The 144,179-nt window shown below is 38.0% G+C and overlaps 5 protein-coding genes across 6 annotated transcripts in view; 2 read left to right on the forward strand and 3 right to left on the reverse strand.

Moving 5' to 3' along the window:
- The first annotated feature begins 12,287 nt into the window (after nt 1–12,287).
- On the forward strand, nt 12,288–75,052 carry LOC130186010 (matrix metalloproteinase-17-like). The gene is made up of 10 exons (XM_056402697.1): nt 12,288–12,818; nt 33,074–33,206; nt 33,354–33,489; nt 47,119–47,405; nt 60,430–60,606; nt 61,635–61,737; nt 63,547–63,629; nt 64,522–64,674; nt 65,348–65,605; nt 73,291–75,052. The coding sequence occupies exons 1-10, from the start codon at nt 12,684–12,686 to the stop codon at nt 73,614–73,616; spliced, it is 1,791 nt and encodes a 596-aa protein (XP_056258672.1). The 5' UTR covers nt 12,288–12,683; the 3' UTR covers nt 73,617–75,052.
- A 24,010-nt stretch (nt 75,053–99,062) lies between these two features.
- Nucleotides 99,063–112,827, forward strand: LOC130186337 (T-box-containing protein TBX6L-like). The gene is made up of 9 exons (XM_056403390.1): nt 99,063–105,319; nt 105,766–105,913; nt 106,169–106,271; nt 106,998–107,162; nt 107,256–107,402; nt 107,562–107,638; nt 107,794–107,867; nt 108,002–108,215; nt 108,338–112,827. Exons 1-9 carry the CDS (start codon nt 105,304–105,306, stop codon nt 108,531–108,533), a joined length of 1,140 nt encoding a protein of 379 aa, XP_056259365.1. The 5' UTR covers nt 99,063–105,303; the 3' UTR covers nt 108,534–112,827.
- A 321-nt stretch (nt 112,828–113,148) lies between these two features.
- Nucleotides 113,149–124,164, reverse strand: crkl (v-crk avian sarcoma virus CT10 oncogene homolog-like). Its single transcript, XM_056403389.1, has 3 exons — nt 122,945–124,164; nt 121,731–122,205; nt 113,149–115,574 (listed from the first exon to the last, which is right to left on the reverse strand). The coding sequence occupies exons 1-3, from the start codon at nt 123,250–123,252 to the stop codon at nt 115,440–115,442; spliced, it is 918 nt and encodes a 305-aa protein (XP_056259364.1). The 5' UTR covers nt 123,253–124,164; the 3' UTR covers nt 113,149–115,439.
- A 3,541-nt stretch (nt 124,165–127,705) lies between these two features.
- si:ch211-222n4.2 (uncharacterized protein LOC101885505 homolog) lies at nt 127,706–133,202 on the reverse strand. Of its 2 annotated transcripts, none has more exons than XM_056402791.1 (7): nt 132,613–133,202; nt 131,620–131,667; nt 130,949–131,066; nt 129,577–129,772; nt 129,388–129,481; nt 129,217–129,276; nt 127,706–129,019 (listed from the first exon to the last, which is right to left on the reverse strand). In XM_056402791.1, exons 1-7 carry the CDS (start codon nt 132,902–132,904, stop codon nt 128,835–128,837), a joined length of 993 nt encoding a protein of 330 aa, XP_056258766.1. In that variant the 5' UTR covers nt 132,905–133,202; the 3' UTR covers nt 127,706–128,834. The 2 variants fall into 2 exon arrangements, with proteins under 2 accessions (XP_056258766.1, XP_056258767.1); XM_056402792.1 differs by having other exon boundaries at nt 129,381–129,481.
- Nucleotides 133,203–134,111: 909 nt separating this feature from the next.
- ulk1b (unc-51 like autophagy activating kinase 1) overlaps nt 134,112–144,179 on the reverse strand; it is a 24,950-nt gene continuing 14,882 nt past the window's right edge. The window contains exons 13-27 of the mRNA XM_056403511.1: nt 144,067–144,179; nt 143,777–143,831; nt 143,591–143,677; nt 142,843–142,986; nt 142,616–142,764; nt 141,345–141,604; nt 140,983–141,188; nt 140,759–140,880; nt 140,454–140,579; nt 139,707–139,891; nt 139,158–139,342; nt 138,566–138,684; nt 138,279–138,436; nt 137,861–137,996; nt 134,112–137,547 (exon numbers count right to left, since the gene is read on the reverse strand). The exon at nt 144,067–144,179 is cut by the window's right edge and continues 53 nt beyond it. Coding sequence (XP_056259486.1) covers nt 137,492–137,547; nt 137,861–137,996; nt 138,279–138,436; nt 138,566–138,684; nt 139,158–139,342; nt 139,707–139,891; nt 140,454–140,579; nt 140,759–140,880; nt 140,983–141,188; nt 141,345–141,604; nt 142,616–142,764; nt 142,843–142,986; nt 143,591–143,677; nt 143,777–143,831; nt 144,067–144,179 — 2,101 coding nt within the window. The 3' untranslated portion in view covers nt 134,112–137,491. The remainder of the gene's footprint in view (nt 137,548–137,860; nt 137,997–138,278; nt 138,437–138,565; nt 138,685–139,157; nt 139,343–139,706; nt 139,892–140,453; nt 140,580–140,758; nt 140,881–140,982; nt 141,189–141,344; nt 141,605–142,615; nt 142,765–142,842; nt 142,987–143,590; nt 143,678–143,776; nt 143,832–144,066) is intronic.

The following is a 144,179-nucleotide window of genomic DNA, read 5'->3' on the forward strand; positions in this document are numbered from 1 at the left end:
CTTTCAAATAGCATCCATGGCTGTTCTGTGAGACAAAAAGCACTTTGGTGTGAAAAGCCATGTATCAAACTACCATGATGAACAGGGGACAGCTACTTAAAACTCTCCATTTAATGATAGCTATACACAACGAATGTTTTGTTTTTCATGCACAAGATGCTTTCTACTTACAGAAATGGTACTTGAGTGTCTGAGACGAGTTTGTGCATGTTTTCAATGTAACAACAGCAAATTTCTCACACTTTTAATGACCCTTTCCATTGGGTCACTGTGGATTTAAAAGACATGTAAAAAAAAAGAGCCTGTTGTCTTTCTGTTGTAGTGTGTAAAGCTGCCGAATCCTCTGCCTGTTGAACAGCATTAACAACAATGTGAGTCTCAACGACTGCCGGGCTCATTATTTTCAGGTTTCATTTATCAAATGAAAATCTGGGAAATAATACTGTGGGTATTTTGCATATTAATACCAGGTCAGAATCAATCAAAAGTGAATAATGGAAAAATACAATTGAAGATCATATTTTAAATTTGCAACACAACCAACCTTTAACTATTTCTTGTATGTATATTTTTCAGTTACTGAACAGACTGGTGCATAATCAGTGGCTCATCTGTGTTTTCACAATTTCTTTTTCACACAGGAATGTCTGAGCTTATTACACAATAACTTGTTCATTGAAAATAGTTGTGAATATCCTCTTCCTGCAGAAACCAAAACAATAAAGAGAATAGACTTAAAATCCAGGTTAAAAAATAGTTTGATGCCTTTTTATTGCCTTAGTTGTCAGAGACAACAGTCCCTATTCAAAGGCTACTTAGTGACATAACATATTTAGATTAACAGCCTGACAGGTGATGCCCTGGCAGGACGCATGATGTGAGGAGGAGATGAAAGGCTGGGTGAAGAGGAAACAGGGAGGGAAGCCGAATGAGTAGAACATTGCTTCCATGATGCATTGTATGGCTGCATCCCCCATGGTGCAGCTCTTTATTATCTGTCAGGTTCACAGAACCACTGAACTGCAGGAGAGCAGGCAATACTAACTGGCCCTTTCTGTGCTGACACTTATTAACATTGGAGAAACAAAGCCAAGTGCCCCACCCTACACCCACACACATACTGTATACAGTAGGCAGAGAGAAAAGCAATGCTTAACTTGTGTGTTACAGATAAATCAGTACAGAGTAGCACTTCTCTCACTGTTACACTTTTTCTCAGTTGTTTCGTACATTCCTTGAATCATCCTTACCGTTTGGACAACAGGTATAGCTAATGTTTTGACGACAATTATTGAAAATGAAAATGCACAAGGCTTTTTTCTATACTCGGCATATATCAGTCTCAACATTACAAAGTAACATATTACTGTATTTGGCAGGTTGATTCACACTTTCACTGTTTGTTCTGTTGACAGACCATGTCACTGCGACAGAAAAAGAAAATATTGTTTTACAGCACTGCATGGCACAAAGGAAAATAATACAAAATGGATAATGTAAATACAGGAAGCAACCCTTTAGACAGAACTGTACATGCAGCGCTGTATGGGGAAATACAGTGCTGGCTTTCTCCACCTCCTTAGGTTCCTATCTGTCGGGCCACAGGTTGTCATCCATATCGCAACGGTTATCTTCCCTTGCAATCCATCACAGAAAGAATCCTTTGGACATCTTATCCAGTTTCTTCAGGCTTCTGCTGTTATGTCCTCACTTGCTGAATCCATGGTTGCCAGCAGGGTCATCTTAGTATGTGGCTGGTGATTGTAAACCTTCCTCCTCCATGCTGAGTAGCCCTCCTCAATTAGGTTAAGGAATGGGGAGTAGGGTAGGAGGAATTCCATCAGCATCCTGTAGTGGGTCACAGACCCTTGTCTTATGGTATTTGAGTGATGGAAACTCACATTATCCCAAATTACCAGAGAGTTTTGGTAAATCACCTTGAATCAGAGCCCTTTCATGAGGGTTGAGATTCCTGTAGAGGGTGTCTGAAAAGGTGAGGAGCTGCTGTGTGTTGAATGGCCCTATAATGGGAACATGAGCTAGCACAACATGTTCTGCCTGCATAGCGATGTTCTCTCCCCGTTGGCCTGGACACTAGCTCCAATGACACTTCAAACACACCTTCTGCCTTTGGCCAGGTTGAAACCAGCCTCATCCAGATAAATGAAGCTGTGAGGTGGTTCACTTGATTCCACTAGAAGATACAAAACGAACTTTAGGAATATTTTCATTCTGGACACGGTACAGTTACAATCAATGGTACACATGCTGCATAAAGCCATAGCAAATGTGTACAGGTCACACCTACTGTACTGTATATCACCATACAATGTTGTACTGTTACGTATGCACATGGATCTTTTGCCCTTACATATGGGTACCGTAGCTCTTTCACTCTTTCACCATTCCTGTCAAACACATGGTACACAGTTCATCTGGTGTCTTTTAAGCACTCTGTTGACACCTGAGATGCAAACAGACAGGATGTTTTCAAAGACATTGTTGTCCTCTATGATGGCACTCTGTATCTCCATTAGTCTAATGGCATTATCTGTTATGGCCATGGTGCAAAAAGCCTCCTCCTGTTGAGGTGTGAAAAGGGACCATCTGCACCTTTAGGAAAAATATAGTAACACAAAACACAAAGTTGAGTAAGAAGAAAAAAATGTCACTGTGTATATATATATACAGTGTGTGTGTGTTTTTGTGTAACAGTATATTCAGTACGCGTCTCTATAAAGTAGGCCTACATTTACTGTATACTGTCAAATGCAAGTTGAATACTGTAATATGAAGCATTACAGTAAGTATACAGTATTGCAGTACAGTGCACATTGTTGGATACCTGTTTTCTGTTCTCTGAAAAGTTTGAATGATTGAGGACACAGTTGTTCTCCCAACTTTCGGCTGCACCTTTCGACCTGCCTCGGTCACTATAAGGCCATGGTTGAAAACATGGTTCTTACTTCATCAGGAACATGCCATTCCTTGTTGTTCTTCCATCGTCCAGGAAATTGTAACACTGTTGTACTCTCTGTATATCGGTTTGTCAGTTGGAGGTTCATGAGCTGTACCCTTGCAGAGAACTGGTTGATCACTGGTTGATCTAATGCTTCTCTCATTCATTTACAATCGTTTCATCATTTACAGAGAAAATAACCTTGACAGATTGGTTCAACCATTTTTAATGACTTATGCAATAGACAAATACCTAGGTGTTTTGGAGGGTAAAACTATTCAACAGAGAACCAGTATAATGCATTTTCATCAACATGACATGAGCATTTAATAATGTAGGAAACCGCAGACAATCGCACACAATCATTTGCATGAATGTGCCAAAGCATTTGCAATTTGTTCAAAATAATGAGAAATTGCTTTTATGATGTGCACAAGTGACGAGATGATGTGGAGAGTGAACAAGTTGTTTGGAGAATTTCTATTCTGATCTGAGAAATGTACCAAAGCGACTGAGAGAACCTGCAAACATACAAAGCAGAGCCATGTCTGGATCCAGAAACAAACACAAACAGTCACTTGCAGCAAGGTATCAGCCACTTGTAGTTTCTCATTCTGTGTTTGCTGCCATTGTGTGCAGCTGGAGGAACATGGAGGCTGAGAAGAAAAAGATTACCTCTAGGCAGGTGTAGGCAAGCCCCAGGCACAGTTTCAGAAAACCACCAGTCTAGTCTCCATTCTAGGACACAACTCTCACAGAGCCCCTGGGCAGGAGTAGCCATCGAGACCACTCTCCAGTCTGATTAACATGGATGGAGGAAAGGCGCATATCTATTGCCTGCACAACCTCTTGGCCTTCCTCATTTCACTATCCAATATCTGTTGGCTTTTTTTTACACTTGAGTGAACAAAGGAGAGGGTGACGGTAGATGCCGAACCTCCGGACATTCATCTTTTTTACAGCCGTAATGTTGCTTGTCTGCATGTGGCCCTCTTTCACCCGGGATATCAGATTTCATTATGCAGTGCTGCAGCTAGGCTGTTACAGATTTAATCAAGGGTTTAATCATACTATTGCCACTAATCACAAATACATTTTGAGATCAATATGCATTTCACACATGCAGAATCTCGCAGGAGAAAACACAGAGCCCAGTTGTCTTGTATCTTGTATGAAACTAAGCAGTTGGAGAGCTCCATGAATTAAACATGACTATCACAGTGGTAAGACTGACACCTCCCCTGTTCTTTTACATCAAATGTAACCTGTAATGAATAATTTATTATGACGCTATAAATCCACTTTACAACCCTAATTGGATTAATTTACTCATTAATTAATGGGATGATGATTGAGGGAACACCCCAGTCCCTAATGTGAACTTCTGTTTTGTACAGCTACAGTGTGATTTTAGGTCCCTCATGAATCTATCCCATCACATTTGGATACAAGGTAGAAATATCGAGGGGCAGTGCACAGAGCAACACACAGTATTGTCTGGATAAGGTTTGATTGATGAGTATAGCTTTAAATGAAAACGTGGAAAACAGAAGCAGGCGATGGAGCAAATGAAGTCAGTGTTTTTAAGACTGATGCAAGAGAGGAATGAAATCTGTGTAATACTGTGATAATTAGATGGATGGATAGATAGATAAATAGATAGATAGATAGATAGATAGATAGATAGATAGATAGATAGATAGATAGATAGATAGATGTGAAACAAACTGTTTCATGTGGAATGAGAGGCATTGCCATCTCTTCAAACCTTTTTTAAATTATTTTTGCTTTCATGATGAGAGGAGTACAGTGCTCCATGAACTGAAGTGGTACTTCTCCAGCCCTGCTTCCCCCCTCTGTTGTTCTTTGCAGTGAAGCACTCATTTGTTTACGCCATCGGTTTTATGTCTTGTCTGCCTTTTAACGTCTGAACAGAGCCATCTTTATGACTGCTGACAACAAGAGTTATACGACAGCTTTTCGACACGTCTTAGTGAAAGTGAAGAGGCTGTGGGTTTTGCTTAATGAATGATACATCCATACACTTGTTTGGGTCTTTCTCATAACTACACTGAGGTCAGCAAGTGACAGAAACTGTCCAGGCCCTGCTTCTATTCCCCTGCCCTTATTCTACCATGCCTCATTAATCATCCAGCCTACCAGATCCCAGAGCAGACAGGAACAGTCTAACAGGCCACAGAAATCAGCTCTTACTCCTTATTTTGTTTTCAACAGTATAGCTCTGAAGCACTGTTTAAGTATTTTGTGTGTTTTATCAACAATCTTATTAGATTAGATTAGAATGAAATTAGATTATGATCATAAAAGTATGTCTTAGCATTTAAATCAACTTCTTTTGACAATACTGTCAACAATCCTTACTGAAACAAGACTACTACTGCATATGGCTGAACCGCGTATGGTACTGATTTTATAACGGTGACGTTGTCTGACAATATCACCATACAAGTTAAAGATAATGGCTATGCTGTGATTATGTTTACTGGTAAGTATTTAATGTTAATGCTTTACTATTCTTTCTTCTTCTTTGCTTACTAACATGAGAACATGGAGGCAAAAGGAGAAAACGCCTCATAACTGTAAACTCCATCTTACCACATTGTCAGCTGTTATTTTGGTTTTTTACATGAAGCTTTGATTCAGTGCGTTCTGTCTTCTCATGGTGGAAGTGAAGTTAAAAGTTAAGCTTAAAATATTAAAGTGTTAAGAGTTAAATGCAACACAGCGTACATCACAGCGGTTGTGTGAGTAGGAAGTCTGTCAGCACGATGACTGTTTCCTTCGTACGGGGGAGAGTGGCGAGTGTGTCCCACGGCCCCCACTCGTGTAACTCTCTGTGGAGTCACACTCACAGCTGTGGAGGGTCTCTTAATTAAGAGTGAGGGTATAAATAAACCGACAAGCTCTTATCCAAAAGTATTTCAGAAAGGATGTTGTAATCAAATAAATATTTACGTAAAAGATAATCTATCTTGTAATAAAAATCTTTTCTTGATACGCAACGGCTTGTTTGTTCCAAAGTACAATGTATCCTCTAATTTCGTCACGTGTGCACTTCACTGGGAGCGTGATGCACACTCGTCATTGGAAGGCTTTATAACCCACTCTCCCTTAAGGATAATTGGATTGGAATGACACTTAATGTGGCAGACCCTCCACGCACGCACGCAAACAGTGAGAGATTGTAGGGGCCCGATTGGAATTGGGCCACTACGTACCCCCCCTTCACGAGGAGTGGCTCTTACAGCTGTTGGTGCAACTGTACCGAAGTGTTTGTGAGAAGGAATCAATTTAGACGGTTGTCGCTCTCCTGGGTGGTGAATACACAACAGTCCGAATCAGCCACCATTCATTCACATGGAGGAAAACAAGACAATACAGTCAGTTTGAGAGCGGATTCAGAGAGAATTGAAGCAGATTTTATGGACTGCTGAGGAGTGAAGAGAAGAAATGTGCTGCAAGGTGAAGTCACCAATACACACTGTTCTGTCTTCTGAAAATCTAATTAGTCTCACAAATGTGATTTTTGACTGTTTGTGTACAAACAAGTATGACATTGTTGATTTATATGAAAATATACTTGTCTCTAACCATGCAATTGGCTCTATGAGGCTGTGCTTGCACAGAGGTTCTTTGAGTTAAATGCTAATGTCAACATCAACATTAACAAAAAAAAAAAAATCATCACTTGACAAACTAACAAATGACAAATGTTGACAGTATATGTATGTATGTGTATGTGCCAGCTCTCTGTTTTCCTTATGTTTATTTGTCTTTGGGCTTCTTCTGCCATCCCCATTTTAAAAGAAACACTCATATGAATTATGGAATATGTCCTTAAGCAAAGTCTACCCACAGAAAGCGCGCATAAAGGGCTGAGAAAGTCTGCGGGAGACCCCTCATGCGTTTCCACGATAGATTTTACGGCGGGGCAGCCCGGAGCTCCTGTGGACTTACGAGAACTGTACATCAAAGTCTGTGAGTCTGTGACAGTAAGATTGGACGAGATAGACTTTGAGGGGACGGAGAAGGGGATGTGGAAGCGGAAGGATGCATTTGGTATGTGACACACACACACACACACACACACACACACACACACACACACACACATATACACCATGTAAGATTGATTAATTACAACTCATCCATAACCATAACCATGATTGATTTTACTGTCCAGAATGATATCGACAAACTGAAAAAATGTTATTGGAAACATTATCAACAGTGAAGCTCATGCAGACCGGCATGCTAAACACGGTTCGCTAAACTTCCCACGGGTGAGTATTTCCATTTTTACTAACTTAAGTTTGTATACTGTTTATGCATGGCCGTGTATCCCGAAGGCGAAATAAAACTGTATGTTAAATTCCAGACACAGGAGAAGCTCAGGAGGAGAACGAATGGTCAGAATTTAGATGGATTTAAGACTTAAGAGCATAAATTAATTTTGGACCTGTAACTTTAAATAATTTAGGAGTGATTTCTTGAACACAGGCTGGAGAAAAGGTGCAGCACCACAGAGAGTCTCTTTGCTGTATACATGTTTGGAGTTGAAAGGAACGTCCTTTGATTGAAGTAACCTTCCACATTAATCTTGCTCCTATTCTCAGAGTGCTATATGGAGTTTTATCTATGTGCCTATTTAACTTTACTATGACAAGGTGTTCAATCATCCCTATTCTGAGGCTGCATTCTTATTCCACAGGGGCTTCTTCTTCATTCAGCAAACACACACACACACACACACACACACACACACACAAACACACAAACACATACATAACATAAAAGGGAAAGAGTTTCATTTGTGTTGATTTGACATAAGAATGCATTCAATATGTTATTAGCAACTATCAAACACTGTCTCCATATTCAAACAACATATCACTACAAGCAACACAAAAACAGTCACAGCACTCACTTCGATGGAAGAGGAAGAAATTTGACCGGATCCATTTAGATTCATTTATCCTCAGCAGTGCAAGAGGTCTGCAGCCAACCTGGCGTCATACAGTACATTACAACAAATATTGCACTGCATGTGTTACAGTAGCAGGCAGCAAACTCAATTCTGTTCACGTCCACAGTCGGCAATGAGTTTTCCTATAATTATACGATCTGACCAAAGAAAATGAGCTAAATTTCTCTGGGAAACAGTCTGACGATGTGGAAACACTTCAGGTGAAATGTGCACCGCAGTCTGAGATGAGTAAATGGCTGTTTTAACCTTGTGTTAATATAAAACTGAATGACTGAAGCTTCTTTTTGCCGGGAGACATGCTGTGGGACACAATATTCAGATGCGACAATTATCATAATATTGTGGCGATGACAAGTCCGCCTGGGACTGGAAGCAGTAGAGTTGAGAAGTTTTCAGCCCTCAGCAGAACTTAATGCTGCTGAGCAAAAGACATATTTTTCATGTCTTTCTCCTCTGGACCCGTGATGAATGACTGCTGTAATGGATCGGAATAAGAAGTGGGAAGAGTGTGTGTATCTGCGCATGTGTGTCTGTTTTTTATCGAGAAGGGGAGCAGTGGTGAATTCAAGTCTTTCTTTTAATGGCACATCAAGCGATCAGTCACATGGTTTGCATGCTGCATGTAGCTCTCAGTGATTGTTAGTCATAGCAGTATGCTCTTTCATTGCATCGCAGGTGGATTTGTAATATTATACAACACACACACATACACAAAATAAGTACATTAGTCTTTTGTCACAAGAAGCTGGATGATACCACTGCCTCATGTCATAATTATCTCTGCAGCTCAGCAAATTGTTTTGTGTTTTCCTCTGATGTTTCCTCAAATATGGTGAAAATAGAAATGTAATGAGGGGTACAAAATAAAACATCTTTGCATTTCAGAGACATACGCAGTTTTTCTACTTCAGTGACCTAGCTTCTGCTGATTTGTACATTTAATTGGGTGTAATTTAACTCTTTGAATTCTCACCGCCTATATTTCAATTGAAAGTCTGTATAATTAGTACGGCATCGTTAGTAGTAGTAGTGGTAATATTTTCTTTCCTTAAAATGGTTTTGATTGACATCTTTACATGCTCTCAGAGGGCAGGAGGATGATAAAGTATGTATGTATGATAGTGATTAACCGAGGTTTGGGGGGATAAAAAATAATTGAATGACCTTTTGTTGTGATTCAGGTTGAGATTTCTCATTGGTGATGCAGTGAAAGAGCAACCAACACAGTCACTTCACTGGAGGCTGCAAGTCAGAGTTTCAAGACTGAAAAATGACTTGCTCCCTCTTCCCTCACCTCTTCACATCGCTGTTGCTCTATCCTTTCTAGTCGTGACTCTTAAAACCATGTCTCAGCTCGGACCAGGGCAGAATATCAGACAATTATTAAAGACCCACCTCCTCAACCATAGTGAAAATGTGCTGTTTTAAAATTCCATATAGGGATATTTAATAATGAATGCTTTATGGTATATATATTTGTGGTGGTGATGTTCTGTGGTGTAAAAATAATGCCTTTACATTTGAATATGTCTCTGAATATGGGCTGATTACAACTCAAGCTGGATCCAATCGCTTTAAATTCATTTACCACTGGCCACGTGAAGATTTTACATGATTGTGCTTTCAGATTGAATGTCCTCTTTGATATTACAGCTGTGTCTCTTCTCCATTTTACTGCTGTGTGGGCAATTTACAATGAATAAGGAGGGACACAGAGAATATGAAAAACACTTGTGTCGAACGTGTCGAAGCAGGCAATTGTTCCAGGATTCCAGACAGGACTAAAGTTTGTTGTGTGTATGATTACTGGCTATTTGATTAATTCTAAATTTGTGATAACAAGGCCCTTTAATGTGGATCCAACGTTATTACATAATCTTGAGGCACTGTCTTGAAGAAGGGCCCAATGTCAATGTAGTGCTGAACGCTTTCAGGTAGTGTAGGGCCTGTGAACAAAGCCCTGCGATGACTCCTCCCCCAGCCAAGGTTATAAAGAGCACCTGCTGGCTGCTTTTAGTCTCTTGCTGGTTCCTGTCAATTGTGGCTGGTAGCATTAGCTGCAGCGGTGCCTCCTCATCCATAGTGGACCATTTATGCCCCATACCAGAGGTGATTCACCTGCTGTTGTTTTGCCTGGTTTATTTTGCTTTATTTGTTTCATTTGTTTAGTCGACTGGGTTGTTAAGTTCCTTATTTGTTTGTTAATTCTTTGGTTGTTTAGTAGTCTAGTTGCTTATTTACTTGTGAGTAATTGCTTTCTCATTAGCTTTTCTTTAGCAGTGTAGCTGAACTCTGCCAGGCTGGGAGGCTAGCCACCCTGGGTGAGGTCCCCCACACTTTATGCATGCGAGCAAGAGCACTGGGACACATGTATTTTTGCATCCTGTTTGCGGTGAGGTCTGCTGTGCTGCACCTGAGATGAGTGAGTTGTAGCACTCCTCAGTAGTCTGCCTCTCCACCAGTGGCCTCAGCTCACTTTTCTTTTTTCTTATTTTGCTTAAGTTTATGTTGGACTGGTTTTAGGTATTTTAGTATTGATAATCTTTTTTTTGTAATTTTAAGATCTTGTACTCTACTTTTAAGAAATCTATGCATTGAATAAAATAGTTTTATTCCTTACGCTTGTTTTGATTCTCATTTGCCTTTAATATAGTTCTCCTTTTCAGCAGCTTCAGTCCCTGCAGTCTGATATTTTGTTTCTAATAAAATATTTTGTTGAATTCAACAACACATCTCATCAGTTATCGAGCCTGTGTCCTGATATCCATTTAACAAACAACTAAGGCTTAGAAATGGTATACCCTGGGGTGTGATTCCCCAGCTGGCGTTGTTGGCCCCTCTTCCTACATTCTTCCCCTAACCCTACACTCTCGCGACACATCAACAAGAGTCTACAGCCGTGCTAGTGGTACTGTGAGGCTGTGCTTTGGCACAGCGGTGTGCAGACACAGAAAGCTTATGTGAGGATGCTGACAAATGGTAAATGGTTGTATTGATAAAAGGACTTTATAATTTGTGTCTCATTCACCCATTCACACACACAAAGAGTTGGCCTGGCCATCAGGAGCAATTTGGGATTCAGTTTCTCTCTCAAGGACACTGCCATGTGGACAAAGGGAGCTGGGGACTGCAATGCCAATGCTGTGATTAGTGAAAGTCTACCTATTGAGCCACAGACACCCATAATAGTGTTAAACAGGTAAAATGTTCACCATCAGAGTTTGTCATGTTAACATGCTAAAATCTAACACATGCTAACTGGCACAAAGAACATTCAAAGGAATGTTATCGGTTTAGATGGTATTTAGATATAAGCCAAAGTATGGGATACATTGAAAGTTTGACTTGATGATGATGGATCACCAACGTTATTACACTTCAGCCTGAGGGGTTCACAAATATGTGAACCAAATTTTTATTGCGATCCATTCATTAGTAGTATAGATATTTCACTCAAAACCACAAGTATCAACCTCATGTTGGAGCTAGAGGAAAGGTGAGGGGATCACCGTCAGGATAATAGTGTGATGGATTAGTCTTAATAACTTGTGTATATTGTGCTCACATGATGCATATTCTGTAATTTGTTTGTTTTCATTAAAGCCAGAGAATACATGCACAGTGCACAGAGAGAAGATTGTGGTTTGGGGGGGGTCACATCTCATTTTTGCCCCAGGGCCCTTAAAGTCTGTAATCAGGCAATGAATAACTGACTCACATCTTTGGACCACACTGGCACCAGAACCACAAAAACACTAGAAGTGGAATTTATGATGATGATGATGGTGGTGGTGGTGATCAGTATCAGGGTCATGATCAGGTTAACTGTGAGATTAGGGTCTACACTGAACAGAAGCAAACAAGTAGCCTGCAGCAAGTCTTAAACATTTCCTTTTGTTTTATTAAACGATTCATTCATCCAGATGCATTTCTTGTATTTCCTCTTTTTCTTTTTTTTTGTTAGGATACATGTTAAAGTTAAAATAAAATCCAGGCTACTCATTCAAAGCTGGATTCACTCCAAGGCAAGTCATTTCTACTTAACGCTGACAAATTCCTCATATAACGTTACAAGAGCAACGACAAATTGTACTTTATGCCTTTGGTCTTAACCCTTGAGACTCTCAGATTACGCACGGAGCGCGTCATCAATTCAAAAGTGTCCAAGTGGGCTGAAAATGCGCTGGACCCCTCCTCCTCCTCCTCCTCCTCCTCCTCCTCCTCTTCTCCCCTTCTCCCTCCCTCCCTCCGTACGCCCTCCCTTCTCTTCCCTGAATCCTTCGGGCCAAGTACTCATCCACTGAGTGTGTGTGCGTCAACGCGCGGTCTCTGCTGCTGCCGCTGCCGCTGCTGCTCGGGACAAAACCGCACGCAGCTGCTTTCATTTCCCAGTGCTGGAACAGGAGAGGAGCTCGCGCTGCTCGCTGCAGGGATATCACCTCTGACGGACTTGATAAAGGGCAAGAACACACACATTGTTTCTCCTAATTTGCGAGCACTTATGCGATAGTTACAAGTGCCGATTTGTGGAAAACAAACTTGTAAATCCGTCTCTTCCGCCACCGGTTTTAATGTGTTTTATGTGTTTACGCTCAACAGTGAGGTAGACTTACTCGGGCAAAATTTTACCGGCGTGTCAGTGTGTGATTTATCCCGTGGATGCGGCTGTCGGGGTCGGTGTCTGAGCCCTGCAGGAGCAGCCTGTCATAGGGCATCATGGTTTCTCTGGTTCTTCTCAAGTGGATGAGGAATATTTCTCCGGAGATGCTGCTGTTGGTGCAGATATTGTGGTTTTTACCAGTGACTGGAGCGGCTCCTTCCCTGACTACCGAGCAGCTGGACATGGGGGTGGTAAGTTTTCTACCTTTTCTACATGGGGGGTAGTAAGTTTGGCTACTTAATATCACTTTTGGACGTGGTGGGTGGGAAGTTCTCCCACTTGATTTCACAACTGGTGATAAGTGATGTATCTCTCTACCATACCCCTCAATCAGAAAGCGCAGTTTACCCTACTTTTTGGTGTCAGAGGCAAACGCTGTCCTCTCCATACTTGACTTGAATTTTAACACCTCGCAGAGAGTCCAGTGCACCGCTGAGCTCGACTGGTTTGCAAGCTGCATGTGATGGAAAATAAAATAGGAGCCTGTTCTCCAAAGCACGAATAAGGGTCCCTGTAATGGCTTGCAATAAATAAATGTAAATGTATTTGCCTTGGCGGAATATCGACCTCCTCCACAGCATGCTGACATAGAATATATGCTGCACTGATGAATGGCAAACAAGGCTCACTTCCAGCACAGTGACAAACCAAGCCATAAGACCTTATTGGCTATATCAGTTTCTCTCCATCATGCCTGTGGAAGGCTGCTCCAACATGCCAAGTTTAAACAATAAGTGGGTTGCTTGAAATGAGAGGTGGTGCAGCAGCAGATGCTCATGATCCAATTAAACAGGTCATTTTGGATAATTAGAACAAGTTATTAACACACAAAGGATGTAAGATGTTAATTTGGTTGTTCTTTGTAGTTTAATCTAGTAGGAAATTATAATATATGGAGCAAATCAATAAGTTATGTGAATATTCACCTATTTTTTTTTGTTGTGTACAGGTTCTTTTTAGTAGTTTTAAACAAACTAAACTCAGCCTTAACCCATCCAGTGAACTGCATCTGAGCAAACTGGAGCTATTATATATTCATCAATAGGTTGGATTCAGTGTATGTTTTGGCTTTAGTATATTCAGAGTTTAATGAGCAGAGGACCTGCAGATGAAATACAGTAACTGCTAATTAGTTACTCTAGAGAGGACAGCCTAATGAATTGTTTGCATTAATGGCTCTGGTATCAACATAAATCCCTCGTTTGCTTGCAGTTTTTCCTCCACATTTACTACCGAGATGTCAGCCACAGTCACTCGTCATGCTGCTGCTCATGCAACTTCTGAGTCCTTGCATCTCTCTCTTTCTCTCTTTCTCTCATCTTGTTTGTTCTGTTTTCTCTTCTTCTCTTTTAATGGTAAAGAGGCTCAAGGATGAAGACATTGCTGTGGTATTTCTATTGTTGGACCACCTCCACTGTCTCCGTGTTGATGTGAGCTGCCTAGAGACAACCACTCATCTCCTTGGTCTTAGTTGCACTTGGCTGCAGACATGAATTGTCCCTCAATTTACTGAGGACAGTCCCATGTCATTGTGCAGATGCACAGAGAGGAGCACGCACTGAGTCATCTACAGATGTCATCAGGTAGTGGTTAGGAGAAGTCGACAAGGGGGAAAGGACACATCTCCGGATCTTACAGATCCACAGTTGTAGATCCATACACATCCCTGCCAAATACAGTTGTTGCATTCTCTCATCATTAAAGCCGGTTGCTTTAATCTTGTTTTTACACTGGAGATTGAACATGTTGGGTGGATGGATGCGGCTCATCTGGTGTTTGGTGAGGCAATCCTTAAAGCTGCCTTGATACTATATCATCCCTTATCAGGCTGTGTTTGAGTGTGTGAGCAAACACTCGGCACCTTACACATGCAGCAGAAACAGAGCAACGTGGGCATCACTGGGATTCTGTTTCTCACCACATATCCAATCTCTAGTGTTAGTTTCATCGCTGCTTTATCTCTGGTTTGGTTGACCCGCTCTTGAGAAAAGAATCTGGGCTTACTGCTTCCTAGATGTTCAACTCTCCTCATCAGCTGTGTGTTGACTCCAGCTATCGACCATTTCACGCCGTTTCAACTGTATGTGCTCCTGCGCTGGGAGCAGCTGCCCACAGTTTTTTTTTTTTTTTTTATGAACCTACAAACCAAAACCAAAACAATGGGCTGAAAGCGGCTTAAAGCTGCAGAGAGCTGAATCCTTATTCTCAGTGAGATTTGGAGCACAAGCAAACCTTATTATTGGAACTCATTTGATCCTGTGTTAATATCCAATTATTGCTTAATGCAGGTTTAAATGTAGCGGATTTCTTTTTACTTTGTTCATGGTCGAAAAATTACAGATTTGCAAATGCTTTCTGGCTTTGCTCTTAATAACGCTCCCTTTTCACCTGCACCTAGCCTGGTTTTACTTTTTGATGTCCAGATATCTTTTGACCTATAAACAGTTGAGAAGGATGTCATTTGATGTTTAGAGGCAGCTACTAATAATTATTTTCATTGATGATTAAACTGCTAATTATTTTTTCAAATAATCACTTGGTTGATTTGGCTAATAAATGTCAGAAAATAATGAAAAAAAAATGCATCGAACTGATCCAAAGGTGAAGTCTTCAGTTATCTTGTTTTGTCCAATCAACAGTTCCAAACCACCAAAATATTCCACTTACAATGATATAAAACAGAGAAAATAAACAAATCCTCACACAGGAGGTTTGTTATTTTTGCTTGAAAAATGACTCAAATTATATATCGATCTTCAAAATTCTGCAGGTGATAATTACTGGTCATTAGTGGACTAATCCCTTAAACTGTAATTAGATGTTTCTACCTTAGACTCAATAGTAGAGTGCAGAGTGTGAGTGTGTTTTGATCATAAACTTCCTTCCAGCCTTGGAGCAAAATGGGATCGTACGCTGGAGTATAATAAAGGTGTAAAGTATGTAGTATAATAAACAGTCTCAGCGAAGGCAGACACAGAATTTTCTCAGCTTGTTGGTTTGGTGTGGGAGGCGTCTACAGTAGGATGTCAGTGGGACCTGGACAGGCAGACAGACAGAGGAGCACCCTCCTCCCCTGTGACCGGCTGATTGACTTTTAAATGTGACTTCTCCTGCCTTGATGAAATTGCTCTCAGCTGTTGGGAGCAGGTGGATAATTGGTTGTTGAGGGTTTGATGAGGTTCTCCCACCTCGGCCCAGTTGTGTTCATAGCCGCTATACATTTGGGACTTGATCCAGAAAAACAGCCATCTACCCACAGAACCGTGTCCTGATCTCCAGCCCTGCTGCTCTGCAGTCCCATTACACTTCAGCGCCGCTGTGCTGCTTCACTTCTTTCTTAGTGGAGCTTGAGCTCTGAATGTATCTGTCTCTTTTGTAACCATACTGTACACTGTGACTGTAATTAACTGAACCGCAAACTTAACCAGAGCTCTGAGGCATCCAGTTTTCAAGCTTTGCTGCTATCTAGCCCACCAATTTGCAATTTAAGCATCTGAGGGAGCCGCTACGTAACAGCTACAGTGTGATCTGTTTTCTGCTCATTGAATCATTTTACTCCTGATGGCAGTTTCCTGTGTTACTATAGATTGGCCGAGCTCCTAAAGGGACTATTTGTCTTCCGGAGCAGTACTGTATTTGCTTTAGCAGCTGTTGTAAGATAGTGAGCTGACCAGATCGGCTGCTGATAAAAGTCCTTTAATTACCATTTAATCTTGTGGAAAGTGACCTTGAGGAATGTCTGTGTAGCATTTAATCTTTTTCACTGAGGACAGTTAAATTTCTGTCATGTTTTATGTCTTGTAAGGAATAAAACCAAATGAGTGAGTGTCGTCTGCTTGATGAGACAACCACACCCTGCCACTCTCATTTTGCTGTATAATTTCTTCAATGAGAATACCATCTGGTCTTGTGTGCACTGAAAAGAAGAGGGAAAAAAAAAAAGAGGGCCGGTAGACGCCACCCTCCTCCACCTTCCTCCACCACCCTCCCTCCATTTGCTAGACCCCATAATACAGAGTTCTCATGCAACTAGCCTGCCCGGCTCCACTACCACCACCCCTCATTAGCGCTCTCTTGCCTCTCATGAGTGCGCATTTTTACCAGTATCATATTCCGTCCCCTCAGCCTTCTTCAATTTTCTTCTTCCAACCCGAGATAGGAGGCTTTCTTCTACTAGCACATTATGGCTCTTCTGATTGCACCCAGAGGCCCAGGGGGTAGAGGGGGCTCAAACAGAAAAGTGGATGCAGAGAAAGTCGAGGCAAAGTACGGTGGAGGGATTGTTGCACTGAAATAAGTAATCAGCCACAGGGGGTCGAGGAAAAGAAGCACATGTGGAATGAAAAGGAAGATACTTTAGAACAGTTTGATGTGTGATTCAGGGAGAGGCTTCACTTTTGGATGTCATACCTGTGAGATAGTTTTACTTAATTGTCCTCAGCAGCTGCAGAAGCTCATAAGCCAACTCATATTTCTCCTCATTGCACTGTCACACTGGACCACTCGAATACATTTAGCACCGCTGTCCCACTTCCACAAGTGTTGTGACCTTTCTGTCTGTGCCACTGTATCATGGGGCTTTTATCCAGGGCAAGGGCACTTTTTTTTTCTTTTTTTTTTTTTTTTTCAGCAACATCAAGCAGGAGATGACTACACAGCAGGATAGAATATATCGTTGTGTAATGATTGACACACAAGAGATAGTTCAGCACATAATACATTGCACGTTCTCAGCTTCTCGGGAAGAAGGCGATACTGTGGAAACCAACCGGTCCCTTCAATCCGCACCTATCAAATCTGTCATCACAGCTTTGTCAAGTGTAAAAGTTCTCCAGGGACTTGCAAGTTTCTGAGTGGATTGTCGGAGTTTATAATATCCTCACAGGCTAACTCAACAAGGATCCTGAGAGCCCTTACACTTTATTGGGTGCCACTGTAGCATGGTGGTGTGGGACTGATGTGTGGCAGCTGCAACACTTTTCAGTCGGTGACAACACCAGGTAAATTTGCATGAACACGTGACTTAAAGTTGATATAATAGACAGAAAAGCTTTGTGGTTAATAAACCATTTTAATTAGAGTGTTGTGGATTTAGATCTGTGTCTGTTTCTGGTCTTGTCTATGATCAGAGTGCTGAATCCTTGTCTGAATCTGGTTAAACTGGTGCTCTGGGGAAATTTGTTCATATATTGCACATGCATTTGTGACTAATATGCAAACTAATTAATTATTTCTTTGCTGTGTGACTTTCCGTAATAATGATTTAACTGATTTGTGGAACAGTGCTACTGTTTCTCAAGAACTCTGCATAATTATCAATTTAGCTTCTTTTCATTGTAAGAGAAAAGTATGGATATCTAAAAGGACAACAGAGTAGTTCTACCCCGTCTATTTTTGTTTAATTTTACATTAGTGATGGATTTAATATCGTGGCCAAGCGAGTGCCGTTTTCCACAACAGAGCCGCATGCCATAGTCTTTTTCCGTTGGCTTGAACCGACTTCATTACTTGTGCAGGCCCACCCCAGGCCTCCCCATATAGAAAACCTCAAATCAACTCCATGTGGACAGTTCTATTTTAACCCGAGGAGCGCTGCCCCTCCTCGTTGTCTTAGACCAGATCAAGGTTTGAGTTGCCATTGCTATTCAAAGGACCGACTGAATCTTGTAATTACAGTGGTTTCTGGTGTTGTGCTGGCTCGCATTCTGAGGCCTAAAATAATCTATAGGCCTGCCAACTGAACTGCCAATAGACGGCTTTAATAGCATGATCAAGAAACCCGAAAGCAACAACAAAGCTACTCTGAAATTGCTTGCAGAAATTGGCAGAATTATAATAAATGTGGTTTGCGTGCGTGCGTGCGTGTGTGTGTGTGTGCGCGCACACAAGTCAGTTTCACTCTGTTCGTGTGTCACTATGAATTGTGTGTATGCATGATTGCATGTGTGTGTGTGTGTGTGTGTGTCACTGCCACACTGGTGATCTCATAGTTTGTCTCTCATTAGCATTTGTCATTTCTTAACAAGTCACAGTGGAACGAATGATGAAAAAAAAAAAAGGAAAAAGAAAAAAAAAAAAGGGAATGGATGAGGATGATTGCTTATCATCTTTGGAGTCAACTTCAAGACGGTTGTGTGTTCATGATCCCATTTCTCTGAAGGTCCAAGCGAAATGAAGAGAATTAGACAGGAGGGGGAGGAAGACCAAGAGAGATTGAGTGGGTGGCAGAGATAAGCTACTCCATCCAACTATCACTGGCAATTAGGCCCACTTTTTTTTTTTTTTTTTTTTTTTTTAGTCCAGTGTTGATACTCAACTTCTTATCAAGTGAATATAATGAGCAAGTAAGTCTGCAGAATTTCAAGTGGAACTCATGATTGTAGTTTATATGACTGTGCGAACTGCAATCTAGACTACAGGCTCAATATCGCACTTGGGTTAATGTTAAGAACAGGGCCGTGCTCTTTTAGGTTTTAGTTTAAAAATAGAGTCAAACATGCATGTGCGTGTGTTTCTGCATGTGCATACATACTGTGGACACGCCAGTTGCCCACATTCCTCTGCTAACACTGGAGAGACATTGTCGTCTTTGGAGGGATCACTATAGCAGCACATGGCAGCTATTTCATGGCTTTCATGTGAACATCATACAAGGACAGTCCATAAATACGTGTTGATGTGCAGTATGTACAGCTCTGTACTCTGAGAGGAAGTTACAAAGATAGAAACCATCTCTAATACCTTCATGAAATATGTTTTGCAGTCTTAGCTCCAGGCAACATGCACATTAATAGAATGACATAATACCATTTTATGACATATACTGTCCCTGGTCACCATAGGGTGGATTTGATTGACATTTTCCATTTCCTTAAAGGTCACAGAGATTAAAAACAATCTACATGTGATATTGATTAACTCAGTGATTGACAGAGAAACAGTTATGTTATTACGAACGACTTTTGTGATTTCTGAAAAAAGGGAAAACAACAAGTTTCACTCAGTTGTAAATCTATACATTTACAATTCATTTTCAGCATACTGCCAAAAAAAAAGAAAAAATATATATGTAATCCCTCTCAGATAAAGACGGACACATTTGTTCACATAAAATTTTGAGAAAACTTGAGAACGTTGTCCTTGGATTCAGACTGTTGATTCTGAACAGACACAGATTGTAAGCTAACAAATAAAGATTGACTTTGTGATAAGTTAAGAGCTTGCACATGTGTGTGTGTGTGTGTGTGTGTGTCTGTTTGTGTATGCATTTCTGTGAAACTTTACAGCCTCCTCCTTTATCCTCACTATCAAGAGACACTGGGCGAGCTTTATTCACTCCTTGTGTCTGTGGGCTTTGGCTGGGTGCCATGCCACATTACCGCCCACAGAGAGGGGAACTTCAAAGAAGGTTTGGGGGCTTTTTCCCTGAGTGGAGCCACTGAAATTTATGCCTGTTAAATTAAGCCCCAGTTTCAGGGGGTTGTCCTAATTGGCTCCATCAGTTTGTTTATCTTTAATCTCTTGCTGACATGTCTTCAGTCCTCTTTCCACATTCGGTCCCAAGTAGTGACATAACGTATAAAAGGTTTGATGGTGGACACACTTTTTGTCTGTAATAGATGGATTTTTGGAAGTGGGAAGAAAACGATGGTTGTTCACATGCAGAATACACATGGTTGTTACGTGTGTCTGTGTTTCTGTGAGTGTATGTGTGTGCACGCCTTTCTTGCACTTGGTTTTACTCTTGCTCCTGTGGCTTTGAGTCATTAGCCCGGACATATCCCCTGTCTCCTGCAATGATGCACAGGTTAACTTACGTAACCTTTAATCCAGGGCTGCCATTAATCTCATTTCCAACTGAAATGTTAGTTGTAGAAATGTAAGACTTGATTATACACAGAGATGCCACTAATACATCTTGTTGGCCTCTCGTAGATGGAGGTGAGTTCTGCCGGGCGGATCCTTAACTGCATGTTTTACCCCCACTCTCTCTCCCGTATTTCCCGTCTCTCTCTCCACTTTCCCTGTCAAATAAAGGCATAAAGATGGAGGGGAGTTGCTGGCGGCAAACAAAATCTTCTGGTGAACCAGCGATTAGCAGGCTCAACAAAGTGGTTAGCGTGGCCCCTCATAAACACAAAAACCTGCACTTATCGTGCATGATTAATGTGGCCTCTGCTTATTGCAGTGCATGAAAAATATGTTCCACAAAGTCCAGCTTCAACCTGATTTCTCCCAGTAACCTCTCCTTACCTTCCCTCTCTTCCTTCCTCATCTCCATTCTGTCTGTCTCTGACTTTCTGCATGACGTTTTCCTCTGAGCATTAACCGTTTCGCTTCTCTCTTTCATCCCCCGCTGTTTCTTTTTCTCTCTACTCCATTTCCACTTTGTATTCTGTCCTCTTTTCTGTTTCTCTGCCTGCCTCCCTTAACACCTCTGTCTCTCCACCTTCCTTCCTCGCTGCCTCCAGGAACAGACAGGAGTCTCAGCTCTCTGTACAACCAGCTGTTCCTAAAACAGGGATTAAATGATTCACTTACAGTCACATTTTAATCCTCGTTGTCACGCTCTCATGCACACAAACATGCAAATTAGGACAGATTTGACTCCCAAGTGTCGAGGAAATGACATTCACACCTCAGCCTGAATAGAAACTGGGCGTCAGGAGAAGCACAACCATCTGAATGCGCTGTATCCTTTCATCAAGTCAGGCTTGTGTCCCATTATATGCACATTGTATCTGCAGCAGAGCAAAATACTTCCTGAGGCGAAGTGATTGAGTGTTTCAGCAGGGTGGCGTGTGTGCCATCTGCTTGTAAAATAGTGGGCTGGAATCTAACTGATGACTTTTATTGTATGCCATGCTTTTCCCCGTCATCTGTCTTTCCTGTTCACTGCATACAATGTGAGAAAAACAGTCAAATTATAACCCATTCTAACTGAAAATAAATTCCCCTCGGAAAATAAATCAGTGAAACAAAAACAAATCCAGCGATTTATTTCCAGTTTGGATTGGGACCAGTTTGAGATGTGGCTAGTGCTACCTTTTGCAAAAAAATGAAAAGAACACAGATAATCTTGGTCAACAGGAAGCTTAAAAAAAAGAGTTCAATCCTTCTAATCTGTTGATTATTTACTCTTTGGTGTCCACTCAAAGGGATATAAGAGCTTATACATACTGCATTCTTTCTGACGCCTACTTGTTGGGCATTGTCACATATCTGTTGAGCAGATGCAACATCATGAAGAATTCTATTGTGGATTTCCTGGAAATGTTGTATAATATATGCAGAAGTAATGCTAAATATATCAACTTGGCCAGATAATTAGGTGTATAAGCTGTGGTGTGGATGTAGGTCCATTCAATAACACAAGGCTCATTGTGTTAGGTTTTTATGATGTTTACTGAATAATACCCAGAGAAGAACTGAGTGTTTTAAACTGGAGTCAGCTGCATTTTATTGACATTCATCACTGCTGATTGCAGTTAAAGAAGTCCTCTTGCAAAAAAAAAAAAATGCCTCTGGTAAAAGAAAGTGAAGAGAACAATTTTGAACTACTTCCACTCAACATATTCTTAATGATCTTTTCTTAATGATTTCTTGTGATCATCATTTGCTTGGAGATATTTCAAAAGACTGGTTGGATGCATTGCTTCAAATTCGCTGCAGATGCGGCTGATGTTTGGATTTGTTTTTTCAGAACCAGCGGGCACAGTTTGCATAAATATGTGAGATTTTTTTTCTGTTTGAATCTGGACTTCAAATGTTCATGTGAACTGGCTCCAGCAAGACCAGTAAGTTGCATTGTTTGAATAGCCAGTACTAGACACCAGATGCATGCTGGGTGCTGTAAATTCCTGGGTGGCGCCCATAAAACGCAGCTCTTCTTATTCTGATGTTTTTTTTTTTTTTTGCGGTTGGCAGCTTTTTGGTGCATTACCCCCACCTTTGCTCACATTCATTACTTGCACAGTGTTGAACAGACAGCACTCATTTTGTGCGTTCATGCACAACACTGGCCAAGGCTACCTAGTTGATAACATTGGTTACCAACAAAGGGACAGAACTGCCAACATTTTGTAAATATTATCACAAATCTTTCAAGTGACATAGCTTGCCTTGAAAAGTTGTATCTACTGACAAGACCTTGGTTATTGTTTAGAAGCAGCATGTGTTGACGTTGGACTACGTTAACTAGAGGCTCGTCAGGCGTCACTAGCCAAAGTTTCCATCAAAATGTTTCCAACTATGCAAATGTTAGGAGTTGGGCGTCTCAGGTAAACAGCTCATGATGCTAATTCTGCAGTTGGGTGCCATTGAATAACTGCAGAAGAAGAGTGCACAGTGATTTAAAAGAGCACCATAATATAATAAGATTATATTGAAGAGTATTACAGTCTCCTCATTGCTCCATGTTTCATTTGTTGCATTTTGCATGTTGCATTTTAATCAATACAACTTTTCCATGTAAGGAAAAGTTCTCTTTCATAATAATTTGTCTTTTTCCGAACATCTGCAGCTTTTCCACTTAGTTTTTTATGCTCAAATTGAAAATGCACATGGAAACAGGTGGATGGAGATTTAAGTTCCCGTCTTTTGTCCTGTGAAGTAATGTGTCTGGAGTGTGTTTCTCCAGAGTGAGATTTTGAACTCTTCGTACACTTTTTCTGATCCGTCTGTTAATTTAACTGCAAATGCATCACTCCTACTGCTGACTCTTCCTGAGTCCAGACCTTTTCTCTATATTTGTATTTATCTTCAGTCGGTTGGTTTGACCTGTCTAAGGTGAGGCTTTGGTCACGGTCACCAAAAAAAACCAAAAACATATCACTGGTCAATGATCTTCTTCTCACGACTGACTCTGATTCAATTTCAGTGGTCTTGCCTGTTGACCTGAGTGCACCTCTTGATACATGAGGTTCTTTTCCACACTATACAGCTTCTTTGGTTTACTGCCTTTCAACTGTGTGTTGTAAAGGTTCTGTTCTTGACTCACGGCAAGTCTCTCTTTACACTGAAACTATTTTTTTTTTACCCTTATTAACACAAATGCCCAATCAAAATTGATCCTTATTCTAATTCCATCCAATAAAGTCTTTTTTTTTTTTTTAGATTAGATTTATTTATATTAATTCTTAATAGTAATAATGATTTTGATGTTTTAACATGGCTGAACACACTCATGGATAGAGACATACACACTAGCAGAGAGAGGGAGGGAGAGAGGTCATGTTTAGTTTAAGGAGATGACAGGAAAGGTGAGGGAATTGCATCAGAGTAGACGGATGATTTCTGGCCATGGATTAATTCTCACTCTTTTACCGCCTGCATGGCAATCTAGCCTCAATTTTCTGTTCGATTAAAGGTGTCATTCAGGCTGCCTGTCCCCCCCCATCCTCCCTCTCTTTTCTCGTCCCCTATATTCTCCCTCTTTGATCTTATCTGTTTGCACAAATGAGACTAAATCCTTCATTTCTTCAGTAAATTGTGTTTACACTCAGAATACGCCATTGGACTGTTTTCAGGAGCTTCTCAGTCAAACACACTTAAGCAAGCTTTCATTCCTTGGATCCTAGATCATCCCAGTGTAATACTTTGAGTAAAGCATCTCTCTCTGAATAAGCTGGTGATATAACATGTGAAGCCGCTACAACTGCTTTGAATAATGATAGCATCTCTCCGCCGACTCTAAACAGCCATGGATGTTCTGATAAAAAAATTTGGTTAAGAGAAATCTCCTTGGTGCAGCGCAACATGAGAAGAAGAAGATTGCTTGATGGGAGACATTTACATCTGTGTGATATGTGTTTATCGGTTCACGTCATGTAGATGACAGATCTTTTTTTTTTTTTTTGACAGAACTGAAAAGAAAAGAAAAAAAATATTTGCTCTCTGTGTAGTCAGAGCTGTTTCTTAATCAGGCAAAAAGGCATTGTGGGGCTTTCTGTCTGATCTTTATCTGCATTTAGAGATCGCACCACCTGCGTCACACTAACAAGATTCTCTTGTGTCACTAGTGAAGATGCAAATGTCAAATAAAATAAGGTCAATTCAGTTTTATTGGTACAGCCCACTGTGCCAAATCATAAATATGCATCAAGGGGCTTTACACCTTCCATAATTAAACCCTCGATGTCCGTGTCATCTTGTGAACAAAGAAACAGAGTTTAGGACATGGACGTCAGCAACTAGTTTCTTTCTTTCTTTTTTTTTTTTTGAAAGCTGAAATAATTAGTACCTGTAAATATGGAAAACAACAAAGACACAATCAGATGAAGAAAACCTCTTCAACAATTTGACACATTGCTTCGACATTGCCAAGTAAAACAAAAAACAAGTAGACGCTTGGTAGAATGTGTTCTTTACTTTTAACACTCTGCGACATCATTGCATGATTCAGACATTATTGCAGATATTTTCTTGAATCTAGTGTTTACCTTTTGTTGATCACTAGACAACCACTTGAGAGGATGGTACACGGTATCTGAATCATGCAATCACAATGTTCACAACTAAAAACTCATAACTAATTTGTTTCTCTGTTCTTCGCAACTTGCATCATTTGTATTTGGTCTCTTTTCTGTTCTCGCTCTGTGTGTCTGTGTTTGGCTGCATCTGTACACTGCAGCATTTTTATTTTTTTTTTTTTTTAAATGCTGCACATGTCGTTAAATTGATGGTTTCCTTTTGCTCTCTGTCTTTCTTAGTTGCATTGCATTGCACTCTCAGCCACTGTAATACTGGCCCAAATATAAAACAACCTTGATCATCTTGACCTCCCCCTCTCCAACACCTGATTTGGGGAAAATACCTTTGGTAGGCTAGTTAAGAAACATCTGTTGAGACAGTTCCCCAGAGATACTATTATTCCAGGGATGAGATGATTCTAATTCTTGAAGTGTTTGCTCATCTAAAAGTGAAAGGAAGGAAGATTTCCGAGCTTGCAGCCTCAGTAGCTCCACGCCTTTTTGTTTTCTTTATCTGTTGCATTGTGTGCATGAAGTGTAACATTTTCTGCTCTGCTCTGCTCTGCTCCCTCTCTTTTGTCCATGAGTTGAAAACAAAAGTCTTCATGTTTTCTTGTCAAGCTAAAAGCGCCCAGGAGGCAAGGGAAAGCTTCATCCTTAATTGGCATTCATTAATGGACTTGCATGATGGCATCTCAAAACTCTTTTTTTTATTGGTAGCCTACCTCGCTCACCGTTTTCACTTTTCAAACTCTCTTTCTTCTCCACTGCTGCTTCACATTCCTCGAAAAGTCCAGGAGGTCGGCCACAGCTCTGACCTCATCCTCTAGGTAGTAAAGAACAATGTAAACACTATAGTGGACTGTGCTACTTCATGACCCTGAGAGTCACTGAGGTCGTGGGGTTAAATGTCTCCCAGTGACTCATTTCCTGTCAGTGAGGCTGAAGCTGAAGGGGCTCAGCAGCTGTTGGTTAGGGATAAACAGGGAGGTATTGTGAGACAGAGGAGGTCACGTTTTTTTTTTAACGCTCTTCTTTTGAGAAATGTTGCTGTGGTGACACCATAGTCACAGAACTCATTGTGTGTGTGTGTGTGTGTGTGTGTGTGTGTGCGTGTGTGTGTGTGTGTGTGTGTGTGTGTACAAAACTTGTACAATTGTACAAAACAGATGAAAAATTACAAATACAAAATGCAGTTGTTTCTATTGAGGTTACAAAGTTAAACAGTGACCTTTGACCTGTGAGTCTCGCCTGACGAGAGGTTACAAGTTGGTAGGACAAAATGTGTCACAAACTTTTCTCGTGTCGACATTAACTGAGCTAATTATTTTAAAAATGTTGCTTACGCATTAAAACGACTTGTGACCGCACAAGCGTTTCCTGCCTGAACAATAGGAAAATGACTGCACTTCTTCTTCACTGTCCTCTTTTCTGTCGGCAAACAACAAAACCCTGCATCTCAGCATCACATGTAATCAAAATTGTTCACACCACACACAACCAAACACTTTCATATCCTGCATCAAACTCTCTCTCTCACTCTCTCTCACACACACACACACATACACACACACACACAAACACTGCTTCTGTATCTGTCCTCGTGCACATGACCTTTGGCTTTTTACTTAAAAACGATTTCTGTTCTTGACTTGAGCAAGCAGCTCTGTTGCGGAGACGCGGCGTTTGTTCTGTCCACGTTGAAACAAAGTCATTTAAAAGAGTTTGTGTAGGTCAGTTCCTTAGTCAGACAGTGACACCTCCCATCTCAAAGCTCTATTAATACTATTAATATACTAGAATACATTGTAAGCACCATACCGTACTATAAATATCATAAACTCTAATGAGGTGAGGAGAGATGTAGGCCTACTTGATGCTCTGTGAGGACTATTTATAGGCCCTACTCTCTTTCTCTCTGTATTTGTTCATATGAATTTGTAGCTACGTTTCCTTCTCCACACCTGATTATATTAAAGGATTACAGCGACCAGGTCACAGAGATGAATTATCCATCACTTCCAGATACTGTAGCACAGACCGGGAATAACTCAGACCCTGTAATACCCACTCCACGCCTCAATTATGTGTGTGTGAGACAGTCAAAGGCAGTAGTGTGTGTGCGCCGTGATGTCCTTGGTGAAGTAATGGTCCTGTGTGGACATAAAAAAAAGAAATGACTGTGTGTTTTGTAGCATGTGCTACTCATAGTGTACAACTGTGTGTGTGTGTGTGTGTGTGTGTGTGTGTGTGTGTGTGTATGCTTACATACTGGACCTATGCTAATGAGCTGAATCTTGTAGAAGAAGTTTACAAATCATTGGAAGAGAGTAGCTGTGTGCATTATGAACAGAAACTTGATTTTTAATTTAGAAATTAAAAAATTAAAAGAATAAAAGTCATAGGTCACAGTCCAGATTTTATGAGCTTCAAACCACATTTTAATTGAAGGTGTCCTGTGGCTTTTTTGACCATTTGACCATTATTACCAACATGTGTCACTCACAAGTATGCGCGCACACAGGTGACATGAAACGCATTCCAGCTAATTGTTTCATGCTATTCCCCTGATCCGGAGGTGGCAGTAATGCACCAAGAAATGCAGTAAATTGCCAACAGACACGACATCACATTGATTTGGCAGAAGCTTTTGTCCAAAGCGACTCAAAATAAGTTAATTCAAACCACAAAGGAGAGATATAACAAAGGCTGTTAAGAAGAAGAGCAGTGCTAGCAAGTTAACATGGGTGTACACAAAGGCATCTTTTAAGAAAATTGGACAAATGTTTTGTTTGGGAAGGAAATGCATACAACATGTTTTTAGACTTCACACCATTGTAATTTGAAAGCAGTGATATTGTAATATAGAATATCTCTTGGATATTAAATTGAGACTGTTATTTAAATCAAATAACCAACTTAAGTAAAATACCTGAGATCAAATGCAACAATCCTGCAAATCCAATCCAGCCCTAAAAGACCTGGGGCTGATTTCACAAAAGTGAGCACTGACCACAAATGGTGGAAGCGTCACGTTTCTCAAATAATTGTTGGTCGCAAATTGCAGATTTGTGGTGCCCTACAGGGCTCATCCCTACATGTCTCTTCTGCTCGTGCGTGGGTTGTGTTTGTTTTGGCGAAACATGTCTAAATGAATGGGAAAGAAAATGATCTCATGTGGCAAATTTAATGAAACAGTCCCCTGCTCACTGATTTCCAACATTCTTTCATACAAACCACAGACATGAAAGACAGGATAACCACCTCGGTATAAACAGTAAAATCTCTGACAGTTTACCTCTGATTTTCTATTGTCTCACAGTCATATATCATCGTGTCACCCAGTCAAGGGACTGGAGGTGTCCAAATGGGAAAAAAGGCAAGAAAAAAAGCACACATTGAATTGGAGAGATTTGTCAGAGAGGATGCCGTGAGAGCTGGATCTGTCAGGGTTACATGCTGAGGGAAATTGACTGCTGCGGCAGTAGGTGGTACATCAACAGACACAATTGGTTTAGGAGGCAGTCTAATTGTACCATAGAGAAGTGCATGAGTGCAGCCCTGTCTCAACAATGATTAATATCATCTTATTGACAGTGATGAAAAGTGTTGTTCAGATTGATTAAATGCACAGCTGCTTAAAGAGGGAAGAAAACATGAGTATGTCATTTTGCAGAGCTCTGCAGGGGCTCTGCGCAGCTAATGACATGACTGTGAAAGAATTGATGAGGGAATAATCTGTGAAGTTATCCGAGAAAAGTTGAATTGAGGGCGACTGGACTTTGTTGTAGATGCTTGAATCCAAGTTGGATTCAAGCATCTACAACAAAACTACAGCAAAACTTAATCCAACTTTTCTTGGAGTAATCTGAAACAAAAAACAAATGTGACAGGGCTTTGCAGGGGACTTAAAACATGACTTCAAATTTTAAGTAATTCTCTGAAATATTAAATACTAAATGAGCAATAATCAGGTGTTTAATAAGGTGCAAGGGAATCATTTGGATTCCTGCACATACAGTATTGCTTCCAAGAATCTATGTCCTGTCTGAACATATTTCTTAGGTCTTAAACACCAATCAAAACTGAATGATAATAAACCAGGACTGGTCAGGTCATTTGAGCAGTGAGTGAGCTAGGTGGTAATGACCCCCTGCGCCTTAGTTGGGACACGGGGTCAAGCCCCCACGTCAGCAAGCATTTGCCCTGCAGAAGTCATGGAATAGCAGCCTCAGGGCGGCTGGACTGCAGCTGAGCCAGAGCTCGGACTTCGCTGGAAGAAGAAAGAGACAGTTTTGTTGGTTTGTGTTTGTTGTACCTGCAGTGGCTTTTTCCACTGAGGCTTTGTCAGTTTATATAGAAGAACCTGCCTATAGGTATCATTAAAGTGTGTCACTATCCCGTGTGTTACTCGTCATGCGGGCACATCGGCGATCACATTTCTCCTGTCACCTGAACTGCAGCTTGCTTCCAGTCACTGCCTCTCTCTGTTATTTCTATTTATTTAAGAAAGACTGCGCAGATTATAGGAGGTAATCTGATATTAAATGAACACCATATTTTGTTATTTTAAACAGAGAAGATGTGACTGTTCATTTAAACATAAGTGTGATATTCGCTGATCTTGATTGCAACCCAGCTCTTTCTCGTGTCACGAGTTCATTTAATTAATGAGTCCTGTTTCATTAGTTTAAAAGATAATTAGTAGTTTCATGAGAAGCGGATGCCATTTGCAAACAACTTTCCGTAAGTTCAGTCATAGTGTTTTCAGTGTTATTTCATTTAATGAGGATTTCTATTTCAGGATCACTGCGTTTTGATTTTGATGATGTGACCTCCACTTGCAGAATGTGTTATCAGGTGGTATGTTGTTGCTTATCATGGAAGAAGTTTCTGCTTTATTAAATCAGATACTAATTAGACACAAATATGAAGGGCAAACTGAATAAAAGAAGGGGCATGAATTTGCTCTACGTGCACTTTCATACGTCAAATGCAATATTTTGTCAAAAGCAAAGTGTCCTCTCTCAACTTTTCCTGTTATTTGAAAGCCTTTATCCTCCAGACTTGATTGTCTGTCAAGGGCAATGATACATTACAAACAAACTATGAGCAAGACATTAAAATACGTGACTCAGAGAATTTTATGTTTTCTTCAGATGACCTTAAAGTCTGGTTTATTCCGACGGGAAAGACGTATTTGTCTACTCCTCTTTATCTTTTTTCACATGTCTCATACTTGTTCTTGAATAAATTACTATAAAAACAGAAAAATAAAAAATAATTTTTACTTAGTTTTTTGTTTTAGTTTTTTCGCTTGAAGCAGATGTTGAACTTCACTCTGTGCCACTCAAGGTGTTCTGTAGTTCTGCTTTGCAAGTCTGCACGAGAAAAGTACTGAACACCACACAACAATCAAAACAAGTTACCGCAGTGGCATCAAAGGTTTTGGATGCGTGCATGGGTCCAAAAATCTGAGACCACTTACCCATCGGGAAATTGGTTGGAGCCAATCCCATCTGACACTGGGCGAGAGGCGGGGGTACACCCTGGACAGGCTTCTTTCCTTCCTTTTTTCTGTTAATTCTCTTATCTTTATTTCAAAGGTGAAATCCCCTGGAGAAAAGCATTGTTATTTTTGTCAAATTAAATCTGTCAAAACCCGTTTTCTGTGAGGGTGTGAAATGTTGCTGTTTTACTGTGAGTGCGCTTGGGTTTTGTTGCTCCTGATTTTTTTTTTTTTTTTTTGGCTCTCTGTTTGAACTCGGACAACTTGTAAGCAGCCTTTTAAACATACACCCAGTCCCATCTAGTGTTAAGCATGTTACTGAACTCTTGGGCAGGTTTTAATGGGTTTTTTTTTCTTTATTGGCCCCATGAGCTACAATGTAAGGGTTTAAATTTGCTGCTGGCTCCACAAAAAAAAGTTTGATGTAGAGAGTTTGTGTGAGAAAACAAGGAGTTGCGGTTGTGCAGACAGAACAGATGTAATCCATCACTGGCACTCCTTGCTCACAGAGAAGAAGAACTTACACCTCTATAGCTTTATGAATGCACACACTGCGCACTGGTGCAAACTAACACTATAACGAAATATGTCTGTCAACGACCATTTCTTTTCATGACGAAGATGAGATAATAACGAGACGGCACCAACATCATTAAACGCTGACTCTGACTTTATCAACATTTAATATTGTTGACCAAAAAAGACGAGACTAAAATGTTGAAGTTTAAAAACTAGTCTATAATTCTAAGCAGTACGCACCACGTATTAATCATCACAGTATACTGTTTAGGCAGTTTGTATTCAATATTGTCTTACGACAGCACACTCATACTGTCTGGCTTGTAGCGTAGCTTCTTTAATGTGATCACTTTTGCAGTCTGAACACATTACACACTCAAACCCTGAGAATGAATATGGAGCATAGATTTGGGCCAAAGCAACAGACGGTAAACTGTGATGGATGTTCACAACAGCAAAGTTATTTGTATTTAAAAAAAAAAGAAAAAGAAATCACCACTCTCTTTCGTATCTGTCTGTTTGCTCACTGTTCATTACTACTGATAAGAGTGAACAAAAATAAGCCCTTAAATTGCATTTTTGAATTTGACTGGATTTTATTGACTTCATTGGAAAACTGTGCCATTGCTTTTGTTAATTCACAGAGAGTTGAATCATAGAGTCAATTTAACTTCCCTGCTATCTTTTTAATTCTTTCACCTCTCCCACTTACCTCTAGCATTACAGTTTGGGACTCTCTCAGGAAATTGTTGTTTCTCATCCTCCCTGATGTTGCTGCGGGTCAATTCAATTCCCTTGTACACTCTTCCCAAACCTGCTGCGGGGACGGCAAAGCCAGGGATGAGGGGGCTAATATCAGCCAGCAGAGAGCATCACTCATTCCCAGCCTTGTCAACAAAGGAGGGTTGCCTTTCTATCGATCAGTGTCACTCACCTCTGATGAGCACTGATCAAAAACCTATTTAAAATCTGACATCTCTTATTGGCGGTCAGATCGTGAGGGAGGAGGAGGAGGCTTTAGCACAGCTGAGACAGATGAAGGGAAAAGAGCAAGAGAGAAACAAGACAAAGAAAGACCTCAGGGGAGGAAAAAAAAGGTCAGAAAGAAAGAGGAAAAGCAGTGCTCAGGTTGCAGCTCAGACGCTTCCATCAGTGAGATCTTATACGCTCTGAAACCAATCAATTGCATTCAGCTGGGCTGCTTTGATTGGCAGCAACTTCACTGATCTCAAGTGGAAATGGAGCTGCAGTACTATTCTTCATAGACACATGACATCTATTTTTGCTGGACTGCGTGTCCCGTCCATCCATGTCATTCTTTGAACTGATCTCACATACATCATCATCCTTATTATCATCATTAGAGGCCTGACAGTCATATTCATATGACATTTTTGTTTAAATCGAGATTTAGTTGTGAACAAAAAAAAAGAAAAACAAGTTAAATACATGTCTGTCTTTTTCACTGGATTCGCTGCGTGTCTGATGAACCCTCCGTGCTTCTCAGATAGACACTTAAGTGTGCAGCTGGCATAACTGCAAAAGAGGAAGATGAAAAGAGCGAGAGCGTGAAGTATAAAAATAAACGAGAGGAGGGGTATCCCCATGGCCTTGTGGTCTGAGGCGGTGGTTCCCAAACATTTTTAACAGCACTTTTTTTTTTTTTTTCTCCATTGCAGAAATGTGTGTGTGAGCGGTTGTGGTGGCTGAGATCTACTATCTCTCTGTCTCTGTCTTTTTAATCATCTGTGAATAGATTGTTTGCACAAACATATACATACGCACACACATGAAAAACGATGGTAATTAACCTTAGAGCTTGAAAGCACACAGAATCCAGAGACGGTAAACATGAGCAGGTGTCAGATCTCAGCAGCTTTGGGATGCTTGGAATCACTGAAATGCCTGGGATGACTCTTGAACTCTGTGTCTACTTTTTCCCCTCCAGGACTGGCTGAGCAGGTTCGGCTACCTCCCGCCCCCTGACCCAGTGACTGGTCAGCTTCAGACCAAGGAGGCCCTGACCAAGGCCATCAAAGCCATGCAGAAGTTTGGAGGGCTGAAGGAGACTGGAGTCTTGGGTATGTGGCTGTGTTTGGTTTTTTTTTTGTTTTGTTTTGTCAGAGGGAGGGGGGTCACTAGGGAGAGTTGGTGATTGGCGGTGGTTTGATTTCCATAGATGATTTGATTTCTGATACAATCAGCCACTCTGCTTCTCTCCTCTCTAGACCAAGCCACACTGGGTCTAATGAAAACGCCCAGATGTTCTCTCCCAGATGTGTCTGATGCTGAGGTGACAGTGGGCCGGAGGAAACGAAGCCTCACTCCTCAGAACAAGTGGAATAAGAGGCACCTATCCTGGAGGTAGGAAAAATATGAGATATAAGCTCTATTAGACACTGTGTTCAATCCACTATGATTCGGTGTAATTTACAGATGGAAAGATTCAAAAAAAAAAAAAAAGATGTGGTACTCCAGGTTGTTACTGTGTTACTTGTGTGCTACTGAAAGGTCTACTGGGTTTCAAATTGTAAGCTTAAATGTTTGAAAGGTAGAGACACTCAGTGGTTGTCCTAGATTCACTAATGGTGCTATCACAATTTGGGTTAGGTTGACATTAGGCCCGAAGTTTGGGTGGATAGTTACATAAGTTAGATAAGTCTGAAGAAGAATTCCAGTTGAATGGAAAAGTTTGTTTAGTATGATTTGTGTTTCATCTTAGTTTATTTGTTTCAAATGAGATCACTTCATCTGAGCCTGAGGCAGGTCTGCACGTTCAGATCCGCTGGAGTATGTCACATCAGTGCAGTGCAATGAGCTATAGGAGTCAGAAATCCCACCATTTTCCTTCCATCTGTGCAACCTTTGATAGATTAGATTAGACAACTCTTCCTCCAGCTGGAAATCCTTTGCTCACCAGATCAATTCTAGCTCAAAGGAAGGGCATTTTGTAAAAGTGGCAAGCTGATTAGAGAGACCTTTAATGAACAACAAACAAATCTGTCTTCTCATAGGATGTACAGAGATTCCTCGGGACGTAGATATCTCATTAAACATACAAAATAAAAAGTTAGCTACTTGCCAGAATTCCCTCAGTATCACAACAAGGTACAGGTGGATTTTTATGTACGTTAATTAGATACACTGACAGGACATTAAGTAGTTTAAATCCATTCAGCTATACTGCAATTAAAGGAACAATCAAACTATTCCTAACTGATTTCTACCAGAGTCACTGCAGAAAACCCAAACCCATACAAATTTCTCAAAGCACTCCTGCAGCACACTGTATAAATAATAATATATATCATATCTGATAATAACATCAATATACTGAACATGAAGATCGACAGCAGAGGAGTGGATAGTACTGAAGGAGCTGAAGGAGGTTTGAGTCCAAGCTGACAAAAGCAGCCTTCACAGGAAGCATGAAACAAACCTTTTATCCCTCCTCACTGCCCACAGCCAGGGTCAGAGACATTATGCTTTTGGGTCGTCTGTTCGTCCCATTCTCGTGAATATGATATCATGAGGGAATTTCTTCAAATTTGGCACAAACATTCACTTGGACTCAAGGATGAACCAATTAGAATTTGGTGATCAATGGTCAAAGGTCAATGTGACCTCAAAAAACAGGGCTTAGGCCGTATGAACAAATTATCTCGGGAACTGCTCAAGGGAATCCCTTCAAATTTGGTGTTCATGTCCATTTGGACTCATGGATGAACAGATTAGAATTCGGTGATCAACGGCCAAAGGTCAAGGTCACTGTGACCTCACAAAACCATAACTCAGGAATTCATATGCTAATTATGACATCATTTAACACAAATGTCAAATAGGATAAAATGATGAAATGACATTTTATAGAAAGGTCAACTTCACTGTGACATCATAATGTTCTGCAAAAAGACCGTAGCTCAACGCTGTAACGGAAGGGGACATTGTGACCGTATTTCCTAACTTGGCTGGTTGGCGGGGGCGTACAACCACAATGAGGTCATTGTAGTTAGAACTATGTTTCAAGTCTGGTGAGTATTTGATGAAAGCTAGATTTATGGCGGGCTGTTGCTTTAATGGTTCAGAAAGCCATATATGCAATTCCTAAAGAACAAAGGCTTTGCTGCAGAGAGAGGGATGATTTCCCATGATAGAATAATATGTTCAATCTGCGCTGATTTGCACACACTATTAGTCCTGAATCAACACTGAGTTGCCATAAGCTAGTGTGTGTGTGTGTGTGTGTGTGTGTGTGTGTGTGTGTGTGTGCATGTGCAGAATATGAATACAGGTATGGATTGAGAAATAAGGAAAGCCAATACACACACACACACTGACACGTAGTGTGCATTCAGAAAGTACTCAGACCCCTTAACTTTTCAAATGTTATGTTGCAGCTTTATGGTAAAATTATTTCAATACATTTTTTAATTCAATACCCCATAACGACAAAGTGAAAACAGAATTTTAGAAATGTTTGCATTTTCATTAAAAAAAAAAAAAAAGGAAAAACTGAAATATCACATTGACATAAGTATGCAGACCCTTTGCTATGACATGAGGCTGAGATGCCACGCATTTCTCTTGATCGTCTTTTAGATGTTTCTACACCTTATTCTGAGTCCGCCTGTGGTAAATTCAGCTGACTGGACATGATTTAGAAAGGCACACACCTATCTATATAAGGTCTCACAGCTGACAAAGCATATCAGAGCAAAAACCAAGCCATGAGGCTGAAGGAACTCCCTGCAGAGCTCAGAGACAGGATCGTGTGGAGGCACAGATCTAGGGAAGGGTACAATAAAAAATTCTGCTGCATTGAAGGTTCCCAAGAGCAAAATGTGGGGAAAAAAAAAAAAAAAGTGACGGGGGCTGAACGCACTGTACAGTATATTATGCACATGCACATGGATATGTATGCTTTGCCTCCCTCCAGGTGGGCTTTAACTTTCTTTCTCTTCTTTGTACTGCTGCCAATCATACACTGTGCTCCTGTCAGCTCACTCCACTCTGAAATAAGACAGGCTTGTCTTCAGTCCAGTGAAACACCTTTGTATTCACAGCACTCAGATTTGTAGAACAGTGCACAGGAACAGTTGTGGATTACCTACTAACTTCAGATCCAGAGAGATTTCCATATGGAGCAGATTTTCAGTAAAGCACCATAACAAAGCACTCATATTCTGGCCTCCGCTGTAATTCTCCTGGTGTGCTGCTTCTGCTTCTGTTTTCAGTTGATGTGGTACCGCTTGCATAGTGATTCCCTCACTGCTTGGTTTAGAAAATTATTTTTATCAACTAATATTTCATGGTATCTCTGCTTCATTAGATTATATGGGCGAATAACAGGCCTGACAGAATGGATATAATGCGCCAAGCAGCCAATGAGTCAGATGCAATCTGACATGCATATTAAATGTTAGTATGCTGATCCACCACATCAGTCAGATTAAAGACAAATCTAACTATTTATATCGCTCAAACCTACATATCACATTAATATATCAATTTTAATTATGTCATTGTACAAAATGTGACAATCAGTTGGCTATATTCTTATCCTTTGAGGGTCACCAGGGGGGCTGGAGCCAATTCAAGCTGATATTGGGCGAGAGACGGGGTAGGTCTATGACACGGCTGACACATGGAGACAAACGACTCACACGCTCACATTCACGCCTATGGGCAATTTAGAGGCACCAATTAATCTAACCTGCATGTCTTTGGACTGTGGGAGGAAGCTGGAGGAAACCCACACAGGAACAGGGAGGACATGCAAACAGAAATGCCCCAGGTTTGAACCCAGAACCTTCTTGCTGTGAGGCGATGGTGCTAACCACTGACCTACCATACCACCCACAGCGAGGAACGTAATGTATAAAAAAAAGAAAATCGTTTATTGAGGTTTTATTACTCATATGTATGGCATGAGTAGTATAATACGGAAAAATGACAAAGGATAAAAATGACTTAGTGTCCTATATTAGTCAGCTTCAAAACACAAATCCTGGAGTTCTCTATCTGCAATAGAGATTTGGACATCTTGCTGTGCATCTCATACTTGTGACACTAAGCTGACACAAAATATGAAAAGATTTACATATGCTCTACATCTGGGATTGCTTTTGACAATACATTTATGCAGGATGACCCCTCCCAGATCCCAAATCAGTCCATCAGGATTCAAATATTGGAGTTTTTTTAACAGTTTGTTGATGACTGAGCGTATGACCAGTGAGTGATATACAAAATCGAAATTCATTAGATTCATAATGACAAAACTGTCGTATTAAGAACATAATCAGGTTACATTATCCGCATTAAGATTGCCATCATTGCAAGAGTAACTTAGTTAACACGGTTCAGTGACTTGTCAATCGCACTCTTGTCATATGCTGTGGCACTTTATGCTCCTTTTGAATCTGTGCACATGCCACAAAGAAGTAAAAGTAAAAACAATATGGTGCATAAGAAATAGCAAATATGTGTCCTTCACCGCATCATAAAGACATCACTGTGGTAAACAATGAGCACGAAGTCCCTCTGTTTCCATTGTCAACTACAGTACTGCACTGTATATCCCTCCAGGTGTTAGCTTGAGATGAAACCACTCTGAGTCACCGTAAAGCATTTAAATACTTGAATAGAAGTTGGACTTTTATGTGGGTATTTGCAGAGACAAAGACTTTGAGGATGTACAGCGTTTAAAATGTGACTTGTTATGGGAGTCACCGATCTAGCAAATGTCTGCACCATTATATACAGATTGTTTGATTAGAAGAGCATACTAACTTACAGTAAGACGCAAAGACTCGCCCACTTATTCCTGATTTAGCTCACCTCAGCACAACTGTCTGACTGATTGGCTCTTTGCACTCTCCTAGGCTTGTTCACATACATCAATCGCATCATTACGTTCTGAAAATGTGCAGAGTAGGTGGTGAGTCTCAGTAATTTCATAGAAGGAAGGAAAGATAAAGCTGGACTTTGATTCAAGCACTGTGGTTTTCCACAATGGAAATATAAGTAAATGATTTTTATGGTTTGTGCCAGGGCCGAGTCCTTAATCCCAATTTAACTCTGCTTACCTTTTTCTTATTCTGTTAAACACACACACACACACACACACACACACACACACACACAGCGATACACCACACTGCACTTTCCCAAAGTACATTACAGACACTAACAGCCGAGTTGTGTAACAGCCCACTGTTAGCTCATTATCTCATATTGTTAGCCCATTATCACAGCAGACAGCCTGGCAGTCATTAGCAGCCCGACTGATAACTCAAACAGATAGGTGTAGCGAGCTGAGTGGTGGAGAGAAAAGATGGGGAGGAGGATGAATAACAATAACAAAGAAGAGAGAAAGAAAATGCAAGCATCTTTCTCTTTCTGCATCTGTTCAATCTAATACAGTAAGTATGTTTTACGGACTAAATCTGGAATGTAAAATAACCAGCACTCATCCGTCTCTTTAGACCAGCACTGTTATCTTTCTAATGAAGTAAATGAACTGAGTACAAGCATGAGAAATGGAGGAACATCAAGACGCACTTAATGATCGTGAAAATCCATGGATGTAGGTCCACAGTGGCATCATGCTCTTTACATTTAGGGGTGCATTACTAGTGTATTAACATACTTTGAAGCTCAAAGCCATTGTTTTATGAGACCTGTGTGGTGTAGCCACTGTCGAGCACTCACAAACCCCCTGTGAGGGTTATTTAAAAAGAGCAAAGCCATATTCAAAGTCGAAGGCGGGTAGTAATGAGAGTATTAAATGTAGCCATAGTCATAACTCAGCAGCAGGAGTCCATCAAAGTACCAATTATAGCTATAGCTCACAGTTGTTGTGAGTGAGTGTTAAGAAATGCCACAGCTGTATCCACTGTTATAGCTATAGCCATAGAAGTAGCTCTGGGACTATAAGAGGTAATAACATAAAGCTGCCAGCAGTAATGGCCGGGCATACCACAGCATGCCAAATGTTTTTTTCATTCTCTTATTCCTTTGGCACCTGTGATGCATATTGCAGAATTCATCAGGCGATTAACTTGGACCAAAGCCTTCGCTATCTGCAAACTAAGAAAAGAGAGTTGAATTTATTTGATTTCCGCATATAACAATATCAATAATTGTGACCTTGATCTTGAAAGGCAGAAAATCCAGAATGGCAGGGCTGAGCTTTTCACAAGGACAAGTTCTCGTAAAACACCCAGTAAGGTGTAACCAATGATATTTTTCATATCCAGGAAGACACTGCAGCAACAGCATGGATAATAAGAAATGCCTGAGTTACTGGACTGAAATGATGCATTTATACTAAGTCATCAGTATACATTATCTGGGAATCATGAATATCTGCAACAAATTTCATGGTGGTTAGGGTTAGGGTTGCAGACAGTCTGACAAAAATCACTTGACTATAAAATGCTTGCACAGATATGAACAAGAACACAAGAAATCCTTCAAATATTATGTACAGTACGCGATGTACACTGTCTTTTAACTGAATTAAACATTGTGGCAGACTGTTGGGTGGAATTTAAAGTGGCTGTCAGTGATAAACACCCAACGCCGTATGCTTCCTTGTAGATAATCTGACTTATCTTTATCACCGACCACATTTTGTTCTCCTACAGAAGCAAACAGAAGAAAGTTGGACAAAGTTTTGGCACACAACTCTCTTGAATCTGTTTTTCATTGTCCATAATAGAAAGTCCCACAGCTCCATCGCCCTCAATGGAAGATTTAGTGTAGGAATAATACAGGAAACAGGAGTTGCTGTCATTTACTGCTTCAGCATTTGGAATAATAACCTTTTTCAAAACTACACTCTCGTATACATGCAGTTTAGTAATCGTATAAGTACCTCACTCTTTTTGAATTAGCTATCTTTGGTAATAGATTGCTGAAATGCTTCTACTCAGGGAAGCATGCGCCTTAAATTTCCCTCATATTATTTGTCTATTATTGGTCAATCACAAATCCATCATTGTGTCCGTGTCACAAAGCGGTTCTGCCACACAGAGAATTTAATAGACGACGTGCTACATAATTCCAGGGTACTGAAGTCCTCTGCATTCATCTCCCTGCTGCCATTTGAGGCCACCAACCTGTGAAATTGCTTGGTGGAACCTTAAGAATAACTATAATGCTGTTACTCAGTGTTATCTTATTAGGGCCCATCCTATTTTTCTCCCGATGTCACATCACCATCTGAGAGTTGGTGACTGTAATAGTCTGAGCATGAGGGAAGAGGGACGAGGGAGACGAGGATGGGAAAGGGGAGAAAAAGATTTGTGGAGAGAGGGGAGACTCATGCAGAGCCTTTTAATTTAGTGTCTTTCATCTTCAGCCTGAATGACATGGTGTGTGTGTGTGTGTGTGTGTGTTGTGTGTGTGTGTGTGTGTGTGTGTGTGTGTGTGTGTGTGTGTGTGTGTCTAATGAAGTATGAGGACTTTTTGGTAATACACAGCATGAGTCTTTGTCAGCAAAATATTTTCATGTTTGCGAGTGTGTCGGAGTGTTTATGCTGCTGCATGTGTGCATCTGCACACGCATACGAGCATATGAATCACCGTCGGCATATGAGCTTTCAATTTACAGGGTAATAAGCTTATGTCTACGGAGGGTAGCAGAGCACAGGAGGTGAATATTATTTTTGTGTGTGTGTGCGTAACTGTGTTTGTGTGCCCATGTACTTTTTACTTTTGATGTCAGCTCATGTCTCTGTGGAACAGCAGAGCCACAGGAGGTAAGAGCCTGCTGAGAGGCTGAAGGCGGGGGACAGAAAAGAGTCTCAGAGTTTTCTTGATCTGTTTCTCTCCCTCCCTCCGTCCCTCTCTCCTTCTCCCCCTCTGCCTCTCTTCATCTGAATCATCACTCTGACTCCACGTGTGGAAAAGGTCTGTAAGAAGTATGTGGAACTTAAAAGTCAAACAGGTGATTGTGTGTGTGTGTGTGTGTGTGTGTGTGTGTGTGTGTGTGTGTGTGGTGTGTGTGTGTGTGTGTGTGTGTGTGTGTGTGTGTGTGTGCGCGCGCTTGCGTGTGTGTGTGTGTGTGTTGGTGCTATTTGAGTGCAAACATTGGTGTCTTTCCATTTCAGCTTAAGCTCATACACTTGCAGCTCGGCTGCAGACACACAGACATTTACCTACACATAAGCCTGGTTTGCTCTTACTCATTCATCAAATGAAGGAGGAAATCGTGCCATAAAATTAAACAGGTCGAGAAAATGAAGTCTACCTTAATCAGCCTTCTGTCCTTCCAACTAATTTCATTCTGTTAAATCACTTTTTTCCTAATCTTTGGCGCAGGAAGCAAGATGGGTTGCAGACGTGTTTCTCGCTCATCCCTGTGAAGTGAAATAGAGACCTGAGATATGACTTTGAATTAGAGGGCAATATGTACCAATTTCATTTGATAAATTCGTGGCTTTGTTTTTGAATGAGGAGAAAATGCCTAAATCGTTAAATTGAGACTTGTGCTCCCTCAGCTGTCCCTCAAACACCAGCACCAGCTGTTCTCTGTAGGCTCTTTCCATTTCCTTGGAGACGCCTGCATATCTGAGGGAGCCGCTGAAGATGACAAAATAACACCAAAGAAAGGTAGTCATGTTACCTCAGTGATGGTTTCTGAATGTCTGAATTCAGACCACTAGACCAAGTAGATAAAATCACTATTTCAACTTGCATTCATCTTGCAGTAGAACCTTATTTCACTCTTTTGAAATTTTGAAATTTTTGGCCACTTTGTCTGATTGCACGAGTAACTCAGTTGGGACTAGAGCGTTCTGTATGTGCAGCCGCCTAGCTAGCATCTTCCAACAGACGGCGTGTGAAGAGCTCAGTGGACATCTGTTAATCGTAGCTGCAAAAAATAACCTGGGTTACACTCTTCCGCCTCTAAACTGCATAAATCTGTGCATGCACTTCGTTTACACGCCACGCCACCCACCACCACAAGTTCTCAACCTGTGGGAAAACACTGATCTGTTCAAACTAAAAGTAGCAGCACAACAAACCTTCTCCAGCACATGAAAAAAAGCATGATGTGGGATAGGAGCTAAAAAGCAGCAAAACCTAGCCTCCAAATTTTCCAGTGTCACCAGGTTATTGATATCATCGTTGTTGTTTGTTGAGATTGACCATATATAGGCTAGTGTATATTCCAATTTCACTTCTTGGCCATATCAATCCAATCGAATCCGAATTAAATTACACCCAGAGCAGAAATGAGGGATCTTTTGTTGCTGCTTCATCCACTGATGTTTCATTTATTCATTTATTTATTTATTTGGATCCCCATTAGCCACCACCAAGGTAGTAACTACTCCTCCTGGGGTCCACTTAAGTAAACATTACATCATAACACAAAACAGTAATGTAGATTAAAAACAACAAGAAAAGACAAAAGGGAACAAGAAAATGACGACAAAAGCAAACAACAGTAAAGCATTTGATACAGTGCAAAAACCACTAAAAACAGCATGTACAGTGACTGAAGAAAAAATGAATAAGTTTAGGTTTAAGAAAATGGAGGAAAAAAAACATCTAGTTCCTCATATAGTCAGATATTATGTAGCCAAACATATCCTATTTGTAGAGGGGCTGGTGTTCTGGTTTGTTTGGGCTGTGTGTAGTGTGACAGGAACCTCTGAAGAAACCACTTAGAATTGAAACGTAAAAGACATACCCTCTTTTGCAGTGTTCAAGGAAAAACATTTATTTTGTTTTGACTTACAGGTGAAAAATGAGTAATGATGGTATTTATCTAAAAAGGCAGCTAAAGCTAAAGGCAGTTAAGTCTTAAATAAATTGTTTTTTTTTATTGTCAGGTCTGATGAGCAATTCAACATTATGTACTAAGTTGATAAAACTGCCTATTAAGGAAAGAGCACTCACAAAGTTTTACTTTTTTAAACCCTGAATTTTGCCCTCCAACACATACACCTATCCATCATCAGCGTAAAGGGGACAGTCTCTTTCTCTCCCCGTCTCTCTCATTCTCTCCTGCTCAACCTCCTGTACTACCTTACAAGTCTGCAACAGAAGCCATTTTAAAAAACCTTTTTTGTAATGAGGAACATTTTTGGTGGGTAAGGAAAAGGAGACATCAGATACTCTGTCAGAGATGGAAATGTGTCTGTGTGATCACTGATCCCTCTGAGTGTAGTAGCTTGGAGAAGCGCTGGAACTTAAGGAACTAGTCATTCTTACAGAGAACAAACCGCTTGATTCTGACTACACTTACAACTGCGGAAGATGAAGCCATAGGGAGCTGTCAGAAATATTTCTCAAACAGCAGAGTGCCTGTGTTTCTGCCTTTTTGGCCCTCTTTTTCCTCACCTCTCTGCTGTTAGGCCTCTGTTTTCCAACTAATTTTGTCTCTCTTTCCTCCTCCTCCATTATCTGCTTCTTGGCTACAAAATTTCTTGTTCATTCTCTCCCTGTGTGTGTTTTTTTTTTATTCTGGTGACTGAACATGTACAGGGAGTTCCTCTGAAATGAAATAGTAGGTGTCACACAGCCATCCGGCCTTGCTCACCTGAATTACAACTTGAGTTGTTTGTGGAGGGAAAGCATTAACTTTCAAACCTCTGTTGTCAGGGTTGGCATGAGTCCACGGAGCCTGTCTCAGTGATGAGAGTACTGAACAAACAATCCTTCTTTACTCCCATGTCACTGAGCTGATGGCACCTCACACTCTGAGGTCTTTTGTTATGGCCATTGTAAATGAAACAAGCCCAAATCACACTGGGAAATGCTTGTCTTCTGCAAAGAGTAGCCCAGTATCCCTAGAAAATTCTGGATGAATCTTTTCTGAATCTGTTTTTAACAATGCAGATGGTCTTAACACCAGAACAGCCGAGCCTTTGGAGCTCACCATTAATCAGGAAAGAAAAGGAAAAAAAACAAGAAAAATTAACCCTTGAAACTATCAGTATGAGCCACTGCTGTACCTCCACCATGACCACAGACCCAAGGCTGGTAAAAGAGCAAAAAAAAAAAAAAAAAACTTGTGGGGATGAATCTCCAGTCAGAGGGATGAGTCACGAATGAATTGAAACAAATGTCAAACAATTGATTTGTCTGACAGAAACTTGGCTTTCAAGATGCCAGATTTAACAAAAGAAGAAATGGGAATGACAGGGGGCTTTTTATAAACACTATTGTTTGTAGTGACAGAACCTCAGTCTCTGAACTTATTTGTGACCTAAATGTTTAACATGATTGGCACAAACTAAGTTTGACAGCCCCATAGCTGCTGCAGCTTGTCTAAGCTGAACAAAAAATAATGAGACTTTTGTGGTATTATTGTTGTGGAGTGAGATTTGTGAATGCACCATGAATGGAAGGGGGGGGGGGGCAAGTGTTACAGCTATATTATAACAGGTGCCTGAAGATTTCAGTCGTGATTGATTTGGCGACACCTGTGGTTACTGGTGGAAACAAGTGTGGTTTAATACTACAGGTATTCTATAATTCTTGGATCTCAGTTCATGCTCATCTAACAATTCAGTCTGGCTGCTCCTTCTTTCTGAATTACATAGCCCTATACAAGTTAAAATGTGCTAACAACAACCTAGGTCTATGAAGTTTAAAAGCTTAAAATGGATAAAATGCATGCGCAATGGGGATATGACGCCATGGTCAGGCGACCTAATGAAACCACCGTTACTGTGATTAAAATTACAGATTTCTCTAAGTTTGAAATACATGGAAACATTTGGGATAATGCGAGTACACAGCTCAACAAAATATACATCATGAGTCTATTCATTTTTAGACATTTTAATGTAGAAAAGTTCCATATTACGCCTATTAAGATGTATTGTTCCTTAATGAACCAGGTTCATATAGCGTTAGGTGTGCTGCACATTTTACACCCCAGTCATTAGTCCCCCCTGAAATCCATCCATCCCCCAGTTTGAGAACCACTGACCAAATTGGCCAGTTCTGGGAGAGAAGTTTTAATTTGAAAGGCTGAAATCCGCTCATCAAATGTATAAAAATGTAATATTTTAAAAACCCGGATTAAAACACCAACCCAACAGAAAAACAGAGTGGTCCCTTGAGTAATATGGAATTAATTTATAAGCCATTTTGTCCAGGATTTACTGAAAAGTCACCTCACTGTAAGCGCACTCACCTTCAACTCTCCCTACAGAGTTTAGAGCACGTGTTGCTTACTGAACATCGCTCCATTCACTGTTTCACCCAGTTTTTGCCTTTTTCATGAAAAACATGCATAAATTAGCAACTCGGGTTGTTTGACAGTCATTTTTGTTTTGGTGCAGGTACATGCACGAATCGTTGTTCTCCTGAGGTCGTCTTACACTAGAATGCCAAAATTTGTTTATAGAGTGTGTTTGTTGTCTATTTTATTTCAGTCTCCCAATATGTTCTCCTTTCAGACTCAGAGACCAATAAGATTTGCATGTGCTTGTACAATTCAGTCTTTATGTGTGGGATATAGTGCCTTGTAGCACTATCCCAGTCCTCAGATCTGTCTATGACAGTCGATAGTTTAATCAATATCCATGTTCGTGCTCCTTTATTGCTTGTGGTACTGTCTTGTCTTATTTGTTGCAGGCAAGATTGTCAATAAAATCTAGCTGTGAAGTATATGGAGTGCTCCCTAGCATCATATGCTACTTTGAACACCCATGATATGTTATATGCAATAAACAGGATGTTAGTGAAAGGAAGTCATTTGAAAATGTACTGTACTATAGAGCTCCTTCAGTGTGTAAAATGTATTGCAGTGACTGCTAATACAATTTTTTTTTTTGTCATTACTCTGTCTTGTTCACTTTAGATTTTTTATATGAAAAAGGTTGCTCCTTCAGTATCCCACTTTGTTCATTTGGAATGTATTGCTTGAAGGTTGTGAACTAGTTGTGGTGGTAAGACGAGGCAGCACCCTGCTTTCTTACAGATGAGCACTGATTGAATTTCCTGCCCTACAATGGCCAAATTGCTTTTTGTATTTAGACAAATTGCTCTTGTGGGGAGAAAGTAGGAAAGTGCATCATGTAAAAGCATGAGGAGCAGGAGGAGGCAAGGACTCATGGGTGGAGATAGAAGAAGGGGAAACACGGCGAGAACAATAAAATGGAGAAGGAGAGAGGGTAGACAAAGTTAGCGTGACGTCTGAGTGGTTTCCTGTTTATTCCTGTCCTGTTTCTGCTGCGGCTGTCACAAAGAAATGGCTCAAGAGATGTTAAAGTGATGTGAGGGTGGAAGAAAATTAAATAAGAAATGGAAAAGACAGTGAAAAGCTGATGAGCTGATCCCGAAAGCTGGTGAAATAATCTCTTCCAATTCACATTGTACTCTTAACTTATCATCCGTATAAGTGAGCGGCAGGAGCACCTAAGCATGAAATACAAAAACCGATGGAATCGCGTAAAATATGCAAACAGAAATTTTCGTTTTCACGCAGGTCTGTGCCAGTGGCAAACATAGTTGACCTTTATGCTTTTCTGATTTATGCAATTCAGAGCGCACCATCGTGCTCGTCTGCTGTTTGTATCTACTGTACACCAACCCCTCCTCTTTCCTTCTCACTTCTTTCCATCTGCTGTGCTCAGCACCTTCCTTTCCCACTCTTTTACCTGTCTTGTCTCTTCTCTGTCTTCATGTTTAGCTCTGATGTGTCACCCATGTGCTTCACATACTTCTCCTATTCTCTTGTCACCTCCCACAGATTTTACCTTTCTTACCCTTTCCTCCTTTAATTTACCTCTTTCTTCCCCTATTGTTTCTCATCCATCATCACTTTTCCTCCTCATTTTGCCCAGCTTTCCTCTCTTGTCTTCACTTTTTCTTTGTTCTTCTGTCAAGAGTACTGTCAACCTTCCTCATCAGACAACTCTTCTTTCTTCTCAGCTCCCCCTTTCCTTCACCTCCTTCTCATCCCCTCTTCTCTCTCCTTATTGTATGTAATATATTCCTTTTCTGTCCTCCCTATGTCAGAGTGAGGACCTTCCCTAAGGATTCGGCCTTACTGGGCAGGGACACTGTTCGAGCCCTGATGTACTACGCCTTGAAGGTCTGGAGCGACATCGCGCCACTTAACTTCCACGAGGTTGCCGGCAGTGACGCAGATATTCAAATCGACTTCACTAAGGCCGACCACAATGATGGATATCCCTTTGACGGACCAGGGGGCACCGTGGCACACGCATTTTTCCCCGGAGAGAGGTTCACAGCCGGGGATACACACTTTGATGATGACGAGGCGTGGACCTTTAGGTCACCAGGTGAGGCACATTGCAATCAGCGCTAGTAAACCACACTGTCTGCATTTCTACAAATGTATAGCATCCATTTGGTGCCGGTGACTAAATAATAATAATAGATAAACCCTATTTTCCATTTTCAATATTTTTATATCCTCCAAAATATAATAAATTGGTCATACTTGATGTTCAGTTGCACATATTCACCATTAACTAGTTGCTTATTATCATGCATATTAGTAGCATATTGGCTCTTTATTAGTCATTACAAAGCACTTACTACGTATTCTGCATGAACATATTCTACAACTGCTAGGCCATTAACAGAGTTTTCCCTCAATAACCTCCTAATTACTGCTTTTTGATAGTAAGTCAGGAAGTTGTTGTACATGAATTATGATTGTAATATGCTTTGCTCAGTATGGGCCTCAAAAGGTGGTATGAGCTCTTAATTAATAGCTTAGTAGTTATGGAATATGTTCATGCAGAATAAGGCAGGAATGAGTGCTTTACAATAAAGAGCCAATATTCTACTGATATGCTTGATAATAAGCAACTAGTTAATGGTGGATATGTGTACCTTAATATAAAGTGTTACCCATATAATTAGCTATTACCTAATGGTGAAGTGTTTCAGTGACACTGTTTTAAGTGTAGCACTTAGTGTAACTGCTTCACACCTGTGAGACCTGCTAAAAAAATATATAAATATAGTGAATATTGTTGGCAGTGATGTCAGTGCACTACCTTGAGTAACCAGGTCATTGTTTTTCAAAGGAAAGCAGCTGCTGAGTAATGCTGAAATGCTAGTTGATGAATGAGTAAGTCCGCTGCCACAAACGCACCATTAAAAAATGCCCAACATTGCTTGGTTCCAGTTTCTGAAAGATAAAACTTTCCTCTAATTCTTATCATTCTAACTTAAATGTCTTTGGTTTTGGAGTGTTGTTTGAGCACATTAAAAAACATTTCTTTTGCATTACAGCAACCAAACAATTGATCAAAATTATTGATTGAAAAACTAATTGATAGATTAATCAATATTCATTAGTTACAACCCAACAAAAAAAAAATTTTTATTTATTTTTTTATGCATCAAACCAAGGTGAAGGCAGAAGTATCCGTTTTTTAAATTCATTTTGTTGTTTGGCTTTCGGTGAATGGACCCTTCATATCATTGTAAGATGGATTACTGACCTGAGCCACATTAAATTTTAACTGTTTCATTATTAAGTCTATGTTAAGTTAAGTTATGGGGACACTGGCTGTGTGTGGCCCATTCCAATGAAACACATTCGTAGTGTATTGTTGCTTTGAGTGGTGTGGGATCGGTCTGGCCGAATTTCTTTCATGAAACAGTTTTCAAAGGGCTTGATTACTCGCTAGGGGAAATGTGCGAGTTTGAAATGAGGACAGGATGACAGCGGCTTTAAATGGAATTCAATCAGCTCTGCCAATCAAAAATAGACGAGCTTATGTATTGGAATTATCCATCATTCTTAGACAGCTTGGGAAAACGCACCGCATGTGTGCTCTGGTGTTTTGGATTCACACTCACTGATTCATTAATTCACTTGTTCAAGCATTCACACACTCACGGTACAATATCTGCTGTGGCTGCGTATGTCATCATTCACTCGCCTCCTCTTTGCACTTTAGCTGAACTGTGCGTGTCCTTGTTATCTTATGAATAATTGTGCACTCCCGAGCCTTTGCCGTGTGTGTGTGTTTTCTCTCTGGTGCAATGAAATTATTGGTGGCACAACAGGACTCTGACTTTAAAAATGTGACTAAATGGTCACGTTCTCTAAACCTCGGTGGTCTTGTCACTTAGCATCAACCTCATTTTCTGCCTGCTATCCTTTGCTTTGGTTTAAAAAAAAAAAAAAAGAAGAAGGTGGTGAGCAGGAGAGGGCGGGGGAGCATTATAAGTCCACTCAACCGGATGAAATGAGCGGATGGAGCGATCTAGTCGCACTGAATGCATCGTCAGACAGAGGCTGTTTCAGCGCGGTCACATGAATGACAGCATAAATCATTAACTCTACTTCTCTCTGACTTGCTTTCTGTATTCTTCCCTTCATGTGGATGACTAAACTTAAAATGACATTCCTCTCTCCTTCGCTCTGTACCTCCATTCATCCTTTCTTTTTGAAAGATGGATGGACAGCAGTGGAGAGAGGGAATAGTGATAACAGAGGCATAGATGACGTGAGAAATATTTCACTAAAACATCTCTCACAAGCTTCCAAAGTGAGTAAATATAAAAGTCGAGCATGAAAGTTCAAATTTGACATTAGAGACAGCAGGACGACAAAACAACTCCACCGCAGGTTCCACACACCAGTTGCTGGATGAGGGAAATTCCCTGAGCTCTAGTTCTTCACTAGTCAAAACTGTTACGTCATTTCACTGGAACAAAGTCTGTGACACTTTTCTCGCATATTATAGGTGATTTGAGATAGTGCTATCTCAAAACAGAGTGCACCCTTAGCACTAGGCTATAACTCAGTCGATCAGTCCCAGGATACCAAAAAAAAAAAAAAAATGGACAGATATCATTTTGGAGCTAAATTATATCAGCTGGACAAGTAGCCTGAGGACATGGATTATGTAATTTTGAAATGACACGCATAGGCTGATAAACTAAACAAAATAATACACGTAGTTGTTACAGCAACATTAAAATTTGGGATTAGAGCTTTACCTCAGAGTAAGTGTTTTCTTATCACCTGTGATTTGAGTTAAGATGCAGTTAAAGGTTAGAGATATGATTGGTTTCAGCTTGAAACGCCAAAACTGACTCATTGTCACTTTATGTACCACAAGAAACAAAAGAGGACTGACACATGCTTGGAGCAAACCTGGTGAAAAGCTGACACCTTCACAGCTTTACACCTGTGCGAAGACCATACTCAAGCCTGTCTTCATTGCCTCCTCTTGGCTATATCACACTGCCTTCCTGATCTCTCGCCAGGAATCCAGTGTCTCCTGTCTGTCTCTATATTCTTCACACAGTAAATTTCACAACTGGGGAAAACGGTACACACTGTGGGACAAAGGCTTTCACAGTATTGCATGGAAGTAGTTGTGTGAAGAATGAGAAAAGAGAGCTTGAAAGAGAAAATCCAGTCCTGGCTATTTTCTCACCTGCGCAACTTCTAGCTTATCGCTGTGTGAAGTGACCGTGCTTGTTGAATTGTTGGTTTGAGGATTTTAAAACGCCTTTTTTAAAGTGAAAACGCATTGGATGTATCCTCAGACGATTCGACAAGCACTTAGTTTGAAGCGTACTGGCCCTATTTCTGGTTCTCACCTTGACATCACATGCTACATTTTAGGTGAGAAACCTGTAGGTTCACGAAGTAGGCGTCCCTCTTTGTCAGATTTACAGATAGTGAATCAGTCTCAGTCACAGATGCACATATATGTTGTTGTTATTGTAGGCTTGTGTGTTCCATTAACTTTGCTGCTGGTGGCCAACTGATGTCTGTATTTAGTCTTTGTTTCTGTAGAAAATGGTGCCTATGCAGGGCAAGAGTAACTATAACTGCCTTGTCGTATACTGTATACCACCATCTGCTGAAAGATCCCCAAAGCCGAAAGATGAAGTGAAGTTGTGCCAAAAAGTTTGTGATATTTGGGGATGCCATAACTCCTCCTCCTCCGATCCGTGACGCCTTGTTCCTTACAGGAGAAGCAGAACTGCACGACTTGGCAGCCTACACCAACTACATCTCTTTCTCGCTTCAGCCTCAGACAACCCAAATAGAATAATTCCTGGATGAAAGATGAATTTTTGACAAAATCTGACATGAATACCTCCTCCACAGCTGGAAGCGAAACAGAGAGCAATCTGTAAGCACGCTGCGTTTTATGAAGCAGCAGCACTGACATTTTGAGTGATTTAGCCACACAGACATAATGACAGTATGTGATTTTCAGGTTTTTTTTTATGTGTACATTATCCTGTGTAATGCACTGTACAGAACAGCTCAGTTACAGTACAGGCACATTATGCACCAATACTGTGTTTTATGTTGCTTCATTCTGAAAAAGTTGCCTTTTTATGGGACATCGCCAGGATGAAACCTGGGAATAAACGTCCAACAAGCATTCAAGCAAATGATCAGGTTTTGTAATATCATTTGCATTTGGATTCCTTTGTCACTATGTACAATTTTCTTTATTTCATACATATTATCTATAGGAATATGTACATGAAGTATAGTCTTATATCTGTGATTTTACTAGAATATTAGGTTACTTTACACCCAATAAAGACCAGAAAACGGCCGCCTTTGATGTTTGGTGTGGTCATCCTGGCACTATTGTCATGGATATTTTAATTTTGCTCAGTTCTTTCAAAGAACATCAAAGAGCTACTTTTTGTCATTACATGATTTATTTTCTTCCCACTGACAATGAACTATCCTCCAACTCCATGGTAGAAAACAAATATTCTGGGAGTACAGAACTTGAGTGTGTCTTCAGGGTGATGTCACTGATGCTGAGGGTGAACTTCTAAACTGAATAAGCTGGCTGGATATTGCACCTCTGTTTCTGGGTCAGTGTCATCCCTGAATTTAGTATTTTCATTGCGACCGGATGGACAGATCAAACAGCACAAAGGATCACACGGCTGCGGGTGAGGATTGATTACATATGTCAATGAGCCCAGTCTCAGAGCACACACCACGCTTTCATACGCAACTAAAAAAGAGAGGCGCAAACAGAGGGTCGGTAAAGAGACAGACAGGGCTGGTAAAAACTGTATGGATTTTTTTTGATGGCCCACCGACCCACCGAGGCAGCAGCCCATTGGGATTTGTCCCAATGGGCTGTACACCACTGTGTTAAACTGTGTCAGTAAGACAGGTCTATGGAAAGATCCAGCGCCCCATGGTGCATTTTGACCTCATGTTTTAGGTTGCACCGCAGCCTGAAGGATGGTGTGTACAGTGTGTGTGTGTGTGTGTGTGTTTGTGTGTGTGTTTGTGTGTGTGTTTGTGTGTGTGTGTGTGTGTGCGCGCATGTGAGGCTGTCTATCCCAGCTGGTGAGTCTGTGATGGGGCCAGGACCTGTGTGGATCTCCCTCCTTTGTTTTGTGCTGTCAGGGCTGTGAACCATATGTCACTGGACAGCAGCTCAATCTGCTCCAATTAGACCTCCCACCAGGCCACAGCAGTGGCAGGAGAAGCACACAATGCTGTTGTGTTGCTGGGGTGTGTGCTTGAATAAGCGTGTAGGGTAATTGGGGGGGGGGGGGGGCAACAGCAGCTGCAAAGATATAGGTTCTGTTAATGGCAGCAGCGAGTAAATGAAGGAGGGGTCAGCGGTTTGACCCGGTCTTTATGACTGTAATTTGTGTTTGTAACAGTCTGCCTCCATCATAGTGTTGTCCAAAAGACAGGCATTAACCACTAAGCTACAGTAAAAGTTAAAGCGAGTTTTTTTTTCATAACCATAAATAATTCAGAGGGATCGAAGGAAGATGGTACACAATGTGTCAGTACAGTAAACTGACCTTCAATACGGGAGAAGGTAGAAATATGGACTGATTCTGCGAAGCATCATACCTTGCTAGATGTTCCTGTTTTCAAGTCTGCTTCTTTCTTTCATTGTGATGAATCCCCTCAAGGGTGAAATTCACATCCAGTGCATCACACTTTTTCATCTGTAAAGCAAGCGCACACTGCTATTTTTAACTGTTTAATCTTCTGAAGAGAGAAACTCTCCTCAAATATCTTCAATCAGTTCCCCAAAGATAGCCACAGACCTGGTAGAATGTTCTCTTCTTCTGTGGTGTTGGAGTGAAGTTCAGCTCTCCTCTGGATTTGAATGTTTTAGCAGCAGGTGAGATTGCCTTGTCTACAACTCTGAGGCTGTAGATTGACGCGCTGAGGCATAGTGAAAAAAAGTTAATTAAACAACTCTTAATTTCTTCATGTCACACTCTGCCAGCTTCACCTCGCTGCTGTCTCACAACTTCTTTCTCCTCCACCTTCATCGGCTTGTCTCTGAGGCATTGTCTTGCTGATGTCAGTATCTGCTTCTATGTATCTCTGCTTGTAAGACTCTGCTCCCACAAAGCTTTAGATTCATAAATTGTTGTTCTTGGCCTTTTTTTTTTCAAAAGCATCATAATCCCTTGAGACGATGTAAACTCATTAGGTCAGCCCAGAAGGTAAAAAGTGAAAGTTGGTGCTTCAGCAGATTGTAGAGCTCTGTAATCATCTTTAGAAAAATGAACCTTATCAGACAAATCCATAGCTGAGTAATTGCCTCTGCTAATTCCCTTCCCCCATGTCCCACTGCATTGTTCTCAGCAGGACCCTAAATCTGGGTCCGCTAAGGCCATCTCCTAATGTGTATGATGATGCTGAATAGTGGAATATTAAGCGCCACATTTAGTGGACCAGTTCACCCCTGCTGTGTGATTGATGGTCCTGGTGTCCATTAGGACTCGTGAGAGGTGGAATCTCAGTGAGATCAAATAAGTGGAGGTCTGGAAGTGCTGTTTTTGCTTTGACGGGCAGCAGATTGCGTCTATTAATTACCACTCTGCCAGCAATCTGCTCCTGCAAACTGATTACCCTGACTAAAACAAAAGCATCATTAAGCAGGTGAATTTTTCATGGCATCCAATTGTTCTGTGTGTGCGCTACTGTGGTGTTTGCATGCAGCCTTGTGTGTACTGCTTATGTCGGAGAGAAGAAACACATGAAAAAAATAGGAGGCAGATTGATCAGTTTAATGTTACTGTATTATCATTCTGATGAGTGATAACTCATATAGTCCTGTTTTTTTAAGCATTTGTACAGTCATCTTTGGTTTTACTTTTATTATTTATTTGCATTTTTGCCTTTATTTAATAGGTGAAGGTGTCAAGAGATAAGACATACAGATATTAGATACCTATTTTATTGACGTTTGAAAATCAAACACTTATAAATCTCCAATCTGGCAAAAAATAAGGTTGTTAAATGAAACTGACTTTCATTGGTAGTTCTTGGCTATGACCAGCCATATAAATGTGAATGTCCGTGACTGACTGACTGAGTGAGTGACACAGTTGAGTAGTCAAGTTACGCCATTTGTCATCTGGCTGACGGTCAGTTTCCTCATTAACTGTTGCTCTTTCAAAATGAATTTTTATATCAGGCGTTTACAGCCTGCAGTGTTGCCAACCTAGAGCATTTGTCACTAGATTTAGAGATGTTTTTATTTCGATGTTTTATTACCTAGCGACAAATCTAGTGACTTTTTGGACAAACCTTAGCTACTTTCCATAGAAAAGAGTCACCAGTAATGCCCCACAAGCAAGAGGCAAACCTCTCTCCCAGACAGAGGCTCTGCACTGTGTGAGAGAAAAAATAAGAGATATTCTGTCGCTTCTAACTTTCTCTCTGAGCCATCATTTTACAAGGAGACACAGTTGCAAATCACAGCACAGCCGTTGTCTTTAATTTATGTGTTTGGTGATTTTTTTTCAGACGACGTTGCAGTTATAAAATCTCGATTTTAGCAGCAACTTGGAAATGGCTGGGAAATTAACATGTAGTCTTAATGGGCTGCGGGTTTCAGTCATTATTTCATACTTGTTCCTTTGTCTGACAACAGAAACATGTAAATGAGAAAGGCTCTATTGGAAAGTCGGCTGTATTGAAGCACTATATATGAGCACAGAGAGTTGGAGAGCAACAAACAGTTAAAGGGCTGAAACTGGCTGATACTAGGCAGAATGCAAATATGACACAATGTCAGTTGTTTACAGCAGGTCCACAACAGCTTTCAACAATGTCCTTAATTACATATGCAGTCCAGCCATATACTAGGTTTTAGATATTTTGATCTTTCTTGATAAAGGTCTACCAACCGAAACTTTGTTCCAAAATAAAATGAGATCAAGCAATGTGCAGGATTTCTGGTTTTCTTTCAGGTATTTTAACATTTTAAAGTTATGTGTGAAATTTGTTGCTTGGGAACAATTAAGGTTATGGAGCCATGGACAGAATAGAAAAAGAGAGATTTTTTCACTGTCATTATCTGTCTTTCTGTCTGTCTGTTATTTTTGTTAGTAGAGGGGGAGGGTGAGTTGTGTAGTTACAGCCTCTAAAAGAACAGGGAACATGGCAGGAACATTGCTATCTGGTGCGAAAGCTTGACTTGAGACTCTCTAGACCACATCATATTGTTCCGTTTTACTTATATAAACCATTTTAAAGTGTAATTTAAATATTTTCTTTAAACTCTCAGTTTACAGTATATTACATCACATCCTGTCTCTGTCCTGGCTTTCACACAACTACCTTTCTAGACTGATGCTTCAAGCAACAGAGCAGATAATAACACAATTTTCAAGTACATACAGAATAGAAAACCAAAAGAAAATAATACTGCAAAACAATTCAGACCCAGGAAATGGCAAAAGGACTAGAATCCAGGGAAAATAAACAAACTGCAAACTAATAAGAGGTATAAACATAAGAAAGGCAGAGTGAGAGTGCTCTGCTTCAATAAACTTTAAGCTTTGTGACAGTTACATAAAAGTCTTTGTTGCATGGAAACATATGAATCAGGATATGACTGAGAGTTTTAATCTGTACATCCATGTTTCTGTGTCTCCATTTACTGAATTTGGATGGAATATGAGGCAACACAACCATTAGATTGATTGTGGTCACTCTTGTTATTTGAACAACTGGTGAATGGGTGGAAAGTGAACACGACTTCAACATCAGCACGTTCACTTGATATAAGACAAGGCCGTGTTCATGTACCATCAGTGGATAAGCATGTAAACATACAGCCCGATGAGGGCTCACTGAGCAAGCAGGGGATCTGTAGAGAGGGCTCTATTCTGGTGGCTCATACATGGACGCCATTACTCTTAACAGTTCATATTGGGGATTTGAGATAAGATAATATAACTACCATCGATCTGTGTTCTCTTGCACAGATAAGATTTCTTATCTCCGGAATATTATTTGTGATATAATATGATACCAGTAATAAAAAAAGATTAAAGAACTATTTGAAATTATTCAACTGCAAGATGTAATAGCTGGCCACTGTATTACAATGATTCACATCAAATGTAAAAGCTGCTTCTTTCCACTGTACAGGTTACACAAGTACTGCAGGGCAGGGTAATTACATCATTCCATATCACAATAAATGGTGCACTCTACTGCTCTGTATTCACTGCACAACAAATTTTGCTTACCTGTAGAACTGGAGGGTCTGTATGAATCAAAGTGATTTCATCATGCTGTAGGATAGCTGATACAATAGATACATCTGGCACAGTAGTGGCTCCAGAGCAAGTTCAACATTTAAGCTAATGTTTTTGTAATATATGAACATGAAGAAGCATTTTCGCTTATAAGTGTTTTCGTTTGTTTTTTTACAACCTGGGAGGATACTGTCTGAGCCAGAAATGGAGAGGGGAACAAATAACCCATCATTTTGAATATTTACCTGAATATAACACTGTCACATTCATTTTGACAGAGCTGGAGAGGAATGAGGCAACGGCATCATTGTTTAATTAGGTATTATGTGAGGTTCTTCAAGGCCCATTATTCAGCTTGCATTTAGCCAATTTCTCATAAACTATCTTGTATACATGTAAAGAAATAAACCTTTTCTTTGCCATTTCAGTAGGGAAGTAGAGGCAGGACTAAGTGGCAAGAAGAATTGCCACTAAAACGCTTTGATTGGTTTCACATTATACTGGTAGTAGATTGTATAGTTATAATAACAACAATAAAAAGAAATACAACTCTAGAGAGCACTCGGTTGCAGACTAGAAATAGGTATAAATATGTTGCAATGCAATAAAAACAACTTTGACTGTTTTCTTTCTGTAAAAAGAAAGAGGGCAAAAAACATCTTATCATCTAGCATAGCACTCAGTATAGCGCATACCTGCAACAATCCTCTAAATGTCTGTCAGATCAAGACTATCTTGACCCTAACCCTACCAAATTGAACAAAGTCATAGATCTCAACACCATAAATGTGTATGATTTTTTTTATGTTAAGATCCATACATTATTTCCTGAGAAACTGACAAAAGTGTTGAAAATCCCCCTATCTTGCAATGTTAAGGAAAGTGATATTAAAAAAAATCCTGGATCAGCTCCTTTTAAGCTGATCGACACCAAAGTTTAATGTGTTCTTCTTTGGCCCATGCCCCAAACTAACAATCAGACACAGGTGAAAACATAACCTCCTTGGCAGAGGAAACAATGAAGGAAGGTTACTAGCACAGCATCAATGGCTGCTGTTGTATATTGTGGTGCTTTTTGCCATTCTGTTTACCAGTTTGTAGAGATATTGATGCGGAGCAGTTGTCAGGGGAAGAAGTTGTTTTGTGTCTGGCTGTTTTGGCTCCAGTTGTCCAGAGTTAGTTAGATGATGTGGATGGGAGAGGTTGTTAATGATGTTGGATGTAAACTGCCAGGGCCTGGAGTAGCAGATATTTTTGGAGAATGGGCATGTTGTTGGCAACGAACTCTGGTTACTCAATTATTTGTTTAGTCTAGTCTTTATCCCAATATGGCCCAAACCACAGAGCAGTGTGTTGTGTCACAGTGGACTGGATGTTGGCTGTGGGCCACCACTGTCATTGACAGGCAGAATGTCCTCAGCTGTTGTATTAAGTGCATCCCCTGCTGAGCTTTTTTACTGACTGAATTAAAGTTGTGACCTCAAAGGAGGCTTATACTTTGAATGATTTGGATTTATGTGTCTTGTCACTGAGTTGTGTTATGTCATGTTGTATTGATTCGCTTTTGCTTCTTATCATGTCGTGTTGCGCTGTGCCATACCATTTCCTGACTTGGAAATTCAGTGAGCACAGTATTGACAGATCAGGGGAAGGTTGCTGCAGCTCTTCAAAAGTTCAAACTAGTCTAGTAATAACAGAAGTAGGTAGAGATTTATATCAAAACATGTCGCACCACACAAAGTAGTTCTTATGTAGAGTTTAGTTGTTACTAGATATTTGCACCCAGTAACTGCTAGTTGAAACTGCTTCATACCTTCAACAAAACCAACTTACAATGCTAATATTAACTTGCTAATACATGACCTGTTTGAAGACAACAAGAGATAATGAGAAATATTGTTGACACATCTGATCTAACACTTGATTTTTAATAAGAAATAACACGTACCATAAGACCTTATACAAGCATTGTTTTGCTAAATTGCCTAATAGCATCAGCTAGGTTATCATAATTGGACATTTTCTTAATAAAAACTAAAACTATAGTTTTTGGCAGTTAAGCTGCAGCTTGAGATGCTGAAGTGACTTCCTGTTTACGTAGTCTTTACTAGCTAAGATATTTTTTTATGTTCTAGTGGAGCAACTTAGTAAATCACCAGTATAAATGAACTAGTCACTAAAAACTGAGGAAGGGATCTGCAAATAGCAGATTTAAGTTCCATAAACAGTGTTCTTGCATAGCTTTTGTCAAAGTTACTCTGGCTTCATGTCCACTGCATCATCCATAAACATGCTGGTCCTGTAGGCTAACTTCAGGGCATCCAGGAAAGGATGTGTAAAACATTTGAGGTAGCCATACAGATGTCTTACCAAGGTCTTCTTGAATAAGATCAAAGCAACTGAGTCCTGTGATCTTAATTTTCGAGGACTGGAGGAACGGTTGACAGGAAGTTTAAAGATCTAGCGAATTAAGTCCTTAATTCCCATCCTCAACCACATGCAATGAAAGCATTTGGCTCGATAAAAAGCTTCTTAATGACTCCCTGGTGAATTCAGCAGAACAAAGATTGAACCCCTAAATATAAAGGAATTTAATAGACTCATAAGTCTCATAAGTCTACTCTGTCACTTTGTCTCTCTCTGCCTTCCTAAATGAATCGAGTTCATCCAACCCAATTCTCTCTGCTCCCACTTTTGTCCGCAGGCATTACGTCTATCCTGTCCGCCTCACATGGACCGTAAATATGATGATATGGTACATACTCTGCTCTGAGCCCCTGTTCCCTCTCTCTCTATCCTTCCTTTTGTTCACCTTTCCTCTCTGCACCATGTGCTCCTGTAGATTAGAGCTGGCATTTGCCTCCTGAATACCCCAGGTGGGTACTGTAAGCATGAGTGCATGTCCCAGGCTGAGGCCAACATAAGGTTAACTGAATGCAGACTTGATCCTAGCCACCAAGGAGCTTGGCTTGACATGCTGGCTCTCCATACTTTTTGCAAATCCAAATCTCCAAGCCCTAGGTTTTGTCTTGCTTCGCAGAGCCAGACAAGGAGTTTTGGTGGCTTTTTCTTTTCTCTTTTAGTTGAACATCGAGGGGAATGTGCTTTAATAGCCTGCAGGCTCTTTAGGTGTCTTTCTGCACTCAGGTTTTGATTGGCAGCCCAGGGATTCAGGCAGTATTACCACAGTTATCTCACCACACCACACGCCTAACAGCACTCAAAGCCTCCTGAGCTGTCTGTCATGCCTCTTAATTTGCACCATAAGCAGATGAGTTGAAAAAGGATAAAATACCTGAACAGGGGTTTGAGCAGGTCATTTAAGGACACCGACATGTAGCAGAAAAGTGACATTGGCAAGTGTCACCACTGCGTCTTCCCAAAGTCATTCGCTAAATCTCTTTAATACCCTTTCATACACAATATATTAAACAACAAATTTAACCACTTAAACCAGCCTATTGGTGAGTGGTAAAAATAACTTTTCCATAATCCATTTTTATCTACTAAATCCCTGGTGTGATAACCAGTATATTGTAACTATAGTAACTCATGTGCACCCCCTCACACCAATGCTGAGCAGTGTCCATGTTAACCCCAGGTCAGGAGCAGGTTTGTGGATCAAGATACAGTTTTCCCAAGTTGATTCATTATGAGGCATATTTTAAACAGAACTGTGAAATGAACTGTGACCTTTGGATTGTGTTACTATGGTGCTCTGCCTCCGCTTTGTTCTACCGTTTCCCCCACCATGATGTTGTTTGTTGACATATTTTGTTTAATGATCTTTCTCTCCATCTCCTTCAGACTCCCACGGCATGGACCTGTTTGCTGTTGCAGTCCATGAGTTCGGTCACGCCATCGGACTGGTCCACACCTCAGCCATGGAGTCCATCATGAGACCGTACTACCAGGGTCCTGTAGGAGACCCTCTGAAATACGACCTGCCCTATGAAGACAAAGTCCGCGTCTGGCAGCTCTACGGTACGAGGCAACATGCAGTCAACTTACTGTGTATGTGTGAGTGTGTGTAAAAGAGAGAGAGGGGTAAGCAATTTGCATTTCCATTAGAATTTCCATTAATAAATCTGCCTCAAGTGTAACAACAAGCACGCACACATGTGAAAAATGGTATTTCTGTAGCTGATTAGAACTGGGTGCTGTCAAAAAATAAAACAGAGTGGTCTCCAAGTATTTCCAAAATACTTATAAATATTATTCTCCATTTTTTTTTTCAACTAAGCCTGTGTCATTATCTACTGGGCATATACTTTTCCATCATTATTTATGGTATTATTTCATTAATTTACAGAGCATACTGGTTAGATTGGCTGCTCATTCTAAAGCAAACAAGACTGGACGATGTCTCTGCTTCTTCTCTGATCGATCCTGTAGAGTGTGTGTGTGTGTGTGTGTGTGTGTGTGTGTGTGTGTGTGTGTGTGTGTGTGTGGAAACACTGAGCAGACGTACCCTTCCCATATCTGCATTCACAGAATCTTCCTCTACTCCACTGACCATGACTCATGAGCCTTTGCTGTAATTATGTATGTTTCCCGGTGACAGCTAAGCAAACTGAAGGTACTGAGACCTCCTTTCACAGGAAGCAGTTGATGAGTTCTGTAGAGCAAGGTTATTGATTTAATGAAAACATGGATGGAGTTAATTGGACTTCGTTATGGCACATGACCTTATCACACCATTCCCCGATACAGGAAATAACAGTGTGAGAGAAGAGAATGATAAACATGAAGAGGAGAATGAAGTGCAAAAATAAATGGCGAGGGCATGTGAATTAAATCAAACTGAAGTGGAGTGAAGTATTTGAGTGAACAAAGAGATAAAACTGACAAGAAGAAGGAGAGAATTAAACACAGTATGTGCCATGTTATATGATGGCACAAAATGGAGCATAATAACATTACAGAAGCACAGGAATAAAGAAAATACCAAAGAATCGGCAGAATGTTATTACATGTGTTGGAAATTCATTTGGCACTTGATCTCATCCCAGGTGTCAGAGACTCAGTGTCCCACACAAACCGACCAGTCAACCCCTCCCAGACGGCTGAGCCTCCCGTCCTGCTCGACCTCCCGGAAAACAGATCCACTGTCTTGTGAGTAAAAGATTCAAAGACTTCCAGCATCTTTGACGTGCAGCAAAAAGTTACAGAACTACACTGCATTCAAAAAAAATCCACTTTGGCTTCTTCAACAATCCCTCAGGCTCTAACTCGAGGCGCCTACTTTTGTGCCTAGATAAAACGCAGTGACCCTGCATGACCAATCCTGCAGTTTTGTTGGGTGAAAGTAAATGTTTTCCATCCTTCGCGCACTTGTGAATCCCATTCAACATGACACTGCCTGCCAGCAGTGCTGCAGAGAGGAATGTCAATAAAAATCAGATGGCACAGTACAATTTTGATACCAAAAATGATGCCTGCTCCACAGCTGACTCAGGATACATCTTATTAGGATGCATGCTGCTCTTTGATATGTCTTATGGCTTCAGTTGGAAGATCAACTTCCTCTCCTGTTTCAAGCTTATATGCATTCCCTTAGGCATGTTTACACATTCATAAAAATAAAGCTGTCCTGAAGTTACGACAATAAGAGAAGTTCAGCTGCATCTATAAGAACACGAAACTGTCTCACACAGGTGGTATTTATTTCAGTGTAACTGTATTGGATGTCATTATAGTGAGATTTCTATTTTTCTGATGGTCCCCTGTACATCAGCATAATGATATTGTGATTGTTTTTTAATTTCCTTACTTTTATCCTACTTCCACTCAGAAACAAGGTAATGAATCCATGCAGGAATACACTACATTTATTGTAAAAAGAGTTTTTTGGACCTTGATCTGAAACCATGAGGTGCCAACAAAGCAAATTAGCTAAGAGGCACAGAGTGAGTTTGGGAGCCTGCCCGTCTAATTAAGTAATTCCCTAAAGCAAGTTTTGGCAGCTATCAACCTGTATTTTTTTTTTTTAGATTATAAAGGATAATTAGACTTAATTTTGTCCATTTATGTATTTTGAATGTACATAAACACGTACAGCCGCACACACCCAAACCACCAAGCACTCATCTTAAAGTGGTCCCCAAGAGGTCCAACCAAAAAATATCTTCATTCTGAAGACCTGCAATTTAAATTAGATTCACAAGAAAACACACACATACACATGCACACACACACACGTCAGGAAACAATGAGGTACCACTACTTGTGTCTTAGCTGTCTTAGCTAAAAAGGCAGTGGTGGGAACTTAAGCCATCGTTTGAATTCTAGTTTCAGACCTCCACTGGCTTCATTAGTCATTTCCCACTGACTCCATTAGGTCATGATATGTAAAAAAAAAAAAAAAAAAGCTGGATTAGGTCCTGACAAGGGTACCAACACTGACCACTAGGCAGTGAATAGTGTTAATAGAGCTCTTTGTTGGTAATATAAGGCCTGGCGGGCTCCCGCTCACAGCCCCGTGGTGCTAATGGCTTCACCATTGGCAGGCCGACCACATCAGTGCTTTAAATCACTTATAAGCCTCTGGGATAAATGAGGGACCTCACCCTGTCAACGTGAGAGCATCTCCTCCTTTGTTTTGCCTGGTTTCACAGACTCATCCTTCCAGTCACAGCGGATGACAGGAGAAGTGTGAATAAAATCTGGATGCATAAAAAGATGATGAAGTGGATGAACTCATATCTCATTTAAAGCAAACATCTATTAATAGAATTTATGTGATATGATTTTTTTTCCCATACATAGTGTATGTAATATGTCATTTTAGATGATAGGAGTCGGACACAACATTCTTTGTGCTGTTTAAAGATTTAAATGTTATAAATGTCCAGTTTTATGTAAGAAGTTATTTTTCCCTCTTTTTACAATCTTCTCTCCTCCTACTTTCTTCACATCTCTCAGGCTGGCGCGAGATGCCCCAGACAGATGCTCCAGTCACTTTGATGCAGTGGCCCAGATACGAGGGGAGGCCTTCTTTTTCAAAGGTACAGCGGCACAAAGGGAGAAAGACGGACGCAAAGCTACAGAGCTGTGTGGGGAAAAATAAAAATAAATTGCTATATGAGCGGACGTAAGAGGAGGAAGAAGAAATTAAGGAAGGACAGAGAGAGGGAAACAGGATGAGGGCGGGGAGCGGGAGGGGGGTTCAGCCGTAGACACCCAACTGAGCCAGTTGAGCCCTGCTGAGAGACTGCAGTCCAAAAATTACATCAGGCTTTCATGCTTTCCCCTCTGGAAGGATCACCCCGAGCCTCACTGACAACAGAAACAAGAAGCAGGCTCGCATACCTTCAGCAGCAGACGTGTTAACAAAGTTTACTGAACTTTAACTGACATTTTGTAAACCACTTTTTTTTATCCTTTTTATAACTTACAAGAGATTAAATTAAAAGTTTTACAGAGCATTGTTACAATCATTTTGTCTTCTCAATGTTCTTTTTTCCGACATTGATTTGATTCAGCCTGTTATATGAATACTGTCTGGCATTCACGTAATGTGTTTTTTTTTTTTTTTTTTTTTGTAGAGAATGTAAACCCTCATTTTCAGTGAGCCTTGAACATGTTCTGAAATGTACCATATGGGTAAAAGTCTGCTGAAGGTAGATATGACCATGGAAAACTGTTGAAGAAAGGAAACAGTTCATGCTTTGATAAAGATTCAAAGGGCAAGTTGCTATTGATAAAATTTCTTTATACACAAATGACCCAATGACAGCATGAACCATCGTATTCTTCTTAAGGTTTGTTCACATTTGCACTGTTTTAAGTTTCCTCATGGCCAATGAATTAAAAAAGCCATGTGAGCCATTAATATTCATTGCCAGCAACCTGAATAACGCTGGTCCTCTTAACTCAAACCTGTCCTTCTCCCCACAGGGAAGTATTTCTGGCGACTAACTCGAGAGAAGCACCTGGTGTCTCTGCGTCCGGCTCAGATCCATCGCTTCTGGAGGGGCCTCCCAACAAATCTGGACAGTGTGGACGCTGTGTACGAGAGACCTGGAGACCACAAGATAGTCTTTTTCAAAGGTACAGTATCAAAAAGAAATAAATCTGCAGTCCAATTGGTAATCAAATCTTGGAATGATTATTTAGTCTAGTTCAATAGTGTTGGTGAACATCTGAAGTCACACGTTTTATTTTTTTTCCTCTCTCTTTCTGTCACAAGTAAATGATGGAATGAGTTTTTAAATAAATATGATGGTTAAAATATGCACAGTTTAGTACATACTGTATTTCAAGTGACAGTGCATCCAGAACATTTTTTTAAAAACTGCTGACGACCCACTGACTTTTTTTAAAACGTGATTCATCCACACTATAAAGAGGCCTGAAGAAAAGAGACAGTTCGCAGCTTCCTTACAATGTGGCTGGGACTCTGAAGGAAACTGTGGCATTTTTTTCTCTATGTGAGATTCGGCAGAAGAGGCATGAATTGAACTAAAAAAAACAGAGGGGCAGAAACAAGGGCATGATTTGATGAAACTTAAAACAGTCTTCCTGGCAGGAAACATTCGTCTCTGGCTGCATATCAAAAATATGTGTAAATCTTTTATGTTTATTTCAAGAGAGTGTCCTTTACAAATTTTACAGGTCTCTTGTCTTTTTAAATGCATCATCTAAAATGGATACACTTGTCTGCTATGAGTGATGTTTAAAACTATAGTTTGTTAAGTAGATTTTCTCTGTCCACCCTCTCCAGGTCTAAAGTACTGGGTGTTTAAAGACAATATCGTGGAGGAAGGTTACCCTCGTCCAATCAGTGACTTTGGCCTACCTTCAGAAGGCATAGACGCAGCCTTTGTTTGGCTACACAATGACAAAACCTACTTCTTCAAGGACAACCGCTACTGGCGCTACGATGACCACCTGAGGCGAATGGACCTGGGCTACCCTAAAGACAGCACGCTTTGGAAGGGGCTGCCACCACAGCTGGACGACGCCATGAGGTGGTCTGATGGTGAGGAGCCTTAGAAAGCAACACTCTTCTATTGTTCAAACATGCAGAGATTAGATTTCATCCACAGTAATGATTGGCATGAAAATGAAATATGATACTGACAAATCCTTCAAATTTCCTTCCTCTTAATGAGCCCATAGTTTCTTCCTTTAGAAATTTAGATTTTTCCTCTAGTGTCTCCTAGGAAATAGCCAGGTACTCCCAGAAATGTTGGGAGATGTAGTTCTTTTACTGGTACCTGGTTCTACCTGCTCCACATGGGTCGTGCAAAAGACAACTCCAATGTTGTCTTCTAGATCCTTTGACCTACTGACACTAAAACTGTCTAAAGTTTGAGACTAAAGGTGAAAGTTGAAATTAAAAGCTTTGTTTTGGGGCTTAAGGTGCCAATATGCTTCAGATAATTTGCTTGTCAGGTCATTAAACAGTGTCTAACATGTTTTCTTGACTTTCCAAAGCAGACAATCTGAAAATAATGCCCACTTTATGCTGCAATTGATGAGGTGTACAGACGTGAGAAACTTGGCAGGGTTTGACACTTTAGCCCATTGGTGTGGTTGGAAGACGGGTCACATGACCTTGCTTGTTTGACGTATACTGCGGCCTTTTCTGGATTAGAACCTAAGATGTTCTGTCTTGAGCTAAAAGTAAAATAAGTAAGTAAATGTTACTATGTGACACCTTTTTACAGCACATGCTGAAAAAGTGCTTTACAATGAAACATAAGTCAAATATAAAATACACACACAATATGTGAAGATGGTAAGTTTATAGACTAACACAAAAGTAGTCGTCTCTCTCTTGGTCTTTCTCTGTTCAAAAACATGGCGGATTCTTCAAAAAAACTTCTTGTCATAATAAAGCTGTCTTGCTAATTTTTGGAAATTCCACAAAATAAATGATCACAACTCTACCACCAAAAGAGATCTTTCACTGTGAGTGGAAAGGTGTGTAGAAGGAAGCCAGTGAGATATTTTGACCTCTTCCATTTTGATTAAAAAATTAATTATAAAGACACTCTGATTGATTACATTCAATGGTGAAATGATGAATCACCGCTGTCTGTTTCTTCCAGCGATAAATTATTATATTTCTCAGAGAAAAATAGAGCTGAAACACTCCACCAGAGTATCAGACCACTGGTATCTGTGGTATTTCTGGTGCCTAAGGCAAGACCATGCAATATCCTTCTCAGAGGAAATCCTCAGAGAGGAATGAACTAAGCGAGAAATATGAGACGAGGGTGGAACAATTATGCAAGTTAGCAAACATGCAGCTTCAAGCCTTGAATAAAGTTGTACAGGCTCAAATTATTATTCTGAGGCAACTTCCTAGGAGTAGTAGAACATTGTAGTTTAAAGCCATGCTAGCGGCATGACTCTAGGCGTGGAAATGTGAGTCCATCACTTAAGTCGAGACTGAAATACTACAGTTGTTGGAGGAATTTCAATCACATTTTGTACACATATTTTTTGGTGACTTTTCCTTTAGCACAAGACCATGACGTTAATGTTTTTGGCTTTTTTGTGAAATATCTTGACAACTATTGGCTGGATTGCCATGACATTTGGGACAGATATCCATACTGCCCAGGGAATTAATCCTAATAACTTTCGTGATCAACTGACATTTTCTCTTTCCAGCAGCAGGTTTGAACTTATTCTATGTAATATCTCAACGTTTACCAAATACACTGGCACAAAACTTTGTACAGTCATTCATTATATTGATGTTTCAGTTAGAATACAGGGTTTTTCACCTCATTTGAGCAAAGTTATTTGTTTATCAGCATGTTCATTATTATCTTCATTTAAAGTATGTAATGAGAAATACACACTTAATATGACTTCCAGCATCTCATCAATCAGATATATTTTATATTCACTGTCAGCAAAGCACAAATCAACAGAAACATGCAGTAAAGAAATGTTTGAATTCAAATTTTATTATTTATTAATAATAATAGTTAATTTATTGAATTAACTTCTGTCGCTCGTAGATAAGACATTCCACCTGAGAAAATATATTCTGTATTTCATTATCGTTCTTACAGTATGTTCTGTTATTACATTTTATTTTTATTTTTATTTTATTTTATTTTGGCAGTCCCTGGTTGCATCTATGCACAATTTTTTTTGTTGGCATAGCTGCAGTATGTAGATTAGAGGCACATTTGCATTTGATTGTTTTTTTGGGGTTTTTTTTTTTTTTTGGTTTTTTCATGTGTCAAAATATTTTTTTAAACCTTTATCTGTTATTTTGACGTGGCACACATGGTCCTTTCTGCCAACACTCGGCTTCACATTCACACAGTCAAACACATTCAAACCTTGGAGCTAACCCAGTGTAATCACAATGAGCAGCTCCACTGTAGCAGCTGAGTGTCAAGGTCACAACGCCTGCTTCCATCAAAGCATCATAGCCACACTCATCTGATCAGGTTTGCATGTTGATGAGAGGTGTAAAATAGTCTAGTCATACTCCATTTGTTTTGAGGAAATTTGTGCAACATTTCTGCTGCTGGGCTGATGTGTATGTGTGTGTGTGTGTGTGTATTTGGCTCTGGGTGGTGCTAGATTTTAAAAATACCCTAAAAATAACAGCTATTGAGTCCTGATATTCGAGACCACTCTCAGGGGGAGCCAGGATGTCCCTAATCCCCCCCTACAGCATGTGAATACAAGGAAGCTCTTTCCCTGTCAGGTGTTTAGTGGTTTGTGTTCTGTCTTCTGAGCTTGTAGATTCAGAGGTCTTGCTCCAAGCTCTTTGATGTGTGCACCAACATGTGTGTTTGCACATGCGTGTGTGTGTGTGTGTGTGTGTGTGTGTGTGTGTGTGTGTGTGTGTGTGTGTGTGTGTGTGTGTGTGTGTGTGTGAGAGAGAGATGAGGCCAATTGCACAGTCCCCACTCCACTTCACCCCCGGCCATTATCACCACAGAGCCTGGAAGGGTAAACTTGGAAACCTACATGCACAAGTGCACTTAGAAAGACCATGGGGCCTGGGAACTGGAGCCACATCAAAGCCTGTTCTCTGTTTGTTTCACCAGCCCAGGATGAATAGAGAGAGAAACAGACAGGGGGAGGGAAAAGAGTGATATGACAGCGAGAAGAAGAGAGGAGATACAGTGACATCTCGTTATGAAAATAGAACAGAAAGAGTGGGAGGGATGTGAGAAAAGAGGAAGAGAAGGTGAATCCAGACAAGAGGGGGACACCTGAGGACAAAGATAATAAAGACAAGGAACGAAAAATAAGAGGTGCTAGAAAGATAGATGGCTTGACTCAGAGGACAAATAGAGAAATCACAGAGAGAGAGGGAAAGGCAGTAAAACCATAGCGAATGGTTGCTGTGGAGGGAAAAAGAGGCATTAAGGGTATTAATGTAGCTGTAATGGTGATAATGATCGTAGCTGCTGACACCAGTATGGCATCCAGGAATAGTTAAGCTTTTTAGTCATAAGGATGAAAATGACATTTCTCGGGCATGAATGTTATCTTTAACCTGTAGAGGAAGTTCACATAACAGTAGTCACATCTGCAGAGTCAAAGTTATAACCTCTGTAACCGTAGAACCGAGAAGTGAATCCACCTTTTCTTTCTTACTAGGAATTTTAGAACATAGGGTTTAAAACTTTAGACATTTTCAAGGGCCTCTGGCCTATTTATCAAAAGGAGACTGAATTTAAACTGAACTTAAACAGTCCCCCGAGTTGCTTTTACAATGGCAATGTTTGGAGGAAATGAGAGACCATTGAGTAAACCACCTGAGACAAACATTTCTGCAGCTACAGTTCATGGAGTTTCAAGTTTTCCTTTCAAAGATAAGGCTGATGATATCTGTAGTTGTCTTACAGTCAGCAAATCCCCTGAAATGACCATAACCAACAATGAATTGATCCTACTAACAGAGAATTGCCTGTGTAACCAAAGACTGACATGGCATATCCCTCTCTGCCAAAGAGCTCCATTGTGGTCCAAAAACACTGTTGCACTCGGTCACATGTTCTGTCATTACCATAAATCTGGGAACTGTCATTGGCATTCAGCCCTAAGGGCTTGGTCTTTCAGTTGTAGTGATAGATGGATAAGGAGAACACCAAAAGAGCAACAAAAACATTTACTTGAAGACCGTATTTGGAATACATTATTTGGCATATATTATCAAGGCCATAGCAATGTAGAGCAAAAAGCTGCCTCCGTAAAGCAATAAGTTTGCACATTGCACAACACATTGCTACATCATTCCTGCATTATTTATTTTATTTAGAAAATGATGCTCTAACGTGGTGTTCACAAATATAGTATTAAAGTATTACACTCAGGGTACAGTTCATTTGACTTTGATCATTCTCTGTCTTTTCATTCGTATTTCCTCTCATCTCATTGTCTCATTTCCTTCAACACCTGATGGATGTGAGGGTCATCCCTGTATAATATGACAGTAAAAGATTAGTTTTTATAGATTTCTTGTGTCGAGCACTTAAGCACAAAGGAGACTGTTGTTATCATTAAAGTTATCACTTCTGATGAACACTGAACCTGTTTTTCAAAGTGACACGTGATGCATTTTGGAGGCTTTGTTCCTACAAAGTGGTATTTTATCAGAAGCACGTAGCATGTAGTTTTTTCTTTTATTCTGCCAGTACCTATTTGGTATTCTGTGGGGGGTGGGGGGGGGGGGGGCAGTAATGATCAAGGTGTCAAGATTGCTGTGATCTGTGTTGTTCCAATACACCCACAGATGTTACAAAATTACATTAAATTTGCTGTATGTATAAACCTCATTTATGTTTGTAATTCTGGCCTGTTTTACTTATTTTTTTCTTCAAATAGGACATGTGTGCTGGCAGTTCATTAATTATGAACTAATTGTAAAATAAAAAATGTGCATCATATTTGTTTACAAATATATTAATCTATAAATGAATATGCTAAATTACAATAATTAATTATTTGATATTTTAATGTGCAATTAAAAAGAGGAATTTATGAAGAGAATATACAAATGAAATAGTAATCCGTTAATAGATAGTTGAAATTAAAAAAGGTTTACAAAAACAACATAAAACGGTACTAGTACACAATTTAAAAACACATTCATGAATTGATAAATAAATTATGAAATTTTAAATTCTATTTAAAATGCAATTTATAAAGAGAAATAGACAACTGGATTCACAGATTGAATTAAGAATATAGATTTTAGTCAGGCATTTAAAAAGGCAATTTTCTTTCCCATTTGCATTTCAATTTACCCGCCGCTTTTTTTCTCCTATGAGTTATTCAATTTTCTTATCATTTAGCTTGTCCTTTTAGATTCTCCATTTAGCCCTTGCATGACACTTTTAGATGATGCAAATAAGTCATGGGTTGTAATAAGCTCTCTGATTTGTTAGAAAGTCACACCCGCCTCATACCTTAAGATCAGGCTTAAAACTGTGCTCTCTGGCTCAAGTGAGTCATCCCTTAGTTATGCTGCTTTAGACCTAGACTGCTGGAGGATTCCCATGATGCACTGAGCACACACTCTCTCGCCTTCTCCATTTATATAGTACTACTTCATGTCACTAACTTTGTTAGTTTTTTCTCTCCCGTAGTTTGTGCTTCTCCTCTCTGTGTGTGTCTCTCTCTCTCTCTCTGCCCTCATTCTGCAGGTATCTCTGTTTTTGGAGCAGCACGATCCAGATCTGCCACCACAACACTTATCATTATTATTTATTAGTATTATTGATAACACTAGTTTAAGTATTAGTATGATTATTTCCACTAAAACAATTAATGATTAACAGCAGATGCGATAACACCATTATAACTGTTATTAATTTCACTCAATTAACAATCAACAGTGTTTACTGCTGTCCATGGTCTCTCTGTCTCTCTCTCTCCTCCCCCACCCCTCTTTCTCCTCTTAAACCCAACCGGTCGAGGCAGACGGCCGCCCACCCTGAGCCCGGTTCTGTTGGAGGTTTCTTCCTGTTAAAAGGGAGTTTTTCCTCCCCACTGACGCCGAGTGCTTGCTCTTTGTGGGAACTGTTGGGTTTCTCTCTAAAATAAAGTAAGGTCTCGACCTTACCCTGTAAAGTGCCTTGAGATAATGTATATTATGGTTTGGCGCTATACAAATAAAATTGAATTGAATTGATTTGAATACCTTGCTATCTTTTCCTACACTGTTTAGGGACCTAGAAGAACATAATTGGATTTTTGCCTTGGCTTTCACTCTCTTAAAATGTCCAACACTGATATATCAAGATTTTTATGGGACATTTCCAGTGAAATGAAGAGTGTTGCACCATTGGAGACAACCTCAATTTCAACACCCACCATGATTATCCCCCTTTTTACACGTCTGCATACGACTTACCAGGCAATTGCCAATTAATTACTTTTAATTTCGTATAATTACTACATTAGATAGTAATTTATAAAAACATTAATTTTTAACAAATTTCTATATTTAGTAGACAGTTAGTTATTAATTAATGACACTTAATTTCCATGACACTTGTTGTCCTCCATAGAGTGTAAGTGAACATATAATAAATGTTATTAAATTTTAACCAGTTAAATTTTTCTAATTGGCAAAACAAAATACACCTCCTACTGGAAGAGTGTATTTCAAGGATTGTTTGTGCACGCTGCTGCTACTGTTCAATTATTCAGTCTCTTCCAGTGTGGGTGCTCAATCTTGCAGCTATCGCTAGCAAAGTTATTGGCTACAACCCAGCTTTTCTGCACAAGATCCAATCCAAGTTTACACAGGCTGCATCTGCCACCTTAAAATTGGATCACATCATCCATCAGAGTCCCTCGTTGCGTCATCATAGTCCCACAATACCCAACACCAACCAAAAAATTAAACTCATGATGAGTGGTTACACTGAAGTGTGCCAGATTAGTTATTACTTTTATATGGAAAGAATGGAGCCTACCGACCAAACAGCAAGAACACCAAATGCTTTTCAATTCTCTTTTTTTTTTTTTTGAGTTTTACACTAGTCTTGTGTCAATAGACTAAGGGCTCCATTTTTATGTGAGCACATTGAGCAAAGTGCAGCTTTGAGTCTGTGAAATGGTATTTTCTTGAGACAGAGTATTCTTCTTCAGCAAGGAGAGTGTAGCTGGAGGTTACGCAGGTAAAAATAAAACTTTTACAGGAAACAATACTGAACCAATCATACTATTTTGTACAGAGTCAGAGAACTGTTAGAGAAAAACTAGAAAAAAACTATTCGTTGTCCAAAATTTTAAGATGTTATGCTTCAGAAAAAAAATCCATGCTGGTTTCTGAACTAACGTGGACTCTCCTGTCCAAAACTCACAAGTGTGAAACACAACTGTTACAGTATATTGAATAGAATTATGATTTTGTATGATGGATGTGCTTATACACAGCCACTGATATGTATCTTCTGTAATCGCAATAAAATTATTCTCACTGCATCTCAAACAGTTGAGGTGGGGTAATAACAGTGTGAAAGCACCAAACATACTGTAAACACTTCCCACTCTGGATCACTGGTTCACGAAATTAAGGCTCTTGATCTTTTATGTGTTCTGTGCTTGTTGTGTGTATCAGATGAGAGCAAAGACGATTCTGCACCTTGTATGAATAATGAAGTATACAGTCTTGTCCTATGATGCACACAGATACTAATGTCAACCCTCTGCCCTCTCCCAAAGGCTCGTCCTATTTCTTCAAGGGGAAGGAATACTGGCGAGTGCCGGGCAGTGACATGGAGGTGGAGCCAGGATACCCCCGCCTCATCGCTAAGGACTGGCTGCTGTGCACCGAGATGCAGTCGGACTCTCCAGATACAGAGCCCAAAAGCACAGAGACGAGAATCAACGGGCACCTTCACCCAGACCACGCAGAGAATGGATACGAGGTTTGCTCCTGCACCTCTGACACCGCCTCGCCTTTGGGCGTCCGCCCCTCCCCATCTCCCATCTGGCTCCTGCCGCCACTCTGGACGCTTTCGCTAGCCCTCCGCTCTGAACTGCTATGATGCCAAAGCATGGGACAAAGTTCCTGAGCTGATTGGTGGAGGGCCAGTAGACACCCAGTAAAACCAACGACTGGAATATTTTGTTTTAATTATATAATTTGGTATCTTTTTGCTCTAATTTTGCTGTTATTTATTTTACATGCCATTTGGTCATCGGAGCCAACTAATGTAGTCCTTATAGGCATCAACCCACTCATAATGCTTGACAGAGTTATTACTGAATGGTTGAACTGCCTCATCTCTGCACCAAAAAAGGGTGAGTGATTATTTCTCCTTATGAGCAGCAAAGGCTCACATACAAGCAGTTGAAAGGCATCCTGGGTTGTTGGCAGGTGCAAAGGTGAACAACAATCCAACACACACATTGTTGCCTATTTTATAAAATTACAGCAGAAGTTTTATTACAAGGTCGTTTCACCAAAATTAGTTTAAAAGTACAAAAGATGTATTTTCCCACTTTCCTCTGGTGGTATCTAGCCGTTCAAATGGTTCATCTTTCATCTAACAGTTTCTAACCCTACCCCAATACATGGAGGTGGATCGAATTTTGTTTGTGCTGTTCTACACACTGAAAAATATCATTTGAAAAACTTAACAGTAATGTGCCTGTGCGAAAACAATATCAGTGATACTCTTGATAATCCACAGCACTCAAATGGACAATTTTCATTCACCTCCATTATTATTGGATGTCTCAAAAACTGGGGAAATAAACCCTGAACTATGTGCACTGCAGGATATACCACCAGATATACCGTCAGAATTTTTTTTTGTAAACTGGGGAATTGACCTGTTAATGAACCCCAGAATCCACACATATCCATCCAGGTTTAATGTAAGGTCTGACCTTGCTCGACTAAAGTGCTTGTGATAAGCATGAATGTCTTGGCTTTGACTCTTGCAGACAGTGTGAAAACTTCTTACTGTGACAGCTAGACAGATGCATGGATGAGTAGATGGATGAACTCAGCACCAGTTTCCTTGCCTAAATCCCTCAACTGTACTCCGAATTGAGGAACCTGCTGCATACTTCCATATTATATTACATAACATATTTCCATGGGTTTATTATTTTCACCTCCGGGTCAGAAGCATTCCCTGCTCTTGGTTTATTTGTATTTTTTGTCTCAAATTCAGATGAAATAATATTCCTGTTTATTTGACATTGCTTTGATCAGGTTATAGAGTTCATAGAGCCTTTTTGTGACTGTTGGACAATTTCCTTCACACCCCATGCTCCTTCTGAAGACAAGAGTCACAACATGGCCCCTGGATTTATTCTTGCTGTAAAGATATATTTACCTATAGACTGATATATTTGAGTTGAAAGGTTCTGCAGGTATTGCATAACCAAGTGGGCTGTGTATATTTTAAGCTGTGTTTTCTAATGTAAAATATTTTTGTAGAAAAATTAAAAAAAAATCTGAATGACTTTATCGGCCAAGTGTGGTCACATGAATTCATATCAGGATAGATTATTTAGAGTACTCAGTCTTGCAGCTGTGAGGGCCGAGTGTGTAATTATTTAGTGTCATTGAAACAGAGCCCGGGCTTGAAGACAGATGAAGGTAACATGACAGCTTGCAGACACCAACTGGGAGATGTTCTCCATCTCTCTGATGTTCTTAAGCATGTTTTCTCTTGTAATGGTCACTGCTGTTCACCGGGAATGCAAAGCACATTGTGTCAATTACACCACAAACACCACACACACACACACACACACACACACACAGTGTATTAAGTGTATTAATGAACAGTTTTGTTGGCCGAGGATTATACAGTATGTCGTGTTTAAGGAAAGAGAATCAGAGAAGTAATGTAACATAATGCAAAAATATGCACCAGCTCAGATATGACTAATTCAGAGATCAAAGTCAACAGGATGTCAGGCCTGTCGAGTTGGTAGATTCCCAACCACAAACATGCACACACACGTAAACACACAATGAACGCCACAAATGTACACCTTAGTTACAGTTCCAGTATATTACACACTCAAGTAATGTCACAACAATGCACAGGCACGAATATGTGCATATCTATGAAGGTTTTTGTGTGGATCTTTATTTGTTTGTCGTTTATTCCACCCAAAGCCTGCGGATGAACCCCGACAAAAATGATGCAGACCCAAAAACTTAACTCTATTTTGAGGTGAAATCAAGTTTAAAAGTTTAAAAAGTTACTCAATCTCTATTTCTGCCAACAGCAGCAGTTTTCCTTCCCTCTTCTTGACACACTCGAGTGGTATTAATTAACTGGTGTGGCTCAGCAGCCACCAAGAGAGCACCTGCACCCACAGGCGAGTGCGGCAGGAATGGGTCACTTTATAGCTGTGCATCCTGTTTGGTAAGATTAACAGACCAATAAGATGTTTAATTTAGTAATATTGAATGTTTAGTAAAATAGAAAATTATGAATTTATAGATTCAGTCTCTCTGAAAATGCTAAAATAGTTGTATCATTCATGGAGCTTCTTCTATAGTTGACACATGGCAGACTCACTGATTGAGTCTCCAGATGGGCCAGGCAGAACCAATCAATCACTCTGTAACTAAAATATTAAAGACTGGAGGAAGTGCTTACAAAGCTGAGAACTTGCAGTGGGATGGTTTATAGGAAGAGAGCATACATACAGTAAGAGGAGAAACAAATAGACAGAAAGTGACAGATTACTGTAATAGACAGATACACATGGTTAGAGACAAACAGGCAAACTGAAAATAGAGGAGTCGGCAGCCACAGAACAAAACCACTGAAATGACAAACAGATGTAGAGATAGAAAAAAATGAAATGTCATCCCAAGAGAGACAGTGGCAAAGATAAGAAAGCAATTTAGCAGTAAGTACATAATCCACAGAGGAGATAGGAAACAGTTTCCACATGCAGTAGCTGTCCGTACAGACAGCAAAGGAGCTACTTGTAAGTTTTGCTATTGCTACATAGCCAGAGTTAGCATTAACAGTTGTTGACTCTCCAGTCTTGCCGATTCATCGTTGTGTTTACAAGAGAAAAGGTTAAAACATGTCCTCTGAGCAGTGTACTTCTTCAAAGCAGATTGGACGCTACAGTGACTCGGTATCGGAAAGGGTCGAGACGGGCCAACTGGGCTGGGGCTAGCTAATTGGAATGCAACCTTCAGTAGAGGAAAAGAAGTGAGAGAAATAAAGTCAAAACAAAAGTGTTGCTTTCCACAGCTGGAGACAGCACTTGGCAAGTAAAGGAATGAAGTTTGATGCTGAAGTTACATCGTTTCTTCTAGACTGGCAAGTAAACAGCTGTTAATGCTAATGTTGGCTATGTTTCAATAGCAAATCTTAGAAATAGCTCCTTTAAGGGATGATTTTGTTTATTACAAGAATTTTGCTTTTAATAGTTTTGGCCATCATCTCACAAGGTAAAACCTAGTTTTTTTTTGGATTGAAGATGGAAAGCATTTTCATAAAAGTGTTGTATAAAAACTAAAGGTCGTCATGCTCAAACACATGCTAGTTGTCAAACCTATGACAACATGCTACTACACTACTACAGGCATTGTGAAATCAGTTATCTCTGTACATGAGTTTGCTCAGACAGGGGAGTTTAATGCTCTGCAGCAATATGAATTCTGAACTATGCTCTCTGTCAAACACTCTCCCACTGTTTTTGTGCTGTTGGCTAACCCCACGCAGACACTTGCATTTGTGTGTGTGTGTCTGTGTGTGTAGGTTTTTGGGCTTTCAGGATAGCCCTCCGTAGTCCGGGAAGTGGTGGTCATGGGGGAGAGGAGCAGCTGTTGTGGCTGTCCGTTTTGCATTTCGCCTGTCCTCACATACACATCAAAGAGCCTGAAGCAGGACCCCTGAAGCTGGCACAGGTGCAGAATACTCAACGCAGACCTCTAAATACCCGACAGGGTAAAGCATTTGAGCCATGGGAGATCCTGCGAGGAAACAAGATGCCGAGGTAGCTGTTTTTGGACCACGATGAAAATCCAAAACAAAATTTCTCATCATTTGTACCGGCAACAGCCCAACTGTTAGAAACATAGCAAGTTGCAAAGGATGGAAATCCTATATGGATTTCACATGGATTCAGCACATATAATCCAGATATAAACACACATTGAAGATAAATGAGTTATGAATCTTGCTATCTAACTCTCTCACCATAGCCTCTGCAAGCACGAGTGAACCCAGTCAGACCTGAGTGGTTTCAGTCATGTTATCTACATGTGCATTACAAATATGTAAATTTATTTAAATATATGAGATACTGCTGGTCAGCTGTAGAGCCTTTCCACCGGAAATGGCACCTGAAAGCCTGTGCAGTTATGACCAATGGCAGAGTCCCTGTAGGCTGGGCAGAGCCAATCAATCAGAATGAAGTGAACCAAACTGAGGCTGAAATATTCACTGCTGCAGCAATTTACTGCAACATTCAGAAAGTGTCATGGGATGGATTTGAGAGGTTAACTGTGTGTGATACACCACCTATTGTGACTTATTTAGATAATGTAAATGAAAAATGACATTTTAATTGCTATCAACACTAGGGTCCAGGGTTTGGTCTTTGCGTGGGTTTCCCTCAGTTGCTGCAGGTGCTGCACTGTCCTCCTCCTCCTCCACTTTCATGCTGGTGTTTGTTATCAGCTGCCATATTATGAGCACAAATGAAACTCATAATGAAAAAAAAATGCATGTTAATGCAGTTTTTAAAATAATGAGGTTGTGACATAAAGTCACATGTCCAATGTGACTTGACATATCTGGATTTTTCTAAATCAAATCAGAAACTCATTTCATTTTAATCTCCTCAGTTTTTTGTAATCTCCTCAGTTTTGAGAAACTCTCATTTCTAGATGTGTTGAAGCTAAATATGCAATAAAAGTTGTTTTTTTTAACCTGTGTTCACCTGCCTCATCGGTGTACATATGAATATTCAGAGCAGTAAAACCTACTGCACTATGTGCAGCTTCACACTTACTATTCATTGATCCTATGCTGTCCTCTACTGGTGATAAAATATAAGATTTTGATAGGAGTTCTCAAACCACTAATCTTTGTAAAAAGTTTTAAATCTTATTACGCAATTCTAAAAACAGTAACATTTTGACATTGTTAGAATTATCTTAACTTAGCCCTCTCCAATGATTGATAATAGACTAATCTGCTTCTGTTGTTGACCACAAGATTTTCCAAGTAAATTTCAGTCATATTCCACACTTAATTATTTTTTGTCATAGACCCAGATAAAAGGAAAAACAATGACTTTGGGTTCCAGAAGGTTCAAGCCCTTTCAGTGGTTCCCTTATAGCTTTCAGAGTCCCCCTGAGCCAGCTGAAAGCAGCCTGGTAGCAGGAGTATCCGCAGGGGTCTCAGCTCTGATCTCACCAGGCGTCTCGTTAAACTTCTGTTCAGAGGCTTTGACTAAAGTCTGTCCCCCCACCAACTGAGTGTTCCTTAGACCCGCGATCAGTTTTTATTAGCTCAACAGCCGCTTCACTTTCTGACAATTCAAAAAGTTTTATTATTAATAAATATATTGTAAATTAGATCTCCTGAAATCTCCATGTACAGCTCTAAACTCTGTATCTGTACTTTACCTTCTTTTTTTATTATCACCCTTATCTCAGATGAAGAAGAAATGTCCTCTCAGTTTCTTTCTACCTTTTAATCTTCAGCTGCCTCTTCCAGTCTCAAGACATTTTCTTCTTCTCTCATTCACTCCCTAGGGCTTTTCTTTATCTTTCATCCACCTCTCTTCCGTCTCTTGCCCTTCTCTTTGTCTTGCCTACTTTCCATTCTTCCTCCTCTAATTTTTCAGTTTAATTGCTTCATTAATTTCTCTATTTCCATCAATTCCTTTTCATTTCCTTTCATTGGCCATGCTTTTCACCATAAAAGTCAAAAAGTCATTACATTACATTACTTCACATGAAAATCTTTCCCTCCTCCTTTCAGTGTTAAGATGTCCTTGATCAGACTGCACTTACAGCACTAGCAGGATATTTGTTTTCCTCACTCTTTAAATTTCTATTTTCCTATGTTTTCCTTTTGAGTCTTAACCAGTTTATCTCCTGTCCTCACCCTTCTCCTGTCTTGTCTGCTGACATCATCTTCAACTAAAAACCCTTTCATATTTCATCCTAATAATAATTTTTGAAGGTTGAGCATGAGTCATACTGATACAAACCTAACATATCTCAATGTGTGGTTTCAGGAATAAAAACATTTTGAATGCATAAGACTAAAGGGTTAAACACAACTGAACACAACCGTCTACAATACAGTATTATTTGTACAATACAAAGGATATACTCAGAATCTACAATACAGAGCTGATGTTGTTCATTTCTCTGTATTCTCTGTATTTAAATATACAAACATCAAATTTAGCCTGGAATAAAACCTAGTACATAACATTCAGTCATTCTCAGCAAACACAAACATTACATTTAACTACAAAAGAAGACTCATTTACCAACCTTTTTACATCGGTTTTTGTGGATGATCAGTGCTGGAATATATTTCATTCATCTCGCCCCTGACAAAAATAGGTCTCAGTGCAGGGTGGAAACTGAAAAAATGTAAATACATCTTTATCCTTTGTAATAACTGAGCGCTTTGGCAATTGCATTATCTTCCTCCTAACACAATTTTTGCACTGGTAAAATAGCATTATGTGTTGTTAAAGCTTAGTCAGACAGATACTCTGTGTTGTTATATTCGGTGCAGAAAAGCTCCTTTTTACAACTGTATGTGTTGGCGTGCTCAGCAGACTGGGGAATTATGGTGTGCAGAAAGTGCTGTTTCTCCTGAAGGCATTTTTTTGTTCAAGATGGCTGAAAAGTTGTTCTTAAATTTTTGTCTGTCATGCCATGTTACTATTATTATTAGTTTATGTATTATTTTTTACTGTCTCATCTCACATTTATATTACATATTCACTATATGTTTGTATTGTGTTAATTTTATATATATTTTAGTTAAATAAATATTTGGACCCCCGGGTTGGGGACCACTGGACTAAACACATGCATATAATGTGATGTAAAATTCTGCTCACACGTTGATGCATCAGTATTAACAATCTAATAACGTCAGACATAATAATATAGTAGATCACTCACAAAGGCCACTTTTTGACAGAATTAATATTTTTATTTTTGATACTTTACGTAGATTTTGAGGATAATACCTCTATACTACTACCTCTGTACTTCAGTAGGTCTCTGAATGCAGGACTTTTACTTTTAATGGAGTATTTCTACATTAATGTATTGAGCCTTTTACATACATAAACACACACAACAACAACACAAGGCAAATATATCAATATTTTTTAAATTGTGAGTAATGGTCAAACGGATGATTAGTTCACAGCAATTTCAGTTTTTATAGAGTGATCCAGTAGGTGGCGATATTGGCCAGAGCTATAAGAGCTACAATGAAAGTAAATAGTGGTTTGTAAACATTTGTACTTTCTCTACAGTTGTGGGACAATGCTGAACATTATTATACCATAGATCTGTGTTAAATTATTGTAAAGCTATGGTAAAAGCTAGTTTATCTACCTACATAATATATCTATCTTAGGAATCTTCTTACATTAAAGAATTGAAACACTTTCACTTTATTCGGCTTCTTCATTCATTCTTGATGTGTGTCCTGAATAGATCAGTTCTGTATTTTGGGTTCACACTGCAGTTACGGGTGCTTTTTGCAAGATCCTCTTTCATTGTAAATGAAAGAATGTTATGAATTCCCCCTGCCCACACAAACGCACACCTCCCTTTGCCTGGAAATGAAATGCCTTGCTCGGGGGTACCTTAGCATTTGCAGTAGTTTGCAAAGGAGGAGAAAGGATTATTCATCCCACCCACTCAGTCACCATCCCATTTCATCCAAGCGGAGAACAGATCATGGAGCCACATCTCTGAACCACCACTACCGGGGTCATGCACTGCATCTTCCAGCTGCAGCTTAGAGTAACTCAATGAAACTTTGTGAAACCACAGCATTTCCTGTGCCATAAGATATTTTTACTGCAGCAGCAATGATGCATTAGAGAAGAACGAGACACAAAAAAATGTAATGCGGAAGAAATGCTGCTGATGCCATCTGACAACACACAACACTTGCTGTGTTGTTATCTGCAGTTAACTATACTGTTGAAACCATTGCAGATAAACTGGGAGTAAATTACCTTAAATGTATATTTGACACTGGTTAATTTGCATAGCCATTACAGCACCGCCCATCCTGCTAAAATACCATTTGCAGAAGCAGATGTCAGTGATGTCTTCTCTACATGAACTTGACTTTGTAGCATAGCTGCAGAGGTGACACATGCCGCAGGCAGGAACACACTGAATTCCATCTTCAATCCAAAAGTTGATTTAAGCAAAGGAGAAATGTTTCAACATGCCTATGGTTGGAGCAGAAAGGCCTCGTAGAGACAGCCACTCACTCTTGTAGTCTTTCCAAGAGTACTGTAAAATCCAGAGAGGTGAATCATTGTGCTAAGGTAAATAATACTGTACAGTATGTGCATCCTCAGACACAACTTTCAGAATATACACACTCACACTCTGGAGCCCTGGGTTCTTGCAACAGAGCTTTGAAACACAGGTTCAATATCCTGTCATAGTTTCTTTTCAAATTGAAGACAGCAAGCCACACACCCTCTGACTGACCTTTAAAGGAAGCTCTAAAAGGTCAAAGAAACAAAAAAAAAAACAAATATATGGTATCCCAAATAATTCATCTCTTTCTGTTTTCTGGTTAGTCTGACAGCTGAGAGGATTTATATCAAGTGTGTTTTAGTTGCGCTTGACAGCAAACTGCTGCATCACAGAGCAGAGAAGGGCAAACGTATGTAATAGCTTGTCTGGATCTCTTCCCAAAATTGAGCTCTGTGGGCTCTTAATGGGTGATGAAGCATTAAGGTCAAATCTCAACGTCTGACCTAAGATAAACACATTTTGACACATGCTCCTGGTAAATCTGTGAGGCCTCAGGATTATGCAGCTGAAAACTTTGCAAACATGTGAGGACTCTCACACAAACTGCATGTTCCCTTTATGTGAGCATTATGACCTTTATGTGCCACCTTACTATACTGTGATGTTTTTTGTTTTAGTTTTATGCCTTACTATACAATGACGTTTTTCGGACATTTTTATGCCTGATTATACTATGAGGTTTTTTGACATTTTAATGCCTTACTGTATTAAGACATTTTTTTGCCTTACTATGCTATGAAGTTTTATGGCTTACAGTAGTATGACATTTTTGTCATTTTGAATGCCTTACTATAGCTACTAAGACGTTTTTTGCCTTACTACACTGTGACTTTTTATGCCTTATTATACTATGAAGTTTTGTAACAGTTTTATATCTTACTATATTATGATGTTTTTTGACATTTTCATGCCTTAGTATGCTATGATGTTTTTTTTATATTTTTATGCATTACTATACCATGACGTTTTTTGACATCTTCATGCCTTACTATACTATGATGTTTTTTGACATTTTTATGCCTTATTATATGATGATGTTTTATGCCCTACTATACTGTGACGTTTCTATGACATTTTATGCCTTACTATACTATGAAGTTTTTTATGCCTTTTTTTGCCTTACCATGCTGTGACGTTTTTATGATTCTTTATGCCTTACTATACTAAGACAACTTATTCCCTACTACAACTTTTTATGTTTTACTATACTTTGAAGTTTCTATGACTTTTTATGCCTTGCAATACTATGACCTTTTTATGAGTTGCTATGCCTTACTACACTATGTCGTTTTTATACATTAATATAGTATGTCGTTTTTGTGACTATTTAGGCCTTACTATACTATGATGTCTTTATACCTCACTATAGTATTACATTTTTTTATGTTTTTATGCCTAGTTATACTATATCATTTTTTACTTTTTTGCCATACTATACTATGTTGTTTTTTCACCTTTTATTTGCCATAATAAACTATGTCATTTTTTAAAACTTTTTAGGCCTTATTATACTGTGGTGTGTCTATTTGATGTTTTTATGCCTTATTGTACAATATAGTTTTTTAATTTTTTTGCCATACTATACCATATTTCAATTTTTCACATTTTATGCCAAACAATACTATGTCGTTTTTTCATTTTTTATACCATACTATACTATGTCATTTTTTTCATTTTTTTGCCATACAATACTATGTCGTTTTTTCTTTTTTTTGCCATACTATACTATGTCATTTTTTCATTTTTTTAGCCATACTATACTATGTCATTTTTTTCACTATTTACGCCTCTGTATACTATGATGTCTTTAGATCTTACTATACTATGACGTTTTGTTATGTTTTTATGCCTTATTTTACTATGTCATTTTTTCACTTTTTTTTGCCATACTATACTATGTCATTTTTTCATTTTTTTTGCCATACTATACTATGTCTTTTTTTTCACTATTTAGGCCTCTCTATATTATGATGTATTTATACCTTACTATACTATGACGTTTTTTGATGTTTTTATGCCTTATTTTACTATGTCATTTTTTCACGTTTTTTGCCATACTATACTATGTCGTTTTTTCATTTTTTTTGCCATACTATACTATGTCGTTTTTTCATTTTTTTGCCATACTATACTATGTCAGTTTTTTTCACGCTTTAGACTTTGCTATACCATGACACCTTAATACCTTGCTGTACTAAAAAATTTTATTCATGATTTAATGTCTTATTATACTATGTAATTTTTTCACTTTTTTTGCCATACTATACTATGTCATTATTTCATTTTTTTCACTATTTAGGCCTCTCTATATTATGATGTCTTTAGATCTTACTATAGTATGACATTTTGTTATGTTTTTATGCCTTATTTTACTATGTCATTTTTTCATTTTTTTGCCATACTATACTATGTCGTTTTTTTTCACTGTTTAGGCCTCACTATACTATGATGTATTCATACATTGCTGCACTAATAAATTTTATTCATGATTTAATGCCTTATTATACTATGTCGTTCTTTAACTCTTTTTGCCATATTATAATACTATGTCATTTTTTACACTATTTAGGCACTATACTATAATGTCTTTAGATCTTACTATACTATGACGTTTTTTTTTATGTTTTTATGCTTTATTTTATCATGTCATTTTTTCACTTTTTTTGCCATGCTATGTTGTTTTTTTCATTTTTTTTGCCATACTATACTATGTCAGTTTTTTTCACGCTTTAGACTTTGCTATACCATGAGACCTTAATACCTTGCTGTACTAATAAATTTTATTCATGATTTGATGTCTTATTATACTATGTAATTTTTCACTTATTTTGCCATACTATACTATGTCATTTTTTTCACTATTTAGGCCTCTCTATATTATGATGTATTTATACCTTACTATACTATGAGGTTTTTTGATGTTTTTATGCCTTATTTTACTATGTCATTTTTTTCACTTTTTTTGCCATACTATACTATGTCATTTTTTTATTTTTTTTGCCATACTATACTATGTCCTTTTTTTCACTATTTAGGCCTCTCTATATTATGATGTATTTATACCTTACTATACTATGAGGTTTTTTGATGTTTTTATGCCTTATTTTACTATGTCATTTTTTCACGTTTTTTGCCATACTATACTATGTCATTTTCTAATTTTTTTTGCCATACTATACTACGTAATTTTTTTCACTATTTAGGCCTCTCTATATTATGATGTATTTGTACCTTACTATACTATGACGTTTTTTGATGTTTTTATGCCTTATTTTACTATGTCATTTTTTCACTTTTTTTGCCATACTATGTTGTTTTTTCATTTTTTTTGCCATACTATACTATGTCAGTTTTTTTCACGCTTTAGACTTTGCTATACCATGAGACCTTAATACCTTGCTGTACTAATAAATTTTATTCATGATTTAATGTCTTATTATACTATGTAATTTTGCACTTATTTTGCCATACTATACTATGTCATTTTTTTCACTATTTAGGCCTCTCTATATTATGATGTATTTATACCTTACTATACTATGAGGTTTTTTGATGTTTTTATGCCTTATTTTACTATGTCATTTTTTCACGTTTTTTGCCATGCTATACTATGTCATTTTCTCATTTTTTTTGCCATACTATACTATGTCATTTTCTCATTTTTTTTGCCATACTATACTATGTCATTTTTTCAATATTTAGGCCTCTCTATATTATGATGTATTTATACCTTACTATACTATGACGTTTTTTGATGTTTTTATGCCTTATTTTACTATGTCATTTTTTCACTTTTTTTGCCATACTATACTATGTCATTTTTTCACTTTTTTTGCCAGACTATATTATGTCATTTTTTTCACTTTTTAGGCCTCTGTATACTATGATGTCTTTAGATCTTACTATACTATGACATTTTGTTATGTTTTTATGCCTTATTTTACTATGTCATTTTTTCACTTTTTTTTACCAGACTATATTATGTCATTTTTTTCACTATTTAGGCCTCTCTATATTATGATGTATTTATACCTTACTATACTATGACGTCTTTTGATGTTTTTATGCCTTATTTTACTATGTCATTTTTTCACTTTTTTTGCCATACTATACTATGTCATTTTTTCACTTTTTTTGCCATACTATACTATGTCGTTTTTTTCACTGTTTAGGCCTCACTATACTATGATGTATTCATACATTGCTGTACTAATACATTTTATTCATGATATAATGCCTTATTATACTATGTCATTCTTTAACTCTTTTTGCCAAACTATACTATGTTGTTTTTTCATTTTTTTGCCATACTATACTATGTCAGTTTTTTTTCACGCTTTAGACTTTGCTATACCATGACACCTTAATACCTTGCTGTACTAATAAATTCTATTCATGATTTAATGCCTTATTTTACTATGTCATTTTTTCACTTTTTTTGCCATACTATACTATGTCATTTTTTCATTTTTTTTGCCATACTATACTATGTCCTTTTTTTCACTATTTAAGCCTCTCTATATTATGATGTATTTATACTTTACTATACTATGACGTTTTTTGATGTTTTTATGCCTTATTTTACTATGTCATTTTTTCACTTTTTTTGCCATACTATACTATGTCATTTTTTCATTTTTTTTGCCATACTATACTATGTCATTTTTTTCGCTATTTAGGCCTCTCTATATTATGATGTATTTATACCTTACTATACTATGACGTTTTTTGATGTTTTTATCACTTATTTTACTATGTCATTTTTTCATTTTTTTTGCCATACTATACTATGTCATTTTTTTCACTATTTAGGCCTCTCAATATTATGATGTATTTATACTTTACTATACTATGAGGTTTTGTTATGTTTTTATGCCTTATTTTACTATGTAATTTTTTCACTTTTTTTGCCATACTATACTATGTCATTTTTTCACTTTTTTTGCCAGACTATATTATGTCATTTTTTTCACTTTTTAGGCCTATGTATACTATGATGTCTTTAGATCTTACTATACTATGACATTTTGTTATGTTTTTATGCCTTATTTTACTATGTCATTTTTTCACTTTTTTTTACCAGACTATATTATGTCATTTTTTTCACTGTTTAGGCCTCACTATACTATGATGTATTCATACATTGCTGTACTAATACATTTTATTCATGATATAATGCCTTATTATACTATGTCATTCTTTAACTCTTTTTGCCAAACTATACTATGTTGTTTTTTCATTTTTTTGCCATACTATACTATGTCAGTTTTTTTTCACGCTTTAGACTTTGCTATACCATGACACCTTAATACCTTGCTGTACTAATAAATTCTATTCATGATTTAATGCCTTATTTTACTATGTCATTTTTTCACTTTTTTTGCCATACTATACTATGTAATTTTTTCATTTTTTTTGCCATACTATACTATGTCCTTTTTTTCACTATTTAGGCCTCTCTATTTTATGGTGTATTTATACCTTACTATACTATGACGATTTCTGATGTTTTTATGCCGTATTTTACTATGTCATTTTTTCATTTTTTTTGCCATACTATACTATGTCCTTTTTTTCACTATTTAAGCCTGTCTATATTATGATGTATTTATACTTTACTATACTATGACGTTTTTTGATGTTTTTATGCCTTATTTTACTATGTCATTTTTTCACTTTTTTTGCCATACTATACTATGTCATTTTTTCATTTTTTTTGCCATACTATACTATGTCATTTTTTTCGCTATTTAGGCCTCTCTATATTATGATGTATTTATACCTTACTATACTATGACGTTTTTTTAATGTTTTTATCACTTATTTTACTATGTCATTTTTTCATTTTTTTTGCCATACTATACTATGTCATTTTTTTCACTATTTAGGCCTCTCTATATTATGATGTATTTATACTTTACTATACTATGAGGTTTTGTTATGTTTTTATGCCTTATTTTACTATGTCATTTTTTCATTTTTTTTGCCATACTATACTATGTCATTTTTTTCGCTATTTAGGCCTCTCTATATTATGATGTATTTATACCTTACTATACTATGACGTTTTTTGATGTTTTTATCACTTATTTTACTATGTCATTTTTTCATTTTTTTGCCATACTATACTATGTCATTTTTTCATTTTTTTTCACTATTTAGGCCTCTCTATATTATGATGTATTTATACTTTACTATACTATGAGGTTTTGTTATGTTTTTATGCCTTATTTTACTATGTCATTTTTTCACTTTTTTTGCCATACTATACTATGTCATTATTTCACTTTTTTTGCCATACTATACTATGTCATTTTTTCACTTTTTAGGCCTCTGTATACTATGATGTCTTTAGATCTTACTATACTATGACATTTTGTTATGTTTTTATGCCTTATTTTACTATGTCATTTTTTCATTTTTTTTGCCATACTATACTATGTCCTTTTTTTCACTATTTAGGCCTCTCTATATTATGATGTATTTATTCTTTACTATACTATGACGTTTTTTGATGTTTTTATGCCTTATTTTACTATGTCATTTTTTCACTTTTTTTGCCATACTATACTATGTCTTTTTTTCACTTTTTTTGCCATACTATATTATGTCATTTTTTCACTTTTTTTAGGCCTCTGTATACTATGATATCTTTAGATCTTACTATAGTATGACATTTTGTTATTTTTTTATGCCTTATTTTACTCTGTCATTTTTTCACTTTTTTTGCCAAACTATACTATGTCATTTTTTCACTATTTAGGCCTCTCTATATTATGATGTATTTATATCTTAGTATACTATGACGTTTTTTGATGTTTTCATGCCTTATTTTACTATGTCATTTTCTCATTTTTTTTGCCAAACTATACTATGTCATTTTTTGATTTTTTTTGCCAACTATACTATATCATTTTTTCACTATTTAGGCCTCTCTATATTATGATGTATTTATATCTTAGTATACTATGACGTTTTTTGATGTTTTTATGCCTTATTTTACTATGTCATTTTTTTCACGTTTTTTGCCATACTATACTATGTCATTTTTTCTTTTTTTTTTGCCATACTATACTATGTCCTTTTTTTCACTATTTAGGCCTCTCTATATTATGATGTATTCATACCTTACTATACTATGACGTCTTTTGATGTTTTTATGCCTTATTTTACTATGTCATTTTTTCACTTTTTTTGCCATACTATACTATGTCATTTTTTCACTTTTTTTGCCATACTATACTATGTCGTTTTTTTCACTGTTTAGGCCTCACTATACTATGATGTATTCATACATTGCTGTACTAATACATTTTATTCATGATATAATGCCTTATTATACTATGTCATTCTTTAACTCTTTTTGCCAAACTATACTATGTTGTTTTTTCATTTTTTTTGCCATACTATACTATGTCAGTTTTTTTTCACGCTTTAGACTTTGCTATACCATGACACCTTAATACCTTGCTGTACTAATAAATTCTATTCATGATTTAATGCCTTATTTTACTATGTCACTTTTTCACTTTTTTTGCCATACTATACTATGTCATTTTTTCATTTTTTTTGCCATACTATACTATGTCCTTTTTTTCACTATTTAGGCCTCTCTATATTATGATGTACTTATACTTTACTATACTATGACGTTTTTTGATGTTTTTATGCCTTATTTTACTATGTCATTTTTTCATTTTTTTGCCATACTATACTATGTCCTTTTTTTTCACTATTTAGGCCTATCTATATTATGATGTATTTATACCTTACTATACTATGAGGTTTTTTGATGTTTTTATGCCTTATTTTACTATGTCATTTTTTACTTTTTTTGCCATACTATACTATGTCATTTTTTCATTTTTTTTTCCATATTATACTATGTCCTTTTTTTCACTATTTAGGCCTCTCTATATTATGATGTATTTATACTTTACTATACTATGACGTTTTTTGATGTTTTTATGCCTTATTATACTATGTCATTTTTTCACTTTTTTTGCCATACTATACTATGTCATTTTTTTATTTTTTTTGCCATACTATACTATGTCCTTTTTTTCACTATTTAGGCCTCTCTATATTATGATGTATTTATACCTTACTATACTATGAGGTTTTTTGATGTTTTTATGCCTTATTTTACTATGTCATTTTTTCACTTTTTTTGCCATACTATATTATGTCCTTTTTTTCACTATTTAGGCCTCTCTATTTTATGGTGTATTTATACCTTACTATACTATGACGATTTCTGATGTTTTTATGCCTTATTTTACTATGTCATTTTTTCACTTTTTTTGCCATACTATACTATGTCATTATTTCACTTTTTTTGCCATACTATACTATGTCATTTTTTCACTTTTTAGGCCTCTGTATACTATGATGTCTTTAGATCTAACTATACTATGACATTTTGTTATGTTTTTATGCCTTATTTTACTATGTCATTTTTTCATTTTTTTTGCCATACTATACTATGTCCTTTTTTTCACTATTTAGGCCTCTCTATGTTATGATGTATTTATTCTTTACTATACTATGACGATTTCTGATGTTTTTATGCCTTATTTTACTATGTCATTTTTTCACTTTTTTTGCCATACTATACTATGTCATTTTTTCACTTTTTTTGCCATACTATATTATGTCATTTTTTTCACTTTTTTTAGGCCTCTGTATACTATGATATCTTTAGATCTTACTATAGTATGACATTTTGTTATTTTTTTATGCCTTATTTTACTCTGTCATTTTTTCACTTTTTTTGCCAAACTATACTATATCATTTTTTTCACTATTTAGGCCTCTCTATATTATGATGTATTTATATCTTAGTATACTATGACGTTTTTTGATGTTTTCATGCCTTATTTTACTATGTCATTTTCTCATTTTTTTTGCCATACTATGTCATTTTTTGATTTTTTTTGCCAAACTATACTATATCATTTTTTTCACTATTTAGGCCTCTCTATATTATGATGTATTTATATCTTAGTATACTATGACGTTTTTTGATGTTTTTATGCCTTATTTTACTATGTCATTTTTTCACGTTTTTTGCCATACTATACTATGTCATTTTCTCATTTTTTTTGCCATACTATACTATGTCATTTTTTTCACTATTTAGGACTCTGTATATTATGATGTATTTATACCTTACTATACTATGACGTTTTTTGATGTTTTTATGCCTTATTATACTATGTCATTCTTTAACTCTTTTTGCCAAACTATACTATGTTGTTTTTTCATTTTTTTGCCATACTATACTATGTCAGTTTTTTTTCACGCTTTAGACTTTGCTATACCATGACACCTTAATACCTTGCTGTACTAATAAATTCTATTCATGATTTAATGCCTTATTTTACTATGTCATTTTTTCACTTTTTTTGCCATACTATACTATGTCATTTTTTCATTTTTTTTGCCATACTATACTATGTCCTTTTTTTCACTATTTAGGCCTCTCTATATTATGATGTATTTATACCTTACTATACTATGACGATTTCTGATGTTTTTATGCCTTATTTTACTATGTCATTTTTTCACTTTTTTTGCCATACTATACTATGTCATTTTTTCACTTTTTTTGCCATACTATATTATGTCATTTTTTTCACTTTTTTTAGGCCTCTGTATACTATGATATCTTTAGATCTTACTATAGTATGACATTTTGTTATTTTTTTATGCCTTATTTTACTCTGTCATTTTTTCACTTTTTTTTGCAAAACTATACTATATCATTTTTTCACTATTTAGGCCTCTCTATATTATGATGTATTTATATCTTAGTATACTATGACGTTTTTTGATGTTTTCATGCCTTATTTTACTATGTCATTTTTTCATTTTTTTTGCCATACTATACTATGTCATTTTTTGATTTTTTTTTTTTGCCAAACTATACTATATCATTTTTTCACTATTTAGGCCTCTCTATATTATGATGTATTTATATCTTAGTATACTATGACGTTTTTTGATGTTTTTATGCCTTATTTTACTATGTCATTTTTTCACGTTTTTTGCCATACTATACTATGTCATTTTCTCATTTTTTTTGCCATACTATACTATGTCATTTTTTTCACTATTTAGGACTCTGTATATTATGATGTATTTATACCTTACTATACTATGACGTTTTTTGATGTTTTTATGCCTTATTATACTATGTCATTCTTTAACTCTTTTTGCCAAACTATACTATGTTGTTTTTTCATTTTTTTGCCATACTATACTATGTCAGTTTTTTTTCACGCTTTAGACTTTGCTATACCATGACACCTTAATACTTTGCTGTACTAATAAATTCTATTCATGATTTAATGCCTTATTTTACTATGTCATTTTTTCACTTTTTTTGCCATACTATACTATGTCATTTTTTCATTTTTTTTGCCATACTATACTATGTCCTTTTTTTCACTATTTAGGCCTCTCTATATTATGATGTATTTATTCTTTACTATACTATGACGATTTCTGATGTTTTTATGCCTTATTTTACTATGTCATTTTTTCACTTTTTTTGCCATACTATACTATGTCATTTTTTCACTTTTTTTGCCATACTATATTATGTCATTTTTTTCACTTTTTTTAGGCCTCTGTATACTATGATATCTTTAGATCTTACTATAGTATGACATTTTGTTATGTTTTTATGCCTTATTTTGCTATGTCATTTTTTCACTTTTTTTGCCATACTATACTATGTCATTTTTTTCACTGTTTAGGACTCACTATACTATGATGTATTCATACATTACTGTACTAATAAATTTTATTCATGATTTAATGTCTTATTATACTATGTAATTTTTCACTTTTTTTGCCATACTATACTATGTCATTTTTTTCACTATTTAGGCCTCTCTATATTATGATGTATTTATACCTTACTATACTATGACGTTTTTTGATGTTTTTATGCCTTATTTTACTATGTCATTTTTTCACTTTTTTTGCCATACTATATTATGTCATTTTTTTCACTATTTAGGCCTCTCCATATTATGATGTATTTATTCTTTATTATACTATGACGTTTTTTGATGTTTTTATGCCTTATTTTACTAGGTCATTTTTTCACTTTTTTTGCCATACTATACTATGTCATTTTTTCTTTTTTTTTTGCCATACTATACTATGTCCTTTTTTTCACTATTTAGGCCTCTCTATATTATGATGTATTTATACCATACTATACTATGACGTCTTTTGATGTTTTTATGCCTTATTTTACTATGTCATTTTTTCACTTTTTTTACCATACTATACTATGTCATTTTTTCACTTTTTTTGCCATACTATACTATGTCGTTTTTTTCACTGTTTAGGCCTCACTATACTATGATGTATTCATACATTGCTGTACTAATACATTTTATTCATGATATAATGCCTTATTATACTATGTCATTCTTTAACTCTTTTTGCCAAACTATACTATGTTGTTTTTTCATTTTTTTGCCATACTATACTATGTCAGTTTTTTTTCACGCTTTAGACTTTGCTATACCATGACACCTTAATACCTTGCTGTACTAATAAATTCTATTCATGATTTAATGCCTTATTTTACTATGTCACTTTTTCACTTTTTTTGCCATACTATACTATGTCATTTTTTCATTTTTTTTGCCATACTATACTATGTCCTTTTTTTCACTATTTAGGCCTCTCTATATTATGATGTACTTATACTTTACTATACTATGACGTTTTTTGATGTTTTTATGCCTTATTTTACTATGTCATTTTTTCATTTTTTTTTCCATACTATACTATGTCCTTTTTTTTCACTATTTAGGCCTATCTATATTATGATGTATTTATACCTTACTATACTATGAGGTTTTTTGATGTTTTTATGCCTTATTTTACTATGTCATTTTTTACTTTTTTTGCCATACTATACTATGTCATTTTTTCATTTTTTTTTCCATATTATACTATGTCCTTTTTTTCACTATTTAGGCCTCTCTATATTATGATGTATTTATACTTACTATACTATGACGTTTTTTGATGTTTTTATGCCTTATTATACTATGTCATTTTTTCACTTTTTTTGCCATACTATACTATGTCATTTTTTAATTTTTTTTGCCATACTATACTATGTCCTTTTTTTCACTATTTAGGCCTCTCTATATTATGATGTATTTATACCTTACTATACTATGAGGTTTTTTGATGTTTTTATGCCTTATTTTACTATGTCATTTTTTCACTTTTTTTGCCATACTATATTATGTCATTTTTTTCACTATTTAGGCCTCTCTATTTTATGGTGTATTTATACCTTACTATACTATGACGATTTCTGATGTTTTTATGCCTTATTTTACTATGTCATTTTTTCATTTTTTTTGCCATACTATACTATGTCATTATTTCACTTTTTTTGCCATACTATACTATGTCATTTTTTCACTTTTTAGGCCTCTGTATACTATGATGTCTTTAGATCTAACTATACTATGACATTTTGTTATGTTTTTATGCCTTATTTTACTATGTCATTTTTTCATTTTTTTTGCCATACTATACTATGTCTTTTTTTCACTATTTAGGCCTCTCTATATTATGATGTATTTATTCTTTACTATACTATGACGATTTCTGATGTTTTTATACCTTATTTTACTATGTCATTTTTTCACTTTTTTTGCCATACTATACTATGTCATTTTTTCACTTTTTTTGCCATACTATATTATGTCATTTTTTTCACTTTTTTTAGGCCTCTGTATACTATGATATCTTTAGATCTTACTATAGTATGACATTTTGTTTTTTTTTTATGCCTTATTTTACTGTCATTTTTTCACTTTTTTTGCCAAACTATACTATATCATTTTTTTCACTATTTAGGCCTCTCTATATTATGATGTATTTATATCTTAGTATACTATGACGTTTTTTGATGTTTTCATGCCTTATTTTACTATGTCATTTTCTCATTTTTTTTGCCATACTATGTCATTTTTTGATTTTTTTTGCCAAACTATACTATATCATTTTTTTCACTATTTAGGCCTCTCTATATTATGATGTATTTATATCTTAGTATACTATGACGTTTTTTGATGTTTTTATGCCTTATTTTACTATGTCATTTTTTCACGTTTTTTGCCATACTATACTATGTCATTTTCTCATTTTTTTTGCCATACTATACTATGTCATTTTTTTCACTATTTAGGACTCTGTATATTATGATGTATTTATACCTTACTATACTATGACGTCTTTTGATGTTTTTATGCCTTATTTTACTATGTCATTTTTTCACTTTTTTTGCCATACTATACTATGTAATTTTTTCACTATTTAGGCCTCTCTATATTATGATGTATTTATACCTTACTATACTATGACGTTTTTTGATGTTTTTATGCCTTATTTTACTTTGTCATTTTTTCACTTTTTTTGCCATACTATACTATGTCATTTTTTCACTTTTTTTGCCAGACTATATTATGTCATTTTTTTCACTTTTTAGGCCTCTGTATACTATGGTGTCTATAGATCTTACTATACTATGACATTTTGTTGTGTTTTTATGCCTTATTTTACTATGTCATTTTTTCACTTTTTTTGCCAGACTATATTATGTCATTTTTTTCACTATTTAGGCCTCTCCATATTATGATGTATTTATTCTTTACTATACTATGACGTTTTTTGATGTTTTTATGCCTTATTTTACTATGTCATTTTTTCACTTTTTTTGCCATACTATACTATGTCCTTTTTTTCACTATTTAGGCCTCTCTATATTATGATGTATTTATACCTTACTATACTATGACGTTTTTTGATGTTTTTATGCCTTATTTTACTATGTCATTTTTTCACTTTTTTTGCCATACTATACTATGTCATTTTTTCACTTTTTTTGCCATACTATACTATGTCGTTTTTTTCACTGTTTAGGCCTCACTATACTATGATGTATTCATACATTGCTGTACTAATACATTTTATTCATGATATAATGCCTTATTATACTATGTCATTCTTTAACTCTTTTTGCCAAACTATACTATGTTGTTTTTTCATTTTTTTGCCATACTATACTATGTCAGTTTTTTTTCACGCTTTAGACTTTGCTATACCATGACACCTTAATACCTTGCTGTACTAATAAATTCTATTCATGATTTAATGCCTTATTTTACTATGTCATTTTTTCACTTTTTTTGCCATACTATACTATGTAATTTTTTCATTTTTTTTGCCATACTATACTATGTCCTTTTTTTCACTATTTAGGCCTCTCTATATTATGATGTATTTATTCTTTACTATACTATGACGTTTTTTGATGTTTTTATGCCTTATTTTACTATGTCATTTTTTTCACTCTTTTTGCCATACTATACTATGTCCTTTTTTTCACTATTTAGGCCTCTCTATTTTATGGTGTATTTATACCTTACTATACTATGACGATTTCTGATGTTTTTATGCCGTATTTTACTATGTCATTTTTTCACTTTTTTTGCCATACTATACTATGTCATTATTTCACTATTTTTGCCATACTATACTATGTCAGTTTTTCACTTTTTTTGCCATACTATACTATGTCCTTTTTTTCACTATTTAGGCCTCTCTATTTTATGGTGTATTTATACCTTACTATACTATGACGATTTCTGATGTTTTTATGCCTTATTTTACTATGTCATTTTTTCACTTTTTTTGCCATACTATACTATGTCATTATTTCACTTTTTTTGCCATACTATACTATGTCATTTTTTCATTTTTTAGGCCTCTGAATACTATGATGTCTTTAGATCTTACTATACTATGACATTTTGTTATGTTTTTATGCCTTATTTTACTATGTCATTTTTTCATTTTTTTTTGCCATACTATACTATGTCCTTTTTTTCACTATTTAGGCCTCTCTATATTATGATGTATTTATTCTTTACTATACTATGACGATTTCTGATGTTTTTATGCCTTATTTTACTATGTCATTTTTTCACTTTTTTTGCCATACTATATTATGTCATTTTTTTCACTTTTTTTAGGCCTCTGTATACTATGATATCTTTAGATCTTACTATAGTATGACATTTTGTTATGTTTTTATGCCTTATTTTACTATGTCATTTTTTCACTTTTTTTGCCATACTATACTATGTCATTTTTTTCACTGTTTAGGACTCACTATACTATGATGTATTCATACATTACTGTACTAATAAATTTTATTCATGATTTAATGTCTTATTATACTATGTAATTTTTCACTTTTTTTGCCATACTATACTATGTCATTTTTTTCACTATTTAGGCCTCTCTATATTATGATGTATTTATACCTTACTATACTATGACGTTTTTTGATGTTTTTATGCCTTATTTTACTATGTCATTTTTTCACTTTTTTTGCCAGACTATATTATGTCATTTTTTTCACTATTTAGGCCTCTCCATATTATGATGTATTTATTCTTTACTATACTATGACGTTTTTTGATGTTTTTATGCCTTATTTTACTAGGTCATTTTTTCACTTTTTTTGCCATACTATACTATGTCATTTTTTCTTTTTTTTTTGCCATACTATACTATGTCCTTTTTTTCACTATTTAGGCCTCTCTATATTATGATGTATTTATACCTTACTATACTATGACGTCTTTTGATGTTTTTATGCCTTATTTTACTATGTCATTTTTTCACTTTTTTTGCCATACTATACTATGTCCTTTTTTTCACTATTTAGGCCTCTCTATATTATGATGTATTTATTCTTTACTATACTATGACGATTTCTGATGTTTTTATGCCTTATTTTACTATGTCATTTTTTCACTTTTTTTGCCATACTATACTATGTCATTTTTTCACTTTTTTTGCCATACTATATTATGTCATTTTTTTCACTTTTTTTAGGCCTCTGTATACTATGATATCTTTAGATCTTACTATAGTATGACATTTTGTTATGTTTTTATGCCTTATTTTACTATGTCATTTTTTCACTTTTTTTGCCATACTATACTATGTCATTTTTTCACTGTTTAGGACTCACTATACTATGATGTATTCATACATTACTGTACTAATAAATTTTATTCATGATTTAATGTCTTATTATACTATGTAATTTTTCACTTTTTTTGCCATACTATACTATGTCATTTTTTCACTATTTAGGCCTCTCTATATTATGATGTATTTATACCTTACTATACTATGACGTTTTTTGATGTTTTTATGCCTTATTTTACTATGTCATTTTTTCACTTTTTTTGCCAGACTATATTATGTCATTTTTTCACTATTTAGGCCTCTCCATATTATGATGTATTTATTCTTTACTATACTATGACGTTTTTTGATGTTTTTATGCCTTATTTTACTAGGTCATTTTTTCATTTTTTTTGCCATACTATACTATGTCATTTTTTCTTTTTTTTTTGCCATACTATACTATGTCCTTTTTTTCACTATTTAGGCCTCTCTATATTATGATGTATTTATACCTTACTATACTATGACGTCTTTTGATGTTTTTATGCCTTATTTTACTATGTCATTTTTTCACTTTTTTTACCATACTATACTATGTCATTTTTTCACTTTTTTTGCCATACTATACTATGTCGTTTTTTTCACTGTTTAGGCCTCACTATACTATGATGTATTCATACATTGCTGTACTAATACATTTTATTCATGATATAATGCCTTATTATACTATGTCATTCTTTAACTCTTTTTGCCAAACTATACTATGTTGTTTTTTCATTTTTTTGCCATACTATACTATGTCGGTTTTTTCACGCTTTAGACTTTGCTATACCATGACACCTTAATACCTTGCTGTACTAATAAATTCTATTCATGATTTAATTCCTTATTTTACTATGTCACTTTTTCACTTTTTTTGCCATACTATACTATGTCATTTTTTCATTTTTTTTGCCATACTATACTATGTCCTTTTTTTCACTATTTAGGCCTCTCTATATTATGATGTACTTATACTTTACTATACTATGACGTTTTTTGATGTTTTTATGCCTTATTTTACTATGTCATTTTTTCACTTTTTTTGCCATACTATACTATGTCCTTTTTTTCACTATTTAGGCCTCTCTATTTTATTGTGTATTTATACCTTACTATACTATGACGATTTCTGATGTTTTTATGCCTTATTTTACTATGTCATTTTTTCACTTTTTTTGCCATACTATACTATGTCATTATTTCACTTTTTTTGCCATACTATACTATGTCATTTTTTCACTTTTTAGGCCTCTGTATACTATGATGTCTTTAGATCTTACTATAGTATGACATTTTGTTATTTTTTTATGCCTTATTTTACTCTGTCATTTTTTCACTTTTTTTGCCAAACTATACTATGTCATTTTTTTCACTGTTTAGGACTCACTATACTATGATGTATTCATACATTACTGTACTAATAAATTTTATTCATGATTTAATGTCTTATTATACTATGTAATTTTTCACTTTTTTTGCCATACTATACTATGTCATTTTTTTCACTATTTAGGCCTCTCTATATTATGATGTATTTATACCTTACTATACTATGACGTTATTTGATGTTTTTATGCCTTATTTTACTATGTCATTTTTTCACTTTTTTTGCCATATTATATTATGTCATTTTTTTCACTTTTTTTAGGCCTCTGTATACTATGATGTCTTTAGATCTTACTATAGTATGACATTTTGTTATGTTTTTATGCCTTATTTTACTATGTCATTTTTTCACTTTTTTTGCCATACTATACTATGTCGTTTTTTTTAACTGTTTAGGCCTCACTATACTATGATGTATTCATACATTGCTGCACTAATAAATTTTATTCATGATTTAATACCTTATTATACTATGTCGTTCTTTAACTCTTTTTGCCATTTTATAATACTATGTCATTTTTTACACTATTTAGGCCTCACTATACTATAATGTCTTTGGATCTTACTATACTATGACGTTTTTTTTATGTTTTTATGCTTTATTTTATCATGTCATTTTTTCACTTTTTTTGCCATGCTATGTTGTTTTTTCATTTTTTTTGCCATACTATACTATGTCAGTTTTTTTCACGTTTTAGACTTTGCTATACCATGACACCTTAATACCTTGCTGTACTAATACATTTTATTCATGATTTAATGTCTTATTATACTATGTAATTTTTCACTTATTTTGCCATACTATACTATGTCATTTTTTTCACTATTTAGGCCTCTCTATATTATGATGTATTTATACCTTACTATACTATGAGGTTTTTTGATGTTTTTATGCCTTATTTTACTGTCATTTTCTCATTTTTTTTGCCATACTATACTATGTCATTTTTTTCATTATTTAGGCCTCTTTATAGTATGATGTATTTATACCTTACTATACTATGACGTTTTTTGATGTTTTTATGCCTTATTTTACTATGTCATATCTTCACTTTTTTTGCCATACTATACTATGTCATTTTTTCACTTTTTTTGCCAGACTATATTATGTCATTTTTTTCACTTTTTAGGCCTCTGTATACTATGATGTCTTTAGATCTTACTATACTATGACATTTTGTCATGTTTTTATGCCTTATTTTACTATGTCATTTTTTCACGTTATTTGCCATACTATACCATGTCATTTTCTCATTTTTTTTGCCATACTATACTATGTAATTTTTTTCATTATTTAGGCCTCTCTATATTATGATGTATTTATACTTTACTATACTATGACGTTTTTTGATGTTTTTATGCCTTATTTTACTATGTCATTTTTTCACTTTTTTTGCCATACTATACTATGTCATTTTTTCACTTTTTTTGCCAGACTATATCATGTCATTTTTTTCACTTTTTAGGCCTCTGTATACTATGATGTCTTTAGATCTTACTATACTATGACATTTTTTGATGTTTTTATGCCTTATTTTACTATGTCATTTTTTCACTTTTTTTGCCATACTATACTATGTCATTTTTTCACTTTTTTTGCCAGACTATATCATGTCATTTTTTTCACTTTTTAGGCCTCTGTATACTATGATGTCTTTAGATCTTACTATACTATGACATTTTGTCATGTTTTTATGCCTTATCTTACTATGTCATTTTTTCACTTTTTTTGCCATACTATACTATGTCATTTTTTCATTTTTTTGGCCATACTATACTATGTCGTTTTTTTCACTGTTTAGGCCTCACTATACTATGATGTATTCATACATTGCTGTACTAATACATTTTATTCATGATAAAATGCCTTATTATACTATGTCGTTCTTTAACTCTTTTTGCCAAACTATACTATGTTGTTTTTTCATTTTTTTGCCATACTATACTATGTCAGTTTTTTTCACGCTTTAGACTTTGCTATACCATGACACCTTAATACCTTGCTGTACTAATAAATTTTATTCATGATTTAATGTCTTATTATACTATGTAATTTTGCACTTTTTTTTACCAAACTATACTATGTCATTTTTTTCACTATTTAGGCCTCTCTATATTATGATGTATTTATACCTTACTATACTATGACGTTTTTTGATGTTTTTATGCCTTATTTTACTGTCATTTTTTCACGTTTTTTACCATACTATACTATGTCATTTTTTCACTTTTTTTTGCCATACTATACTATGTCGTTTTTTTTCACTGTTTAGGCCTCACTATACTATGATGTATTCATACATTGTTGCACTAATAAATTTTATTCATGATTTAATGCCTTATTATACTATGTCGTTCTTTAACTATTTTTGCCATACTATACTATGTCAGTTTTTTTCACGCGTTAGACTTTGCTATACCATGACACCTTAATACCTTGCTGTACTAATACATTTTATTCATGATTTAATGTCTTATTATACTATGTCATTTTTTCTTTTTTTTTGCCATACTATACTATGTCGTTTTTTTCACTATTTTAGCCTCTCTATATTATGATGTATTTATACCTTACTATACTATGACGTTTTTTGATGTTTTTATGCCTTATTTTACTATGTCATTTTTTCACTTTTTTTGCCATACTATATTATGTAATTTTTTTCACTTTTTAGGCCTCTGTATACTATGATGTCTTTAGATCTCACTATACTATGACGTTTTGTTATGTTTGTATGCCTTATTATACTATGTCATTTTTTCACTTTTTTTGCCATACTATACTATTTCATTTTTTTCACTATTAATGCTTTCCCTTAAGCTGTCGTTTTTCTCTTTTATTGTAATAGTATACTGTGTAGTTTTATTTCACTTTTTAGGCCTCACTATACTATGATGTGTTTATGAATTGCTGTACTAATAATTTTATTCATGATTTAATGCCTTATCATACTATGTCGTTCTTTAACTCTTTTTGCCATACTATACTATGTTATTATTTTCACTATTTAGGCCTCTGTATACTATGATGTCTTTAGATCTTACTATGCTATGACTTTTTTATGTTTGTATGCCTTATTATACTATGTCGTTTTTTCATGTTTTTTGCCATACTATACTATGTTGTTTTTTTCCCTATTTAGGCCTCTGTATACTATGATGTCTTTAGATCATACTATACTATGCCTTTTTTTATGAAGTTTTTATGCCTCATTATACTATGTCATTTTTTCACTTTTTTTTGCCATACTATGTCTTTTTGTTTTTATTTTTTAGGCCTTACCATACCAGATGTTTTTATACCCTATTATACTATAACTTTGTTTGATGTTTTATGCCTCACTAAACTATGAAGTTTTGTAACATTTTCATGCTTTGCTATAATATAATGTTTTTTGCCGTTTTATGTCTTACTACAGCATGACGTCTTTTGACATTTTTATGCCCCACTATACTATGACATTTTTGGGCAGTTTTCTGCCTTACCATTCCATAAATTTTTTGACATTTTTATATCTTACTATACCATGACGTTTTATGTCTACTAGAGTATAACGTTTTTTGACATTTGTATGCTACACTATGACGTTTTATATTTCTCACTATACTATGATGTTATTTGACATTCTTATGCCTCACTTTTATACCTTAGTATATTATGATATTTTTTTATATTTTTATACTGTCATGTTTTTTTAACATTTTATGCCTTACTATACTATGATGTTTTAATGACATATATATATATATACATATATACATATATGTATGACATATATGTTCCTATATCAACAGTCATGTTAAAATATATAATATGGACATCTACTGACAGGCTTTGGGATGGATATAAATTCATGTAACATTTGTATAATATAAACAGACACACAAAAATATATGTTTTATTATCTAGACACATATTTCGATATGTAATATTGTTCTAATTTCTAACAGGTTTCATATGTAATTTTTACATCCATGGGCTATACTTAAAATACATATATGGTTTTACTTCATGTGTACATATATTTCATATATGGAAATTCAACACATTCACACATTTATTCAGTTTGAGTATGGGCATTCATGAATGTAAATTCAGTCCTCATATGTTAATAAGTCTCTTCGTTTTGGAGGGGTGGCAGGTTTGTTGCATCCCTACCAATGTTGAGATCAAACCTACGCCCTTGCCATAAAGATTGAAAATGAGAGGCACAATCATACTGACCTCAATGGGCCTTTTTTTTTTCTTCCATCTTTTCCTTTTTTTTTCTTTAAGAAAAGTGAAAATAAGATTTCTCCCACATACGTTTCACTTGTTTCAAGAATATTAACTGATTTTTAAGATACACTTTTTAACAATCAGGTAAGTTAATAATCATATCCACCTTGCAAATACTTCCATTTGTCTGGAGATTGGTTTTAACCTCTCATCTAGTAGCCTTAAATTTGTTAAATTTGTAAAATTCCAATTTGGCTATATGAACTTTACATCGATGAAAATATTTTATGGCTGCAACCTTGCATCAAACACAAATACTCAGGATGCCTCGTACATCATTTTTATGGATGTACCCTTAATTCAGGTCATATCTTTTGGAAACTTTGAGATACTCAGTAGAATTTAAAAATAATCTCTGTTGGTTTCAAATAATTTGTTGAGATTAAGAATTTCTCCAAAATTAACTTCATGCAGGATTAAACTGCCTGGGCTGTAAACTTTGAACATTGCCCTCTGTAGCACCACTGCTCTTCCCTTCCTCCCATCAGCCTTTCATGTGAACGGGCTGCTAACTGCTGGCTCCATCAGAGAGCTCCTTCTCCTCTCAGAGCACTTAAGGTAGCATGAAGTGGGGGGAGGCAGGGCCAAATGGCCTCATAGGATTAGTAGCATTGTTTGCCATTGTCAAGGCTAGACCCCAACTCCAATCACCTCTGTAATCTCCTAACTTGCTCTCAATACACAACCAAAGCTGCCGGGAAGGAACCTGTTTGTCTGCTCTTCCATCCCCCCAGGTGCTTTGAAATTCTGCTCACTGTCCTTCAACTTGAACAGCAAGAAGGAAGGGTGGGGAGTGAATCTTTTATGCATTTCATGCCTAGTGCATACAGAGTGTATGACTGGCATATACAGTAGGTGACCTCTGCTTGATTCATGTCTTCGGGTAGTACCTACAGAATCACAGCAGCTATTGTTGTGGTTACTTTTAAAGGTCACTCATAACAACAACGAGGCAATAAAAGTAAGTGGAACAAATCAAGGATGGTCACAAGACATTTATGTTCTAATTTAATGGATCATCATTCATATCTCTTTAAACAAATTTTCTGTCTGTGATCAAAAAATACCAAAATGCCAAGAATGAATAACTTTGCAGTTTTATGTGGATTCAAAAGGAATTTCACCCCAGCATATGAGTGTGTAAAAATCCTTCTATATGTAATTGAACATAGTATGCATGTGAATTCGCAACAAAGACCTAAACATGCAAGCAATATTCTTCTCACCTTCCCCTTTCAGTCTGCCCTGACCACACCCATTTGGCTTTTTAGACTCCACCCTTTCTGTAATAACCAATCAAGTTCATGGCTTACAGATTTCAAGGATAGAGACCCCTGGTGTATTTGACTCCAAAGTTAGAACATCTGAAAGCAGCACTTTGTCTGAAAACTTCAAGGACTGGGTGCTGTTGTTGTTGATAACAGAAGGACCTAGCAACATGCAAAACTTCCCTGGTAAGTTTTTGTCTAATTATTATTGTGTTGAGTGATGTTACACTGGACTTATTGATGTTAAAAGAAAAATACAAGTACTACTGGTAAAGGTGAGGTAAATAACGACTCTTGCGAGATGCATTTGGCCATGAAGAATTAAATTGTTTAATTTGCTTTTTTTAGGTTTATTTTCCACTACAAAATGCACATTCTTCCTTTGCATTAGAAATTGGCAATCAAACAATTTTACTGATTTGAAGTGGAATAAATACAGATCAAACTAAGGATGTGCAAACCTATTCTGACCTTTTATCTTCAGTATGAAACTTTTAAAGTAGAACAATGCTTTGCGATATTTTTCCACTTTTTAATATTCCTATGAATTCCATACTGTAGTAATCCAGTCACATGTCCTATAAATACAGCTGCAGAACTGTTTACATGTTTATTTGTTTTTGTCTCCACAGACTCCAAATCTAATCTCAGCATGCCCCGGTCCCCTCCAGCTGCTGACTCATACCAGCAGGGCTGCATCAGGATGACCCTGGAGAACGCCAATCTCTGGAAGTCCTTTCACAGCATTGGAACAGAGATGATTATAACTAAGCACGGAAGGTAACAGCGCAGGCACTGTTAGTTGTGCTACTGAATTAAGAATTAAGATTTTTTCCTGCTTTCTCAAAAGTACCAGTTGTGCCTGTATCATTTATCACGGAGAGCACAAATTACAAGAAATTACCTACTGTAGGTTATTAATTGCAGAGTGAAGACTTTGTACATATTGCACATGGTTTTGTTTCTAGGATCATAATGATTGCATTTGCAAAAGCATCTAAAAATAATCTTTGTTTATTCCTGTATTTGTTTCAGGAGAATGTTTCCTCACTGCAGCATCAGTCTATCTGGGCTCCAACCTTTTGTCAATTATGTCATCATGATGGATTTGGTTCCTGTGGACAGCTTCAAATACAGGGTAAATGCATATGCAACATACTCTTAGCACTGTATGCGCTGCTGCACACCTTTGGCTTCAAACACAACATATTCATTTAGTGTTAGGCTTTTCAGTTCCTTCCATCGACATTGTTTGTTGCATTTTGATCTGTTGGGGATTAAAACCAACAGACTGCAGTATGCAAAACGCAGTAGTCTGCAGCCAGACACGGGCCTGCCCACTCAGGGCTGCACCACTGCATATCAAAGCCTTTCATTGCTTCCTGTTTGTGCACTCTCGGCTGGAGGCCCAATCAATTAGCATCCCTCTTCATTCACAATCAGTGAATGAGGAGCAGTCGGCCATCCATACATTCAGCGGCACTCACATCAACTGATCTGGCCCATTTGGTCACAGACATTGCTTTTAGCACACACTTGAAAACAATGAAGGTAAAGTACTGTAGGAAAGCTCGGAGGGAGTTTATGTTCTTTGGTGGAGGCAAATGTGTAGAAACTGGCTTTTTATGGTTTTCCTTAAAAAAATCCTTTCATAAAGACAGAACCCCTCCTGTACTCTGTAATACTGTGTGAAGAATATCCCTGCAGTTAATGAATTAAGCTTCCATGCAGCACAGCTCTCTTACATTTCCCCATGAGGAAAGAAAAAAATTGATTTCACGCTTCATGAAGAGTTCTGATTAATCAGACATGTCCTGAGGTCTCACCCTTCGTAACCTTATCACTCCTCCTCATTTCTCTGTAGTGGAAAAAGGAGCAGTGGGAGGTCGCCGGGAAGGCAGAGCCCCAACCCCCATGTCGGACATACATGCACCCAGACTCCCCTGCCACAGGAAGTCACTGGATGAAGCAGTCGTCGTCTTTCCTCAAAGTGAAGCTCACCAACAACACCTTGGATCAGCACGGCCATGTAAGACACCACCTTACCCTCCTGAATCAATTATAATATGATATGTTTATTCTTCCCTTTACTCATACTCACTCTTATGTTTTCTCTCATCAGATCATCCTGCACTCCATGCACCGCTACTACCCCAGGTTTCATGTGATACAAGCAGACAGTCCTTACACTGTCCGCTGGGGCCCGTTTCAGACTTTCTCCTTCCCAGAGACGACCTTCACTGCAGTGACCGCTTACCAAAACCCAAAGGTACAAAAAGCTAATCCGCCACACTGCCATCTTTTCAATGTATCACCTTCTTATCAAGCAACTTTAACCCAAGAGATATGTGATGATATTCCTGTTTAACTGAAACAAAACACTGTATTACCAGACCTTTGACAACTCTCTTTTCTTGCCCTTTTTAAGATCACCAAATTGAAGATTGACCACAACCCATTTGCTAAGGGATTCAGGGAAGGAGGAACCCATTCCCACAGTAAAAGGTAGTCAACAGCAGTGAGCTACTTTGCTACACTGAGTGAAATAAAGTAATGATAGTTCATGTGTGCAGCACTTTCATTTGTTTACCTCTGTGTATCTTAAATTTATCTTTGTTCATACAAAATAACTTGTCTTTTAATGTTTTATTTTTTCATAGGTGTCGTTCAAACAGAAGCCCCCCTGCAAAGAGAGCAACACTGGACAGGAAGGCTCTTTGTAGCAGTCCTCCAGGTAAGTTTTTACCCATAGAACTTGTATGAAGAAAATACTATGCCACAGATAAAAATATTGGTAGTATGAAAAAGTATTGCTGTGTGTCATTGTCTTTGTATGAGATCCTATTAAACATTGTATTTCCCTCTAAGACCTGCAGAGGATGCCCTCCACCTCTGAGTTGGTGCAGGCAGAGAAGAATCAGGCCTCCACACAGCAGCCGCTGAAGGGGGGTCACCTTTCAGCCTGGGCTCTGGAGCAGGACCCATCTGAGAGTCTACATGCTGAGCCCCTGGAGCTGCATGAGTATGACTACAGCTGTGAAGAACAGATGGTGCCTGCGCCCGTGGCATACCAGCCCTACAGGTCTGATACTTAGGATGAGATGAAATCCCATAAGATTTAGTGCTGGAAAATAAACTTTTAAGATAAATAGACAATACGTATGGTGATGCATGGAAATGAACCCAACCACTTTCTTTCTCCAGATCTGTGGAGTACACCAGATTTCCATTCCCTTCCAGTGAAGTAGATGCAGCACATCTACACCACCCTCCCCCTCACCCACTTGCCACCGCGGAACATGGCACCCAACAACATGCCTACCACCACCATCAGCACCACCATCACAGCAATGCAGCGGATTGGAGCCAGTACCCGCTCTTCTCGTACTCCTGTTGGTGAACTTTGACCCTAAAACCTTGACAAAATGAAAAAATGCTGTTATTATGAGAAGACAACAAACTGATAGGCCACTCCTGTAGTTTGTGTTAAATGTGTATAAATGTGTACAAAGTTTCATGTATTTCCAGGACCCTATAATGTATGAGGTGTGTAACCTGGACAAAGATCCTATTCCTCTAAAGTGAAGATTTATGTTTTCCTTTTTTTTCTCTATATTCCTGGTCACAAACGTGCAAGTTCAGCTTGAGCTTTTATAAATAGATACAGTATGTGTTTTGAGACGTATATATATTGTCCTGTATCCAGTCAGGGGAAATAAGTGTGAAATTCAATCTGAAGGTGTGATAAAAAGATACCTGTACTGTAACAGGCCTTTAATAAAACTGTTCAGGTACCATATTAAGATAGCAAAGGTTGTTTTGTTTTTTTGTTTTGTTTTTTAAATCAAAAGCCGACAGTTGAAATCACTTAAAATTACAAAATAGAATGGAATGCAACAATGTTTGAACTTTAATTCAACACCAAACTGTGTGACAAAAATATCTGTGTTTAGGTCAAATCAGAATCAGTATATGCATCAAAAAGTGACAAGATTGAATTAGTTTTTGGATGCTGAGGAAATACATAGCACAATAAAGGAAGATGATAACAGTGGGTCAACCTGTCTGACATTCAGGTATATATTAGGATTAAGGCCACACGGATAATCTTATCCATAATGGGATGGGCTGTGTTGTATACATATGAGTGTGAGCCAAAAATAATAGTTAACAGTCATGCTAGCAGCTCTGTGAGCCTTTATTAAGGCACAGCAGCAGTGCTTTGGGCTAAATGCTAATTTCAGCATGCCTCAATGAGCAGGTATTATGTTTACTATGTTCATCATCTAAGTTTAGCATGTTAGCATGCTAACATTTTCAAATTAGTACTAAAGAGGCATTTGAGGCTGATGGGAACGTCATTAATTTGGCCTATATTTAGTTACAAACCAAAATACTGGAAAAAATCATAAATTTGATTAGATGGTTATGCTAGTTGGAAAGGTAAGACGTCACCAACACTATACTATATACTATACTGTACACTATACTATATTACTTGTGGAGTGAGATGAAAAGTCAGGGGATCAACAGGGTCAATAGGCTTCATCCTTTGTGGACCATGAATTTTATGGCAATCGATTGAATATTTTGTGAGATATTTCAGTCTGGACCAAAGTGGTGAAGAACCAATTGACCGACACTGCCAACCATAGTGCCATGTTACTAACATGGCTAAAAATCTGGATAACTGATTCATATTGACCTGCTAAGGTGCAACCAAAGTTCAAGTTACCACCAACACAGAACTCACTATTCTTTAGCATACTTGAAGATAAAGCCAAAACAAGTCAACATGACATATAATAATAATAATATGTACTGGAAACAGCACTCTATTAGAGATCATGACCCTGCTGTTCTGGTAAACCACTGCTGTACCTCTACAGTTAACTGAGAGTTCAGCTGTTAAATGCCACAAGAATACCAAACATGTCTTCATCAGCTGTATTGTGAATCTTCTGAGCAGAAGCATTACACAACAACAGCACAGTTAGGGATGAGATAGAGCGAGAATAACGGAGCAGTAAGAGACTGTCCTAGAGCAGTGAGTCTGACCTGATAAAGCGATGACAGTCAGCTAGTGTGGAATTACCATCACAGTCTGGCATAGTTTCCCCAGCAGAAGGCAGGAGCGTCTGTGCTGTAAATGTTTTACGAGAGAGAGAGGGAAGCCGTATCTGGGACATTTATAAAGCTGCAGGGAGCAGACACTGCAAAGGAATTTTCTAGAGCACATCAACTGACATGTTTTTGTGTAATACACCTTTTAAACATCAATAGAAAAAATGCATAGACATGTGAGAGGAACCGCCACGAATGGTACCAAACCTGGACCACTTCATTAACATCAGACCTGCTGGCTATAGAGAAGTTTGAAACTGTGGCTGTCTGATTAGAGGATGGCCGTTTTAACCTCAAGGTCTTCCTGAGGTACCATGGGTCATCTGGGTCACCCACATAGCTCTTCCTGGATTCCGCTCACCGCGCTATGAAATGAATTACAGAGCACAGATGGGGTCAATTAGTGCACTCGAGTTATAATTCTAGCACCAAAGGGCATGTAAGCATTTAGTGAAGACTTTAATCAGAGTGAACCAACATTGTTTTGTGTTGTTATAAAAGTACTTCACTTGTTTTAGGTGATCCAATTTTAGGAGTAATTGGAACAATTAATCCTATCGTCTGCTGGAAGGAGTGAATATCTGTAACTGGGATAAGGAGTGTGGATGACAGACTATACTAAGCCTGACTGTGCCAGTTACCATGCTGATTCATTTATGGGTTTACATCTTTTCCGTCATGGCTACCTACTAGCCATGGATGGATTACTGAATGGGCCTGCTGGGCACAGGCCCAGGGTCCACGTGACCTCACAGGGCCTTACATTTTTTCACTGTCACTTTTTACACATAAAATAAATGGACTCTTTATAGCCCCTGTGGTCAGTTTTTCTATAAATGAATATATTTCTTGTTTGATAGTCAGAGCTCACAGAAAAGACACAATATGACCAGAAAGATATTCAAAACCACCAGAAAGAAGTACAAGCACTACATCAACATAACCGCATCCTTTCAATGTGGGAGTCATATTTAGGAGGGGTGGGGGGCCTTTTATCTGTCTGTGCCCAGGGGCCCACTTGCTCAAAATCCATCCATGATACAAACAAAAATGCTGGATAAAACATGTTCACAGTGGTTCACTGGTGTAAACTTAAAAGTGGCAGCATGTAAACTAATGTTGAGTGATAACAGGCTTCACATTCATTTTTACAACTTTGATGAGCATTGATATTAACTTAATAGTGTCATCTGAGCTTTAAATCGTTATTCTCTGTGTAAGAGTTGATGCAGCTTTAAAATCACTGACTTTTTTTTTCTTTTTTTTTTTTTAAATCTACGTCGATGTATGTTCATTATTTCTCTTCATATTTTCAAACAGCAAAGATTCACTGTGCATTCACCTCTGTGGGACAAATACTCTACAGCAAGGCAGCTGCCATCGCGGCTAGCTTGAGGGTGGTGGTGGTAATGGACTGTAGGAAGGCCGTCATCGACCATGCCACACATTCGTTTACACACACTGACTCACATATATACTGTGCCCTGAGGAAAGGTCAGAGGCAGCTAAGTTTGATTCATTATGGTCTTTGTCACTCCAGCCACCACCTATCACAGTCCTGAGGAAGACATCGACTGGCTTTAATGAAAAATTTTACCTGGCACGTACACAACTATAAGGAATTGAGGCCGAAGGGGAAGAGTACTGTCTGAAAATCTAAATATAGAGTTTCTTTAATGATAAAATACTTGCAAAAGGCATAATTTGAAAACTAACACTTAAATATTATCTGATCCTTTTACATAGTCTTGATATTGAGTCAGTGAGGTCAAAGATGTCATGATTGATAGTCTCCGATGAACTAACCAAAGGAACAACAAACCAAATTACTTGATTATAATTTTCCACTGACACGCATGTTTCTAAAGAGATATTTAAATCAGAAGTACTATGATAAATGTCATACTTCAACACACATGAACAACCATTGCTAATGTTAATAATCCATTATTTATGGCAGGAATTAGAAGAGCAAATGCATTCTGCACAGATTAAAGAAGTCCCAGAAATAAACTGGAAAACTATTTCTGATATCACTTATATCAGTCACTTGAGATCTTCTTTGTTTTATGTTCAAAATGCAGAGGCAGTTGTAGTTCATCAACATCTCTATTTGTAGCTCAGGATTTTGAGCATTGTGAGTTTCACTTGATAAAAGTATATGCCTGTGGCTTCCCATTCTTTATATGTTCCCCCACAACCTTATAGAAGCTTGTATGACAGTAAATCTTGTGGGTTATTACGATGATGCATTATGGCATAACTACCATTGCCATCTGTGTAGCACTCTACAGCTATGGTACATCCATTATAAGAAGATGTATGTATGACCATGGGTAGTGCACATGGGGACCGTTGCATAATCTATCATATTCATATCTAATTCAATAAACTCCCAGTGGAGGGTTCCTGTTAATAGCAAGAATCCTGATACATTTAGCTAAAGCCCAATTTTCCATAAGCACCTGCATGTGTGTAAATCACCTTTCCATTAGTGTTACAGATCACTTAGAACTGCTGCGTTACACACATCACATTATATTAAGTTTTAGAATGTACTGGCTCATACTTGTTATTTATACCTGGTTTGAAAATTGCTGAACAAACAGTCACAGACCATGTCCATCTGAAACTTTGCCCTTGAAAAGTTTTCCATTCCCCATCTGTAGGTCAGCTGACATTCTTTTATTAGCACTTCATTAAAATTCATTAATTGCTTCCTTTCTCCTGGGCGCAACCAGAATCAAAAGTGGAGCTGTCAAAAATTAGAGCAAGAGCAACTCTCCTGTGCTCCAGATACACAACCTGTGATGCCATGCTGCTGCAAACATGGCCACGCCCACCCATCTGTGTTCAAAAGACAACAAGCACATAGAGGTCAGCAAAGCGACTTAAAGAAGTAGACATAATTTTATTTACTTGTTCTGTACATTAAGGGTCAATACCAGCACAGGTGTTAACCATGGGAAATATTAACACATGTAAATGGTATAAGAAAATAAAAAGGCACAATTTTCAATTCTTAAGTAAAAGACAGGCTTTCCTAGAGTATGAGAAGAGAGCACAGTAATACTGTTAATGCCATTACAAAAACAACTCAGAAGCACAAGAAAAGCGAGTTCACCTCAAGAAAGGAACTAACCAGGGCGTATTGCTTAATTAGTAGATTTCATTATGTTTCATGAGGAAAACCCACGCTGGTTTGTTTGCACAGACCAGGAAGGATTAAAATAAGAGAAACCTTTATTTAATAAGGAAAGAAATGACATAAAGCAGCATTTGGCCAGGTAGGACCATCTCCCCAGCCAAGAGGTCATGCACAGAGGCAACCAGCAGGCATTTTTCCCTTTTGTAAATGTCACCGTAGGTACTTTTGTTTAATAACATCACTCATTTGAACAAAAATGCTTGATTTAATAGCCGACTACAAACTGACAAAATAAAAAAACAAAATTGGGATACAACTAAAAGCTGCACAATATTACTCTGAACGTCTGAGCTGTGATTTGAACAGGGAGCACTAAGAGGGGAAACAAGTGAGCGAAATAGTTCATTTTTACAGCAGAAATCTAGGGGTCAGCATTGTCTGCACTGTTTACACAACTGTTTAATCCTCGGCTCCTCCTGATCAAACAGAATAAGTTGCACCACAGTATGAACAAAGATGCTTTCCACTACTCCGATAGAGTGTTTGCATAAAAAGAGTCAAAAATTGTGCACAGACCAAGTAAAGCAGGTCGGATTCCTAAATTGACAGGAGTAACGTCACATTAAAACATAAGGTTAGAGAGGGGACTGCATGCACTAAAAGATGCATTTATCTTACTCTCTGAAGAAGGCAATAATGGGATCTCATTGGCTTGCTAAAACATTTCCTCCTTCCCTGACCTACGCCACTGAAAGTGGAGCTTCTCACCTCAGTGGAAAGCCTTTAGTCTGAGTGCCCACACTGCGTTTTTAGCTAGCCTTGTAGTCAGATGCTCGTGGGAAGTGCTGGCCAGGGCTACTGCCGTTGCTATTTGACTTTTGGGAACCTGTTTGAAGCATGGCACTCCTATGCAAATAGTTGAAGTATATCTTCTAGTGCTTGGTGCTGATGGCACTAAAAACCTGCTAATCTCTAAGCAATGTCCTTTTAGTTCAAAAGAATGAGAATGACAGTGAAGAGAGGTACCAAGTGGACATGCAAAATTACCCCTCTACCATACATCTTCTCCATGTCACAAAAAACAAAACAAAAAAACAAAACAAATATACTTAACTTTTGTTGATCATGATGCACAAATAAGAAAAAATAAATCACATATGGCCGTGTCATGTCTTAAGATAAATAAGTCTCGTCAGCCAGACATGTGCCAGGTTGGATGGGATTATGGGATCTCTAATGTCAAGTTACAAAACCAAGATCTTCCACAAACCCATCTCTTCTGCGTTGTCCTGACTCCAGTCACACATCACATGCACATCAAAGAACCGTTAACCTGAATACCTCATGGCCAATAACTGTGTGTACATGCGTGTGCTTGTGTGATGGTTAAGGTACAACAGTGACTTGATTGTTTGAAGAAATGACATTTGACTGACTGGTTAACTCCTCATAGCCTCAGTGCTCTCCCAAGTCCATAGGGACATTGTTTTTCCCTACTTCGTACAAATATCCTCACATCAACAAAACAAACGCACACCAATACTTTCAAGTCCCCAACGCTTCAAATATAACAATTATTCAAAGAATTCAAAAAAAAAAAAAAAACAGACATGTTGTGATGTAATGTGGTAAATATCTATTGTGAACACACACCCACACACATGCACTTATACACACACTCACACAAGTGCACGCGCATACATGCGCGCACACACATACACGCACACATGCACACACAGATGCCCAGTGATCTGGAAATGAAAAGGACACTAATGCAAAGACACTGCCCAGCCTGGAACCAAGACATGGGAAAGGGAACTGGGAGAAGTAGGGTCAGGTTTTAGTTTGGATCCAATGTCCAAAACTGTAAACAGTCAGAAAGCCTTGCAACGGTTGGCAACAACAGAGGGGTCGCTATCATGGTACAGCCCCAAGCAGGCAAGCACGTAACCATGGTGACACTGGCGGGAAAAGGTGGAGACAGCCAGCAGATTCGGGAACACGTTGGTACTGGCAAGAGGCTCCAGTTGAAGGTCAGTCACTCTCATCCGGATTCTGGGGGTCTATGATTTTGACATGGGTGAATGGAAAGAGACCCCGCCGTCCGTTCACCTCTCCTTCCCACTGACCGCTGATGTTCATCCGTGTAACCTTGACGATATCACCAACCTGAGGAAAAAAGGACAGGAGGCTGAGTTAGGGGAAGAGCTTGAAGTAAATCTAAGTATGTTTTTAAATAACATATATTCCATACATGACATTCAGTATGATGGATTCATTTTGTATGCATGTTAGACATGCATTCATATGTTTACAAGATATTCTGCTAGATGATACATTTTGCTCATTAAAGTTTTTTATACCACTATTTGTACCACCATGACATCTGAACATTTAATGGCATTTAAATGAAGCAACCTACAGTGCATGAGTGCATACACATTTTGTTTAGGTGGCTATCATGTGAGCTCAACCAGCCCATTCAAGTATGACCATTTCTATTTAAGATGAGCATGTACAGTAAGTGCACTACACCATTTTCTATGGCATAATCAATGGAGCAAAGAAGTTATGTAATGACTCAACAGTGAATCATAGTTTTCAAGTGTAGTGAAATGGCAAAAGTCAAAGAGTTAATTTGAATTTTGAGATGGTGATTAACTGCTGCACCAGACTCTCTTCTTAAGAGTCAACATTTTTCATAGCCTGAGGAAAAAACAAAACACACTTTGCACATGGCCAATGTTTATTTTAAAACCTGCTCCAAACAACACTAACAATGCACATGTGAACTGCAACAACATCCAGTGCAACTGATTTCTTAATACACACTTAACAAAATTTGCTCCATATGCGCATTACACTGTGGTTTAAACAGATGACAGAGGAGCACAGAGCTGTCGCTCAGATGGGTTTGTGACACTGAATGTGACCCCAATCTGTTAAAGCCTTATGTTCTTTATCAGGATTAGAAGGGAAAGTCTCTACCATGAAAATCATGATTGAAACGTGAATGGAAGGGCAGCATTTGTCCCTTTAACTTCAGAATGAGGCTTCAAGGACATCCAGTCCTAGACATCATCTGTAACAGTAATCCTTTGCGCCACTCTGGAATGACAAGAATGCTACTTAGCTGTAAAAGCTTCTGTGAAATCCGTATGTCAAAGGATTATACATATATATACTGTATATATAAAAAGACTTCAATTGATTCATCCTTTTGAAAGAATAGATAATTATCATTCACATTAAGTCTTAAAGGTGGACAATAGCAGGCCCTTGCAATTTTCACCTTAAAATTTCCATTAGGTTTAAATTTTGAAGTGCTTAATTATGCCTCATTAGATTTAAAAGGGTTAACATATGTGTATATTCATTCAGAAAAGGTTTGCTGTTATGAATGCAGACTTGTCAACCTTATGATCGTGGAAAACCTCATGGTAAACAAAATTATAGCAATGCCGTTGTAAAGAATTATATCTAACTATTATGAAAGCAGAAATGAAAAAGTGGACTAGTACTGTGCAATAAAGATGAACAAAAATAGCCTAAATATCAAACTCTAAAATATAGAGGCCATAACCTGATTTCATTTGTTGGGAACTGCCTGTCTCTGAGGTAAATAAATAATGACTCAGAGCTTCTGCTTCTTGAACCCCAGAGGGCCCAAAATAGCCACAGTACAAAACTAAAGGGTTTTTGCTGTAAGCAATGAACTATTATGAGCCAAAGGCAGACACAGATAGAAGAGACAAGATGGGACGTGGTAAGGTATGCGTTTCCAGTGCAAAGCAAGTTTTAGAACAGTAAATCAAAAATACCACAGGAAATACTAGGTTTCAGCTAGTTTTTTTCCCCCAGTGAGGCTTTCTAGGGTTTCTGGTGGCTTTCTTCCCTTAGTTCAAGTAATTACAACTCTGATTACTCAATATTACAGCTGTGCAGTTACTAAATGTTCTCGATTTTGTGCTTAGTCTAAAAACAATCTACTTAAGACCTATCCATTAAGCGTTTCCAAAACTTTCAAAGTTGTAATAAAACAAAATATTGAAAAGTGCTTGACTGTGAGATTAGTAAAAATTAAAAAAAAAAAAATTAAAAATAGTGCATTACCATGTAAAATTGCTGTGGAAAAACAATGGACTTACAGCACAAGAAACCAGATGTGACTGAGTAAGGGTTTTTCTCAGTACTCCTGTCTTAGACCGGGGTTGAGGCAAAAGGAAGTGAGGAACAAAGGCATCCCAGAAGAGTAGTAATTGTACCTGCACTACACTTAGTGCATGAAAAACCATACAGATGTCTGTATTATCCATTTGCTTCTCTTCAGGGGACTATAAACACACCCTACAAGCAATGACAACAGCATCTTTATTTCTTAATTGTAGCAAATAAAAATAAGAAGTCAAGCAAAAGGATTCATTAATCTAAACCAGGCTTCTGCTGCATCAGCCTCTGTTCTGTCATCTTTGAGCTGCACACTAAGTATTACAGCCTTCATCACTCTAGCTGGAGAGAGACAGGGGGGCAAAAAAAAGAGGCCTATAACCTTAACAGGGACAACGTGTAGAGAAATAACTTCTGTACTCACTGGAACATAGAGGGGAAATATCTAAGCACAAACACACACTAGCACAATTTCTGGTAATTCCTAAAAATCCATTTGTTGACAAAATCATCAACTAAACTAAGTTGAACCAGGGCAAAACACAGCAAGTCTAAAGTTGAAAGTGCAGAAGACCAAACCATATCATACTAGGAACAGTCAGCCCTGACAGTTAGATGGATGGATGTGTATGAGGCGAGAGAACCAACAATGAGATCTAAGAGAACAAAGAGCCACATTAAGACAACTATCTTAGTCATTCTTGCCAGTATGTTCACACCGATTTTGCATATATGTTGAAATTCACTATAAAAATATAATGGAAATATTTCTTTTCAAGAAAAAAACTTGAGATTCAAAACTTACTACAAATAAACCTCTGATCAACAATGTGCAAGGAAAGACTTATGTTTGCATCACACTTTTCCTTTAGATTGTTCCCACTGTGTTGTTTGGTGTCTGTGAACAGAAAAGTATCAGTCCAGAGCTGTTGCAACAGCACATATTTGGACACAGGATTAGTAAAATATGGAAGTTCAGATAAAGTTTTCACAACAGCGGCACATTTGAGGTGTGGTGGTGTGACTCACTTATAATTTCACAGCAGCTCTGCTGCAGCTGTGATCACTATCAGAGTGGACATCCTCATTTCCATTCAGCATTTTGCTCACATGTTAAGAACAGGTTCTAGCTTTTTACCAGAGAACAATGTGCATTTTTGGCAGCTGGCAAAGCCAGGGTGTAGGAACTAAAAATAAAGAAAGATTCTAAATTGACTGGGCTTAATATAGGCATCACTGAAAATGTCTGAATCAGTTCAAACACGCATTTTCCAGACCAGCTTGGGACACCATCAGGATTAACACAAGGTGTACACTGTTTAATATTTAATGTATTTATACATGTGAAACAGCATCTTGGATATTTTCTCTGGAATCCAAGGTGCACTAGAATGAGAAGCTGCTTGAGAAGAAGCTTGTAACTCTTTTTTTTACAGGGAGACGCATGTATTTAACTTGTGTTTGAACCATTTAACTTGTGTTTGAACCATTCATCCAGTATAAGCCTGCAGTCTCCAGTCAGCAGCTGTAGCTCCATATACTTCACTGCTACACTGTATGATCACACAGAAAAGCGTAAAACAAGTGCCAAATAAAGTTTAGTTTCAGTTTCTGCTTTCACGCCACCTTGCTTTCCTGTTCATGCGCCTCCCTCTTTCACCATTGCCCTTTCTGCCTCTCTTTGTGGAATTGGTTAAATTAACCATGATCATTTTTATTAAATTGAAGGTTTCATCTCTACACATTGCAACTGTCAAGATAAGATGGGCTCTCATGGACAGCGGAGGGTGCAGAGACTGGCCAGCTGACATGTCATATTGACCACGCCAGTGTTAATCTGAATGAGGTATTAGGCATCCCCTGAGTTCATTGTTACCAGTTGTCAATTGTTAAAAAGGGACACAAGGGCTAGAGCAGAGAAGACAGGACTAACGTTGTTAGAGGGAGCTGTCTAACCTTTTGCAAGATTACCATTTACCAGGTTCGCTCATGTTCTAAATGTACACATTTACTTTACTCCATTTTTGTACAAGAGTCACGGTGACAAGTGTATCGTTGTACCTAGCTGTAGCGGCCTAGATTACTTCCTACATCCACTGACGCACTCTGATGTCAGTGAATGGCAGCAGAGGTAAGCTAATACACCTTTCATTTTCATTTCTCCCTTGAGGGCAACACTACAGCTCAGTCTGCTATCGGAGCAAAGCTTTTTGGAGACCCACTATAAATGTTAAGTGCACACTGAGCATTACAATCACATGCTTCAACATGTTACCACAGTCAAAGCAGATTTGTATTAGTCAGAGTGCACTGCTGAGAAATTCAACACAGCTGTGAAATGCAACTGTGCAGCTGCCCGATTAGCAGCTAGCTGGCTAGGAGGGAGATTGAGCCTGAGCCACTGCGAGCTAGAGAGGACCGCTAGAATTGGTGCGCAAGCTGCCCATCAGTGGATTTAAAGTCACAATAGTGTGGTTAGTCCCTACTAACACTGAATTTACAGCTGCCAAGGGGTATTTTGAATTAAATGTATCATTCCAAAGAAGGACCATGGTGTCAAATATTGAATTTTATTATTGAATAGTTGTAGTAAGTAGTACTAAGACCAAGGTCTCCTGCACTAGAGCTTTACTGTTCTTCCACACTTGTAAGTTGCTGTGGATAAAAGCATCTGCCAAATGAGTAAATGTAAATATACACACTAAACAGATCTCCAACAGCTGCTGCCTCACCCAACCACGACTTCTTGTCCAATCAGAAGTCAGAGGATAAATGTCCAACTATCTACCACCAAACAATAAATGTGGCTGGCAGCCATTCATTGACAAGTATCATCCCACCACCACAACATCAGTAAGTAGCACAATGCCAGTGCTCAGAGCAACAAGTTGAAGTCAACTACGGGTCCGGCAGCTGGTCTACTTAAAGCAAATTAAACATTAATTACCTGCAGAAATTTTTTTTTTGTTTTGTTTTTTCCTAAAAAGAAAATAATAATACAATAAAAATCGCACAATTTTCTTAAAAACATTAGGTTAATTTGCTAATTGAAGAATTAACAGGGGTGATATAGAAAATTGTTGAGCAAAGCCAGACTATCTGGGGCACCGCTTCACACCCCACACCCTGACAACAAAAAGAGGCATGGGACCAGAGCTGTTGCTGTAGCAAGAGCATAGACTTAAATATTAGACGACTTGAGAAGCACAAGTTATCTTAAACCACATTCACACTTAGAACCACCAAGAGTGCGGTATTAAGGCTGTAGGCAGCACTGGTGTTTTCCCCCCTATTGTCATTGCAAGCTACTCACTACTGCAATGTCAATGCATAACAGTTACACATTACAAGAAATTGTGCAGCACTAGAAAAACTCTTTACGTGACAATTGGAAATTTTCTATCCTCCAATTTTTGATGCATTCTTTGAGTGCTTTCCAAATTTGAAACTTTTCCAGAAAAAAAATCCAAGTGAAAATAAAGATCTATGAAATAACTATTTAAGCCCATAGTCAACCCTCTGGTTGGTTAGTTTTGTTCATAAAAAAAGCATATTGCATAAGACAACATGGTTTACATGCTTGACCTGGGAATTCTACATCCTCTCCCTCTTGAAATCTCTGCCAGACAGTGATGATTTTAGGAGCAAAGAAATCATCTGTGAGCCTGAGCCATCATCTAATCATCTGTAGCAATGTTCTTACTCAAATAAAAAAATACTTATACACTACAAATATATAAATGTATAAATGTATTGAATTACACATAACTTATTCTGTAGCCAAGGCTGAGCAACTGAACACCTCTTTATTTTGAAAATTTTGGTAGAAATGTTGAATGAAAATGAGGCAGTGTAGCTTTAAGCTAAGAAGACTGCTACAAGTTGTGTCTCGGGTACTTACCGGTACTTGGCATGGAGATTTACTGCATGATGTTGCACTACAAATAATAAGTACCGCTTCATAAAGACCCAGTGGTTCAATGTTGATTATAATAACTCATCTCTAGCAAAAGCGTCAATTTATTAAAGCCTAATTTTGAACAGCAGATGCAGTCAGTGTGGTCCCCAAGAAAAGCAAGAAGGAAGAGAAGCGAGATAAAGAGAAAGGACAAAAGCATTTCAGACTAAACATTATAGATAAAAAACATTTTACAATACCTCTAGAGCTAGAGCTGTTTTATCATATGCACATGGCACTCGTCTTTGAATGGCCTTTGCCATGACTGGGCCATTCTGCATGGACGGTAAAGGGGCGATAACTGCTCCAGGTGTGCCTGGGGGCAATGGTGAAGGTGTCTGGGGCTGAGCATAGGCGTGGACAAGGGCGTGGGAAGGCTCAGGAATCCCATAGCTGTTGGAGTTGCGAGATCCATGGGAAGGCTGGCCAGGGTGGGGTGAAGGTCGTACCACTTTCTCAACGTAGGGCACAGGGATCATCCCGATACGCCCCTCTTTACTCTTGGCACTCCACCACTGCTCCTCTGGCTTCTCTAGGATGATAAGGATCTCCCCCTTCTTGAATGGAAGATCCTCTGCATCGCTTCCAGTGAAGTCGTATAGAGTCCGCACATACTCCAGGTTCTCCTCTGGGCCACCCATGGGCTGGATCGGAGGACTCACTGTGCTTGGGTACCTTGGGAGATCACAATAATGAGGCAAAGGAAGGATATATAATGTAGTTACCACATAACAACAGAAACCATCACAGAAAAACAGGGGGACTTGCAGTATATAATCAGTGACAGGTTACCTTCAAGCATCACACATTTTTTATTGAATAGTGTTCAATAAAAGCTGATGTTAGATTAAAGGGCCTATTTTACATTTGAACAAATCTGACTGACATGTGCCTCACTAAGAACATTTGCATTTGGACGTTTACTAATGTAGGGTCTATAAGATACTGACAAAAAAGCTTAAATAAGAGCAATCTTAATATCCATTTTAATACCTATTGTCTAGAGCAAGATATGAAAAAATGACACATACAGAAGAATATAAACACACTGTAACATGTGGTGCTGTAGATGAACAGTAATATCTGGCTAAAGCCATGGCTGTATATAAACAAACATTGCTAATAGAGGACATAAACTTACAAACCACATACTTTACCAGCAACTTGGCTAGAGATTGTTTATGTGTCCAACCTGGTGTGTTTGGACACTACAAGGCCTTAATGAAAACTGGCAGTGTAATTGGAAGGAATGACTGCAGGCTACTGCAGTCTTACTTAAAGTGGGTTAGTTCTGGTTAACCTAGACCACATGGTTTTTAATAGTAATTTACACCATTGAAGCTTTCATAGTGTGTATTTTCTTGTCATCTACAACCGAGTTGTGTAGTGGAGGGGTACTGGGTGACTTTCCTACCTGGGTGCTGGCTCTATCAGAGTGGTCGTATCCAGGTAGTGGATTTTGTAGAACTCCAGGAGAGCAGGGAGGTGATCAAATTCTTGGTCGCCTATCTTAAACCTCTTGCTCGGCAAGGAGTTGATTATATAGTGAGACACTTTGGAGTTTTCAGACACTGACAGCACGTAGTCACCAGGGCAGGTCGACGAGTCTCGAACAAGAAACATGCCATGTCTCTGTCCTTGTAACCTATTCTGTGCCTCCTGTCGTGACACGGGTCCAAAATACCAGGCGGACCGATCAGACGAATCAAACCGAGCAGACATTTCTATTCAAAAATAAGTTAGTATCAGTCCACAAAAAAGAAAATAACAAAACAGACTAGACAATAAGTTAAAACGTGTATGCGTGTTGGAATCGGCCAATCACAGCAAATTGCAGGATTTGGAAGATGCAGGGCAGGGCATTCGGCGTCCTGTGAGGTTTTTCGAGTGATTTCTGCACAACCGCCGCAGGCTTCTTAGACCTCTTTTTTACAACAAAAAAAACAACAACAAAACAACCTGACGTTTTCAGAGACAGGCTGCAACTGGCTTGGTCCAACTTTGGAGCATAATGTGGTTCCTGTGTTCAGCAGTCAATGGCTGAGTGATTGAGCGGCCAAAATAGAAAAAATAAAAAAAACTTACAAACATCGAAGGAGGCCTCAAGCAACAAATGATCAATGAAGCTTCCCCTTTTCTTTCCGCCTTCCGAGAAAACACCAGGCTTCTTTTCTAATAATTTATCTCCTCCACTCAGTGTCAGTTATGAGAACGGAAAAGGTGGCCTCAGTTTTCTATCTGATATATCCTCATGTCTGCAAAAGGTTGCCAGTCGCCGCTGGTCGGAAACGAAAAGATTACTTGTTATCTTCTTGATCTTACGGTAAGGCACACGTCATGGAAATGCGTTTTTGAATCCTTTTCTCGAGTCAGAGCAGACTTTTGAGGCAGCACAGCAAAAAAATGGCGGCCCGCAACACGTCTTCACACAAAAAATGATTTCACAGCAGCGACTTGTCTCCTGCGCGTGCATCTCAGGAGCCAGAACGTTACACTGTAGCTGACGCGTGCATTCTCGATTGCTCAAGAGGGATTCCGGCTTAATGATTATATATTTTATACTTCCCTTATTTCTGCTCGTCCCCCCCTCACCCGAGCCACCAGAAGTGCGAGTACGAGACCGAAAAATGGCGACGAGAGGGCAGGTCCCGCTTTCTATCTGCACGTCACTGACGCCTGGGTGGGAGGTGGGAGGTGGGAGGAGGAAGGGGGTGGGCGGGTGACGAGGACACGGCCGGCCCCCCACCCCTGTGCAGAGAGTGAGGTGTCAATCATGTTTCCATGACACAGCTAGAGAACATTTTGTATGGCAAACGATAAAGCAGTAATGTCAAAATACATCACAGACATTTTGAACACCACCATGACCCACTGTTGAGTTTTTCCCTCCTGTTATGTTCTGTGTAGTCCTATTTTGATTTATCGTTTTTTAAACAATGTGTAACTGCAACTTTAAAAAGTGCCATGCATGTAACTTACTACTCCTTGTATAACTACCATTATTATGATAGAACCTATACCAACATAAAAGATGAGTAACCCTTAAATCCATCCACGTTTTACATCCCAACCAGAATATGTGATTGGGATGAGTGAGGTGAGTGATTGCAGACTTATTAGCTATACTTGATGACAGTTTTACACACAATCTCTCATAACTAAAATCATATCAGATGGGCTCCTTTAGGACACAGATTAAACAGGAACACGTTCTAATGTGAATATGACAAATCTCCTTCTATTATACAGTACGTCTGTTGCTTACTGTGGCTTTGTGCAAAGCTTATATGTTTAATCTACAGTACAGTATATTTGCTCAGTCAACAGCTATTAAATGCCACCAGTAAAAAGTTTTTACATATTTCCCTATTTTCATTTCCTGTTCCTATCCAACTTCCCCTCCATTCAATCTCATAATAAGTATTATCTGGCACAGAACTGTGACATCGATTTGGAGCTCCCCAACCAACCCAACCCGCAACACAATATGCTGAAAGGGAGAGAGAATTTAAATGCAGCGGACAGTGTCTCCAAAGGAGCCCTAATAAAGATTAATACAAACAAAAGATTGCATAAGAAAACACCAACTGCCATGACAAGCTGTCCAATGTGGCGGGACAACGTCTGCTCATTGATGACAATAAGATATATAAAGAAAGCAGTAGGTCTGTTTCTCTGGTTATTGAAGTTTTCAGTGACCCTGCCTCATGAGGCTGCAGCTGGCACAGAGCAGCTCTCATCACTGCAACACTGTCTGAATTTTAATAGATTTGCACCCACTGGGTCTTACTGGCTAATGCCTGCCAATTCCCACATTTCCACAAAGACGCAGTGATGCAACAAATTGGGAAGAAAAAAAATAACAGAGCTTCCTCCTCCTCACAAGTATGAATAAAAAATACTGATATTTACAGACACATATTGTTTGACTTTTTCTTTTCACAAAAGTCTTTAACCATACATTTAGTTTAATGCTTTGTTTTAACCATGTATTCTGATTTAGGATAAAAAAAAAAGTGACAACTACTCATTAAAGTGGATTTTTTTGGAGGTCATAATTATAGATAGATGGATATGTAGATAATCTTGTTTTTGTCACTACACCAAATGCACAAGTTCCATGCTGAGTAGGAAACAAATAAATAAAGCTCATATCTGTTTTTGGTTTTGGACATGAAGCTTAGGTAAGTCATGGTAAGTCATACCTGTGTGACCTGCTGAGAAACATTTGAGGACTTTGATTGAATGGATGTTTCCTCAGTAACACCTCCATCTAGTGGATGCGTGCAAGAGGCAATAGCCTGTCTACACAACACTGACGTTTTGTGCCTTTTTTAGGCCGTTTAGACTGCTGCGGGTAGATTTAATGTTATATAAATTTACAAACACAGGAACTGTCAAGTGCAGCTGTGGCCTTCAGCACATTTGCCTCAGAACAAAACTATACAAGGAAGCAGTGACAGTTTCTGCCAAGTGACATAAGCTTATCTTGTGACTCCTCAGATTTCAGATTTTCTTTAGGCACAGGATTGGTTTTGTAACCATTACCCCCTGCCTATCACTACTGTGTTAAGAATCTGTCTTATGGCCTGGAATATATGTGGAAGAGGCATTGTGGTGCACATGAAGCACATGACATCAGATAATTAAATGATGTCTGCATAAAAAAAAACATTTTGTCGGTTGCAATATTATAAAGCAGTGTTAAAAGGTTTTTCTATTTGTGTTTTCTAACTTTTAGTATTGTAAATCAGTCTATTAAAACACACAAAAAAATTGATTTGAAATGCTCTTGATGTTTAAATTATGTCAAAATGATCTTATACATTTCTAAGGGAAAATGAATGGCCATGAAAATAAAAAAAGGTAGATGTGACCTTCCTTCTATAGGTTTATACTGTGGTTGTGGGAGCCTAAAATGCTCTGGGTAACTCTCTGTTAGAGTTATGAATTTAAATTGATACCTGCTCACTCAATGGTTTATGTGCACAAAGGTAGTTTCATTAAATTTAGAGGGCTCGGGCTAGCCAAGATCCTGTGGAGACTTGATGATGTGGATTTGCAGAATGCATAGAAGTTGAGCTTTGAACTGCATGCTGAGTGGTCATTTTAAACCTGCTCGATGAACCATCCCCTTAATGTATTGTTGCTGAGACTGATGGTAAAGTCACAGTTATTGCAGCAGGAGATGTTGGTAGAGATGTAATTTCAGAGCAGTGCAAGCAATGTGCAAATGAGTACAGGAGAGCTGCATAGCTATGAGAGGTGCGGTTTGGGTCATTCTACTTGCCTCACATATCCAGCCAGTTACATCAGATGTGCTACATATGCCAAGTTGAACACAGCTGATTACTGTACAATCATTTGATTTCAGTATGACGAGATATCTAAAAGGTTCTAGAGGTGGAGTATGCTACACCAGGTTCATTCCAGGAACTGTCTGCCCCGCCTGGCTGCATGCAGTTCTTAACCTGCCCTACGCCCTTGCACAACTACATGCTAAGTTTTGAGTCACGTTATGAGACCAGGTGCTTTTAAATTTGTTGACTTTCACATGACTGTGCAGCATTGCTGAGGGAACTGAAATCACCAGTGCAACACAGAATGACTGGTAATTTATTTATTCATTTTATTCATGTTTTTATTTATTAAAAGCAATGCAATGACACATTTATGAAGCAAACAAATTTCTCAAAACCTCTGGAACATGATTATTATGATTTCATGATCATTTCATTGCATTTGCAGATAAGCCATAAGTTGTTTGACATTTGAATTGTAGACTTTTCCTGGGAAATTATAACTAATTATAAGAATGTTATTTATAGCACTTATCAGAACTCATCAGAAGTTAAAAACTGAGACACAGGAAAACATGCAAGCACCAATTTCACTCCTTCCTCATCGTTCAATTCGTTGTGTCTTGTGATTAGTTTTTAAATAACCACTTCCTCATAGTTTTAGCTCCACACACCACAAGTTTAAACAGCAGATTCTCTTCAGCAAATGTGTTCAGAGGCCTCGAACCAAACTAATGTTCCATTTCCACGTATATAACATTTCAGATGATTTTATTTTTGTCACGAATTACTGTCACTTATTTTCACACTACTGGAGAGTTATTACATATCTTTAGTAGTAATACTGACAATGCTGCAAGTCAGTGTGGGATTAGCCACTATTCAATTTTATCCGGGATTTACATACATTTATACAGTGTATATGTGTGTGTTATGCACAATATGTTGGTGACAGAACCAACCACTACAGAATTTGGCAAGACCCCTTAGAGAATATTCCCAGAGAATATGGGAAATGTGACTTATGAGTCATAAAAAAATGACTCACTAACCATAATCAGAAAATCAGAAGATCAAAATAGCCTTTTATTAAAGTCAGGTTTGTGTCAAAATAAAAAATGCAGGAAAACCTACACTAATAATCACAGTTGTACATTGCATCATCTAGCAAGTTGTCTGCCAAGTCTGCCACATCCAAAAAAAAAGTTTTCACTTCTCTCATCTTCAATGACATCATTGTAAACGTTCACAATAAAACTCATAACTTTAATTCGTATATGAACATAGAACATAATTATTTCAGGCAAGGAAACCACCCTTGCATATTTTGTGTCATACACAGCATGACATACACCAAACAGTAGATTGTGCACATTATTTGTTTGCTAAAAGAAACAAAAAAAGAACAGGAAGAGGCACCAGATTGGGAGGAAAAAACACAAAGACAATGCTGTTTTGTGTTGCCATAGTTTATTAGAGTTTTGTGTTAATCTTGCTCAGTTTTACTGTCAGTGCATGACCGGTAACACTTCGCCAGTCAGGGCTTAACAATCCCACATACACTGTTGACAAACACAAAAAGTGCCTGAGAAATAAGCCTGGTAGTTTCTTGGTGTCTCATTAATTGCACATGCTTTTAGAGGCTTTACTTTGGTTGTTTGCAGTGACTAAAGTTATTAATACTTAGCTGTGAATGAAATTAAATGAATAAATAAATATATTTACCATCTCCTGTACAAAGCTAGATTTGGGACATTCTTTCCCCCTTTTGTGTGCAGAATCAAAGCTTTTAAGTCTATAGACCTTCATTTTTTTTTTTTTTTTTTTATCTTTTCATAAAACGTGTTCCTCATGAGTAAGATTATCTACTCATTATAGTCATCTATTACAAAACATCAAATAATTGGACATACTGTGAATATTTCAAATGTAAATTTTACTGATTACTGAAAAAGCGTTGGGTAGAACACATTCAGCTTTTGTGACTAAGGTTTTTCAGAAGAATCACGAAAACCCCAGCCCTGAGGTGGCTGTGGCTAACGCTCTGGTAGTTTTGATCTTGTCACTGCATCGTCCTTTTGAAACGGTCTCTCTGCACAGCACGAGCCCTCCTCTGTCTTTCTGCAATGGTTGAGCTGAGGCTCTGCTTGAGGGCTGGGAGGACCACACCAGACTGAGAGGGTCCTGACCTGAGAAAGGACACATACTGTATTTGAATTTAACTGAGAGGGCTGCTTTTTGACATGAATACAATCTTGAAAAGCCTTTGTACTGGTTAGAAGTGGCAATAAAACATTATTATGGATATTTGAGCAATCTGTTGCATTAAGGCAAAGGAATAGAAAACCAATTTCATGAAGCACCGTAGGGAGCAAGATGTACATACGTTTTTTCTGGATATGTTTGAAGACCAAGTTTTGGAAATTTCTTCTCCTCAAAAGATTTGCTGAAAAGTACAAAAAAGATAAACCCTTATCACAACTGTGCAGGGTTTTTCAAAGAATACTCTATGGTGGCAATGATGAAAATGATAATGCTCTATCACTTTACCGAGTACCATCAACAAGGTAGGCCTTGGTCAAAATGTAGTTTTCTGGGGTGATTTTCTTACTCAAGACTATATCCCTCAGCAATGCCTTCACACGTATAATCTAAGTGAAATAGAGTTGTTGAAATAGTTCCACAGAAATGCTGTATTTTTAAATTGCGCAACACTGGAAAGCTTCGTTTGATGATAGGTACTTACTTCCTGAGACTGTAAACTGTTTGCATTGTAGAGCTGCCGGATGATAACCTCACACTCCTGTAGTGTCGGAGCGCGCGGTGGATGGGAGGGACCGCTGTGAATTCGTAGAGGCTGTAATGAAGTGATGAGCCCCCCCTTCACCTCTGGGCCATGGTCCTCCCTGGCAGATCCCAGAATTTCGCTTCCCTCTCCAATGCTTCTCCCCAGTACAGTGAGATAATATTAACGCAAATTTACATAAAAGCTGTTAAAGGCAGTTTTGGTTGTAAATGCCTAGTTGCTATATATACAGCTATGGATTGAGACTCAAACCCATCCACTGGCCTTGTTTTGTATAGCAAGACCACATCTACAATAAGTCTGTCTGTCTGGAGTTGTGAGCTGTGCAAAGTTTAAGAACTTGTACTGTAATCCTGATCAACCTACCATCAGAGGTTCACTAAAAGGACACTTCTCAGTTGTGTCTAAACATGTGGCTTTTAAAAAAACATAATGTATATTTTGTTATGATATAATTTCACATTTTCTTTATGCTGCCTTTGCAAAGTTGTCCAATAATTGGATGGTAGCAAATCTAATGGGGTTATACAGGCATCTCTTTGCATGATTTCCTGTTTCACTACGCGGGCTAACTTTCCTACAGTCAATTACAGTAGAGCTTTTGCATTAGCACACACTAAAAGCCCGGGATAAGAAGATCTGTCAGAGTGAACAATGTTGTTAATGTTATTTTACATAAATATTTAATTTACTTTATGTGCTACAATATACTGTATCATTCAGTATTGTACAGTATGTTTCACCTAAAATGTGCTTAACCTGTCTATATTTTGTCTAATCCCAAGCATAGGCTCTCAGTACGTACATAATCAATTAATAAAGCAGCTATAAAATAGTTCTGCATAGCTGTTAATGATAACGCTGGCTATGTAGCAATAGCAAAATTTAAAAATAGCTCTTTTGACCAAAATTAATTTCTTATCAGTGTTTTGCTATAACTTCATTTAGAGTTGGACAATATATCAAGAGCTGGCTACTAATATTGTGAGATATCGTCCAAAAGTTAGATTTTTAAATCATGTGGCTTAAATTTTCCATAATGTTTTCCTGGTAATCACAGCTACATTAAAGTTCACTCACACAAATATCTGAGCTCATCTGATTGCCTTAGCTGAGTGACATTAATTAATGCCTCTACCTGTTTTGTCATCATATCCAAGTTACTGATTAATTTTCTCTCTCAAATTCCACTTATGTGTGAATGTCTTCTGAAGAAAATACTACTGAAATATAATCACACTATATCAGTATTGAGATAGGTAGGCAGGTCCAGTACTGAATAAGGACCAGATGTAGCTGGATGGAAATTCACCTTAATGCCTGGTCCTGTGAGGGTCGCATGTCCTGCAGCGGCTCCTCCAGGTAGAGTCCGCTACAAGCTTCACTTCCCTGAGTGGGCGGTCTAACACCTCGTCGACTGTGTGTCGGTCCTGGAAGAAAGATGACCCAAGTCAGAAATTATGAAGTGCTGTGGTCTAAGAGTTATTTGAAATACTGAATTTCAGCAGTAGCAACAAGAACCTAGACTTTTTATCCTGAGGGTGCCTTTGAAGTGGGTTGGGGGACATGATGATATGTATTGTGTGCAGAAATCTAACAACTGAGAGATTTTGCAATACTGTTTAGACCTAGGTTGCTATCCGATTGCTATCACTTTAGTTAAATGAGGCAATTGCGGGCAATCTTACAAACTGATAAACAGGACTTTTTTGTGGTAATATTGGATTTAGAGGATTAGAGGATTCAGAAGATTAGCCAAAGGCACACATTCCCTTATGGTTTGCTTATCTATAAACATCTTCTCAATTGCATTTCACCAAAATGTGTTATATCATTATCACAATCAAAAATTAAATATCCCATCAAAGAAGATTTTTATCTGTATCATCCATGTCTACTTTAATCTATCGCAGTCCTATAAGAACATTGGCTGTGGATAGCTGGATGACACAAAAACAACAGTGAATCTGAATTATATCTTACCTTTTCTACTTGACTTTGGAGGCTCCATTATGATTTTATACTGCAAATCTGCAACATGCATATTAAGAAAATTTTAGTGCGTGATATACTGTAGGGAGGCACATAAGAGGAAAAATCTCCTAACATGGTCCCAGTAAACAGCCCATGTATCCATGGGGGCCTCTCTGCTGTGATGGTGCAAAGACAGATGACTGAGGAGTCTCCTGGTGGGTAGTGAGGTGAAGCTATATGGAACAGCATGTTGCCTGTTCAATAATGTGACACTGGATCTGTGTCCACCTCCCACTGAGAAACCATCACAACCCTGGAGTTGCTATGCGACCACCGTACCGAGATTGAATGTCTCTCTTGTCAGCACCTTATCAGGAGACAGTCAGGTCTTTGTCACCAACTTGAATTCATTACATAAAGGGTGTGGGCACCATAACAGGTTATTGAGTTTATCCCTTGTAAATATGGAAAATAATGATATGGATTCTTAGAATCGGTTGGTTGCCCTTTTGGGCCATGTGTCAGTTGACCATGAAGTCACCAGTTCCTTGATGAACAATTTAACACTTGACACAATTTTCCAATGGGATTATAAAAGTACAGCATCTGTCTATCAGAATAGCACATTATTGAAAAGCATCTTAAAATTCAATTTCTTTGGCTTTTTCATGATCTTATCATTTTATTTATCATGTTATTATTTTCGGTGTCCTCCATTTTTCCTTTTCTTTTCTGTAAAGTACTTTGTAACTACTGTACTGTAAGGTTCACTGACTTGCTCTTTTGATATCAGCATGGCATAACATAATTCTATGGTTAATTTACTTTACCACTGACTGACCTCTAATTTAACTGTCAACAAATATGAATAATTCATGATAATTATCAATTTTTTTCAGATTACATATTCAAGTGAACGCCTTCAATGAGTAGATTTAAGTAATCATCACAAGAAATAAAATACGTAATAATCTTTTTCTTCCTCAACACTGTTTTCTTCACCTTTATTCTCCCGTCTGAGATATTCTATCTCTGCATGGAGCCTCTCAAGAGTTTCCTTGTGTTGTTGCTGCAGGAATTGGATATTCCTCTGCATTGATGCGACGCGGGGGTCCATGTCGCTGTGACAGGACAGCTCTGCTGTTCTCCCCACTCCTCTGTCCACTGCCGGGACAACAGGCAACGGCTGCAGTCGTTGCGCCGGTAAACGTCGTGGAGAGCAAGGTTTCCCGAGACGCCCAACTCGGGTCCAGTGCGGCAAATGGCGCACCGGTGGGAGGTTGTTACTTGACATCGCTTTGGTTCACTCGGCTAACGAAGCATTCTTTGAACGGGGGTGACGACTTCTTTCCAACTCAAATTAAATTTGCCAACTACCACCATTAGCTAACTGTGCTTTCTATTACCATTATGTTAAAGTGAGGACGGGTTGACTTACATTTTTATCCGACAGCGGCCAGCTAACTAGTAAGCTTGAGTTTGTTGCTTTTAAACACCTAAAACACTCTGAATTACTTTAGCACTCATTTGACGTGCACTCCAGCCACACACAACGTTGCCATGACGACTATGCAGCCCATTTTATGCCCTGAGTTGACGCTCTGAGGTAATCTACATAAATCCCTCCTCCTCGATTAGGATTGGCAGACCCAAGCTCCAACCAAAAGTCGCTAAGCATTCAAACATAACTGTTTGATTGGTGAAGGAAGTTATGGGCTGTACCCCGCCTAGGAAATGTTGCCTGATATGACAATATAAAGTTTTGCATGCCAATTATTTGTTTAACAATTTCTAAGAATATATATGTTTCACATTTAAATAAAATAAAATGAAATAAAACACTACACACACTTCAGTCCAAATAGGTAAGGTACAATACTCTGGGTGATCAGATGACATCTCCCAAGAGAACTCACTTATTTTCATTATTGTATAATGTGTTGTTATCTATCATAAGCATTTGTTAATTGAAAACTAAAGAGGGCACTTAAATTAATAGAAGCCAGTGGTTTGTTTGAATGTAAGAAAACAAACAAACAAAAAATGACATTATATTTCATAAATTTGCAGTACTATGAGGTATAGATGGCTTGTAATAAATTATCTATACCATGCCAAAACACTATTATATTCCTTTAAGCAGCCTTAATGTAAAGTCCCTGTTATCCAGTTTAAATGGCACTAGGTTTAATAGGTCAGCAGTAGGATAAAGGCTCTACTTGCATTTCCAAACTTTCTTGAAAAATATCCCATAGCTAAAGGGACTACTGAGGAAAAAAAGGTACTTTAGTTATTAAATTGTGATCTGAATTACTGAGTTAAGGCCAAGATGACGATGGTGTGGTTTATGATTGAGTAAATTCAACTGTTGTATATGATCATAAAACCTGTCACAGTTGTAAGGGGGATAAGGATTTCTATAAATGCATGTAAAGCTTCAGGTCAAGGAAAAATAAAAAATCTCCATAACTGAGATGACACAAAAGTAGAAGAAATTCGCATAATTTTAAGACAACTATACCTGTCCTTTCACTTTATTCATGTTGCAACTCTCAGACAGTAAAGGTTATATCACACACAGGGACGCTGAGATAGTGAGTCTGTCATAGATATGACAACATTAAAATGTTTTTGTGACAGTAAGAGACAATATGGAAGATCAGCAGAAGGCCTATTCTTTGGAAATGTATAGGTGCTGTATAGGTGGATCTGTTCTTTCCATGCCTGCAGCGTCATATATGCAATAACAACAATAACTTAATTTACAATATTTACAGGTAATACAGAATTAGTAAAGTGAAAACGCAAAATGAAAACATTCAGGTATGTTCTTCGCAAACATACAAAAACAGTAATCCAAATCAATGACAGATCTACTGTGGGAGTGCACATAGCAAAGGCTAAATCCTCATGATGGTTACATTTAATTTTATCTTTATGTGATACTTTGAACAGCAACACTACAGCTGGTAAGGAGTTAGTATCTTGCTCAAGGACACTTCATCAGAGTGGATAGGTGCTTGTCATAGGGCACTGCCTCTGAACATCATACAACAACCTGCTGTTCTCTACCTCTCTACTCTTTAATTATTTCAGCTGCAGCACAAATTATCTTTATGGTGCTTTTGACTCCTGCCCAATATAATCCTCATTAGCATGGCCGATAGCTATGATTGTACAATAAAAAGTGACACATGCATCAGTTTTACAAAAAATAAGAGATCATCACTTTTCTGCTACCTGTATCATCTTTTGAGACATTGCCACTGTATACTGACTGAACAGAACAGCATGTGTAGAGACAGAGTCAGTGGATGAGCTGATATTAGGAATGTACACTGAAACTAACATTATACACACACAGAATGTTCTCGGAATGTCAAAAAACACTTCAAAGTTCTCTGACAAGAGACAAAAGGCCACAAATCAAATACACATCATGTATATTTAGAGAAACCTTCACTAAACAAAACATTTCTTCCATTCTGTTCTGCTGACAAAGCTACTATACTGGCTTCATGATCTCTGTGTGGACTATCCTCAGCCCTGACCTCACAACGCTGTATTCGAAAACATGAACTTATTCACCATCTTAACTTAAAAAAGACAAAGGAAAACACAACTCAAGGAAAAGAAAGTAGTCCTGGGGCCTGGCAGTGGGTTACACAAAAGGAACCCCTGATTTTCAGTGGATTTTGTTTCATATGTAAAAGTGGGATCCTACCCAGAGTCAACCACATCCACGCAGTCAGCTGGAGTCTAAATCAAATCATTCACTCTTGTTACAGAGCAATGTCATTGCTTCTGTACCGAACAAATCCCACTTTCCATTAATACCTCAAACCACCACAAACACATACATGCATGCATGCATGCATGCATGCATACACATAAACTTTACTTTGAAAGCAACCTACGTAGACATTGACACTTACCATCGGCCCAAAATTCAGAGGAGTTAAGGGACCTTGTTGGGGATGTATGGCCAAGGTCAATATCAGCAATGCACAAATATTTCAGGTAAAATACACATTTTCAACTAGCACTCCAAATCAGCACACCACTTTTCAAAATCAAACACAATCATCACCCACTGACTACACTGAAATAAAACACAACACAATTGATGCAAAACATTTTTTTTTCTTCAGTGTAAAGCAAGTTTTCTTTTCCTTTTTTTCCTAAAGAAATCTTTCTAAGGTTTCATAGCTTATACCATCTCTTTGTCAACATTCACACATCTACACTACCTTTAGACAGTAACTATTATACTAAACTAAAACTGCACTAAAAGTATAGAAGTAGAAATATGAAATCTGTCTAGGCATCTACAAAAACTGAACATGTTTAGCATATTCCACTCAGGATCTTTCTGTACAGTACTTCAACAGTGCAAAAGCATTCAGACATTAGCCCTGGGATCAGTCTAAATGTTAGTTATCAAACATTTGGCTAATATTTATGGTCACTCCTCACTCCTGTCAGCACTACATTCAAATTTGATTATACTTGCTAAACTCCACCATCACTGATAGATAAACATAAAAAGACAGAATATGGAATCTTAAAGAGATCTAAATCTAAAGAGATTACCAGCAACAGCAGCACCTAAGCTTCTGTATACCTGAAGAATACATCCCAGGTTATTGCAGCATCTTTAACGAGATTGTGATCAGGGATGCTAACAGACCAGTTTCAGTCCCTCTGAAATTAAATGCTGTATTTTGCATGTAGCAGTGGGGTAGTTAGTGTTTTCTACCTGTTGCTTTTAATACCTGCTACAACTTAAAAAATAAAATCCTTACGCCATTAGCCCGTTGTAAAGAGGGATCCAGCTGTATTACACTCATGAAGACCCCTCCTTATTCCAGCTACCTGTGCTGCCAGTAGAAAAACAATGCTCCCCCATTCCATATTTGTACCTTTTATACAGAACGGTAAACAGGCTGTATAAAAAGGTGCTATTGTCTCACTGTGGGGACTTGGTCTATGCCAGTGAGCAAGTTTAGAATCAGTAAAGTGTCAAACAGGGATTTTTTTCCAAACCAGCATAGATATCCACAGTGACTCAAAGATAAAACATAACACAAAAAACAAAACTACATTTTTTAAAGTCATTTTGGCAACAGTTTTGTAATAGTGCTTCTATGCATTCCCGGCCACAAACTGTAACAATGCTATTTATACTTCCCTTCAGCAAGCACGCAACAATTAGCTAAAAACCAGAGAACATAAACCCAGCAAAGCAAACAAAGGGTATAAGACAAACACACATCTGATGAGAATGATACGTGGCCATTCCTGGTCTTCATCAGTAAACGTCCTTGTGTAGGTGTACAGCAGATACTACACTTTCCGTCTAGCCACTGATCTTGGTAAAGGATAACATTTGTCTATAGATTTGCGTACAGCAAATTTGTAGCATTTGTCCATCTCACAATGCTTTGCGTTTATATCTAGATAAGTACTGTATGTGTATGTGACTACTTGGCAATAATTGCTCCAGCATGTGTTACGCCTAGTGAGGGGAATCATCTTCTTAGCAAAAAATACCATTTTCAGTGCCAGAAGCACAGTCCTCTCACATAGACAAGAGCGCAGACATTCTTTTACAGCGCAGATGCTTCATGTCCAACACTGGTCCAAGTTTAGTGTTGGGGAAGTCACTGTCACTGTCCAAAACTTGACATGAACAGCAAGTCATTCAAAGAGCACATACTCTAAGGGTTCAGTGAAAGTGAAATCTTGTGGTTTTCTAGTGAAAACTAAAGCAATTCTAACTTAAAACCATGTAATGTGGGTGTAGATTTGGTTCGTTGATAATGCACAGGGTGCAAATGACTGACATCATATCGACACTCTAAGACGCAGTGTAGGACACTTAAACACAGAGTCCTGACTGCAAAGCTGTGAGGCGGCGTTCAATGCACTCCTTGCCTGCAGATACAGAGGGAAAGTGAAAAAAAACAGAAAAATAGTCAGTCGGTGGTTCAGCAGAACAAGTCATATCCATGAAGACGTGCACATTAGCTGCTGTTTTATCTATTTAGTAAGTGATAAATTGGCTAAACTGATAAACTGAAATATAAATTTTCACATCATTGAATCAGTGGAACATTTTGAATTGAGGAACATAAAAAAATATAAACATAAAAAATTACTTTTAGCTGCAGGAATATTGCATGGTGGGTACTGGTGCTGAGTGGTGACATCCCCACTTTGTGTGAGTTGAGTTGGCAGACATACTCACATTTGCTAACACTGAGGATGTCATCCTGTTCAGTGAGCAGCAGAGACAAGCCCTCCATTAGCAGCAGAGCTTTATGGTAGCGCAGGACTGATGCTTCCCCCTGGTGGAACATCTCGTCCAGCGCAGCAGCCTGAACCTGAGATGACACCAGGATGCTCACGTTAAAATAAGTTTGATTTTAGTATTGATTAAAATACCAGTATAATGCTCTTGAGACATACGATGATCAGTTCTGTGATTAATGCTGTAATTTAGCAACTTTTATTTTCCTTGCTTTGTGTGTTGCTATTTCCTGAGAGATTGGAAGGGATATTTTTGCCATTCGTGCACTTCAGTGAGTAACATACACTGGGATAATTGGATGACCACAGTTACAGTATCTAATGATTCAAACTGTCTAATTTTGTCTCAGGCTTACCATCTGCACAGTGTGGCTGAACAGCAGCCGCTCTGCTGTGATGGAGGTGATTTGGTCCATAAGACGGTGCTTCCTGGAAAAAAAGCGCTCCAGACGAGTGCTGAGTGAGCGACAGGATGCCACGCTGGATTTGTACAGCTCATTCAGCCTCCTCACCACTGTATATGGACAGAAAAATTTGACAAGTTAAATTTAATATGCTACCAAGACACTTTAATCAAAATGTGTTTTAATTTTCTTAATGTACAAATAAAACCCTCTCTTTTACAAGATTAAATGGGTCTTACCTTGTTTGACTGTTGAAGATGGGTAGAGTTTGCCCTGTTTAACTCGCTCCATGGCTGTGTGTAAGGCAGTCGACAAGAGTTCTGCAGTCTTAAGGTAAAGAACCAGCTGTTCTGCATGACTGAGAACACAATTACACATGCACACGCACATGCACACACACGATACAAGTTAGTGAAATATCTGCATGATCTTTTGATCTAATGCTCAAAAGAAATCTCATCCTCATTTTTGTCTACATTCAAACTCTACCACCCTGTATTCAGTACAGAAAAGCCTCAGCTGATTACATTTCCTTCAGTGTGTTTCTGTTTGTTCTGGTGAAAAACTCAACTCAAACTGCAAAATTAATTTTGACACATTGCAGTCAATACTCCTGAGTAGGCTCTACAAATCCGCTTACTGCCTGCTGGAAATCTCACTTGACAGATCTTTTTTACTAATTTGCTCAATTACAAAACAGTTTTGTCCCTAAGGCTGTTTTATGTGGTGCAAATCCAAGAGATCCACCTTGAAATTATTTTCTATCCGAAGTAAATAAACAGTATCATTGCTATCAACAAAGACTCACACCCATACTTGATATGGCCTTACCTCCACTCTCGGCTCAGTGAGCTTATTTGATCTGCTACCAGGCTATGCTGCTGAAGGAGGGAGGGATGAGAAATGTCCACCTGCTCCCCCAACACCGCAGCACCACGGGCCCCGGCCACTTCCATTAGACAACGTGCAAAATCCAACGTGAAACGCAGGTTTTGCACCATGTCTGTATGCTCCTGCTGCACTCCGACAGAGGGAGGAAGAAAGACAGGCCAAGAGAGAGATAGAGAGAATTTGAAACAGAGGACTCCATAATGTGATTTTGCACTCAGTCTGTATTGGTGGGAGGAAAATGAGTTTAACAGGAGACAGGTCATTCAGTGCATTTCAATATTCCATTCTTGGGTTTGACCTTAGGCTATTTTAACACATAGGCTTGAGCTAAAGATACTACACTACACTATGCTAATATCAGCATTTTGTGAGAAGGATTGATGTACACAACAAAGGTCATTGCTGCACACATACATAAAATATACAGAGTCAAAGTAATGACTGCTTTGTCACTACTTTCCAGAGGTGTGTGGGAAACCTGCTCCTCACCTCCATCAGTGTCTCCTCAGGCAGCTCAGGAGCCTCAAAGGTTACGGGGCCTCCCATGTTGGCTGTGATAGGATCAGTGAAACTGTAACGAGGACTGGAAGGAGCCTCGAAACCATCCAGATAGGTGCCTGTCTGGGGGTACCGGCTGGTGAAGGAGCCTGCAGGGCTGACTGAAGTGAAGGAGCCTGCAGAAGTTAGAAAAAGAAAAGGCATAAAATAATTTTCTCATCAAAGCCATGAATTTTCGTAGCTGTACAATAAACAGCAGAATCAATGTGAACAACTATAAATAAAAAGATTGTAAAGACTACAACTCTACTGCTTGTTGTTCCTGGAATTCATGCTTCTGAGTAAAGAAGCGTGGCAATTAATGATTAAGCAGTTACATGAATTTTTATTTTCATAAAAACTTGAAGTGGCAATTATCAACTGGAAAAGTGAGTGTTAGGAAAAGCAGTCATTTGGGTTATTACTCCATAAATGTAGCTAAATCTTTCCACAGTATGGCTTCATTTAAATCTTGGCCAGTTGAAAATCAACCCTTTATACTTTTCTCCATCACATTTAATTAAGTTTCCACATTTATGAAAAATGAAAATAGCAGCTTCCCTGCTGCTTTATGTTGTGTTATGTGCAGAGCATAATAGTAATGCTGCTGCGTAAGTGGAATTTGATTCCCACTTGTTGCAGAGGGGATGTAGAGACAAATAACATATATTCAGCAGTGTTAGGATGTGTGTGTGCTACCTGAGTATTTCCTCTGTCTGGAGGTTTGAGGTGGGGTGCTGCCACTGGGAGGAGAGCCCACAGTGAAAACCACTTGTGCTGGGCTGCTGGATCCAGGTGCAAGACCTACCCCAGCACCTGGGGGTGCTAGAGGACAGAGAAGAATAATGATTAAAAGGTAATGGAGCAGGCAAGGCTTGTGTCCATTACCTTATTTCACAGCCTTAAATGTGGATCCAATTCTTTAGTGGGACTGTCAGACCTAGCCACTCCAAAAGGAAACTGCATATAAATCTTTGTAAATCTCGACCAATAGAAATGCCTACCTGTTATTTCTATGGCTTTTTCAGAGGTCAGGTTCTCTGTGCTGCCTCTTTCACCCACAGGTCCACCTGGTCCAAACGCAGCCATCAGCAGCATGTCAGACAGACGACCAGCACTCTGAGACCTGCAGACAGCGAAACAACTCTATCTGTAAGTAAACAATTTCTGCTGCCTGTGCAGCATCAGCAAGGTAAACATGACAAATAGAAAAAAACAATAATCTAACCTTCCGAAGCTCCTGGTATCATCATTCAGTCTGTGGATGCAGTGTGCAGGCTGGGCGACCTGCGTAGGTGCTTGTTGTCCTGGCTCTCTGGGCTCTGTCAGGGCAGTCCTGCTGCCAGGAGAGCCGATGACCAAACCCTGCTGTGTCAGGAAGGTCACAAGGTTTGGAGAGCTGGGAGGCTTAGGGAATTCAAATGGAGGGATGGTCTGAGGAGAGACACAAGAGAGAGGAGAGGTACCACAGGTTAGTTTAAACTGCTTGGTTGTCTTTTCTTGTGCTGTGTTTCTCAAGACAGTTGAAACACACATTCTACTCTCTCTCTCTCTCTCGCTCTTTCTCTCTCTCTCACATACAAAGCTAACCCTGGAAGGGGAGCCCAGGATGGTGGGGAGGGGGCTGCGCTGCATCAGTTCACTCAATCTGGGGGAAGAGTGTAGGGGGCGAACAGTCATCAGGCCTGATGAGGGGGCAACCACAGGGTCCGAGTACTGCTTCCTGATCTTCTGCCTCCCGCCACCACTGACACACTCCAACAGACAGGGGGCACTGTGGAGCCGTGTGCCTAGTCCTGTCGTCTGTGGGTGTTGCTGAGAAGTCGGCCGGGGTTCAGTGAGCTGAGGAGCTGCAAAGGAACGTGAGACAGGAGGAGGTCAGAATATTTCTGGTTTTAGATAGCAAGTGGCATCTGACAGAATGAAAATGTAAGAGAAGACAAGAAAACAGGACAAGAAAAAACATATCGACCAAGAGATAGCAGACATTAACAAGTCCTGCCTAACCCCCCCATTGCCCAGCTGGCATGCATGTCCACACAGCTAAGGAATTGTGCCAGCATGAGGCGGAGAGCAGACCAGGGCAACTGGTGTGGAGAAGGAGAGTGGTTGGTTGATTTTCTCAGCCAATAACTTACAAAACTACTGACCAGGTTGACTCAAATACCAACTACAACCTTATATTATAAAATTGTGAAAATTCTTCATCACACGCTCCCAAAGCCTAAAATGACAACTTTAAATTGCTTGTTTTGTTCAAATCCTGAAGATATTTGATCTATAATGATTTAAAACACAAATAAGCAGCTAATCCTCATATATGAATAGTTCAAACCAGAGACTACTGAGTATTTCCACTTTATAAAAGATTTACAGGTTTGATCGATGCACCTTTTCATACAGTGGTTCCTAACATGGTAGTCAGGATGCCCCAAGGCATCCTAAGATAAATCTGAGGGGTCAATATATGATTAAAGGGATAAGAAAGAACGAAAAGTAAGGAAAATAATTTTAAGTTGTGAAATACTAAATAATTTATCCCCTTCAAGTCTCTAAAAGTCCTTCAAATTAAACATCTGAGACAGAAAAATCCTCCCTGGCTGAACTGTACACAACTCATGTCCATAACCTGTGATGAGTGGTCATCAGCAGACTGCTGAATTAATCAATTAGTTGACTAATTGTTCCAACACTACACCTTCCCCACATCTCTATTACCATAAAGCCAACAACGAGTTAGCTCAAAATTGGTCACTATTGATGCTACACTGTCCAAATTTCTATTCAATATGTAGATGCAGTGTGGTCTCTGTGGCATCTGTGAAAGTGGTTTACAAAGTGAAGACTAGCCTGTGAACTACCTAGAGGCGAGAGCTGGAAAGTTCTGCCACCTCCCAGGGAGAGCCTGCGGGTGGCGGTGACTGCTCCCTGCCCGTAGGATGGTGAAGGTCCAGTCCGAGCAAAGCCCAACGAGCTCCCACTGCTGCAACGACGCACCGGTGTCGACAGCCTAATAACGTCAAGTTCATGCAGTCAGTTTAAGAAATGTGTGACATGTGTGTGTGTGTGTGTGTGTGTGGATACAGACCGTGGTGAGCCATCCTGTTTGGTAGAGTGGAGATTCTGCTCCATGCGCTGGTAGTTCTGGACCTGAGTGGGGACTGGAATAGGCAATGACTGACCATGGTTTCCATAGTTACCACCGTAGTTACTTCCCGAGAACTCACTGGGCCTGCCAACAACAGTGAGAAGAACAGAGTGTGCGCCAGGGGAAACAGTTAGACAAGAGAGGAGAGTTAGTATGTGTATGTGTGTGTGTGTGTGTGTGTGTGTGTGTGTGTGTGTGTGTGTGTGTGTGGTGTGTGTGTGTGTGTGTGTGTGTGTGTGTGTGTGTGTGTGTGAGGACACAGACAAGTTTACTGCTTTCAGATGCTCAGTGTTACAGACAATACTGCCAAACTTGTACATTGTTTGTAAGGATAGCATGGTCTGTTCAATTCTTTATATAATTTTCCTGATTCTAAAAATTCTGCAATAATTTCAAAACTTTCAATATTCATAATATAATATATTTATGCAGATGATACACTGAGATCTAATGTTACTTGAATACTGGAACTATTCTCAACATGCAATTCCACTCGACTTAAAGGAGTAACATGATTCACACATACATAGCCCATAATATGAGTAATTTTTGATCATTTATATTTCAATGTAATATTGATATGACTGCAACATGCTGCCATTAACCATTTCCTGATAGTGTCATGACCTCTGAGCTACATAGCACAACATGTATGACCACAACCAAACATTCAGCTTTGTGCTGTTACCTGACAGGACTTGGAGAGCCACTGTAGGAAGGTGAGTGTGGGGGTGTTTTGGCTTGGCTACACAGACCAGCAGATGCCAGAAGAGAGCTGATTAAAGTGGAGAAACAGAAATAGAAACTGACACAAACTGAGAAAAAAACATTACATTTGTGTAATACAGGTGTTGGCCAATCCTTGACTTCTTACCCACTGTTCATCAGGCTGTCCTGCAGCACTTTACTCTCACATGTCAGCTCACCTGCTGGAAAGCCCGAAAAATAAAAACAGCAAAATCAAAGTGGAGTGAAAAGAGGATTTCCCAAGTATTTCTATTAAAAGAACAACAGAGAAGGGATGTCTAAAAAATGCTGAATATGCCACATAAAAGCCAGTCTGAAAAAACACACTTTCAAAATAATGGAGCCAAAGCTAGGACAATGCACAGCTGCCTTGGCCATTTAGGTAGGGATCCCATGAAATAAAAAGTGTTTTCTTACTCGTGAAGTGAGCAGGCACCATGACAAAGTCATCTGTGTCACAGGAGGAGGAGTTCTTGCTGCTGCCGCCCCCTCCAGACGAGTCCTTGAGGAGAAAACCAGTGGCCTCCTGG

This window comes from Seriola aureovittata, chromosome 18, assembly GCF_021018895.1.
Source record: "Seriola aureovittata isolate HTS-2021-v1 ecotype China chromosome 18, ASM2101889v1, whole genome shotgun sequence".
NCBI classification, from domain to species: domain Eukaryota; kingdom Metazoa; phylum Chordata; class Actinopteri; order Carangiformes; family Carangidae; genus Seriola; species Seriola aureovittata.

Coding starts and splice junctions, on each gene's coding strand:
- crkl (XM_056403389.1), bottom strand. CDS start 123,252: ATGTCTGCTCGGTTTGATTCGTCTGATCGGTCCGCCTGGTATTTTGGA. Junction 122,206..122,944: donor CTGATAGAGCCAGCACCCAG/GTAGGAAAGTCA, acceptor TGATCTCCCAAG/GTACCCAAGCACAGTGAGTC. Junction 115,575..121,730: donor AAACAGCTCTAGCTCTAGAG/GTATTGTAAAAT, acceptor TTTTTTCCTCAG/GTTGGTGATATCGTCAAGGT.
- si:ch211-222n4.2 (XM_056402791.1), bottom strand. CDS start 132,904: ATGTCAAGTAACAACCTCCCACCGGTGCGCCATTTGCCGCACTGGACC. Junction 131,067..131,619: donor TCCAAAGTCAAGTAGAAAAG/GTAAGATATAAT, acceptor TCTTTCTTCCAG/GACCGACACACAGTCGACGA. Junction 129,277..129,387: donor CAAGGCCTACCTTGTTGATG/GTACTCGGTAAA, acceptor TGTACTTTTCAG/CAAATCTTTTGAGGAGAAGA.
- LOC130186010 (XM_056402697.1), top strand. CDS start 12,684: ATGGTTTCTCTGGTTCTTCTCAAGTGGATGAGGAATATTTCTCCGGAG. Junction 33,207..33,353: donor GAAGGAGACTGGAGTCTTGG/GTATGTGGCTGT, acceptor TCTCCTCTCTAG/ACCAAGCCACACTGGGTCTA. Junction 64,675..65,347: donor CAAGATAGTCTTTTTCAAAG/GTACAGTATCAA, acceptor CACCCTCTCCAG/GTCTAAAGTACTGGGTGTTT.
- LOC130186337 (XM_056403390.1), top strand. Junction 107,163..107,255: donor CCTTGGATCAGCACGGCCAT/GTAAGACACCAC, acceptor TTCTCTCATCAG/ATCATCCTGCACTCCATGCA. Junction 108,216..108,337: donor GTGGCATACCAGCCCTACAG/GTCTGATACTTA, acceptor TTCTTTCTCCAG/ATCTGTGGAGTACACCAGAT.